Consider the following 144,179-nt stretch of genomic DNA (forward strand, 5'->3'; position numbering starts at 1 on the left):
TGTGTCATTAAATGTGGAAATCGCTGCTGTGCAACGTGGCTGGGAGGAATAACATGTCTTCAAAGGATATTTAAGCATAGACGCCCCCCTCCATCACCTCCCAGAGTTCTGCAGGCGATGGCTGAAGAGATAGTGGAGGCATTAATGATGGATCTTTCAGGAATCACTAGAGTCAGAGGACTGGAAAATCTCAAAAGTAACCCTGCTGTTTAAGAAGGGAGTGAGGCAAAAGGCACAGAATTATAGGCAAAAGTGAGGACTGCAGTTGCTGGAAACCAGAGTTTAGATCAGTGTGGTGCTGGAAAAGCGCAGCGGGTCAGGCAGCATCCGAGGAGCAGGAAAATCAATGTTTCGGGCAAAAGCCTTTCATCAAGAATAGAGGCAGGGAGCGTCCTGTCAACCCCATCGCCCTGTAGCCAAACATTTCAATGCCCCCTCCCACTCTGCTGAGGACATGCAGGTCCTGGGCCTCCTCCACTGCCGTCCCACATCACCTGACGCCTTGGAGGAAGAACGCCTCAGAACACTTCAACCCCAGGGCAACAATGTGGACTTCACCAGTTTCCTCATTTCCCCTTCCCCCACCTTACCTCAGTTCCAACCTTCCACCTTAGCACTGTCCTCATGACCTGTCCTACCTGCCAATCTCCCTTCCCACCTATCCACTCCACCCCCACCCTATTCACCTATTGTTCTCTTTATTACCTTCCCCCACCCTCCTCTCTGACCAATCACCTCCATCTCCACCCCCATTCACCTCTTGTATTTTTTGCTACGTTCTCCCCCAGCCCCACCCCCCCCATCTCCTCCCCCACCCCCCCACCCCCATTTATCTCTCCACCCTGGAGGTTCCCTGCCTCCATTCCTGATGAAGGGCTTTTGCCCGAAATGTCAATCTTTCTGCTCCTCAAATGCTGCCTGCCCTGCTGTGCTTTTCCAGCACCACTCTAATCTAAACACACAAAATTACAGGCCAATTAGCCTGACCCCAGTCATTGGTAAGATTTTGGAGTCCATAGTGAAGGATGAGATTTCTGAATACTTGGAAGGGCATGGTAAAATAGAGCGAAGTCAACACAGTTTCATCAAATGGAGGTCACGCCTGATAAATCTGATAGAATTCTTTGAGAAGGTAAAGAGTAGGTTAGACCAAGGAGAGCCCATGGATGTTATCTATCTGGACTTCAAGAAGGCTTCGGACAAGCTGCTGCTCAGGAAGCCGCTGAGTAAGATCAGGGTCCATGGTGTTAGAATCAAGGTGCGAGTGTGGATAGACAGTTGGCTGTCTGTCAGAAAGCAGAGAGTGGGGATATAAGGGTCTTCCTCAGGATGGCAGCCGGTAACAAGTGGTGTTCCACAAGAGTCAGTATCGGGACCACAACTTTTCACTTTTTACATTAATGATCTAGATGAAGGAACAGAGAGCATTCTGACTAAGATTACAGTTGGTACAAAGGAAGGTAGAGGGACAGGTAGCATTGAAGAGGCGGGAAGGCTGCAGAAGGATTTGGACAGGTTAGGAGAGTGGGCAGATGGAATACAATGTGGGAAAGTGTGAGGTCATGCACTTTGTGAGGAAGAATAGAGGCCGAGACTATTTTCTAAATGGGGAGAAAATTCCGGAATCTGAACTGCAAAGAGACTTGGGAGTCGCAGTCCAGGATTCTCTTAAGGTAAACTTGCAGGTTGAGTCAATAGTTAGGAAGACAAATATTATGTTGGCATTTATTTGTTCTGAAGGAGATAGCTGAAGAGATAGTGGAGGCATTAATGGTGGATCTTTCAGGAATCACTGGAGTCAGGGAGGGTCCAAGAGGACTGGAAAATCTCAATATTCTTGTCTTTCCTCTCATCAAAGACAAGAATATAAAAGTAGGGATATAATTCTGAGGCTTTATGAGGCTCTTGTCAGACTATATTTAGAATATTGTGAGCAATTTTGGTCGCTGTATCTCAACAAGAATGTACAGGTTCACAATCCTTTATCTGAAATTCCGAAATCTGAAAAGCTCCGAAATCTGAAGATATTTGTGAAGTTTTGTTTTCACACAGAGGGTGGTACGTGTATGGAACGAGCTGCCAGAGGAAGTGGTGGAGGCTGGTACAATTGCAACATTTAAGAGGCATCTGGCTGGGTATATGAATAGGAAGGGTTTGGAGGGATAGGGGCCGGGTGCTGGCAGGTGGGACTAGATCGGGTTGGGATATCTGGTCGGCATGGACGGGTTGGACCGAAGGGTCTGTCTCCGTGCTGTACATCTCTATGACTCTACAACAATTTTTCTGCAAAAGAAGGTTGTTTGGCGAGCGAACCTACTCCACACCCACTCGACCCGCATCACTCAGCTGTGACATAGCGGTGTGGGCCCAGCACTGGCAGGCATTAATTGTGTCTCAATGCTCATACTAGTCAACTGTTCCGTAAGATATTTTAAAATTTCACTGTGAAAATGTCAGTGACTCTGAAATCTGAAACATTCTGAAATCCGAAAAACAACTGGCTCCAAGGATTTCGGATAAAGGATTTGTGTACCTTTACTGGCCCTGGAGCGTGTTCAGAGGAGATTGATGAGAATGGTTCCAGGAATGAAAAGCTTAACGTGTGAGGAACGTTTGAGGACTTGGGGTCCATACTCAATGGAGTTCAGAAGGATAAGGGAAGATCTAATTGAAAGCTATAGAATGCTGAATGGCCTAGACCCAGTGGATGTTGGGAAGATGTTTACACTGTTGGGAGAGACTAGGACCTGAGGGCACAGCCTTAGATTTAAGGGAAGACCTTTAAGATAAGGAGAAACTCCTTCAGCCAGAGAGTGGTGAATCTATGGAATTCATTGCTACAGAAGGCTGTGGAGACCAGGTCATTGAATACAGGACAACCCTTGTATCACGGAATCATTTTCCACGGTTTCAGTTACCCGTGATTTCCACGCCCTGATCATAACCAGGGACCAGGAGGCTGCCGGAAGATGCGTCTCCCGTTGAAGTGAAAGGGTTTGCTCTCATTCACAGTTTCAGGCTTCCATGGTAGGACCTGGAATGTAACCCCCGGGTTGACTACTATATCTTGAAGACAGAGATTGGTAGGTTCTTGATTGTCAAGGGGATCAAGGGTTATGGGAGGATGGGGGTTGAGAAACTTATCAATCATAATTAAATGATAGAGCAGACTTGTTGGGCCAAATGGCCTAATTTCTGCACCTATGTCTTGTGGTCTTATGGTTTTGTAAGTTCTTTGGGACCCTGGAGCAACCTTGTGATAGTGTCGCTGAGCTGAACATCGCTGAGTATAAATACCACAATGTGGGCGGGGCTTGAATGAAAATGAGATGAAGAGGAGATTCTTATCGAGTTTCCCTTGACACTCTCTGCCAATGACGGCGGTGGTGCCATTGTGTGCCATCTGCGAGGTACCTCAGTGCATCAGACTGTTTTGACAACACCCAAACCCCTAACATCTGGAAGACCAAGTGCATCAGATGCAGGAGAGCTCTACAACCTGCAAGCTCCCCTCCAAATCATGCACCATGCTGACTTGGAAAAATATCACCCTTCCTTTAGTATCCCTGGGTAAGAATCCTAGAACTCCCTCCCTATCGACACAGTCACCAGATGGATTGCAGTGGGTTCGATGAGGCTCAAGGGGCAGTTAGGCACATGCAACAAATGCTGCACTTAGCCAGTGGTGACTGCATCCCAGGAAATAATGTTTAAATAAGAACAAAAAACTTAATTGATCAGTTGGGCCTGATGGTCTGTTTCTGTGCTATATGTTTGATGTATGCATTAATGGGAAATGAGCTAGGCACCTCCCATTCAACTTCTGCCTACCCCTCATGGTTTTGTAAACCTCTACAAGTATAAGGTTTCCCTTTATAAAACCTCTCTCTCCTATACTCCAGTGAAAAAAATCCCAGCCTTATCCAGCCTCTCCTTCCATCTCAAACCCTCCTTTCCCAGCAACATTCTGATAAATCTCTTCTGAACCCTTTCCAGTTTAATAATATTGTCCCTATAACATGGCATCCAGAATTGGATACAGAACTCCTGACAAGGCCTCACCAATGTCTTTCCAATCTCAACATGACTTCCCAACACCTATACTCAAAGGGCTGAGCAATGAAGGCACACATGCTAAATGCCTTCTAAACTACCCTGTCTACATGTGATGCAAACTTCAAAGAATTGTGTAACTGAACCCCTAGGTCTCTCTGTTCTACAACATTACCTAAGGCCCTACCATTAACTGTATAAGTCCTGTCTTGTTAGTTTTACCAAAATGTATTACCTCACATTTATCCAAATTATACGTTATCTGCCACTGTTTAACCCATTGACCCAATAAATCAAGATCTCCTTGTAATCTGAGATAACATTCTTCACTGTCTCCTGTACTACCAATCTTGCTGTCATCTACAAACTTACTAACCATGCCTTCTATATAAATGACAAAAATTAGAGCCTGCATCTGGGGATCACCACTGGTCGCTGGTCTCCAGTCCAAAATAATACCCTCCACCACCACCCTGTCTCCTGCCATTAAGCCAATTTTGTATCCAACTGGCAAACTCACTCTGAATCTCGTGTGACCTAAATTTACTAATTAGTCTACCATGCAGAGCCTTGTCAAAGGCTCTACTAAAGACCAAGTAAACATTGTCTACTGCTATGCCCTTGTTAATCTTTTTGTTTACTTCCTCAGAAAGCACAATCAAGTTTTTGAGTCACAATTCCCCTCACACAGAACCATGCTGACTATCCCTAATCATTACTTACCTCTCCAAACGCATATACGTCCTATTTTTTAGAATTACATCCAACAATTTGCCAACTACTGAAGCCAGACTCATAGGTCTATACTTCCCAGGCTTCTCCTTACATCCCTTCTTAAACAAAAGCACAACATTAGCCCGTCTTCAGCCACTGGGCACCTCACCCGTGGTCATAGATTCTACAAATGTTTCTTCAAAGGACCCCACAATTTCCTCCTTTAACTTCCCACAATTTCCTCCTTTAACTTCCCACAATGTGCTGGGATGCATTGGATCAGGTCCCGGAGATTTATTCACTTTCATATTTTCTAAGACCGCCAGCACTTCTCTTCTGTAATGTGAACTGTTTTCAAAGCATCAATATTTATTTCCCTGAGTTCTCTAGCTTCCATTTCTTTCTCCACAGCAAACACTGATGTGAAATATTCATTTAATATCTCTCCCATCTCCTGAGTTTCAACACAAAGCCAACTTCTTTGATTTTTAAGGGGCTCTACTCTCTCTCTCTCTCTCTAGTTGCTCTTCTGTTTTTAATGTACTTGTAGAATATCTTTGGATTATCCTTAACCTTATTTACCAATGCTTTGAAGATGCCAGTGTTGGACTGGGGTGGACAAAGTTAAAAATCACACAACACCAGGTTATAGTCCAACACAGGTTTAATTGGAAGCACTAGCTTTCGGAGCGACACTCCTTCATCAGATGATGAAGGAGCGTCGCTCCTAAAGCTAGTGTGCTTCCAATTAAACCTGTTGGACTATAACCTGGTGTTGTGTGATTTTAAACTTATTTACCAAGGCTATCTCATATTCTCTCTTTGCCTTCCTGATCTCTCTCTTAAGAATGTCCCTACACTCTTTACACGGTTCAAGAGATTCAGTTGAACCGACTTGTCTGTATCTACTAGAGGGTTCTTTTCATTCTTTACTAGATTCTCAATATCTTTATTCATCCTTTGTTCTCTCATTCTATCCCCCCCCCCTTACCTTTCACTCTAACAGGAACATAATGACTCTGAACTTTTGAAAGCCTCCCACTTATCAGGTCTTCCTTTATCTGTGAACAGTCTACTCTAATTAATTTTTGAAAGTTCTTGTCTCATACTGTTAGTAGTTACCTTACTCCAATGAACAACTCCAATTTTATGGAGAGATTATCCTTTTCCATAACTATTTTAAAACTAAGGGCATTATAACCACTAGACCCAAAGTGTTCCCTTACTACAACTTGTTGCCGTGTCTTATTACCCAGGAGAAGGTCAAGTTTTGCTCCTCTCATAGGAACATTTACATTTTGATAAAGAAAATTTTCTTGAACACATTTTACAAATTTTTCACCACCCAAACCTTCAACATTATGGTGGACCCAGTCAATGTTTAGAAAATTAAATTCACCTACTATTACAACTTTATAATTCTTCTATATAATCTGAGGTCTCTCTACATATTTACTCCTCAATTTCCCTCTGACTGTTGTGGGGCCAATAGTACAATACCATCAAGGTGATCATTCCTTGTTTATATCTAATTTCAACTCATGGATTTTCACCAAATGAATCTTCAGAAACATCTCCTCTAATTACAGTAGTAATGCTTTATTTAATCAAAAACACCATTCCTTCTCCTCTCACGCCTCTCTTTCTATCTTCCTATAACACGTAAACCCCAGAACATGGAGCTTCCAGTCGAGAATCATAGAGATGTACAGCATAGAAACAGACCCTTTAGTCCAATTGGTCCATGCTGACTAGATATCCTAAACTAATCTAGTCCCATTTGCCAGCATTTGGCCCCATATCCCCCAAACCCTTCCTATTCATATACCCATCCAGATACCTTTTAAATGTTGCAACTGTACCAGCCTCCATCACTTCCTCCGGCAACTTATTCCATACATACACCACCCTCTGTGTGAAAATGTTGCCCCTCAGGTCCCTTTCAAATTTTTCTGCTCTCACCTTAAACCTGTGCCCTCTACATAGAACATAGAACATAGAACAATACAGCACAGAACAGGCCCTTCGGCCCACGATGTTGTGCCGAACTTCTATCCTAGATTAAGCACCCATCCATGTACCTATCCAAATGCCGCTTAAAGGTCGCCAATGAATCTGACTCTACCACTCCCTCAGGCAGCGCATTCCATGCCCCCACCACTCTCTGGGTAAAGAACCCACCCCTGACATCTCCCCTATACCTTCCACCCTTCACCTTAAATTTATGTCCCCTTGTAACACTCTGTTGTACCCGGGGAAAAAGTTTCTGACTGTCTACTCTATCTATTCCTCTGATCATCTTATAAACCTCTATCAAGTCACCCCTCATCCTTCGCCGTTCCAACGAGAAAAGGCCGAGAACTCTCAACCTATCCTCGTACGACCTACTCTCCATTCCAGGCAACATCCTGGTAAATCTTCTCTGCACCCTCTCCAAAGCTTCCACATCTTTCCTAAAGTGAGGCGACCAGAACTGCACACAGTACTCCAAATGTGGCATAACCAAAGTCCTGTACAGCTGCAACATCACCTCACGACTCTTGAATTCAATCCCTCTGCTAATGAACGATAATACTCCATAGGCCTTCTTACAAACTCTATCCACCTGAGTGGCAACCTTCAAAGATCTATGTACATAGACCCCAAGATCCCTCTGTTCCTCCACGTGAACAAGAACCCTACCATTAACCCTGTATTCCGCATTCTTATTTGTTCTTCCAAAATGGACAACCTCACACTTGGCAGGGTTGAACTCCATCTGCCACTCCTCAGCCCAGCTCTGCATCATATCTAAGTCCCTCTGCAGCCGACAACAGCCCTCCTCACTGTCCACAACTCCACCTATCTTTGTATCATCTGCAAATTTACTGACCCACCCTTCGACTCCCTCATCTAAGTCATTAATAAAAATTACAAACAGCAGAGGACCCAGAACTGATCCCTGCGGAACTCCACTTGTAACTGGACTCCATGCTGAATATTTACCATCTACCACCACTCTCTGACTTCGACCAGTTAGCCAGTTTTCTATCCAATTGGCCAAATTTCCCTCTATCCCATGCCTCCTGACTTTCCGCATAAGCCTACCATGGGGAACCTTATCAAATGCCTTACTAAAATCCATGTACACTACATCCACTGCTCTACCCTCATCCACATGCTTGGTCACCTCCTCGAAGAATTCAATAAGACTTGTAAGGCAAGACCTACCCTTCACAAATCCGTGCTGGCTGTCCCTAATCAAGCAGTGTCTTTCCAGATACTCGTAAATCCTATCCCTCAGTACCCTTTCCATTACTTTGCCTACCACAGAAGTAAGACTAACTGGCCTGTAATTCCCGGGGTTATCCCTATTCCCTTTTCTACAGACGCTGACTGAAGTAGTTCTAGACTCCCCTCTAGTTCTAGACTCCCCTTCCCTGAGGAAAATACCTTGTCTATTTATTCTATCCATGTCCCTCATGATTTTATAAACCTCTATAAGGTCACCCCTCAGCCTCCAATGCCCCAGGGAAAACAGCCCCAGCCTATCCAGCCTCTCCCTATAGCTCAAATCCTCCAACTCTGGCAACATCCTTGTAAATCTTTTCTGAACTCTTACAAGTTTCACAACACCTTTCCTATACCCTGTCCTTCCCTCAGCCAAGTTCTTGTAATGTTCCCATACAGTCCCAGGTTCCCAGACACACCCTGAGTTCATCAGGTTGACCTGTAAGGCCTCTTGCATTGAATTAAATGCAGTTTAATTCTTCAGTTACTTCAGTCAGCGTCTGCATCATTTCCTCTTCCAGCTTCTTCAAGTTTTTGTTTGTCATTTTTGTACCAATCCACTGCTTTCAATCTTTCCTGAACTTGGTCTCCGAATCTCTTTGCTTTTCAACAGTCCCCAGTATTTTGAAAATACTCTGATTTATATTTCGCTGAACTTCAAACTGATTCGTTTTCACAGTTAAATACATTGCATTTGATCAGTTAAATATATCACATCTCATCAGTGTCTCTGTTTTGTTGTAAATCTAGTTTTGTTTGCAAGGCAGCAAATTGTAATTGTCTCTTATTTTCCACAAATCAGATCTTTAATTTATTTCATTATTTCGAAAATGGTTTCCAATTCGAAGCCAAGGCAATCGGGAGGCAATTGTAATTTGTTTGTTTGACCTGCTTCCATCTAAGCAAGACACAGAAGTGAATTCTAGTCTTTTCTTCTAATATAATAGAATTTAATCTTAAAGGATAAAAAGGGCAGGCCAATCAGTCCAACCTGACTTTCCTAGCCTTCTTTTCAAACTATCCATTTAGTCCAATTCTCCTGCCTTTTTCTCTCAGGGCCCTGTGACTAGTTTCCTTCAGATGTCAGTACCAAAGAATGATGTAGAAAGTGTGGTGTGGTCCTGCAATCTGAATGTAAGGAGCGATTTGGAAACTGTTGAGCTGGACATCGAAAATGGCAATCTCTAGATTCCTCTATGTATCACTAGCAGATGTGAGTAGCACAATGGTAGCCTCCCCATCTCTGGACCAGAAGATCCAAGTACATGTTCCACCTGCTTCAGATATGAATAATGATATGTCTGAGCAGATTGATCCAAGATATCATATAGTCCCTACAGTGTAGAAGCAGGCCATTCATCCCCTTGGGTCCACTCTGACCCTCCCACCCAGACCCACCCTCTCCCTGCATTTCCCATGGATAATCTACCTAGCCTACACACTATGGGCAATTCAGTATGGCCAATCCACCCTAACCTTTGGACCATCGGAGGAAATCAGAGCAAACCCACGCAGACAGGGGGAGAACGTGCAAACTTTATATGGACAGTCGCCCGAGGCTGGAATCGAACCTGGGTCCTTGGTGCTGTGAGGCAGCAGTGCTAACCACTGAGTCACCGTGCCACCCCTAACATCTGCAGATGGAGCAGCTCAGGGCGCAGATAGAAAAATGGTGCTGGACGGAGAGCATTGGGTGTTTGGACCAGTTTTCGAGAGACTTGAAACTTCCATCCTCTGCGCCTGGTCAGAGTTGGGACTGTGTTCCATGGGGCAGTTTACTTGTTGGGAGGGTTTTAATTAACTTGATAAGGATGTGGAAACCAAAATGGATTAGAGAGGAACAAAAAGGTGTCGCAAACTTTCAGAGAAGGCAAAGGATTAAAGTCAAACATGGAAATCTATCATTCAGAAGGAAAGGAATAAAACACGTTTAAAAAAGACAGGAATAGAGGGAAATGAACATTTAGTTGCTGGAGTTTCATTTTGAAGTGTAAAAACACAGGTCAGATCTGTATGTGTCATTCACAAGTTTTGCTGCATTTTTTCTTCTATTCGGCTTGATTAAGAGTTGAAGGGAAGTGCAGTGAAGTCTACATTAGAGTTATATTGCAGCTAGCTGAATGACCTGAGTGTGGTAAGTAAGCAAGTTTTGAGAAGATTTATAGCTCAGGTTGAGGTTCTGGATGTAGGTTTGCTCACTGAGCTGGAAGGTTCATTTCCAGACATTTCGTTACCTTACTAGGTAACATCTTCAGTGGGCCTCAGGCGAAGCAATGCTGAAAATTACTGCTTTCTATTTATAATTTTGGGTTTCTTTGGGTTGGTGATGTCATTTCCTGTGGTGATGTTATTTCCTGTGGTGTAGTCACTTCCGGTTTCTTTTCTCAGGGGTGGTAGATGGGGTCTAACTCAATGTGTAAGGTTAGTGAGCGTTAGGCACAGATAATCACAGGGAAATTGTAACAAGGTCAGACAGGTGGGCCTCATATAATATGAGTTCCCCTATTAGTGCTGTTAATCTGGTCCAGTCAGGGAGCCCTGGCTGACAGATGCAAACAGGAGTGTCAGAGATTCTGTTCACTCTGAGAGCTGGATCTGAGGGAGCTGGATTAGTGTCAAGGACTCTTCACGTGTTAATAAAGGGTGACTTGGTGACAGGATACTGTTGTCTGTGGAGTTATTTCAGAAAAGTGTTGTCATGGTGATGCCATTATCTATGAGGGTCTGACAGGGGTACCTGAAATTAAATAGAAACTGGGTCGAGGTGATGGTTTGATATGACTGGGTCATAAACACGGGGAACAAGTAACGAGTGCTATATGAAAGCTGACAGAACTGCGAATGCTGGAAATCAGAAACTAAAACAGGAAATACTGGAAAGACTCAGCGGGTCTGGCAGCATCTGTGGATAGAAATCAGAGATAATGTTTCGGGCCCAATGACGTTTTTTCAGATTCGTCAGTGTCGATGGAATTTGCGATGTGTGAACTCGAAGTGAAGCTCTGATCATGAAAGTATACCATTAAACTCTGTCTGGCCAGCTAGGCAAAAGTGAGGACTGCAGATGCTGGAAATCAGAGTCTAGATTAGAGTGGTGCTGGAATAGCACAGCAGGTCAGGCAGTAACCGTGGAGCAGGAAAATCGACATTTCGGGCAAAAGCCCTTCATCAGGAAAGCCCTTCCTGATGAAGAACTTTTGCCCGAAACATCGATTCTCCTGCTCCTTGGATGCTGCCTGACCTGCTGTGCTTTTCCAGCACCACTCTAATCTAGACTGTACCTGACCAGCATTTCATATATTTAACAGGTCATACTGGAGACCTGGCTCAAAGAGGGCACTCAATATTCCTGAATATGGGATGTTCCTTAGACTGCACCTTTCATGGTGCCCATAAGGACAAGGACATGCTAACCCGAACGCTTGCAAGTCCCACTCAATGCCACTCACCATCCTAATCACCGTTCCTTCACTGGGATTGGATCAAATCTCCTTGAGCCCCCTTGCTGATAGCACTGTGGGTCTACTAGTAGCTCAAGAAGGTTGCTCACCAACACCTTAACAAGGGTGATAAATGCTGACCTAACCAGCAATGCTGACATACTGTGAATGAACAACTTGTACAAGAAAGACACATGCGATCACAAATGCAGTACCTTTGAACATGGAGAGATAGATTCAATCAAGGCTGTCCAAAGGGAATTGGCTAGTTATCTGAAAGGGAAATATTTGCAGGGTTAGAGGAAATTAATAAAAGAGTGACTTGCTCCTGCAGATGACTGGCATTAAACCAATGGGCTGAATGGCCTACAGTGGCGTTGTGGCCATTCTTTGTTTCCAAGTATATGAAAGAGCCCTGAAAAGATAATGTCCTGGAGAGTGTGAGACCATCCATTGTCAAAAACCTCATGGGAGAGATACCATGCACAAACTTGAATAGAGTCAGTACTGTGATTCTGTTCACAGTTCACTGGTTTGCAACAAACTCGGTTTTGTTCACATATAGAAGGTCTAATCTCTACTGTGAACAGGAAGAGTGGGGATGGATATTGGTCAAATGCTGGCAAATTTAACTCAATTAATTTAGGATATCAGATTGGCGCAGACAAGTTGGTCCAAAGGGTCTGTTTCTAAGCTATACAACTCACTGACTCAGTTTTTGGAATTCTCCTCCTCAACTTGACGCACTGCCTTTGTCCAATAATAATGTCACAGCTTGATGCTTTAAAGTCAGAAATACCTGAACTGAAAGAATTGCCCGAGTTGTGGAGAAAGAGGAGAGTGGGATGGTAAGGTGAAGAATGGGCTGATTGGCCTAAATTTGCGCTGTTCCACTCCACAATTCCACAAAAGGATCAACCAGATTCTTAATCAACTGAGCAAAGACACAAAGCAGAGTTAAAATGAGCTGTTTCTGTACTCTGCAGCTCCCAGAACACATGCACCATGGATGGCAAGGTGCGTGTGAAATTAAGTGGAAGTTTTAATGCACTCACTCAGAACATTTCATTTCCTGTGGGCACCTTCATAGGTACTGTCAGCAAACCTGTAAGAAAGTGCAGTCATCAATGTTAGGATGTAAAGATGTCATTGTCCACATTGAAAGAATGAATGTAGGAAAGTGAAAGGCAATTAAATATCAATGCTTATTCCTACATAACACAAAAATCTCAATTAAGCTTCAGGAAGGCTAACCAAGCTTTTAAAATCCAATTTCAGCAGGATCAGCTCGAGGATTTGTCATGTACCAATGATACTGGGAGATAACAATACACAGGGTCCAATCTTCATTTCATTTCAGTGTTTGTTTCCTCTATATATTACAAATATTATCATGTGACTCACATCAAAATTATCCACTCATCACCTTGGCACCTAATGGTCCAATATTGGCCTCAGTTTTTAAAATCCTCATCCTTATCGGATCTTTCCATGACCCCCATTCCACACTCCAATCACTGTAGCATCTTCCACCCCTACAACTCTCTGCACTCCTCCTATTCTAACCCCTCACTTTTCATCTCACAACCATCACTGGCTATGTCTTTAGCTCCCCAGACTTTAAGCTCTAGAATTCCTTCCTGAAAGTCTCTACCTGTCCCTCCTTGGGTTAGGTTATTCCTTAAGTTAGACAGGGCAGTCCTGTTATTGTGTAAGGGCTTTAGGATGCAGGAGGAAGCTTGCAAATGATGCTTCAGAGCTACTCCTCACTGGGTATAAATAGCAAAGCATGGGTGGAGTTAGATAGAAAGTTAGAGGATACAAGATATATGGACTTCAGGGAATAGTCTCTTAACAACATAACAGCAGCATCAGAGCCTGGTATATCTCAAATTATTATGTATAACATTTCTCCTTTGTTACTGGATGCAAGCCATGGTAGCTAGCCACTCAGGCAATATCTGTGGATGCTGCAAAATCAAGACCCATGTGAGCTGGTAAGGCAGAGTCAGTATAGGAAGGTATTTACAACAAGTTGCATTTCTGTAGTGCCTTTGATAAGGTTCTCATGGGAGCATTAGAGAGGCAAGTTATAATGAAGTTCTTCAGACAGAGGGATAGGCTACTGAGCAAACCTTTGTTTAAAATTCACTCGAGGGAGTCACTGGCTGGGCTGGCATTTATCTACCATCCCTAATTGTTGTAAGTGGTTTTGCGTGACCATTTTTGAGGGCAGTTAGGAGTCAAGCACATGGTTGCGGGTCTGGAGTCATATGTAGGCCAGGCCGGATCTCGATGATAGATTTATTTCCCTGAGAGGGTAGTCATGAATCAGATGGACTTTTATCAACAATCAACAGTTGCAATTGAGGCTAACGTTTACTCTTTACAGTGAATTCAAATATTGTCATGTGCCATTGTAAGATTGGAATGGAGTTCTGAATTCTTAGCCTCGTAACATTGTCACTACATCACTGGCTCAAGGCTTAGGCAGCTGTAGGTACAGTTACCAATATAGAGTTAGGAACATATTTCAGTTCAGCATGACTAATACTGTAATGTTCTGAGTTATATTTGATACATATCTAATGTTCACAGCTCATGCACTTGAAGAAAATTAATTTTGAAATTCTAATGTGGGATAGTCTTTAAAAAAATTATTAGACCCTTAAATAATGTTCTTTGGAAAGTCATACATTCATAATTACTTTTCTTATATCTTTGTGGATGATTCATCTGTACTCTGAGCTGCAGCAGCTTGAAGAATTTGCCTGAGGAATATTTGTGTAGAGTGAGTGCTGCAAGAATATTGTGCAGGATAACCATGGTTATTGTCAACCTTCATGACCAGTCTACTGAGAGAGGCTGATACAGCCCCGAGGGGATAAATTATTTCCCTGGAATAAGCTACATCCTCCACCCAGATACTCATTGCGCCTCTGGTTCAGAACAAATAAGAACACAACAGTCTGATGTCCATTTTCACCCATTCGAAACTCACCTGCCTCTTTTATTTTTGGAGGGGGGGCATTGCAAGCTGGGTCCTGCATTTATTGCCCATCCCTAGTTACCCTTGAGCTCACGTAGGATTGAAGTCAGGCCCTATTGCACAGTTTTCTCAGCTGTTAGTACCGCTGCCTCACCGCACTAGGGATCCGGGTTCAATTCCAGCCTCGGGCGACTGTCTGTGTGGAGTTTGCACGTCCCCCCCCTGTGTGTGTGTGTGGGTTTCCTCCCACTGTCCATGGTGCAGCTTAGGTGGATTGGCCATGCTAAATTGCCCCTCGTGTTCAGAGGTGTGTAAACTAGATTAGATTAGATTCCCAACAGTGTGGAAACAGGCCCTTCAGCCCAACAAGTCCACACCAATCCATTCCCCTACATTCACCCCTGACTAATGCACCTAACACTACAGACAATTAGGTGCATTAGTCATGGGAAAATGCAGGGAAGAGGAATGAGTCTGGGAGGGATACTCTTCAGAGGGTCAGTATGGGCTGAAGGGCCTGTTTCCACACTGTAGGAATTCTATGATTCTAACTCAGTATCCTACTCCCACTTTCTCCCTGTACCCTTTGATTTGTTTATAAGAACTACATCTTTCTTGAAAACATTCAATGTTTCAACCTCAACCCCTTTCTGTGGCAGAGAATCCCACCGGCTCTGTCTGGATGAAGATATTTCTCCTCATCTCAGTCCTGAATGGCCTACCCAGTATCCTTAGACTGTGTCCTCTAGTTCTGGATTCCCCGGTCATCTGGAATGTCCTTCCTGTGTTTACCCGTCTAGTCCTATTGGAGGTTTTTAAGTTTCTGCGGACCCCGGGTGGGAGATTTACATCTGAGCCCAGCTGTTATTGTTGCCTGTTGCCATTGGAAGTCATCTACTACCTAACTGGAAGGCTTTCTACCGTCTATTCAACTTAATGTGGAGCTCATCCAATCTCTGCTGCCAGCATCTTAACCAAGTCTCATTTGCCCACCATCCCTGCACTCTCAGGACCAGTTTCCAGTCCACTAACACCTCGATTTTAAAATTCTTATCCTTTTTCACAAAGCTTCTTTCATAGCCTCCCCATCTCCCCATAGACGCACTGCCTTCCTGATCCACAATCCATCAAGATAACTGTGCTCCTCTGTTTCCAGCCCCTTCATTTTAATCATTGCCTGTTTCTCGGATACTCTCTTCATTTCTCTTTCCTCCTTTAGGATGCTTCTTCGAATCCCATCTCTTTAACCAAATTTTTGACCAGGATTTAACTTAGCCACATTAGTGGAGCTTTAAACAATCCTTGGATAAACACACGAATGAGGATGGGATAGTGTAGGAGGATGGGCTTGGATTAGTTCACAGGTTGGCGCAACATTGAGGGCTGAAGGGCCTCTTCTGTGCTGCATTGTTCTATATTCTATGTTCTATTACATCGAGGTCAGCCAAGTGGACCTCATAGAACATGAGTTCCCTGATTGGGGCTCTTAACCCAGCCCCAATCAAGGACCCCTGGCTGACATATACAAACTGGAGTCTAATAGGTGCTGCTCACTCTGAGAGCTGGCTCTGAGGGAGCTGGATCAGTGTCAAGGACCCTCCACGTGTAAGTAAAGGATGAATTGGTGATGGGATACCGGCCTCCGTGGAGTTATTTCAATGCATTTTGTGAGATTTGATTTCTCACTCTTGTTCGATAAATCTCCTGTGCAGTGGGCATTTTTCCATGTTAAACAGCGCTATATAAATGCAAGTCATTGTGCAGTTGTAGTGGACAATGGGGCATTTCAGGTTCATGCTCAAGTGAATGCCCAGGCAGTTACTTGCCCTCCAATTCCGGTGGAGATTCAGACAGATTGAAGAGAGCTGACAAGCTAGACATCTCCACTGACTTGCATCTGGAAGTGTCACACCTAGGATTCTACCAAGTTTGACAACTCCACTGATGCTGGAAGGCTCTCGTGCATTGGTCAGTGATTGTACCTGCTCTTCCTAAGATACCTTGGTTGTCCAACAGGCAAAACTATTTCTGAGGACTGGGGGTGGACAGAGCTGATCACCTTTTGAAGCATGTTGGGCACGGGCAGCTTCTGAAATGAATGGTGTCTGGTTTTCAATTTGCGTTGCTCTTTGGGGCAGCACGATGGCACAGTGGTTAGCACCACTGCCTCACAGCGCCAGTCACTGGGGTTTGATGTCTGTGTGAAGGTTGCACATTCTCCCTGTGTCTGAGTGGGTTTCCGCTTATAGTACAAGGATGTAGCAGTTAGGTGGATTAGCCATTGTAAATATTGGGATGGGTCTGGATGGGATGTTCTTTGGAGGGTCAGTGTGGATTTGATGGGCTGAATGGTCTGCTTCCACATTGTAGGTATTCAATGATTTTTGCTCTAATTCATTGTTCTTCTAGTATTGCCTTGTACTGCATTGATATCCATGTGTTCATACATATACACACACATCCATACATGTTAATAGACACACAATGCAAACAGAGACACACACAACAGAACAGAGACATGCACACACACATGCACAACAATACTCACATGTGCACCCACAACACAGAAATAAAACCAGGCATGTATATGGTCAGATATGCATGCACACAGACGCCTATGAACCTGCACACACATCTAAGCATAGACACACACGCACGCACGCACACACACACACACAGAGCATGCGCATACAAACACACACACACACATCGTAGTTCTTCCCCCATGGCTATGATCCCATTCACCTTGAAACCTGTTGTGAGGGAGGTTTACTGTGTTTTGATCTGCTCAGAAACTTCAAAGCTTTAGAAAAGCTTTAAAAAACATATTCAGTAAACTGGGTTAGGTGCAAGCTCCTCAATCTCAGTTAAATCACCAAAGGTATTATTAAAGAATGCTGCTTCACGTACACAGGCTGATGATAAAAACTGGGTGTTTGAGTTAATTAGTAGAAGGGTTCACCGCCATGTGGTAATCCCTCTGTCATTCTACACACCAACATGTTTTTTCACTTCATTCTTTGGACAGAGCAGTCAGTACCTGAAGCAGTCAGTATTTATTCCCCAACTCCGGTGGTCCTTGAGAAGGTAGTGATGTATACTGAGAACCTGCACTGTAGTGGTGTCAGGTCAGATGGAAGTGAACCCTCAGGCTGTAAGTTTCCTGAAGACATCGTCTCCGTTTTTGTGTTTCATTTTTTCATGGACTGTGTCAAAGGTCAGGATTCCTTGCCCATCCCTTGTCTTGACGGCAGTTTTCGAGTCAGCCATGTTACTGTGCGGCTGGCGTCATGTGTAGGCCAGACTTGTGTTATGAAGTTGAAGGCTAGTTCTGTATCTTTCAGAGAGAGTGGAAGCTGTTTTGCACTGAGAGCTTGCAAGCACCCATCATATGACTAACTTACAGTCTCAGAATGTACTGGAAAATTGAAAATATGTAACATTTTAGCTATGAAACAGATATCTTAGTTCTTTGTTGTTTTGACAACAATTCGAATTTAACCAATCATTTTAAAATATGCCCCAGGATACTAAAACCCAATCGATATTGTTTTTGTCAACCTCAAACCAATGAGACGATCTGATGTTTGGGGTATAAAGCAGTAGGAATTTTGAAAGTTAGGTAGAGAGTAACTGCCATCGAGAGAGAGATTGCCATTCAAAACACTCTCTATCAAAGGTACCTTTTTCATATGAAACATCTTTGCAGTAAAGACAGCAGACAATCCAGGGAGATCTACAGCTGAAAGAATGAGGACACCGGAGATGAAAGCCACTGTGTGGTCTTGAAATTAAGTTGATGTAATTTTACTACGAGTTTGTTTTTATTAGAACAGTATATTGTTATCGAGTTGGAGGCAGATAACAAGCAATTAAGAGAAAGGGGGACTTAGAGTTGTGAATAGTTGTTGTTTAATGTTCACTTTTAGAGTTAGGGAATAAATTTATATTATTTTTCATTAAGTAGTGGAATTTGAGAGTTCTCAGTCACTCCTGCTTTAACAGGTTACAAAGCGAGGTGACCTTTTACTGGGTGTTTGGTTTAATTAGTAGAAGGGTTCACCGCATTGTGGTAACATTTGGTAAAGATGGCAGATTTCCTTTCCTAAACCAGACGACAATTGAGTACAGTTATTGTGATCATCAGTACTCAATCCTGGATGTTTAACTTCCTCATAGCTGGGGTTTGCAGAGCTCAGTAATGTTCTGACTTTGCACTGCAACCCTGAGAGTTAAAATTCAGGACCTGGAATCTTAATGACATGGAAGAAGGCTCTTCAACCCAACAAGTGGGGCGGCACGGTGGTACAGTGGTTAGCACTGCTGCCTCACAGCGCCAGGGACCCGGGTTCAATTCCCGACTCAGGCGATTGACTGTGTGGAGTTTGCACATTCGCCCCGAGTCTGTGTAGGTTTCCTCCGGATGCTCCAGTTTCCTCCCACAGTCCAAAGATGTGCAGGTCAGGTGAATTGGCCAGGCTAAATTGCCCGTAGTGTTAGGTAAAGGGGTAAATGTAGGGGAATGGGTGGGTTGCGCGTCGGTGTGGACTTGTTGGGCCGAAGGGCCTGTTTCCACACTGTAAGTAATCTAAAAAAACGTCTCTGTAGAGCAATTCAATCAGCCCCATTTCCCCACTCTCTCCTCATGAGCTGCAGGGTTATTCCTTCAAGTACTCACCTAACATACTCCTGAAATTATTTGTTGTCTCCACTTGCACCACCCCTGTGACAAAACATTTGCCTTCCCATATCTCTTTCCCAAAATTGTAAATGCTCCCTCTCCTCTTACATCATCAGAGAATGGGAATAAATTCTCTTTGTTAACCAGATCTAAAGCTGTCATAATCTTGCACAGCTCTATCAAATACAGTCACCAATCTCCTTCACTCCACGGAGACCAATCCCAACTTTCGGCACGGTGGCTCAGTGGTTAGCACTGCTGCCTCATAGCACCAGGGTCCCGGGTTCGATTCCACCCTCGGGCAACTGTCTGTGTGGAGTTCGCACATTCTCCCCGTGTCTGAATGGGTTTCCTCCGGGTGGTCTGGTTTCCTCCCGCAGTCCAAAGATGTGCAGGTTAAGGTTAATTGGCCGTGGGAAATTGCCAGGGAGATATGGGTTGGGTGCATTGTTCAGAGGAAATGTAGAGTAGTAGGGTAGGGGAATAGGTCTGGGTGGGTTATACTTCAGGGGAGGGGGGAGGGGGTCGGTGTGGACCTGTTGGGCCAAATGGCCTGTTTCCACACTGTAGGGATTCTGTAATTACCTTGTAGCTGAAATCCTCCATTTCTGGAATCATTCTGGCAAATCTCTTCTGCACCCTCTTACAGACCTTCACATGGACTCCAGTAAGATGTTCGACAAGGTTCCTCATGGTAGACTGGTTAGCAAGGTTAGATCACATGGAATACAGGGAGAACTAGCCATCTGGATGCAGAATTGGCTCAAAGGTAGAAGACAGAGGTAGTGGTGGAGGGTTGTTTTTCAGACTGGAGGCCTGTGACCAGTGGAGGGTGGAGTAATGGAGGGTTGTTTTTCAGACTGGAGGCCTGTGACCAGTGCTGTGCCACAAGGATCAGCGCTGGGTCCACTACGTTTTGAATGTGAACATAGGAAGTATGGTTAGTGAGTGTGCAGATGACACAAGAATTGGAGGAGTAATGGACAGCGAAGAAGGATACCTCAGAGTACAACAGGATCTTGATCAGATGGGCCAATGGGCTGAGGAGTGGCTGATGGTGTTTAATTTAGATAAATGTGAGGTGCTGCATTTTGGAAAGGCAAATTAAGGTAGAACTTATATTCCTAATGGTCAGGTCCTAGGGAGTGTTGCTGAACAAAGAGACCTTGGAGTGCAGGGGCATAGTTCCCCGAAAGTGGAGTCTCAGGTAGATAGGATCGTGAAGAAGGTGTTTGGTATGCATTCCTTTATTGGACAGAGTATTGAGTACAGGAGTTGGGAGGTCATGTTTCGGCTGTACAGGACATTGGTTAGGCCATTTTTGGAATATTTTATGCAATTCGAGTCACTTTCCTGCAGGAAGGATGTTGTGAAACTTGAAAGGGTTCAGAAAAGATTTACAAGGATGTTGCCTGGGTTGGAGGGTTTGAGTGACAGGGAGAGGCTGAATAGGCTGGGGCTGTTTTCCCTGGAGCGTCGGAGGCTGAGGGGTGACCTTATAGTGGTTTGCGAAATCACGAGGGGCATAAATAGGGTAAATAGACATGGTCTTTTTCCTAAGTTGGGGGAGTCCAGAACTAGAGGGTATAGGTTTAGGATGAGAGGGGAAAGGGACCTAAGGGGCAAATGTTTCACGCAGAGGGTGGTACGTGTATGGAATGAGCTGCCAGAGGAAGTGGTGGAGGCTGGTACAATTACAACATTTAAAAGGCATCTAGAAGGGTATATGAATAGGAAGGGTTTGGAGGGATATTGGGCCAAGTGTTGGCAAATGGGATGAGATTAATTTAGGATATCTGGTTGGCATGGACGAGTTGGACTGAAGAGTCTGTTTCTGTGCTGTACATCTCTATGACTCTATGACCTTCCCAAAAGTATTCTGGACGTGTGCCCTAACCAATGCCTTGCGATATATCAGAAGCGAATGTACACAAACCCTCTCCCACCCAATCCCTCTCTGACCCTCTGCCCTATCGAGATGTGCTGTTTAGTCTGTATTGTCTCTCCCAATTCCTTTTGCCAAAATACATCGCCTCACATTTCTCTGCATTAAACACCATCTGTCCTGTTTATTAGATTCCATCTGCCACGTGTCTGCCCATTCCCCTTGCCTTCCTGAGCGCTGTTCCAGTTGATTAGTGTCACCCTCGCTGTCCGTCACACCTCTTAGGTTTGTTACAATTGGCAACTCCTGAAACGTTAATTTGTATTCCAATCTGAAATGGATTTGTATAAAAAAAAAGCAAGATTGAAGCAGTGGTCCGAGAATTGAACCTTGAGGAACACAACTGTCTTGTGTATTAGACAAGGGGAAGCTTCAATATATCTGTGTAATTGGACTGTGAGACAGTTTGTGTCTGCTGTGAGATTGCAGCTGATGTAGCAGCAGAATGCTTCAGGGACAATAGTCATGCCTCTTAAAGCTGCAGGCTTTCAGTTTAAATCACACCGAGGACTCAGGGTGAGAATAGTTCAGTGTTGTTTTCAAATGGTGCAGTCATACAGTCATAGAGCACGGAAACAAACCCTTCGGTTCAACCAGACCATGCCGAATCATGTTTCCAAACTAAACTAGCCCCACACGCCTGCTCCTGACTCACATCCCTCCAAACCTTTGCTATTCATGTCCTTATCCAAATGGCTTTTAATTGTTGTAAGTGTACCCACATCTTCAGGAAATTCATTCCACACGCAAACCACCCTCTGCGTAAAAATTTTGTCCCATGTCCTTTTTAAAAATTTCTCTCCTCTTACCTTAAAAAGTCCCCCCGTCTTGAAATCCCCCATCCTCAGGAAAAAAAAAACATCCACTATTAACCTTATCCATAGCCCTCATGATTTTATAAACTTCTATGAGGTCACCTCTCAATGGGCTGAAGAGCCTTTTTCTGCACTGCTGGTTATTAGACTTCTGGTTGGACAACTCAGTGGTTAGCACTGCTGCCTCACAGCGCCGTCGACCCGGGTTTGATTCCAGCCTCGGGCGACTGTCTGGATGGAGTTTGTATATTGTCCCCGTGTCTGCGTGGGTTTCCTCCCACAGTCCAAAGATGTGCAGGTCAGGGTGAATTGACCATGCTAAGTTGCCCCATTGTGTTAGGCAGAGGGAAATGGGTCTGGGTGGGTTACTCTTTAGAGGGTCGGTGTGGACATGTTGGGCCGAAGGGCCTGTTTCCACACTGTAGGGAATCCAATCTAAGTTTAATATTGATCTCACTCTTTGTTCACCTTCTGAATAGCCATAACGTTGTTTTCCTCGTTCTGTTCTATTACCCTCATGCACTTTGTATGGTATGACATGCCTATACTGCATGCAAAACAAAACTTTTCACTGTATCTGGGCACATGTGACAATAATAGACCAAAAAAAACCTCTAAACCTGGCATCTAAATCTTTTATTTTGATTGAGATGTTCAGTTGCTGTCTTTATTTGCTCTGGTCAGCTGGATAAACTGGTCGAAAGAGGACAGATCTCCTCTAGCAGTCCTCTCCTGAGTGCCAAAACATTTCCAATTAACTGACCAATCCTTCATTTACAGGCCCTTGCAGAGTACAGATTAGCTACCCTGGCGCTAATAAAGCAACAGTGACTGAAGTGGTTTGTCTGCTGTAAAGTGCAGCGGGATATTCCGAAGAGGCGAGAGCTCTTGAATAAGACAAGAGCTTCTTTGCTTGTTTGATTCCTTTCCTCCGTTTTAAAGTACTCCAACCCATGTTCAAATCCCTCAGTAGCCTCAACCCTATTCTATCACCGTCACATTGTCTCATTCCCCCTTAAAACAAGTTAGACAACTTCAGGCAGAATGTTCTGAATGAATTTGTGAGGTGTCCCACAATACTAAAGCAATCGAATTAATACGAACTCAGTACCAATACAAAACAGTCCGAACCTTATTAGGAAACATGTTACAGTAGCCTTTACTACAAAGCAATGTAATCTCTAATTCTATTCAGTCCCATATGATTCCAGTACTTCCCAAGTCTCCTGTAGAATGGCCAAGCCATTCTCTCCTCCTCTCTGTCGATGGAATTGTGAAACTGCTCCCTCTCTCTGTCTCTGTGAAACTCCTTTATCTCTCCCTCTCCCTCTCTCTGTGAAACTCCTTAGTCTCTCCCTCTCTCTCTGAGAAACTGCTTCCTCTCTCCCCCTCTCTGTGAAACTCCTTCCTCTCCCCCTCGCTCTGTCTCTGAGAAACTGCTTCCTCTCTCCCGCTCTCTGTCTCTCTGAAACTCCTTCCTCTCACCCTCTCTCTGTCTCTGTGAAACTGCTCTCTCTCTTTGTCTCTGTGAAACTCCGTCCTCTCTCCCTCTCTGTCCCTGTGAAACTCATTCCTCTCTCTCCCTCTCTCTGTCTCTGTGAAACTGCTTTCTCTCTCCCTCTCTCTGAAACTGCTCCCTCTCTCCCTCTCTCTGTGAATCTCCTTCCTCTCTCCCTCTCTCTGTCTCTGTGAAACTGCTCCCTCTCTCCCTCTCTCTGTCAATCTCCTTCCTCTCTCCCTCTCTCTGTCTCTGTGAAACACCTTCCTCTCTCCCACTCTCTGTCTCTGTGAAACTGCTCCCTCTCTCCCTCTCTCTGTCTCTGTGAAACTCTTTCCTCTCTCTCCCTCTCTCTGTCTCTGTGAATCTCCTTCCTCTCTCCTTCTCTCTGTCTCTGTGAAACTCCTTAGTCTCTCCCTCTCTCTGAGAAACTGCTTCCTCTCTCCCGCTCTCTGTCTCTCTGAAACCCGTTCCTCTCTCCCTCTCTCCGTCTCTGTGAAACTCCTTCCACTCTCTCCCTCTCTCTGAGAAACTGCTTCCTCTCTCCCGCTCTCTGTCTCTCTGAAACCCGTTCCACTCTCCATCTCTCTGTCTCTGTGAAACTGCTCCCTCTCACCCTCTCTCTGTCTCTGTGAAACACCTTCCTCTCTCCATCTCTCTGTCTCTGTGAAACTGCTCCCTCTCACCCTCTCTCTGTCTTTGTGAAACTCCATCCTCTCTCCCTCTCTCCCTCTCTGTGAAACGCCTTCCTCTCTCCCTATCTCTGTGAAACTCCATCCTCTCTCCCTCTCTTTGTCTCTGTGAAACTCCTTCCACTCTCTCCCTCTCTCTGTCTCTCTGAAACTCCTTCCTCTCTCCCCCTCTCTCTCTCTGCAAAACTGCTCCCTCTCTCCCTCTCTCTGTCTCTGTGAAACGCCTTCCTCTCTCCCTCTCTCTGTGAAACTCCTTCCACTTTCTCCCTCTCTCTGTCTCTGAGAAACTGCTTCCTCTCTCGCTCTCTCTGTTTCTCTCAAACTCCTTCCTCTCTCCTTCTCTCTGTCTCTGTGAAACTGCTTCCTCTCTCCCTCTCTCTGTCTCTGTGAAACTGCTCCCTCTCTCTGTCTCTGTGAAACTCCTTCCTCTCTCCCTCTCTGTCCCTGTGAAACTCATTCCTCTCTCTCCCTCTCTCTGTCTCTGTGAATCTCCTTCCACTCTCTCCCTCTCTCTGTCTCTGTGAAACTCCTTAGTCTCTCCCTCTCTCTGAGAAACTGCTTCCTCTCTCCCTCTCTATGTCTCTCTGAAACCCGTTCCACTCTCCCTCTCTCTGTCTCTGTGAAACACCTCCCTCTCTCCCTCTCTCCATCTCTGTGAAACGCCTTCCTCTCTCTCCCTCTCTTTGTCTCTGTGAAATTCCTTCCACTCTCTCCCTCTCTCTGTCTCTGTGAAACTCCTTCCACTCTCTCCCTCTCTCTGTCTCTGTGAAACTCCTTCCACTCTCTCCCTCTCTCTGTCTCTGAGAAACTGCTTCCTCTCTCCCTCTCTCTGTCTCTGTGAAACTCCGTCCTCTCTCCCTCTCTGTCCCTGTGAAACTCATTCCTCTCTCTCCCTCTCTCTGTCTCTGTGAAACTGCTTCCTCTGTCCCTCTCTCTGAAACTGCTCCCTCTCTCCCTCTCTCTCTGTGAAACTGCACCCTTTCTCCCTCTCTCTGTGAAACTCCTTCCACTCTCTCCCTCTCTCTGAAACGCCTTCCTCTCTCCCTCTCTCTGCAAAACCGCTCCCTCTCTCCCTCTCTCTGTCTCTGTGAAACGTCTTCCTCACTCCCTCTCTCTGTGAAACTCCTTCCTCTCTCCCTCCCTCTGTCTCTGTGAAACTCCTTTCTCTCTCTCCCTCTCTCTGTCTCTGTGAAACGCCTTCCTCTCTCCCTCTCTCCGTCTCTGTGAAACTCCTTCCACTCTCTCCCTCTCTCTGAGAAACTGCTTCCTGTCTCCCACTCTCTGTCTCTCTGAAACCCGTTCCACTCTCCCTCTCTCTTTCTCTGTGAAACTGCTCCCTCTCTCCCTCTCTCTGTCTCTGTGAAACACCTTCCTCTCTCCCTCTCTCTGTCTTTGTGAAACTCCATCCTCTCTCCCTCTCTCTGTCTCTGTGAAACTCCATCTCTATCCCTCTCTCTCTCTCTCTCTGTGAAACTCCTTCCACTCTCTCCCTCTCTCTGTCTCTCTGAAACTCCTTAGTTTCTCCCTCTCTCTGTCTGTGTGAAATTGCTTCCTCTCCCCTCTCTCTGTGAAACTGCAGCCTCTCACCCTCTCTCTGTCTCTGTGAAACACCTACCTCTCTCCTTCTCTCTGTCTTGTGAAACTCTCCTCTCTCCATCTCTCTGTCTCTGTGAAACTCTCCTCTCTCCATCTCTCTGTCTCTGTGAAACTCCTTCCTCTCTCCCTCTCTCTGTCTCTGTGAAACTCCTTCCTCTATCCCTCTCTTTCTGAAAATCCTTCCTCTCTCCCTCTCTCTGTCTCTGTTAAACTGCTGCCTCTCTCCCCCTCTCTGTGAAACTCCTTCCTCTCTCCCTCTCCCTCTCTCTGTGAAACTCCTTTCTCTCTCTCCCTCTCTCTGCGAAACTGCTCCCTCTCTCCCTCTCTCTGTCTCTGTGAAACATCTTCCTCTCTCCCTCTCTCTGTGAAACTCCTTCCACTCTCTCTGTCTCTGTGAAACTCCTTAGTCTCTCCCTCTCTCTGTCTCTGTGAAACTGCTTCCTCTCCCCTCTCTCTGTGAAACTGCTTCCTCACTCCCTCTCTCTGTCTCTCTGAAACTCCTTCGTCTCCCCCTCTCTCTATCTCTCTGAAACTCCTTTGTCTCCCCCTCTCTCTATCTCTCTGAAACTCCTTCCTCTCTCCCTCTCTCTGTGAAACTGCTTCCTCACTCCCTCTCTCTATCTCTCTGAAACTCCTTCGTCTCCCCCTCTCTCTATCTCTCTGAAAATCCTTCCTCTCTCCCTCTGTCTGTCTCTGTGAACCTCCTTCCTCTCTCCCTCTCTCTGTGAAACTGCTTCCTCACTCCCTCTCTCTATCTCTCTGAAACTCCTTCGTCTCCCCCTCTCTCTATCTCTCTGAAAATCCTTCCTCTCTCCCTCTCTCTGTGAAACTGCTCCCTCTCTCTGTGAATCTCCTTCCTCTCTCCCTTTCCCTGACTCTGTGAAACTCCTTCCTCTCTCCCTCTCTCTGTCTCTGTGAATCTGCTCACTCTCTCTATATCTCTATCTCTGTGAAACGGCTCCCTCTCTCCCTCTCTCTGTCTCTGAGAAACTGCTCCCTCTCTCCCTCTCTCTGTCTCTGTGAAACTCCTTCCTCTCTCCCTCTTTCTGTCTCTGTGAATCTGCTCACTCTCTCTATAACTCCTTCCTCTATCCCTCTCTCTGTCTCTCTAAAACTCCTTCCTCTCTCCCTCTCTCTGTCTCTCTGAAACTCCTTCCTCTCTCCCTCTCTCTGTCTCTGTGAAACACCTTCCTCTCTCCCTCTCTCTGTAAAACACCTTCCTCTCTCTCTTTCTCTATCTCTGTGAAACTGCTTCCTCTCTCCCTCTCTCTGTCTCTCTGAAATGCCTTCCTCTCTCCTTCTCTCTGTCTCTATGAAATGCCTTCCTCCCCCCCCTCTCTCTGTCTCTGTGAAAGACCTTCCACTCTCCCTCTCTCTGTCTCTGTGAAAGACCTTCCTCTCTCCCTCTCTCTGTCTCTGTGAAAGACCTTCCTCTCTCCCTCCCTCTGTCTCTGTGAAAGACCTTCCTCTCTCCCTCCCTCTGTCTCTGTGAAACTCCTTCCACTCTCTCCCTCTCTCTGTCTCTGTGAAACTCCTTCCACTCTCTCCCTCTCTCTGTCTCTGAGAAACTGCTTCCTCTCTCCCTCTCTCTGTCTCTGTGATACTCCGTCCTCTCTCCCTCTCTGTCCCTGTGAAACTCATTCCTCTCTCTCCCTCTCTCTGTCTCTGTGAAACTGCTTTCTCTCTCCCTCTCTCTGAAACTGCTCCCTCTCTCCCTCTCTCTGTGAATCTCCTTCCTCTCTCCCTCTCTCTGTGTCTGTGAAACTGCTCCCTCTCTCCCTCTCTCTGTCAATCTCCTTCCTCTCTCCCTCTCTCTGTCTCTGTGAAACACCTTCCTCTCTCCCACTCTCTGTCTCTGTGAAACTGCTCCCTCTCTCCCTCTCTCTGTCTCTGTGAAACTCTTTCCTCTCTCTCCCTCTCTCTGTCTCTGTGAATCTCCTTCCTCTCTCCTTCTCTCTGTCTCTGTGAAACGCCTTCCTCTCTCCCTCTCTCTGTGAAACTCCTTCCACTCTCTCCCTCTCTCTGTCTCTGTGAAACTCCTTCCTCTCTCTCTCTCTCTGTCTCTGTGAAACTCCTTAGTCTCTCCCTCTCTCTGAGAAACTGCTTCCTCTCTCCCGCTCTCTGTCTCTCTGAAACCCGTTCCTCTCTCCCTCTCTCCGTCTCTGTGAAACTCCTTCCACTCTCTCCCTCTCTCTGAGAAACTGCTTCCTCTCTCCCGCTCTCTGTCTCTCTGAAACCCGTTCCACTCTCCATCTCTCTGTCTCTGTGAAACTGCTCCCTCTCACCCTCTCTCTGTCTCTGTGAAACACCTTCCTCTCTCCATCTCTCTGTCTCTGTGAAACTGCTCCCTCTCACCATCTCTCTGTCTTTGTGAAACTCCATCCTCTCTCCCTCTCTCCCTCTCTGTGAAACGCCTTCCTCTCTCCCTATCTCTGTGAAACTCCATCCTCTCTCCCTCTCTTTGTCTCTGTGAAACTCCTTCCACTCTCTCCCTCTCTCTGTCTCTCTGAAACTCCTTCCTCTCTCCCCCTCTCTCTCTCTGCAAAACTGCTCCCTCTCTCCCTCTCTCTGTCTCTGTGAAACGCCTTCCTCTCTCCCTCTCTCTGTGAAACTCCTTCCACTTTCTCCCTCTCTCTGTCTCTGAGAAACTGCTTCCTCTCTCGCTCTCTCTGTTTCTCTCAAACTCCTTCCTCTCTCCTTCTCTCTGTCTCTGTGAAACTGCTTCCTCTCTCCCTCTCTCTGTCTCTGTGAAACTGCTCCCTCTCTCTGTCTCTGTGAAACTCCTTCCTCTCTCCCTCTCTGTCCCTGTGAAACTCATTCCTCTCTCTCCCTCTCTCTGTCTCTGTGAATCTCCTTCCACTCTCTCCCTCTCTCTGTCTCTGTGAAACTCCTTAGTCTCTCCCTCTCTCTGAGAAACTGCTTCCTCTCTCCCTCTCTATGTCTCTCTGAAACCCGTTCCACTCTCCCTCTCTCTGTCTCTGTGAAACACCTCCCTCTCTCCCTCTCTCCATCTCTGTGAAACGCCTTCCTCTCTCTCCCTCTCTTTGTCTCTGTGAAATTCCTTCCACTCTCTCCCTCTCTCTGTCTCTGTGAAACTCCTTCCACTCTCTCCCTCTCTCTGTCTCTGTGAAACTCCTTCCACTCTCTCCCTCTCTCTGTCTCTGAGAAACTGCTTCCTCTCTCCCTCTCTCTGTCTCTGTGAAACTCCGTCCTCTCTCCCTCTCTGTCCCTGTGAAACTCATTCCTCTCTCTCCCTCTCTCTGTCTCTGTGAAACTGCTTCCTCTGTCCCTCTCTCTGAAACTGCTCCCTCTCTCCCTCTCTCTCTGTGAAACTGCACCCTTTCTCCCTCTCTCTGTGAAACTCCTTCCACTCTCTCCCTCTCTCTGTCTCTCTGAAACTCCTTCCTCTCTCCCTCTCTCTGCAAAACCGCTCCCTCTCTCCCTCTCTCTGTCTCTGTGAAACGTCTTCCTCACTCCCTCTCTCTGTGAAACTCCTTCCTCTCTCCCTCCCTCTGTCTCTGTGAAACTCCTTTCTCTCTCTCCCTCTCTCTGTCTCTGTGAAACGCCTTCCTCTCTCCCTCTCTCCGTCTCTGTGAAACTCCTTCCACTCTCTCCCTCTCTCTGAGAAACTGCTTCCTGTCTCCCACTCTCTGTCTCTCTGAAACCCGTTCCACTCTCCCTCTCTCTTTCTCTGTGAAACTGCTCCCTCTCTCCCTCTCTCTGTCTCTGTGAAACACCTTCCTCTCTCCCTCTCTCTGTCTTTGTGAAACTCCATCCTCTCTCCCTCTCTCTGTCTCTGTGAAACTCCATCTCTATCCCTCTCTCTCTCTCTCTCTGTGAAACTCCTTCCACTCTCTCCCTCTCTCTGTCTCTCTGAAACTCCTTAGTTTCTCCCTCTCTCTGTCTGTGTGAAATTGCTTCCTCTCCCCTCTCTCTGTGAAACTGCAGCCTCTCACCCTCTCTCTGTCTCTGTGAAACACCTACCTCTCTCCTTCTCTCTGTCTTGTGAAACTCTCCTCTCTCCATCTCTCTGTCTCTGTGAAACTCTCCTCTCTCCATCTCTCTGTCTCTGTGAAACTCCTTCCTCTCTCCCTCTCTCTGTCTCTGTGAAACTCCTTCCTCTATCCCTCTCTTTCTGAAAATCCTTCCTCTCTCCCTCTCTCTGTCTCTGTTAAACTGCTGCCTCTCTCCCCCTCTCTGTGAAACTCCTTCCTCTCTCCCTCTCCCTCTCTCTGTGAAACTCCTTTCTCTCTCTCCCTCTCTCTGCGAAACTGCTCCCTCTCTCCCTCTCTCTGTCTCTGTGAAACATCTTCCTCTCTCCCTCTCTCTGTGAAACTCCTTCCACTCTCTCCCTCTCTCTGTCTCTGTGAAACTCCTTAGTCTCTCCCTCTCTCTGTCTCTGTGAAACTGCTTCCTCTCCCCTCTCTCTGTGAAACTGCTTCCTCACTCCCTCTCTCTGTCTCTCTGAAACTCCTTCGTCTCCCCCTCTCTCTATCTCTCTGAAACTCCTTTGTCTCCCCCTCTCTCTATCTCTCTGAAACTCCTTCCTCTCTCCCTCTCTCTGTGAAACTGCTTCCTCACTCCCTCTCTCTATCTCTCTGAAACTCCTTCGTCTCCCCCTCTCTCTATCTCTCTGAAAATCCTTCCTCTCTCCCTCTGTCTGTCTCTGTGAACCTCCTTCCTCTCTCCCTCTCTCTGTGAAACTGCTTCCTCACTCCCTCTCTCTATCTCTCTGAAACTCCTTCGTCTCCCCCTCTCTCTATCTCTCTGAAAATCCTTCCTCTCTCCCTCTCTCTGTGAAACTGCTCCCTCTCTCTGTGAATCTCCTTCCACTCTCCCTCTCTCTGTCTCTGTGAAAGACCTTCCTCTCTCCCTCTCTCTGTCTCTGTGAAAGACCTTCCTCTCTCCCTCCCTCTGTCTCTGTGAAAGACCTTCCTCTCTCCCTCCCTCTGTCTCTGTGAAACTCCTTCCACTCTCTCCCTCTCTCTGTCTCTGTGAAACTCCTTCCACTCTCTCCCTCTCTCTGTCTCTGAGAAACTGCTTCCTCTCTCCCTCTCTCTGTCTCTGTGAAACTCCGTCCTCTCTCCCTCTCTGTCCCTGTGAAACTCATTCCTCTCTCTCCCTCTCTCTGTCTCTGTGAAACTGCTTTCTCTCTCCCTCTCTCTGAAACTGCTCCCTCTCTCCCTCTCTCTGTGAATCTCCTTCCTCTCTCCCTCTCTCTGTGTCTGTGAAACTGCTCCCTCTCTCCCTCTCTCTGTCAATCTCCTTCCTCTCTCCCTCTCTCTGTCTCTGTGAAACACCTTCCTCTCTCCCACTCTCTGTCTCTGTGAAACTGCTCCCTCTCTCCCTCTCTCTGTCTCTGTGAAACTCTTTCCTCTCTCTCCCTCTCTCTGTCTCTGTGAATCTCCTTCCTCTCTCCTTCTCTCTGTCTCTGTGAAACGCCTTCCTCTCTCCCTCTCTCTGTGAAACTCCTTCCACTCTCTCCCTCTCTCTGTCTCTGTGAAACTCCTTCCTCTCTCTCTCTCTCTGTCTCTGTGAAACTCCTTAGTCTCTCCCTCTCTCTGAGAAACTGCTTCCTCTCTCCCGCTCTCTGTCTCTCTGAAACCCGTTCCTCTCTCCCTCTCTCCGTCTCTGTGAAACTCCTTCCACTCTCTCCCTCTCTCTGAGAAACTGCTTCCTCTCTCCCGCTCTCTGTCTCTCTGAAACCCGTTCCACTCTCCATCTCTCTGTCTCTGTGAAACTGCTCCCTCTCACCCTCTCTCTGTCTCTGTGAAACACCTTCCTCTCTCCATCTCTCTGTCTCTGTGAAACTGCTCCCTCTCACCATCTCTCTGTCTTTGTGAAACTCCATCCTCTCTCCCTCTCTCCCTCTCTGTGAAACGCCTTCCTCTCTCCCTATCTCTGTGAAACTCCATCCTCTCTCCCTCTCTTTGTCTCTGTGAAACTCCTTCCACTCTCTCCCTCTCTCTGTCTCTCTGAAACTCCTTCCTCTCTCCCCCTCTCTCTCTCTGCAAAACTGCTCCCTCTCTCCCTCTCTCTGTCTCTGTGAAACGCCTTCCTCTCTCCCTCTCTCTGTGAAACTCCTTCCACTTTCTCCCTCTCTCTGTCTCTGAGAAACTGCTTCCTCTCTCGCTCTCTCTGTTTCTCTCAAACTCCTTCCTCTCTCCTTCTCTCTGTCTCTGTGAAACTGCTTCCTCTCTCCCTCTCTCTGTCTCTGTGAAACTGCTCCCTCTCTCTGTCTCTGTGAAACTCCTTCCTCTCTCCCTCTCTGTCCCTGTGAAACTCATTCCTCTCTCTCCCTCTCTCTGTCTCTGTGAATCTCCTTCCACTCTCTCCCTCTCTCTGTCTCTGTGAAACTCCTTAGTCTCTCCCTCTCTCTGAGAAACTGCTTCCTCTCTCCCTCTCTATGTCTCTCTGAAACCCGTTCCACTCTCCCTCTCTCTGTCTCTGTGAAACACCTCCCTCTCTCCCTCTCTCCATCTCTGTGAAACGCCTTCCTCTCTCTCCCTCTCTTTGTCTCTGTGAAATTCCTTCCACTCTCTCCCTCTCTCTGTCTCTGTGAAACTCCTTCCACTCTCTCCCTCTCTCTGTCTCTGTGAAACTCCTTCCACTCTCTCCCTCTCTCTGTCTCTGAGAAACTGCTTCCTCTCTCCCTCTCTCTGTCTCTGTGAAACTCCGTCCTCTCTCCCTCTCTGTCCCTGTGAAACTCATTCCTCTCTCTCCCTCTCTCTGTCTCTGTGAAACTGCTTCCTCTGTCCCTCTCTCTGAAACTGCTCCCTCTCTCCCTCTCTCTCTGTGAAACTGCACCCTTTCTCCCTCTCTCTGTGAAACTCCTTCCACTCTCTCCCTCTCTCTGTCTCTCTGAAACTCCTTCCTCTCTCCCTCTCTCTGCAAAACCGCTCCCTCTCTCCCTCTCTCTGTCTCTGTGAAACGTCTTCCTCACTCCCTCTCTCTGTGAAACTCCTTCCTCTCTCCCTCCCTCTGTCTCTGTGAAACTCCTTTCTCTCTCTCCCTCTCTCTGTCTCTGTGAAACGCCTTCCTCTCTCCCTCTCTCCGTCTCTGTGAAACTCCTTCCACTCTCTCCCTCTCTCTGAGAAACTGCTTCCTGTCTCCCACTCTCTGTCTCTCTGAAACCCGTTCCACTCTCCCTCTCTCTTTCTCTGTGAAACTGCTCCCTCTCTCCCTCTCTCTGTCTCTGTGAAACACCTTCCTCTCTCCCTCTCTCTGTCTTTGTGAAACTCCATCCTCTCTCCCTCTCTCTGTCTCTGTGAAACTCCATCTCTATCCCTCTCTCTCTCTCTCTCTGTGAAACTCCTTCCACTCTCTCCCTCTCTCTGTCTCTCTGAAACTCCTTAGTTTCTCCCTCTCTCTGTCTGTGTGAAATTGCTTCCTCTCCCCTCTCTCTGTGAAACTGCAGCCTCTCACCCTCTCTCTGTCTCTGTGAAACACCTACCTCTCTCCTTCTCTCTGTCTTGTGAAACTCTCCTCTCTCCATCTCTCTGTCTCTGTGAAACTCTCCTCTCTCCATCTCTCTGTCTCTGTGAAACTCCTTCCTCTCTCCCTCTCTCTGTCTCTGTGAAACTCCTTCCTCTATCCCTCTCTTTCTGAAAATCCTTCCTCTCTCCCTCTCTCTGTCTCTGTTAAACTGCTGCCTCTCTCCCCCTCTCTGTGAAACTCCTTCCTCTCTCCCTCTCCCTCTCTCTGTGAAACTCCTTTCTCTCTCTCCCTCTCTCTGCGAAACTGCTCCCTCTCTCCCTCTCTCTGTCTCTGTGAAACATCTTCCTCTCTCCCTCTCTCTGTGAAACTCCTTCCACTCTCTCCCTCTCTCTGTCTCTGTGAAACTCCTTAGTCTCTCCCTCTCTCTGTCTCTGTGAAACTGCTTCCTCTCCCCTCTCTCTGTGAAACTGCTTCCTCACTCCCTCTCTCTGTCTCTCTGAAACTCCTTCGTCTCCCCCTCTCTCTATCTCTCTGAAACTCCTTCGTCTCCCCCTCTCTCTATCTCTCTGAAACTCCTTCCTCTCTCCCTCTCTCTGTGAAACTGCTTCCTCACTCCCTCTCTCTATCTCTCTGAAACTCCTTCGTCTCCCCCTCTCTCTATCTCTCTGAAAATCCTTCCTCTCTCCCTCTCTCTGTGAAACTGCTCCCTCTCTCTGTGAATCTCCTTCCTCTCTCCCTTTCCCTGACTCTGTGAAACTCCTTCCTCTCTCCCTCTCTCTGTCTCTGTGAATCTGCTCACTCTCTCTATATCTCTATCTCTGTGAAACGGCTCCCTCTCTCCCTCTCTCTGTCTCTGAGAAACTGCTCCCTCTCTCCCTCTCTCTGTCTCTGTGAAACTCCTTCCTCTCTCCCTCTTTCTGTCTCTGTGAATCTGCTCACTCTCTCTATAACTCCTTCCTCTATCCCTCTCTCTGTCTCTCTAAAACTCCTTCCTCTCTCCCTCTCTCTGTCTCTCTGAAACTCCTTCCTCTCTCCCTCTCTCTGTCTCTGTGAAACACCTTCCTCTCTCCCTCTCTCTGTAAAACACCTTCCTCTCTCTCTTTCTCTATCTCTGTGAAACTGCTTCCTCTCTCCCTCTCTCTGTCTCTCTGAAATGCCTTCCTCTCTCCTTCTCTCTGTCTCTATGAAATGCCTTCCTCCCCCCCCTCTCTCTGTCTCTGTGAAAGACCTTCCACTCTCCCTCTCTCTGTCTCTGTGAAAGACCTTCCTCTCTCCCTCTCTCTGTCTCTGTGAAAGACCTTCCTCTCTCCCTCCCTCTGTCTCTGTGAAAGACCTTCCTCTCTCCCTCCCTCTGTCTCTGTGAAACTCCTTCCACTCTCTCCCTCTCTCTGTCTCTGTGAAACTCCTTCCACTCTCTCCCTCTCTCTGTCTCTGAGAAACTGCTTCCTCTCTCCCTCTCTCTGTCTCTGTGAAACTCCGTCCTCTCTCCCTCTCTGTCCCTGTGAAACTCATTCCTCTCTCTCCCTCTCTCTGTCTCTGTGAAACTGCTTTCTCTCTCCCTCTCTCTGAAACTGCTCCCTCTCTCCCTCTCTCTGTGAATCTCCTTCCTCTCTCCCTCTCTCTGTGTCTGTGAAACTGCTCCCTCTCTCCCTCTCTCTGTCAATCTCCTTCCTCTCTCCCTCTCTCTGTCTCTGTGAAACACCTTCCTCTCTCCCACTCTCTGTCTCTGTGAAACTGCTCCCTCTCTCCCTCTCTCTGTCTCTGTGAAACTCTTTCCTCTCTCTCCCTCTCTCTGTCTCTGTGAATCTCCTTCCTCTCTCCTTCTCTCTGTCTCTGTGAAACGCCTTCCTCTCTCCCTCTCTCTGTGAAACTCCTTCCACTCTCTCCCTCTCTCTGTCTCTGTGAAACTCCTTCCTCTCTCTCTCTCTCTGTCTCTGTGAAACTCCTTAGTCTCTCCCTCTCTCTGAGAAACTGCTTCCTCTCTCCCGCTCTCTGTCTCTCTGAAACCCGTTCCTCTCTCCCTCTCTCCGTCTCTGTGAAACTCCTTCCACTCTCTCCCTCTCTCTGAGAAACTGCTTCCTCTCTCCCGCTCTCTGTCTCTCTGAAACCCGTTCCACTCTCCATCTCTCTGTCTCTGTGAAACTGCTCCCTCTCACCCTCTCTCTGTCTCTGTGAAACACCTTCCTCTCTCCATCTCTCTGTCTCTGTGAAACTGCTCCCTCTCACCATCTCTCTGTCTTTGTGAAACTCCATCCTCTCTCCCTCTCTCCCTCTCTGTGAAACGCCTTCCTCTCTCCCTATCTCTGTGAAACTCCATCCTCTCTCCCTCTCTTTGTCTCTGTGAAACTCCTTCCACTCTCTCCCTCTCTCTGTCTCTCTGAAACTCCTTCCTCTCTCCCCCTCTCTCTCTCTGCAAAACTGCTCCCTCTCTCCCTCTCTCTGTCTCTGTGAAACGCCTTCCTCTCTCCCTCTCTCTGTGAAACTCCTTCCACTTTCTCCCTCTCTCTGTCTCTGAGAAACTGCTTCCTCTCTCGCTCTCTCTGTTTCTCTCAAACTCCTTCCTCTCTCCTTCTCTCTGTCTCTGTGAAACTGCTTCCTCTCTCCCTCTCTCTGTCTCTGTGAAACTGCTCCCTCTCTCTGTCTCTGTGAAACTCCTTCCTCTCTCCCTCTCTGTCCCTGTGAAACTCATTCCTCTCTCTCCCTCTCTCTGTCTCTGTGAATCTCCTTCCACTCTCTCCCTCTCTCTGTCTCTGTGAAACTCCTTAGTCTCTCCCTCTCTCTGAGAAACTGCTTCCTCTCTCCCTCTCTATGTCTCTCTGAAACCCGTTCCACTCTCCCTCTCTCTGTCTCTGTGAAACTGCTCCCTCTCTCTGTCTCTGTGAAACTCCTTCCTCTCTCCCTCTCTGTCCCTGTGAAACTCATTCCTCTCTCTCCCTCTCTCTGTCTCTGTGAATCTCCTTCCACTCTCTCCCTCTCTCTGTCTCTGTGAAACTCCTTAGTCTCTCCCTCTCTCTGAGAAACTGCTTCCTCTCTCCCTCTCTATGTCTCTCTGAAACCCGTTCCACTCTCCCTCTCTCTGTCTCTGTGAAACACCTCCCTCTCTCCCTCTCTCCATCTCTGTGAAACGCCTTCCTCTCTCTCCCTCTCTTTGTCTCTGTGAAATTCCTTCCACTCTCTCCCTCTCTCTGTCTCTGTGAAACTCCTTCCACTCTCTCCCTCTCTCTGTCTCTGTGAAACTCCTTCCACTCTCTCCCTCTCTCTGTCTCTGAGAAACTGCTTCCTCTCTCCCTCTCTCTGTCTCTGTGAAACTCCGTCCTCTCTCCCTCTCTGTCCCTGTGAAACTCATTCCTCTCTCTCCCTCTCTCTGTCTCTGTGAAACTGCTTCCTCTGTCCCTCTCTCTGAAACTGCTCCCTCTCTCCCTCTCTCTCTGTGAAACTGCACCCTCTCTCCCTCTCTCTGTGAAACTCCTTCCACTCTCTCCCTCTCTCTGTCTCTCTGAAACTCCTTCCTCTCTCCCTCTCTCTGCAAAACCGCTCCCTCTCTCCCTCTCTCTGTCTCTGTGAAACGTCTTCCTCACTCCCTCTCTCTGTGAAACTCCTTCCTCTCTCCCTCCCTCTGTCTCTGTGAAACTCCTTTCTCTCTCTCCCTCTCTCTGTCTCTGTGAAACGCCTTCCTCTCTCCCTCTCTCCGTCTCTGTGAAACTCCTTCCACTCTCTCCCTCTCTCTGAGAAACTGCTTCCTCTCTCCCACTCTCTGTCTCTCTGAAACCCGTTCCACTCTCCCTCTCTCTTTCTCTGTGAAACTGCTCCCTCTCTCCCTCTCTCTGTCTCTGTGAAACACCTTCCTCTCTCCCTCTCTCTGTGAAACTCCTTCCACTCTCTCCCTCTCTCTGTCTCTCTGAAACTCCTTCCTCTCTCCCTCTCTCTGTGAAACTCCTTCCACTCTCTCCCTCTCTCTGTCTCTGTGAACCTCCTTAGTTTCTCCCTCTCTCTGTCTGTGTGAAATTGCTTCCTCTCCCCTCTCTCTGTGAAACTGCAGCCTCTCACCCTCTCTCTGTCTCTGTGAAACACCTACCTCTCTCCTTCTCTCTGTCTTGTGAAACTCTCCTCTCTCCATCTCTCTGTCTCTGTGAAACTCTCCTCTCTCCATCTCTCTGTCTCTGTGAAACTGCTCCCTCTCTCCCTCTCTCTGTCTCTGTGAAACTCCTTCCTCTCTCCCTCTCTCTGTCTCTGTGAAACTCCTTCCTCTATCCCTCTCTTTCTGAAAATCCTTCCTCTCTCCCTCTCTCTGTCTCTGTTAAACTGCTGCCTCTCTCCCCCTCTCTGTGAAACTCCTTCCTCTCTCCCTCTCTCTGTCTCTGTGAAACTCCTTAGTCTCTCCCTCTCTCTGTCTCTGTGAAACTGCTTCCTCTCCCCTCTCTCTGTGAAACTGCTTCCTCACTCCCTCTCTCTGTCTCTCTGAAACTCCTTCGTCTCCCCCTCTCTCTATCTCTCTGAAACTCCTTTGTCTCCCCCTCTCTCTATCTCTCTGAAACTCCTTCCTCTCTCCCTCTCTCTGTGAAACTGCTTCCTCACTCCCTCTCTCTATCTCTCTGAAACTCCTTCGTCTCCCCCTCTCTCTATCTCTCTGAAAATCCTTCCTCTCTCCCTCTGTCTGTCTCTGTGAACCTCCTTCCTCTCTCCCTCTCTCTGTGAAACTGCTTCCTCACTCCCTCTCTCTATCTCTCTGAAACTCCTTCGTCTCCCCCTCTCTCTATCTCTCTGAAAATCCTTCCTCTCTCCCTCTCTCTGTGAAACTGCTCCCTCTCTCTGTGAATCTCCTTCCACTCTCCCTCTCTCTGTCTCTGTGAAAGACCTTCCTCTCTCCCTCTCTCTGTCTCTGTGAAAGACCTTCCTCTCTCCCTCCCTCTGTCTCTGTGAAAGACCTTCCTCTCTCCCTCCCTCTGTCTCTGTGAAACTCCTTCCACTCTCTCCCTCTCTCTGTCTCTGTGAAACTCCTTCCACTCTCTCCCTCTCTCTGTCTCTGAGAAACTGCTTCCTCTCTCCCTCTCTCTGTCTCTGTGAAACTCCGTCCTCTCTCCCTCTCTGTCCCTGTGAAACTCATTCCTCTCTCTCCCTCTCTCTGTCTCTGTGAAACTGCTTTCTCTCTCCCTCTCTCTGAAACTGCTCCCTCTCTCCCTCTCTCTGTGAATCTCCTTCCTCTCTCCCTCTCTCTGTGTCTGTGAAACTGCTCCCTCTCTCCCTCTCTCTGTCAATCTCCTTCCTCTCTCCCTCTCTCTGTCTCTGTGAAACACCTTCCTCTCTCCCACTCTCTGTCTCTGTGAAACTGCTCCCTCTCTCCCTCTCTCTGTCTCTGTGAAACTCTTTCCTCTCTCTCCCTCTCTCTGTCTCTGTGAATCTCCTTCCTCTCTCCTTCTCTCTGTCTCTGTGAAACGCCTTCCTCTCTCCCTCTCTCTGTGAAACTCCTTCCACTCTCTCCCTCTCTCTGTCTCTGTGAAACTCCTTCCTCTCTCTCTCTCTCTGTCTCTGTGAAACTCCTTAGTCTCTCCCTCTCTCTGAGAAACTGCTTCCTCTCTCCCGCTCTCTGTCTCTCTGAAACCCGTTCCTCTCTCCCTCTCTCCGTCTCTGTGAAACTCCTTCCACTCTCTCCCTCTCTCTGAGAAACTGCTTCCTCTCTCCCGCTCTCTGTCTCTCTGAAACCCGTTCCACTCTCCATCTCTCTGTCTCTGTGAAACTGCTCCCTCTCACCCTCTCTCTGTCTCTGTGAAACACCTTCCTCTCTCCATCTCTCTGTCTCTGTGAAACTGCTCCCTCTCACCATCTCTCTGTCTTTGTGAAACTCCATCCTCTCTCCCTCTCTCCCTCTCTGTGAAACGCCTTCCTCTCTCCCTATCTCTGTGAAACTCCATCCTCTCTCCCTCTCTTTGTCTCTGTGAAACTCCTTCCACTCTCTCCCTCTCTCTGTCTCTCTGAAACTCCTTCCTCTCTCCCCCTCTCTCTCTCTGCAAAACTGCTCCCTCTCTCCCTCTCTCTGTCTCTGTGAAACGCCTTCCTCTCTCCCTCTCTCTGTGAAACTCCTTCCACTTTCTCCCTCTCTCTGTCTCTGAGAAACTGCTTCCTCTCTCGCTCTCTCTGTTTCTCTCAAACTCCTTCCTCTCTCCTTCTCTCTGTCTCTGTGAAACTGCTTCCTCTCTCCCTCTCTCTGTCTCTGTGAAACTGCTCCCTCTCTCTGTCTCTGTGAAACTCCTTCCTCTCTCCCTCTCTGTCCCTGTGAAACTCATTCCTCTCTCTCCCTCTCTCTGTCTCTGTGAATCTCCTTCCACTCTCTCCCTCTCTCTGTCTCTGTGAAACTCCTTAGTCTCTCCCTCTCTCTGAGAAACTGCTTCCTCTCTCCCTCTCTATGTCTCTCTGAAACCCGTTCCACTCTCCCTCTCTCTGTCTCTGTGAAACACCTCCCTCTCTCCCTCTCTCCATCTCTGTGAAACGCCTTCCTCTCTCTCCCTCTCTTTGTCTCTGTGAAATTCCTTCCACTCTCTCCCTCTCTCTGTCTCTGTGAAACTCCTTCCACTCTCTCCCTCTCTCTGTCTCTGTGAAACTCCTTCCACTCTCTCCCTCTCTCTGTCTCTGAGAAACTGCTTCCTCTCTCCCTCTCTCTGTCTCTGTGAAACTCCGTCCTCTCTCCCTCTCTGTCCCTGTGAAACTCATTCCTCTCTCTCCCTCTCTCTGTCTCTGTGAAACTGCTTCCTCTGTCCCTCTCTCTGAAACTGCTCCCTCTCTCCCTCTCTCTCTGTGAAACTGCACCCTTTCTCCCTCTCTCTGTGAAACTCCTTCCACTCTCTCCCTCTCTCTGTCTCTCTGAAACTCCTTCCTCTCTCCCTCTCTCTGCAAAACCGCTCCCTCTCTCCCTCTCTCTGTCTCTGTGAAACGTCTTCCTCACTCCCTCTCTCTGTGAAACTCCTTCCTCTCTCCCTCCCTCTGTCTCTGTGAAACTCCTTTCTCTCTCTCCCTCTCTCTGTCTCTGTGAAACGCCTTCCTCTCTCCCTCTCTCCGTCTCTGTGAAACTCCTTCCACTCTCTCCCTCTCTCTGAGAAACTGCTTCCTGTCTCCCACTCTCTGTCTCTCTGAAACCCGTTCCACTCTCCCTCTCTCTTTCTCTGTGAAACTGCTCCCTCTCTCCCTCTCTCTGTCTCTGTGAAACACCTTCCTCTCTCCCTCTCTCTGTCTTTGTGAAACTCCATCCTCTCTCCCTCTCTCTGTCTCTGTGAAACTCCATCTCTATCCCTCTCTCTCTCTCTCTCTGTGAAACTCCTTCCACTCTCTCCCTCTCTCTGTCTCTCTGAAACTCCTTAGTTTCTCCCTCTCTCTGTCTGTGTGAAATTGCTTCCTCTCCCCTCTCTCTGTGAAACTGCAGCCTCTCACCCTCTCTCTGTCTCTGTGAAACACCTACCTCTCTCCTTCTCTCTGTCTTGTGAAACTCTCCTCTCTCCATCTCTCTGTCTCTGTGAAACTCTCCTCTCTCCATCTCTCTGTCTCTGTGAAACTCCTTCCTCTCTCCCTCTCTCTGTCTCTGTGAAACTCCTTCCTCTATCCCTCTCTTTCTGAAAATCCTTCCTCTCTCCCTCTCTCTGTCTCTGTTAAACTGCTGCCTCTCTCCCCCTCTCTGTGAAACTCCTTCCTCTCTCCCTCTCCCTCTCTCTGTGAAACTCCTTTCTCTCTCTCCCTCTCTCTGCGAAACTGCTCCCTCTCTCCCTCTCTCTGTCTCTGTGAAACATCTTCCTCTCTCCCTCTCTCTGTGAAACTCCTTCCACTCTCTCCCTCTCTCTGTCTCTGTGAAACTCCTTAGTCTCTCCCTCTCTCTGTCTCTGTGAAACTGCTTCCTCTCCCCTCTCTCTGTGAAACTGCTTCCTCACTCCCTCTCTCTGTCTCTCTGAAACTCCTTCGTCTCCCCCTCTCTCTATCTCTCTGAAACTCCTTCGTCTCCCCCTCTCTCTATCTCTCTGAAACTCCTTCCTCTCTCCCTCTCTCTGTGAAACTGCTTCCTCACTCCCTCTCTCTATCTCTCTGAAACTCCTTCGTCTCCCCCTCTCTCTATCTCTCTGAAAATCCTTCCTCTCTCCCTCTCTCTGTGAAACTGCTCCCTCTCTCTGTGAATCTCCTTCCTCTCTCCCTTTCCCTGACTCTGTGAAACTCCTTCCTCTCTCCCTCTCTCTGTCTCTGTGAATCTGCTCACTCTCTCTATATCTCTATCTCTGTGAAACGGCTCCCTCTCTCCCTCTCTCTGTCTCTGAGAAACTGCTCCCTCTCTCCCTCTCTCTGTCTCTGTGAAACTCCTTCCTCTCTCCCTCTTTCTGTCTCTGTGAATCTGCTCACTCTCTCTATAACTCCTTCCTCTATCCCTCTCTCTGTCTCTCTAAAACTCCTTCCTCTCTCCCTCTCTCTGTCTCTCTGAAACTCCTTCCTCTCTCCCTCTCTCTGTCTCTGTGAAACACCTTCCTCTCTCCCTCTCTCTGTAAAACACCTTCCTCTCTCTCTTTCTCTATCTCTGTGAAACTGCTTCCTCTCTCCCTCTCTCTGTCTCTCTGAAATGCCTTCCTCTCTCCTTCTCTCTGTCTCTATGAAATGCCTTCCTCCCCCCCCTCTCTCTGTCTCTGTGAAAGACCTTCCACTCTCCCTCTCTCTGTCTCTGTGAAAGACCTTCCTCTCTCCCTCTCTCTGTCTCTGTGAAAGACCTTCCTCTCTCCCTCCCTCTGTCTCTGTGAAAGACCTTCCTCTCTCCCTCCCTCTGTCTCTGTGAAACTCCTTCCACTCTCTCCCTCTCTCTGTCTCTGTGAAACTCCTTCCACTCTCTCCCTCTCTCTGTCTCTGAGAAACTGCTTCCTCTCTCCCTCTCTCTGTCTCTGTGAAACTCCGTCCTCTCTCCCTCTCTGTCCCTGTGAAACTCATTCCTCTCTCTCCCTCTCTCTGTCTCTGTGAAACTGCTTTCTCTCTCCCTCTCTCTGAAACTGCTCCCTCTCTCCCTCTCTCTGTGAATCTCCTTCCTCTCTCCCTCTCTCTGTGTCTGTGAAACTGCTCCCTCTCTCCCTCTCTCTGTCAATCTCCTTCCTCTCTCCCTCTCTCTGTCTCTGTGAAACACCTTCCTCTCTCCCACTCTCTGTCTCTGTGAAACTGCTCCCTCTCTCCCTCTCTCTGTCTCTGTGAAACTCTTTCCTCTCTCTCCCTCTCTCTGTCTCTGTGAATCTCCTTCCTCTCTCCTTCTCTCTGTCTCTGTGAAACGCCTTCCTCTCTCCCTCTCTCTGTGAAACTCCTTCCACTCTCTCCCTCTCTCTGTCTCTGTGAAACTCCTTCCTCTCTCTCTCTCTCTGTCTCTGTGAAACTCCTTAGTCTCTCCCTCTCTCTGAGAAACTGCTTCCTCTCTCCCGCTCTCTGTCTCTCTGAAACCCGTTCCTCTCTCCCTCTCTCCGTCTCTGTGAAACTCCTTCCACTCTCTCCCTCTCTCTGAGAAACTGCTTCCTCTCTCCCGCTCTCTGTCTCTCTGAAACCCGTTCCACTCTCCATCTCTCTGTCTCTGTGAAACTGCTCCCTCTCACCCTCTCTCTGTCTCTGTGAAACACCTTCCTCTCTCCATCTCTCTGTCTCTGTGAAACTGCTCCCTCTCACCATCTCTCTGTCTTTGTGAAACTCCATCCTCTCTCCCTCTCTCCCTCTCTGTGAAACGCCTTCCTCTCTCCCTATCTCTGTGAAACTCCATCCTCTCTCCCTCTCTTTGTCTCTGTGAAACTCCTTCCACTCTCTCCCTCTCTCTGTCTCTCTGAAACTCCTTCCTCTCTCCCCCTCTCTCTCTCTGCAAAACTGCTCCCTCTCTCCCTCTCTCTGTCTCTGTGAAACGCCTTCCTCTCTCCCTCTCTCTGTGAAACTCCTTCCACTTTCTCCCTCTCTCTGTCTCTGAGAAACTGCTTCCTCTCTCGCTCTCTCTGTTTCTCTCAAACTCCTTCCTCTCTCCTTCTCTCTGTCTCTGTGAAACTGCTTCCTCTCTCCCTCTCTCTGTCTCTGTGAAACTGCTCCCTCTCTCTGTCTCTGTGAAACTCCTTCCTCTCTCCCTCTCTGTCCCTGTGAAACTCATTCCTCTCTCTCCCTCTCTCTGTCTCTGTGAATCTCCTTCCACTCTCTCCCTCTCTCTGTCTCTGTGAAACTCCTTAGTCTCTCCCTCTCTCTGAGAAACTGCTTCCTCTCTCCCTCTCTATGTCTCTCTGAAACCCGTTCCACTCTCCCTCTCTCTGTCTCTGTGAAACTGCTCCCTCTCTCTGTCTCTGTGAAACTCCTTCCTCTCTCCCTCTCTGTCCCTGTGAAACTCATTCCTCTCTCTCCCTCTCTCTGTCTCTGTGAATCTCCTTCCACTCTCTCCCTCTCTCTGTCTCTGTGAAACTCCTTAGTCTCTCCCTCTCTCTGAGAAACTGCTTCCTCTCTCCCTCTCTATGTCTCTCTGAAACCCGTTCCACTCTCCCTCTCTCTGTCTCTGTGAAACACCTCCCTCTCTCCCTCTCTCCATCTCTGTGAAACGCCTTCCTCTCTCTCCCTCTCTTTGTCTCTGTGAAATTCCTTCCACTCTCTCCCTCTCTCTGTCTCTGTGAAACTCCTTCCACTCTCTCCCTCTCTCTGTCTCTGTGAAACTCCTTCCACTCTCTCCCTCTCTCTGTCTCTGAGAAACTGCTTCCTCTCTCCCTCTCTCTGTCTCTGTGAAACTCCGTCCTCTCTCCCTCTCTGTCCCTGTGAAACTCATTCCTCTCTCTCCCTCTCTCTGTCTCTGTGAAACTGCTTCCTCTGTCCCTCTCTCTGAAACTGCTCCCTCTCTCCCTCTCTCTCTGTGAAACTGCACCCTCTCTCCCTCTCTCTGTGAAACTCCTTCCACTCTCTCCCTCTCTCTGTCTCTCTGAAACTCCTTCCTCTCTCCCTCTCTCTGCAAAACCGCTCCCTCTCTCCCTCTCTCTGTCTCTGTGAAACGTCTTCCTCACTCCCTCTCTCTGTGAAACTCCTTCCTCTCTCCCTCCCTCTGTCTCTGTGAAACTCCTTTCTCTCTCTCCCTCTCTCTGTCTCTGTGAAACGCCTTCCTCTCTCCCTCTCTCCGTCTCTGTGAAACTCCTTCCACTCTCTCCCTCTCTCTGAGAAACTGCTTCCTCTCTCCCACTCTCTGTCTCTCTGAAACCCGTTCCACTCTCCCTCTCTCTTTCTCTGTGAAACTGCTCCCTCTCTCCCTCTCTCTGTCTCTGTGAAACACCTTCCTCTCTCCCTCTCTCTGTGAAACTCCTTCCACTCTCTCCCTCTCTCTGTCTCTCTGAAACTCCTTCCTCTCTCCCTCTCTCTGTGAAACTCCTTCCACTCTCTCCCTCTCTCTGTCTCTGTGAACCTCCTTAGTTTCTCCCTCTCTCTGTCTGTGTGAAATTGCTTCCTCTCCCCTCTCTCTGTGAAACTGCAGCCTCTCACCCTCTCTCTGTCTCTGTGAAACACCTACCTCTCTCCTTCTCTCTGTCTTGTGAAACTCTCCTCTCTCCATCTCTCTGTCTCTGTGAAACTCTCCTCTCTCCATCTCTCTGTCTCTGTGAAACTGCTCCCTCTCTCCCTCTCTCTGTCTCTGTGAAACTCCTTCCTCTCTCCCTCTCTCTGTCTCTGTGAAACTCCTTCCTCTATCCCTCTCTTTCTGAAAATCCTTCCTCTCTCCCTCTCTCTGTCTCTGTTAAACTGCTGCCTCTCTCCCCCTCTCTGTGAAACTCCTTCCTCTCTCCCTCTCCCTCTCTCTGTGAAACTCCTTTCTCTCTCTCCCTCTCTCTGCGAAACTGCTCCCTCTCTCCCTCTCTCTGTCTCTGTGAAACATCTTCCTCTCTCCCTCTCTCTGTGAAACTCCTTCCACTCTCTCCCTCTCTCTGTCTCTGTGAAACTCCTTAGTCTCTCCCTCTCTCTGTCTCTGTGAAACTGCTTCCTCTCCCCTCTCTCTGTGAAACTGCTTCCTCACTCCCTCTCTCTGTCTCTCTGAAACTCCTTCGTCTCCCCCTCTCTCCATCTCTCTGAAACTCCTTCGTCTCCCCCTCTCTCTATCTCTCTGAAACTCCTTCCTCTCTCCCTCTCTCTGTGAAACTGCTTCCTCACTCCCTCTCTCTATCTCTCTGAAACTCCTTCGTCTCCCCCTCTCTCTATCTCTCTGAAAATCCTTCCTCTCTCCCTCTGTCTGTCTCTGTGAACCTCCTTCCTCTCTCCCTCTCTCTGTGAAACTGCTTCCTCACTCCCTCTCTCTATCTCTCTGAAACTCCTTCGTCTCCCCCTCTCTCTATCTCTCTGAAAATCCTTCCTCTCTCCCTCTCTCTGTGAAACTGCTCCCTCTCTCTGTGAATCTCCTTCCTCTCTCCCTTTCCCTGACTCTGTGAAACTCCTTCCTCTCTCCCTCTCTCTGTCTCTGTGAATCTGCTCACTCTCTCTATATCTCTATCTCTGTGAAACGGCTCCCTCTCTCCCTCTCTCTGTCTCTGAGAAACTGCTCCCTCTCTCCCTCTCTCTGTCTCTGTGAAACTCCTTCCTCTCTCCCTCTTTCTGTCTCTGTGAATCTGCTCACTCTCTCTATAACTCCTTCCTCTATCCCTCTCTCTGTCTCTCTAAAACTCCTTCCTCTCTCCCTCTCTCTGTCTCTCTGAAACTCCTTCCTCTCTCCCTCTCTCTGTCTCTGTGAAACACCTTCCTCTCTCCCTCTCTCTGTAAAACACCTTCCTCTCTCTCTTTCTCTATCTCTGTGAAACTGCTTCCTCTCTCCCTCTCTCTGTCTCTCTGAAATGCCTTCCTCTCTCCTTCTCTCTGTCTCTATGAAATGCCTTCCTCCCCCCCTCTCTCTGTCTCTGTGAAAGACCTTCCACTCTCCCTCTCTCTGTCTCTGTGAAAGACCTTCCTCTCTCCCTCTCTCTGTCTCTGTGAAAGACCTTCCTCTCTCCCTCCCTCTGTCTCTGTGAAAGACCTTCCTCTCTCCCTCCCTCTGTCTCTGTGAAACTCCTTCCACTCTCTCCCTCTCTCTGTCTCTGTGAAAGACCTTCCTCTCTCCCTCTCTCTGTCTCTGTGAAAGACCTTCCTCTCTCCCTCTCTCTGTCTCTGTGAAAGACCTTCCTCTCTCCCTCTCTCTGTCTCTGTGAAAGACCTTCCTCTCTCCCTCTCTCTGTGAAAGACCTTCCTCTCTCCCTCTCTCTGTCTCTGTGAAAGACCTTCCTCTCTCCCTCTCTCTGTCTCTGTGAAACTCCTTAGTCTCTCCCTCTCTGTCTGTGTGAAACTGCTTCCACTCTCTCCCTCTCTCTGTCTCTGTGAAAGACCTTCCTCTCTCCCTCTCTCTGTCTCTGTGAAAGACCTTCCTCTCTCCCTCCCTCTGTCTCTGTGAAACTCCTTCCACTCTCTCCCTCTCTCTGTCTCTGTGAAACTCCTTTCTCTCTCCCTCTTTCTGTCTCTCTGAAACTTCTTCCTCTCCCTCTCTCTGTCTCTGTGAAACTCCTTCCTCTCTCCCTCTCTGTCCCTGTGAAACTCATTCCTCTGTCTCCCTCTCTCTGTCTCTGTGAATCTCCTTCCACTCTCTCCCTCTCTCTGTCTCTGTGAAACTCCTTAGTCTCTCCCTCTCTTTGAGAAACTGCTTCCTCTCTCCCTCTCTATGTCTCTCTGAAACCCGTTCCACTCTCCCTCTCTCTGTCTCTGTGAAATACCTCCCTCCCTCCCTCTCTCCATCTCTGTGAAACGCCTTCCTCTCTCTCCCTCTCTTTGTCTCTGTGAAATTCCTTCCACTCTCTCCCTCTCTCTGTCTCTGTGAAACTCCTTCCACTCTCTCCCTCTCTCTGTCTCTGTGAAACTCCTTCCACTCTCTCCCTCTCTCTGTCTCTGAGAAACTGCTTCCTCTCTCCCTCTCTCTGTCTCTGTGAAACTCCGTCCTCTCTCCCTCTCTGTCCCTGTGAAACTCATTCCTCTCTCTCCCTCTCTCTGTCTCTGTGAAACTGCTTCCTCTGTCCCTCTCTCTGAAACTGCTCCCTCTCTCCCTCTCTCTCTGTGAAACTGCACCCTCTCTCCCTCTCTCTGTGAAACTCCTTCCACTCTCTCCCTCTCTCTGTCTCTCTGAAACTCCTTCCTCTCTCCCTCTCTCTGCAAAACCGCTCCCTCTCTCCCTCTCTCTGTCTCTGTGAAACGTCTTCTCACTCCCTCTCTCTGTGAAACTCCTTCCTCTCTCCCTCCCTCTGTCTCTGTGAAACTCCTTTCTCTCTCTCCCTCTCTCTGTCTCTGTGAAACGCCTTCCTCTCTCCCTCTCTCCGTCTCTGTGAAACTCCTTCCACTCTCTCCCTCTCTCTGAGAAACTGCTTCCTCTCTCCCACTCTCTGTCTCTCTGAAACCCGTTCCACTCTCCCTCTCTCTTTCTCTGTGAAACTGCTCCCTCTCTCCCTCTCTCTGTCTCTGTGAAACACCTTCCTCTCTCCCTCTCTCTGTCTTTGTGAAACTCCATCCTCTCTCCCTCTCTCTGTCTCTGTGAAACTCCATCTCTATCCCTCTCTCTCTCTCTCCGTGAAACTCCTTCCACTCTCTCCCTCTCTCTGTCTCTCTGAAACTCCTTCCTCTCTCCCTCTCTCTGTGAAACTCCTTCCACTCTCTCCCTCTCTCTGTCTCTGTGAACCTCCTTAGTTTCTCCCTCTCTCTGTCTGTGTGAAATTGCTTCCTCTCCCCTCTCTCTGTGAAACTGCAGCCTCTCACCCTCTCTCTGTCTCTGTGAAACACCTACCTCTCTCCTTCTCTCTGTCTTGTGAAACTCTCCTCTCTCCATCTCTCTGTCTCTGTGAAACTCTCCTCTCTCCATCTCTCTGTCTCTGTGAAACTGCTCCCTCTCTCCCTCTCTCTGTCTCTGTGAAACTCCTTCCTCTCTCCCTCTCTCTGTCTCTGTGAAACTCCTTCCTCTATCCCTCTCTTTCTGAAAATCCTTCCTCTCTCCCTCTCTCTGTCTCTGTTAAACTGCTGCCTCTCTCCCCCTCTCTGTGAAACTCCTTCCTCTCTCCCTCTCCCTCTCTCTGTGAAACTCCTTTCTCTCTCTCCCTCTCTCTGCGAAACTGCTCCCTCTCTCCCTCTCTCTGTCTCTGTGAAACATCTTCCTCTCTCCCTCTCTCTGTGAAACTCCTTCCACTCTCTCCCTCTCTCTGTCTCTGTGAAACTCCTTAGTCTCTCCCTCTCTCTGTCTCTGTGAAACTGCTTCCTCTCCCCTCTCTCTGTGAAACTGCTTCCTCACTCCCTCTCTCTGTCTCTCTGAAACTCCTTCGTCTCCCCCTCTCTCTATCTCTCTGAAACTCCTTCGTCTCCCCCTCTCTCTATCTCTCTGAAACTCCTTCCTCTCTCCCTCTCTCTGTGAAACTGCTTCCTCACTCCCTCTCTCTATCTCTCTGAAACTCCTTCGTCTCCCCCTCTCTCTATCTCTCTGAAAATCCTTCCTCTCTCCCTCTGTCTGTCTCTGTGAACCTCCTTCCTCTCTCCCTCTCTCTGTGAAACTGCTTCCTCACTCCCTCTCTCTATCTCTCTGAAACTCCTTCGTCTCCCCCTCTCTCTATCTCTCTGAAAATCCTTCCTCTCTCCCTCTCTCTGTGAAACTGCTCCCTCTCTCTGTGAATCTCCTTCCTCTCTCCCTTTCCCTGACTCTGTGAAACTCCTTCCTCTCTCCCTCTCTCTGTCTCTGTGAATCTGCTCACTCTCTCTATATCTCTATCTCTGTGAAACGGCTCCCTCTCTCCCTCTCTCTGTCTCTGAGAAACTGCTCCCTCTCTCCCTCTCTCTGTCTCTGTGAAACTCCTTCCTCTCTCCCTCTTTCTGTCTCTGTGAATCTGCTCACTCTCTCTATAACTCCTTCCTCTATCCCTCTCTCTGTCTCTCTAAAACTCCTTCCTCTCTCCCTCTCTCTGTCTCTCTGAAACTCCTTCCTCTCTCCCTCTCTCTGTCTCTGTGAAACACCTTCCTCTCTCCCTCTCTCTGTAAAACACCTTCCTCTCTCTCTTTCTCTATCTCTGTGAAACTGCTTCCTCTCTCCCTCTCTCTGTCTCTCTGAAATGCCTTCCTCTCTCCTTCTCTCTGTCTCTATGAAATGCCTTCCTCCCCCCCTCTCTCTGTCTCTGTGAAAGACCTTCCACTCTCCCTCTCTCTGTCTCTGTGAAAGACCTTCCTCTCTCCCTCTCTCTGTCTCTGTGAAAGACCTTCCTCTCTCCCTCCCTCTGTCTCTGTGAAAGACCTTCCTCTCTCCCTCCCTCTGTCTCTGTGAAACTCCTTCCACTCTCTCCCTCTCTCTGTCTCTGTGAAAGACCTTCCTCTCTCCCTCTCTCTGTCTCTGTGAAAGACCTTCCTCTCTCCCTCTCTCTGTCTCTGTGAAAGACCTTCCTCTCTCCCTCTCTCTGTCTCTGTGAAAGACCTTCCTCTCTCCCTCTCTCTGTGAAAGACCTTCCTCTCTCCCTCTCTCTGTCTCTGTGAAAGACCTTCCTCTCTCCCTCTCTCTGTCTCTGTGAAACTCCTTAGTCTCTCCCTCTCTGTCTGTGTGAAACTGCTTCCACTCTCTCCCTCTCTCTGTCTCTGTGAAAGACCTTCCTCTCTCCCTCTCTCTGTCTCTGTGAAAGACCTTCCTCTCTCCCTCCCTCTGTCTCTGTGAAACTCCTTCCACTCTCTCCCTCTCTCTGTCTCTGTGAAACTCCTTTCTCTCTCCCTCTTTCTGTCTCTCTGAAACTTCTTCCTCTCCCTCTCTCTGTCTCTGTGAAACTCCTTCCTCTCTCCTTCTCTGTCCCTGTGAAACTCATTCCTCTGTCTCCCTCTCTCTGTCTCTGTGAATCTCCTTCCACTCTCTCCCTCTCTCTGTCTCTGTGAAACTCCTTAGTCTCTCCCTCTCTTTGAGAAACTGCTTCCTCTCTCCCTCTCTATGTCTCTCTGAAACCCGTTCCACTCTCCCTCTCTCTGTCTCTGTGAAATACCTCCCTCCCTCCCTCTCTCCATCTCTGTGAAACGCCTTCCTCTCTCTCCCTCTCTTTGTCTCTGTGAAATTCCTTCCACTCTCTCCCTCTCTCTGTCTCTGTGAAACTCCTTCCACTCTCTCCCTCTCTCTGTCTCTGTGAAACTCCTTCCACTCTCTCCCTCTCTCTGTCTCTGAGAAACTGCTTCCTCTCTCCCTCTCTCTGTCTCTGTGAAACTCCGTCCTCTCTCCCTCTCTGTCCCTGTGAAACTCATTCCTCTCTCTCCCTCTCTCTGTCTCTGTGAAACTGCTTCCTCTGTCCCTCTCTCTGAAACTGCTCCCTCTCTCCCTCTCTCTCTGTGAAACTGCACCCTCTCTCCCTCTCTCTGTGAAACTCCTTCCACTCTCTCCCTCTCTCTGTCTCTCTGAAACTCCTTCCTCTCTCCCTCTCTGCAAAACCGCTCCCTCTCTCCCTCTCTCTGTCTCTGTGAAACGTCTTCCTCACTCCCTCTCTCTGTGAAACTCCTTCCTCTCTCCCTCCCTCTGTCTCTGTGAAACTCCTATCTCTCTCTCCCTCTCTCTGTCTCTGTGAAACGCCTTCCTCTCTCCCTCTCTCCGTCTCTGTGAAACTCCTTCCACTCTCTCCCTCTCTCTGAGAAACTGCTTCCTCTCTCCCACTCTCTGTCTCTCTGAAACCCGTTCCACTCTCCCTCTCTCTTTCTCTGTGAAACTGCTCCCTCTCTCCCTCTCTCTGTCTCTGTGAAACACCTTCCTCTCTCCCTCTCTCTGTCTTTGTGAAACTCCATCCTCTCTCCCTCTCTCTGTCTCTGTGAAACTCCATCTCTATCCCTCTCTCTCTCTCTCTGTGAAACTCCTTCCACTCTCTCCCTCTCTCTGTCTCTCTGAAACTCCTTCCTCTCTCCCTCTCTCTGTGAAACTCCTTCCACTCTCTCCCTCTCTCTGTCTCTGTGAACCTCCTTAGTTTCTCCCTCTCTCTGTCTGTGTGAAATTGCTTCCTCTCCCCTCTCTCTGTGAAACTGCAGCCTCTCACCCTCTCTCTGTCTCTGTGAAACACCTACCTCTCTCCTTCTCTCTGTCTTGTGAAACTCTCCTCTCTCCATCTCTCTGTCTCTGTGAAACTCTCCTCTCTCCATCTCTCTGTCTCTGTGAAACTGCTCCCTCTCTCCCTCTCTCTGTCTCTGTGAAACTCCTTCCTCTCTCCCTCTCTCTGTCTCTGTGAAACTCCTTCCTCTATCCCTCTCTTTCTGAAAATCCTTCCTCTCTCCCTCTCTCTGTCTCTGTTAAACTGCTGCCTCTCTCCCCCTCTCTGTGAAACTCCTTCCTCTCTCCCTCTCCCTCTCTCTGTGAAACTCCTTTCTCTCTCTCCCTCTCTCTGCGAAACTGCTCCCTCTCTCCCTCTCTGTCTCTGTGAAACATCTTCCTCTCTCCCTCTCTCTGTGAAACTCCTTCCACTCTCTCCCTCTCTCTGTCTCTGTGAAACTCCTTAGTCTCTCCCTCTCTCTGTCTCTGTGAAACTGCTTCCTCTCCCCTCTCTCTGTGAAACTGCTTCCTCACTCCCTCTCTCTGTCTCTCTGAAACTCCTTCGTCTCCCCCTCTCTCTATCTCTCTGAAACTCCTTCGTCTCCCCCTCTCTCTATCTCTCTGAAACTCCTTCCTCTCTCCCTCTCTCTGTGAAACTGCTTCCTCACTCCCTCTCTCTATCTCTCTGAAACTCCTTCGTCTCCCCCTCTCTCTATCTCTCTGAAAATCCTTCCTCTCTCCCTCTGTCTGTCTCTGTGAACCTCCTTCCTCTCTCCCTCTCTCTGTGAAACTGCTTCCTCACTCCCTCTCTCTATCTCTCTGAAACTCCTTCGTCTCCCCCTCTCTCTATCTCTCTGAAAATCCTTCCTCTCTCCCTCTCTCTGTGAAACTGCTCCCTCTCTCTGTGAATCTCCTTCCTCTCTCCCTTTCCCTGACTCTGTGAAACTCCTTCCTCTCTCCCTCTCTCTGTCTCTGTGAATCTGCTCACTCTCTCTATATCTCTATCTCTGTGAAACGGCTCCCTCTCTCCCTCTCTCTGTCTCTGAGAAACTGCTCCCTCTCTCCCTCTCTCTGTCTCTGTGAAACTCCTTCCTCTCTCCCTCTTTCTGTCTCTGTGAATCTGCTCACTCTCTCTATAACTCCTTCCTCTATCCCTCTCTCTGTCTCTCTAAAACTCCTTCCTCTCTCCCTCTCTCTGTCTCTCTGAAACTCCTTCCTCTCTCCCTCTCTCTGTCTCTGTGAAACACCTTCCTCTCTCCCTCTCTCTGTAAAACACCTTCCTATCTCTCTTTCTCTATCTCTGTGAAACTGCTTCCTCTCTCCCTCTCTCTGTCTCTCTGAAATGCCTTCCTCTCTCCTTCTCTCTGTCTCTATGAAATGCCTTCCTCCCCCCCCTCTCTCTGTCTCTGTGAAAGACCTTCCACTCTCCCTCTCTCTGTCTCTGTGAAAGACCTTCCTCTCTCCCTCTCTCTGTCTCTGTGAAAGACCTTCCTCTCTCCCTCCCTCTGTCTCTGTGAAAGACCTTCCTCTCTCCCTCCCTCTGTCTCTGTGAAACTCCTTCCACTCTCTCCCTCTCTCTGTCTCTGTGAAAGACCTTCCTCTCTCCCTCTCTCTGTCTCTGTGAAAATGCTCCGTCTCTCCCTCTCTTTGTCAATCTTGACACTCCTTTCTCTCTCCCTCTTTCTGTCTCTCTGAAACTTCTTCCTCTCCCTCTCTCTGTCTCTGTCAAACTGCTTCCTCTCTTCCTTTCTCTATCTCTGTGAAACTCCTTCCTCTCTCCCTCTTTCTGTCTCTCTGAAACTTCTTCCTCTCCCTCTCTCTGTCTCTGTGAAACTGCTTCCTCTCTTCCTTTCTCTATCTCTGTGAAACTCCTTCCACTCTCTACCTCTCTCTGTCTCTCTGAAACTCCTTCATCTGCCCCTGTCTCTGTCTCTCTGAAACTTCTTCCTCTCTCCCACTCTCTGTCTCTGTGAAACTGCTCCCTCTCACACTCTCTCTTTCTCTGTGAAACACCTTCCTCTCTCCCTCTCTCTGTCTCTGTGAAAATGCTCCGTCTCTCCCTCTCTTTGTCAATCTTGTTCCTCTCTCAACCTCTCTCTGTCTCTGTGAAAATCCTTCCTCTCTCCCTCTCTCTATCTCTCTAAAACTCCTTGCTCTCTCCCTCTCTCTCTCTCTCTGTGAAACTGCATCCTCTCTCCCTCTCTCTGTGAAACTCCTTCCTCTCTCCCTCTCTCTGTCTCTCTAAAACTCCTTCCTGTCTCCCTCTCTCTGTCTCTCTGAAACTCCTTTCTCTCTCCCTCTCTCTCTCTGTGAAACTGCTCCCTCTCTCTGTGAAACTCCTTCCTCTCTCTTTCTCTATCTCTGTGAAACTCCTTCCTGTCTCCCTCTCTCTGTCTCTATGAAACTCCTTCATTTCTCCCTCTCTCTATCTCTGTGAAACGGCTCCCTCTCTCCCTCTCTCTGTCTCTGTAAAACTGCTCCCTCTCTCTGTCTCTGTGAAACTCCTTCCTATCTCCCTCTCTCTGTCTCTGTGAAACTCCTCCCTCTCTCCCTCTCTCTGTCTCTGTGAAACTCCTTCCTCTCTCCCGCTCTCTGTGAAACTGCTTCTTCTCTCCCTCTCTCTCTGTGAAACTGCTCCCTCCCTCCCTCTCTCTGTGAATCTCCTTCCACTCTCCCTCTCTCTGTCTGTGTGAAACTGCTTCCTCTCCCCTCTCTCTGTGAAACTGCTTCCTCACTCCCTCTTTCTATCTCTCTGAAACTCCTTCGTCTCCCCCTCTCTCTATCTCTCTGAAACTCCTTCGTCTCCCCCTCTCTCTATCTCTCTGAAACTCCTTCCTCTCTCCCTCTCTCTGTCTCTCTGAAACTGCAGCCTCTCTCCCCCTCTCTGTGAAAATCCTACCCCTCTCCCTCTCTCTGTGAAACTGCTCCCTCTCTCCCTCTCTCTGTCTCTGTGAAACTGCTCCCTCTCTCCCTCTCTCTGTGAATCTTGTTCCACTCTCTCCCTCTCTCTGTCTCTGTGAAACTCCTTTCTCTCTCCCTCTCTCTGTCTCTGTGAAACTCCTTTCTCTCTCCCTCTCTCTGTCTCTGTGAAACTCCTTAGTCTCTCCCTCTCTCTGTCTCTGTGAAACTCTTTCCTCTCTCAGCCTCTGTGAAACTGCTCCCTCACTCCTTCTCTCTGTGAAACACCTTCCTCTCTCCCTTTCTCTATCTAAGTGATTCCCCTTCCTGTCTCCCTTTCCCTGACTCTGTGAAACTCCTTCCTCTCTCCCTCTCTCTGTCTCTGTGAAACTGCTCCCTCTCTCCCTCTCTCTCTCTCTCTGAAACCCCGTCCTCTCTCCCTCTCTTGGTCTCTCTGAAACTCCTTTCTCTCTCCCTCTCTCTGTCTCTGTGAAACTGCTCCCTCTCTCCCTCTCTCTGTCTCTGTGAAACTGCTCCCTCTTTCTGTCTCTGGGAAATTGCCCCCCTCTCTCCATCTCTGGGAAACTGCTTCATCTCTCTCCCTCTCTCTGTTTATCTGCTCCCTCTCTCCCTCTCTCTATAACTCCTTCCTCTCTCCCTCTCCCTGACTCTGTGAAACTCCTTCCTTTCTCCCTCTCTCTGTCTCTCTGTAACTCCTTCCTCTCTCCCTCTCTCTGTCTCTGTGAAACTGCTCCCTCTTTCCCTCTCTCTATTACTCCTTCCTCTCTCCCTCTCTCTGTCTCTGTGAAACTCCTTCCTCTCTCCTTCTTTCTGTCTCTGTGAATCTGCTCCTTCTCTCTATAACTCCTTCCACTATCCCTCTCTCTGTCTCTCTAAAACTCCTTCCTCTCTCCCTCTCTCTGTCTCTCTGAAACTCCTTCCTCTCTCCCTCTCTCTGTCTCTCTGAAACTCCTTCCTCTCTCCCTCTCTCTCTCTCTGTGAAACTGCTTCCTCTCTCCCTCTCTCTGTCTCTGTGAAACTCCTTCCTATCTCCTTCTCTCTGTCTCTATGAAATGCCTTCCTCCCCCCCCCCCCGTCTCTGTGAAACACCTTCCTCTCTCCCTCTCTCTGTCTCTCTGTAACTCCTTCCTCTCTCCCTCTCTCTGTCTCTGTGAAACTGCTCCCTCTCTCCCTCTCTCTGTCTCTGTGAAACTCCTTCCTCTCTCCCTCTCTCTGTCTCTATGAAACTCCTTCCTTTCTCCCTCTCTCTATCTCTCTGAAACTCCTTCCTCTCCCCCTCGCTCTGTCTCTATGAAACTCCTTCATCTCTCCCTCTCTCTGTCTCTGTGAAACGGCTTCCTCTCTCCCTCTCTCCCTCTCCTGTCTCTGTGAAACTGCTCCCTCTCTGTCTCTGTGAAACTCCTCCCGCTCTCCCTCTCTCTGTCTTTGTGAAACTCCTTCCTCTCTCCCTCTCTCTGTCTCTCTGAAACTCCTCCCTCTCTCCCTCTCTCTGTCTCTGTGAAACTCCTCCCTCTCTCTCTGTGTCTCTGAAACTCCTTCCATTCTCCCTCTATCCCCAGATGGTCGGTGGGTCTCTGCCTTGTTGCCATACACATCTCCCCATAAACTCCAAGAGTACGGTCTCCAAGTGAACCCTGTTTTTAGTCCTTTTTGCATTGTTTTCTGGAACATTCTATTGTTGTGACCATTCAGGGAGATACGCTTAATAATTGAAACAGTCAGTCATTTGGATGGCTTGCTATTGTTTGTTTCTTTGTGCAGCAGGACCCAGTGTCTATCTGGCCCTCCTTGTTTAGTGGATAAGTTGTTGGGAGTGTCTCCCCGTGTCTGCGTGGGTTTCCTCCGGGTGCTCCGTTTTCCTCCCACAGTCCAAAGATGTGCAGGTCAGGGTGGTTTGGCCATGGGAAAGGCAGTGTTATTGGGTAGGGAAGGTGTGTCTGGATGGGATACTCTTCAGAGGAGCGGCGTGGGACTCGATGGGCTGAATGGCCTGCTGTAGGCAACTCCATGACCTTTAAGTTTATTTGGTACAGACATACTTTGGTGTAAAGGTCAAGGTATTATAAGGGCATAATTTTTCTTTCTCGGGAGTGGTAATGAACTATCAACACTTCTGAATGGACACCGTTGTGACCCTGTGGATGAGAGTTTGGAAGGTGTTTCTGAAATGACAGGAGAAATTGATGGAGCACTCACTTTTGGAATATCAGCGGGAATTTGCTTTGATGTTTGAATTAAGCCAATACACTTAAGCTTCCTCCACAACATTCTTTTAAGATGTGGGTCAACACCATCCTTAGAGAAGAATCAGACCCCTCACTGCAACAATTGTTCATTCATTCCTCAAACTATTTCCAATCACAGATAGAAGATTCCAGAACAGAAATTGCTGGCAGCATCTGTGCAGAGAGAAAGCAGAGTTAACTTTTCGGATCCAACTTATACATTTTTTTTTCCAAGTTCCAAAAACAATGCAACAGCATATAAAACAGTAATTGCTGCTCCTGGAATTCGAGGAAAATCACCTCCAACACCTAAAATACCTCAAAAAAGGAGCAGCTCTTACAGCCAGAATTTTTCCGTCCTCCATCTTGGATTATCCAGTATTTTTTTTGAGGGGCATGGATAGGATAAATGGACAAAGTCTTTTCCCTGGAGTGGGGGAGTCCAGAACTAGAGGGCATAGGTTTAGGGTGAGAGGGGAAAGATTTAAAAGAGACCTAAGGGGCAACTTTTTCACGCTGAGGGGCAACGTTTTTCACATGTATAGAATGAGCTGCCAGAGGAAGTGGTGGAGGCTGGTACAATTGCAACATTTAAGAGGCATTTCGATGGGTATATGAATAGGAAGGGTTTGGAGGGGTATGGGCTGGGTGCTGGCAGGTGGGACTAGATTGGGTTGGGATATGTGGTCGGCATGGACGGGTTGGACCGAAGGGTCTGTTTCCATGCTGTACATCTCTATGACTCTATTTTATGTTAAGGTCCGAGGGAGTGTTACTGAACAAAGATACCTTGGAGTGCAGGTTCATAGCTCCTTGAAAGTGGAGTCGCATGTAGATAGGTTTGTGAAGAAGGTGTTTGGTATGCTTTCCTTATTGGTCAGAGTATTGAGTACAGGAGTTGGGAAGTCATGTTGCAGCTGTACAGGACATTAATTAAGCCACAGTTGGAATATTGTGTGCAATTTTGGTCTCCTTCCTATTGGAAAGATGTTGTGAAACTTGAAAGGATTCAGAAAAGATTTACAAGGATGTTGCCAGGGTTGGAGGATTTGAGCTACAGGGAGAGGCTGAACAGGCTGAGGCTGTTTTCCCTGGAGCGTCGGAGGCTGAGGGGGTGACCTTATAGAGGTTTATAAAATCATGAGGGGCATGGATAGGATAAACAGACAAGGTCTTTTCCCTGGGTTGGGGGAGTCCAGAATTAGAGGGCATAGGTTCAGGGTGAGAGGGGAAAGATATAAAAGAGACCTAAGAGGCAACTTTTCACGCAGAGGGTGGTACGTGTATGGAATGAGCTGCCAGTGGATGTGATGGAGGCTGGTACAATTGCAACATTTAAGAGGCACCTGGATGGGTATATGAATAGGAAGGGTTTGGAGGGATATCGGTCAAGTGCTAGAAAATGGGACGAGATTAGGTTAGGATATCTGGTCGGCATTCCACTTTCAAGGAATGTGGGGTGTTGCTGGCAAGGTGGTGAGAAACTGCCTTCTGAAAGTGCTGTAGTCCACGTGTTGGTTGAGGCAGAACAGAAGGAAGGCCTCATGGAGGAGGGGGATGTGGGGGGCGGGGGGGGGGGGGGGGAGGGGGGTGGAAGGTGATGACCTTGTGGTATTATCGCCTGGCTATTAATCCAGAAACTCAGCCAACGTTCTGTGGACCTGCCTTGGCTAATGGTGCAGTTTGAACACAATTCAAAAAGAAACCTTGAATTACGAATCTACTGATGACCACGAAACGATTGTCAGAAAAACTCATCTGGTTCATCAATGTCCTTCAGGGAAAGAAATCTGTCATCCTTCCTTGGTCTGGCCTACATATGATGCCAGAGCCACAGCAATATGGCTGACTCCTAACTGCCCTCTGAAGCAAGCCATTCAATTCAAAGGCAGCTAAGGATTGGACAATTAAATGTTGGTGATGTCTATGTCCCACAAGCTAATTTAAAACAAAAACAACACCACTTGGACACAAATGCACTGGAACTGCACACAAGGCCAGTTGGGCCAGTAAGAGTCACTCACCAGTTTTACTGGTTTTTCCTTCTGGGAAATGTTGATGAAGGAACTGGGAAGAACGCTCTACTTTCCTTTGACAGACTGACCATAAAATCTTATATCTGAGCGAGGGGGTGGACCGGAAAGGCGACACTCCAATGGTCTAAAACTTTTCAAAACCCGGACTCAATTGCGTGAGGTTTGGATTCATGGCCTGCTTGACGGGGAATCGAACTGAGCCAGGGCTGAGCAGGACAATTGAGTGAGATATTTTTGCCAAGGCCTAAACCTCAAAGGAAAAACATGTGTTGTGTTTGACTAAGCTGTTGCCTGTTATTACCACGAAAACAGTAGTCCCTCGGCAGACAAAGACATGAAGGAACACAGCTCGGCGGTTGTGTGGTGTGATGCTCCTTCTATCCTCAGGCAATCCTGCTTGCTCTGCAGAGAGAGAGAGAGAAAAAAAATCCAGAAATTAAAACGTAAAACTGTGAAAACACCGGGTTATGTCGAAGTGCTTTGTAGTTGACAGAAACCCCAATTCAAACAATTCCTTGAGAGTTTGAACCATGCGGAAAAGAAAGCTGCTTTTTTTCCCCCTGACTGTCAATTAGATTCCCTTTACTCACCATCTCCTTTCGATGTGCTCAGCCGTTCAGAATTCTCTGCAGGCATAACAAACCACGCGCTGACGCAGTGTGTTGGAGGCAAGAAAATGTCAGAGAGGCTGTAATTGTTCCCAGAGGACTGTGCTCGAAGTTTGTGAGAGGATTTACTTGAAAACGGAGGTGGGAATCTTGTTCCTTTGTCTTCATTTAGTTGGATCGAGCCAAGCCAAGCCCTCGCCTTTTCACAGAGCCATACAGCATGGAAGCAGACCCTTCAGCCCAACCAGTCCATGCCGACTGGATATCCCAAACTTAACTAGTCCCACTTACTTGCGTTTGGCCCATATCCCTCTAAACCTTTCCCATTCATGTACCTGTCCAAATGTCCTTCAAATGTTGTAATTGTACCAGCCTCCACCACTTCCTCTGGTAGCTCATGCCATACACACACTCCTTCCACATGAAAAAGTTGCCCCTCCGATTCCTTATAAATCTTTCCCCTCTCACCTGAACCCGTGCCATCTAGTTCTCGATTCAGGGAAAAGACATCGGCTATTCACCCTATCCATGCCCCTCATGATTTCATAAACCTCTATAAGGTCACCCCTGCCTCAGCCTCAAGGGCTCTCGGGAAAACAGCCCCAGCTGATCCAGTCTCTGCCTATAACTCAAGCTGTCCAGTCCTGGTAACATTCTTGTAAATTTTTCAAGTTTAACAACATCCTTCCTTGTACCAGATACCTGGTACCCACGACCATCGTGCGTCCAAAAGTGGCCTCGCCAATGTCTTGTACAGTCGCAACCTATTGCCCCAAGTCAAATACTCAGTGCTCTGTCTGATGAAGACAAGCGTGCTAAATGCTTTCTTCACCATCCTGTCTACATATGGTGCCATTTTTAAGGAACTATTTATCTGAATGCCTAGGTCTCCCTGTTCGGCAATGCTCCCTAGGGCCCTACCATTAATTGTCTGCTCCTCTATATTAAATTCACCAAAAAAGTCACTCAGCCTGCATCGAGCAGTACTGAAGCTGTGAAGATCTCTAATCAGAATTTCTCCCGCCCAAAACGCTACACCTGGCCAAATGAGCCCATGTCTGTGAGACAGACTCCATGCAATCCTGATGAAATACTCTTTTGAAGTGTAATCACTCTTGGAATGAGGTAGGTGTGGAGGCAGCCAATCAGTGTGCGGCAAGCTTTCCCGAACTGCAAACACTAGAAAGCTCAGAGGGATTGTGGGATACTTGTCCACAGTTCCCTGAAGGCAGCAGGACAGCTTGGTAGGGTGGTTAAACAGGCATACGTGCCTTTATCTATCGTGGCATTGATTCTAAGAGCTGGGAGGTTTAGTTGGGGCTGTCCAGGACGTGGTGAGGCCCCAGCTGGAGTACTGTGTGTGTGGGGTTCTGGTCCCCACACCATGGGAAGGATGTGATTTCTCTGGAGGGGGTGCAGAGGAGATTCGCCAGGATGGTGCCCAGGATGGAGCGATTCAATGATGGAGAGAGACTGGATAAACTCAGGTTGTTTTCTTTGGAGCAGACAATGTTGAGGGGGAACCCGAAAGAGGTGTATGCGATCATGAGGGGCATGGACTGGGTGGATAGAAACCAGCTATAACCCTTATATGAAGGGCCAACAACATGGGGGCATAATATGAAGGTGAAGGGCAGGAGGTTAAGAGGGGATTTGAGGAAAGCCTTTTGCACTGAGAGAGTTGTGGGAACTAGAATGTACCATCTGGAAGACTAGTGGGGGGGGAAGGTGGGTAAGCTTCACAACCTCTGAAAAAATTATGTGGATGAGCAGTTGCAACATCACAACATTCAAGACTGTGAGCTGAATGTGGTTGTCTGGAATTTGTATAGACAGGTTGACATGGAGTCTGTGTCATAGGCATGGGCTATTTGGCCAGACTTAGCATTTAGGGCAGGACAAATTCTGATTAGAGATCTTCATGGCTTCAGTACTGTTCGATGCAGGCTGAGCGAGTTTTTGGTGAATTTAATATAGAGGAGCACACAACTATTGGACTCAATGGACCGAAGGTCCTCTCCTGTGCTGTATAAGTCCACAACCAGATAGTCTGTCTTATTGACATTGAGGGGCTTCATTTATTGTCTAGCACATTGGGATGTCCAGAGTTGGTGAGTGGCCCTCCAAAAATACAAACCTTTCTCTTCTTATATTCAACCATGTGACAAAATAGAGAAAAGAAAAAAAAACTTGCATACATGTCAGTGCTTAAGCCAGTGAAATACTTTTGAAATGCAATCAATACTGTAACATAGGAATGGACAAGTACTCTAAATACCAGGAGATGACATTAAAGATTTTGCAAACAACTTCATTTATTTAGTACCTTTGTAGTGCTCAGTGATTCATTTAGAATCATAGAGCTGTTCAGCTCTGAAACAGACCCTTCAGTCCAACTTGTCCATGCCGACCAGATATGCTAAATTGATCTAGTCCCATTTGCCAGCACTTGGCTTATATCCCTCGAAACCCTTCCTGTTCATATACCCAGCCACATGCCTTTTAAATGTTATTATTGTACCAACCTCCACCACTTCCTCTGGCAGCTCATTCCATACACGCACCACCCTGTGCATGAAAACGTTGCCCCTTAGGTCCCTTTTAAATCTTTCCCCTTTCACCCTAAATGGTATGCCCTCTAGATTTGTACTCCCCTATGCTGGGATAAAGACCATGTCTATTTACTCTATCCATGTCCCTCATGATCTTATAAACCTTAGTAAAGTCACCCCTTAGCCTCCAGGGAAAAAAAGGTCCCAGGCTACCAAGCCTCTCCCTATAGCTCAAACTCTTCAACCCTAGCAACATCCTTGTAAATCTTTCCAGAACTCTTCAAAGTTCCACAACATCCAACAGAACTGCACACAATATTCCAAAAGTGGCCTCACCAATGTCCTGTACAGCAGCAACATGACCTCCCAACTACTATACTCAGTGCGTTATCTAATAAAAGCAAACATTCCAAGCACCTTCTTCACTATCCTGTCTACCTGCAACTCTACCTTAAAGGAACAATAAACTTGCACTCAAGGTCTATTGGTTCAGCAACCCTCCCCAAGACCTTATTGCTAGCTGTACAAGTCCTATCCTGATTTACTTTTCCAAAATGCAGCACCTCTCATTTATCTAAATTAAACTCCATCCACCACACCTCGACCAATCAGACCATCTGATCAAGATCCCGTTGTAATTTGAGGTAACCTTCTTCACTTTCCACTTTACCAACAATTTTGGTGTCATCTGCAAACTTACTAACCATACCTCCTATGTTCACATCCAAATTATTTATATAAATGACAAAAAGCAGTGGACCCAGCACCGATCCTTGTGGCACACTGCTGATCACAGGCCTCCAATCTAAAAAACAAATGTCTACCACCACCCTCTGTTCCCGACCTTTAAGCTGATTTTGTATCCAAGTGGCTAGGTTTCCCTGGATTCTATGTGATCTCACCTTGTTAACCAGTCTACCATGTGAAACCTTGTCGAACACTTTGCTACAACGCATCTCGACAATATCCACTGCTCTGCTTTCATCAATCTCCTTTATCTGTTTATTATTGATTTAGCAGCACTTGATTAATTTGGCCTGGTGACTCAAAGGTAACAATGAACACAGAAAGTGAAGCTTGAAATACATCGTGGAGCAGACATTTGAAAGCATTGAGTTTCACTGTCTAAGTAAAGTCCCTGCATGCTTAGAAACTAGGGTCCTCTCTGCGTTGTTTGAAAGCAAATCAAATATATATAACTGTGGGAGATTTGTTATAACCAAAGCAGCCATCTTGTCACATATTAAAAGCCTGGAATCCATTGTAAATCTCATATTAGTGTCTGCTTGTTAAGTTTGTACATTCCCAGGCCCAGTGAGGTGGCTGTCCTTGCAGCTGTACGAACATTTTATAGTGAGCTCTTTCCCAGCGTGGGAATGCTCTTCTTTCACAAGAATCTATTGTAATACTAACACTTGCTTATCAGCTCCTAACCAGCACTGTCCAGACACTACATGACTGAGGCTAGTGACTGGGCAAAGTACCCATGTACTCATTATACTACAATTAACAGTTTGCTAATTGTTAAATGATTGTCACTTATATAATCACGCAATTCTCTGTATCTCGTTGTGACCATTATGTTGACTTGTCTCTCCCTGTGAGCTCACAAATAAACAGTCAATAACTCAGGGTTTGTGTGGTGAGTCATTGGACTGCTGCTTGCGAGTCACCCACTTCATAATTCATTCCATCCCCAACAATAACGTGCAACAACCTTGTTGCATCAATGTGTGTTAATGCTCTCTAATGTAGTCACGCATATAGTGATTTATTTTGTTGCTTAAAAATGATAAAAATTTATCATGTAAATAATTCCGATACTTGTTTCAAATAAGTTGGCTTCAAAAACAGGTCATGGACATCATAAACGCAATATAATAAAGCACAGAACAAGTTTATTCAGTTATCCAGGGCAAAGCAGCCCTCTTGATTGGCACCACATCCACAACGATCCACTCCCTCCACCACCGATGCTCAGTAGCAGCAGTGTGTACCATCTATGAGATGCACTGCAGAAATTCACCAATGATTCTCAGACAACACCATTCAAACCCACAACCACTTCCATCTAGAAGGACAAGGGCAGCAGATACATAGGAACACCATCACCTGCATGTTCCTCTCCAAGCCACTCACCCTTCTGATTATTAGATTAGATTGATTATTTACAGTGTGGAAACAGGCCCTTCGGCCCAACAAGTCCACACTGCCCCGCCGAAGCGCAACCCACCCATACCCCTACATCTACCCCTTACCTAACACTACGGGCAATTTCCCATGGCCAATTCACCTGGCCTGCACATTTTTGGAGTGTGGGAGGAAACCGGAGCACCCGGAGGAAACCCACGCAGACACGGGGAGAATGTGCAAACTCCACACAGTCAGTCGCCTGAGGCGGGAATTGAACCCGGGTCTCTGGCGTTGTGAGGCAGCAGTGCTAACCACTGTGCCACCATGCCGCCCACAAATACATACCGCCGTTCCTTCACTGTCGCTGGGTCAAGATCTTGGAATTTCCTCCCGAATGTCATTGGCCTAGCCACAGCAGGTGGACTACAGCTGTTCAAGAAGGCAGCTTATCCCCATCTTCTCAAGGGGCAACGAGGGATAGTCAATAAATGCTGGGCCCAGCCAGTGACACTTACATCCCACAAATGAATTAAAAAGGAAGTTCATTATGACTCTCCTGTCTGCTTAGTACAGCTACACACTCCCCGACTCTTTTTCTAGAAGCCTCTATCTTTCCTTCCCTTTTTTATATTTATCCAACTCCCTTTTGAGAGCTCTGAATGAATTGACTTGCTCTATCTGTGGGTGTTTAGCTGGTCATAAATGGAAATTGAAGGACTATGAAGGGTTTTAGAGAGTAGATATGGTGAGACTGCAGGAAGATGTGTAAAATGGGGCATAGATTTAAGATCGTATCAGTAAAAAAAATCAGAAGGAAGGCAAGGAGGAAGTTATAATGTGCAAGTCATTGTCTAGAATGCATTTGGTGGAAGAGGTACAGGAGCTATGTTCGGTGGTAATGTTTGAAAGAGCACATGCTTAAGAAAGAAGAGAAAATTTGACTAAAAAGCACAGTTGGGAGGGGAAGTGGGGGGAGTATGACTAATTGACTCATATTTTATTAGTAGTCTGCATCCTTAATGATGTGTGAATGGTTCTGGGTCTCATTAAGTGCACCTCAGTATCACACATCCTTCTGAATCTGTTAGATCAATGATTGTGCAAAGAGGAATCCTTTGTGATAAGTGCTGAGTTAAATTTAAGTCAAAGCACAACATTTGTTGCTATGGGCATTGTGACACTTTGGGTAGAATGAAGGTTTAACATTCACGGGATGAGGGTGTCGCTGGCTAGACCAGCATTTATTGCCGAGCCCTTATTACCTAGTAAGAAGTTAAGAGTCAACCCCTCCCACTCTACATTTACTAATGCACATAACCCAGACATTTCTGTATACTCTGGGCAATTTAGCATTAGGTCTGGAGTCACATGTAGGCCAGACCAGGTGAGAACAGCAAATTTCCCTCCCGAAAGGACATTAGTGAATTAGAAGAGTTTTTCAGAGCAGTGATAATGCATTCGTGGTCACCTTAGGCTCTTCATTCCAGATTGTTCTTTCAAAATGCTAGCACAGACACAGTGGACCAAATAGCCTTCAGCTGTGCTATATGATTCTGTGATTCTAACTGGCCTCATCGAAAAATCATAACCATAAGAGTAATATTAGGAAACTTGTGGCACAGTGGTACTGTCCTTTTCTGAGGGCCAGAAGACCTGCGTTCATGTCCTTTATGTTAGATCCCATTGACTAAAAATGTCTACATTGTCTGAATACCAGCAGGAATCTGATAGGGAATGTTAGCCCCCAGCATGATGGAAACAAGGCAGAATGCTGGTTCGAATGCAAGTGGGACACTTGTCGTCATTGAGTGATGAAAGAAACATAGAATGATTACTGGCAGAGGAAGGCCATTCAGCTCCTCACAGCCATGCTATTCTCCCCAGACAAGCTGCTCAGCTTGTCCTACGCACTCTGCTTCATCCTGGAACCCTTTGATGTTTACCTCTTCAGTTTTATTTTAAATTCACTTGCGGGACATGGGCCAACATTTCTTGCCCGCCCCTTGGTTGTCTTTGAGAAGTAGATGGTGAGCTGCCTTCTGGAACTGCTGCTGTCCTAATGTGGTATGTAGACATTTGCCTTATCTCTTCTGAAAGCCATGGTTGAGTCTGCCTTGACCAACCTCTCAGGCCGTGCATTTCAGGCCCTAACCACTTGCTCCCCAAACATAGAATCATACAAGATACAAGTTGGAGGAGGCCATTCAGCCCTTTGAGTCTGCTCTGTCATGCGTTACGATCATGGCTGATCATCCAACTCAATGGCCTAATCCAGCTTTCTCCCAGTAACCTTTGAACCCATTCACCCCAATTGAAATATCTAGCCACCTCTTGAATACATTCAATGTTTTGCCATCATCTACTTCCTGTGATAATGAATTCCACGGGCTCACCACTCTCTAGGTGAAGACATGGCTCCTCATCTCCGTCCCAAATGGTCCTCCCTGAATCTTTAGACTGTGTCCCCTGGTTGTGGATACACCTACCATCGGGGACATCCTCCTTTCATCTATCCTGTCTAGTCCTGTTAGAATTTTATAAGTCTCTATGAGATCCCACCTCATTCATCTGAACCCCAGTGAAAACAATCCTAACCCAGTCAATCTCTCCTCATACGTCAGTCCTGCCAGAGTCAGCCTGGGAAACCCTGACTGCACTCCCTCGAGAGCAAGACCATCCTTCCTCAGAAAAGGAGAACAAAGCTCCACACATTTTTCTAGGTGTGGCCTCACCGTGACCCTGAATAATTGCAAGAACACATCCCCCTGCTCCTGTACTCGAAACCTCTGGCAACGAAGTTAAAAATCACACAACACCAGGTTACAGTCCAACAGGTTTATTTGGAAGCACTAGCTTTCGGAGCGCTGCTCCTTTATCAGGTGGCTGTGGAGCAGGATCAAAAGACACAGAATTTATAGCAAAAGATTACAGAGTCATGCAACTGAAACGATATATTGAACAAATCTAGATTGCTGTTAAATCTTTCATCTTTTAGAATGGGGAGCAGGTTTCAGTTCATTAATACGTAAATCTCAGAACTTCTTTTAAGTCGCATTCTCGAGATAACTTAAGGTTTTGTAAAAAACGGTGACATCAGACAATGCATGTAAGTTGTGAGGTTAGAGTCTGTTTGTATCCCAATCTTGAGTCAGACTAGACCTATTTCCAAAGTAGGAATTTATAAAATATTACATGGATTGACCTCCTGCAGATTGTGCACCTCTTGAGCAAAGTACTGTGTATCTGCCAATTGAAGGACAAACAGAAATAGCTTTACCCAAGTTGTTTGGTTTTTGCTTCTCTTGCCAATCACCTGAGGCTGCCCTCAGCTGGGAGCTCAGTGAAGATGCATAGGAAGGGGTCCATCAGGTGCAGAAGGAAGTCAAGATATTTTCACACTCTTATTCTTTTTTCCCTGATACTTACTGGTAGATGAGAATTGGGTGATCTTTCGAGCTCAGTTATTTGACGATTGGGTTGGGGAGATGGTGGTGGGAACAGGTAGGGGCTGGGGAGGTCCTGTAATTAGTTATGAAGTCTGACTAGGAACCATCTGTACTCAACCAGCCCAGCTTCATGGATAACCTATCCCCTGCATTGTTAAAACTTACCTGTGTTTCAGCCATCCTGGGGAGCCAATAGGCTTTGGCAAAAACATTGCAACATATTACCATCTGTTACCATCTGTCTCAATGAGATGGTGAGGGCAGTGCCTTCCATGTTGGATGTGTTCCCCATCATTCTGCAACCACCACTAAGTACAAAGGCACCACGTCCCATAAGCCAAATCTTAGTAGCGTTCCAGCTGCAAAAAAGAATCACATTGCTGCTCACTTAGATAATAAGATAATCAGAGTTTATAATTGGTAATTAAAACGAGACAATGTGGCAGTTGTTTGCGATGCTGCCTGGGTTTGGAATTCCCTGCAGCTTCAACAGTGTGGTGACAGGTTTGAGAGGATGTGTGTGTGATCGTTGTGCACAGGAATCTCTTTGGCAGCTCAGCAGTGAAGCCAAGTCCTCTGAGAGCTGCTAGAGCCCATGGGAAACCCAGAGGCTGACGTGAAACAAACCTGGGAAGATTAGATAACGAAAATGAAACCTTGATAAGTCAACTCAGTTTGACAAACAGAAATCCTGGCTCAAGTGAAAAAGTGCCAGTGTCTTCCGTTTCACCATTGTAACTTTCTGTCATCCTGGTTAACCTGAAATAGAACTTCTGTCATGATAATCTGATCCATAGGGTGCAAGATTTGTCACTAAAAGTCCATTGTGGCAGGCCGAGTGTGTGAGCACTCATTCAGCACTGACAATGAGCTGTCCACCATATTGGATTGGAGGTCCACCTCTCAAATGGTCCTGATCTCTCTGAGGTGCTCGCTCTGTACCAGAACATCCATTTTTTATGCAACCCTGCACTCCAATTGCCAACAACACCAGCAGCTCCAGAAGCCTTACCGCTGGCTTCCTTCTCAATAAAACATCTTTGCATTCCTTCACGCATATTCAGATTAACACCAAGCTGTGGACTATTCTCTGGCTCTGAACAATATGTGCTGTGGTGAGAAATTTGTGAAAATCAGGGGGCAAGTGCCAATTAAGGGCCTTCAACAGAACAGTCGCATTTTCCAACCATGATTTTGAGATGAGGTCCTCATTGATGAGCAGCAAGAGGTTGATTAACATGGATTACCGCTCATTATCACCTTGTTACTTTGTTAAAAATCACACAACACCAGGTTATAGTCCAACAGGTTTAATTGGAAGCACTAGCTTTTGGAGCGCTGCTCCTTCATCAGGTGGTTGTGGAGTATAAGGTAGTAAGATTGTGTCTAACAATCTTATACTCCACAACCATCTGATAAAGGAGCAGCGCTCCAAAAGCTAGTGCTTCCAATTAAACCTGTTGGACTATAACCTGGTGTTATGTGATTTTTAACTTGTACACCCCAGTCCAACACCGGCATCTCCAAATCATGATTACTTGATCTCCACCTCATTAATATGGAGCGTCCCACCTGCTGGAGCTGCTGGGAATTCCCAACAGGAACATCAGAGCTGGTACTTGGCACTGATGTGCTCCTCTGACTGCCATCGGGCACGTTCCATGGGCAGCAACCACAGGAAGCCCCACAAGAATGAATATTGGCATCCAAAGATCTTTAGACATCACCTTTCAAACCCACGACCACTTCCATCTAGAAGAACAAGAGCAGCAGATACTTGGGAACACCACCACCTAAAGTTCCCCTCTAACCAACTCACCACTCTGACTTGGAAATATACTGGCATTTCATCACAGTCCTTGGGTCAAAATCCTGGAATTCCTTCCCTAAGGGCATTGTGGGTCAACCCACAGCATGTGGACTGCAGTGATTCAAGAAGGCAGCTCACCGCCACCTTCTCAAGGGCAAATAGGGATGGGCTATCAATGCTGGCCAGTCAGTGATGCTCAAGTCCCACAAAATGAATTAAAATAAAATCCAACATGTTCCAACCTCACTGAATCATCATGCCACATCTCTGATCTATGTAAGCAGACCTTTCAGTCCAATTCAGCCATGCCAGCCAGATATCCTAAATCAATCTTGTCCCATTTGCCAGCACTTGGCCCACATCCCTCTAAGCCCTTCCTATTCATATACCTATCCAGATGCCTTTTACATGTTGTAATTGTACCAGCCTCCAATACTTGTTTTGGCAAGTCATTCCATGTACGCACCACCCTCTGCATGAAAACATTGCCCCTTTTATATCTTTCTGCTCTTACCTTAAACTCACGCCATCTAGTTTTGGATTCTCTTACACTGGGGACAAAACTATTCACCATATGCATGCCCCTTATGAATATACCTCCGCACTTTGGAGTACATGGGCAGTTATCATTGGAATGTTGCTGCAAGGACGCAGTTGGAGAGACCTCCGGCTCACAATAGGGTTTGGCTGCAGCTCAGCGCAGTTCATGTGGTCTCTTAGCAAACCCTCACTTAGAGTCGTACAGCACAGAAACAGACCCTTTGGACCAACCCGTCCATGCCAAACAGATTTCCCAAGCTGGTCCTAAATGGTCATTAGTACCCTTGATTGATACATTCCACATAGAGTCATAGAGTCCTACAGCACAGAGACAGGCCCTTTGGCACAAACTGGTCCATGCCGAGCAAAAATGTCCATTCACGCTAACCCCATTTCCCTGCACTTGGCCCATATCCTTCTAATCCTTTTCTAACCATGTATTTGTCCAAATGCCTTTTGAATGTTGTTAACCACTGCGTCAACCACTTCCGCTGGCAACTCATTCCGTAACACTCTCTGAGTAAACAAAGTTACTTGTAAGCTTCCCTTTTATTCATTCCCCTCTAATGTTAAACTGATGCCCTCTAGTCCTCGATTCCCCGGCCCTGTCATAACCACCTGATGAAGGAGCAGTGCTCCAAAAGCTAGTGCTTTCAAATAAACCTGTTGGACTATAACCTGGTGTTGTGTGATCTTTAACTCAAGAAAATAGTCCTAGCTTGTCCAACCTCTCCCTATAACTCAGACCTTGGCAACATCCTTTTGGATTTCTTCTGTAGTCTTTCCAGTTTAACAACATCCTTCCAATAGCAGAACTGTTCTAGGACCAAAACTGAACACAATACTCCAAGTGCAGCCTCACCAGCGTAGTATACAACCACTTGTTCAAGGCCAGACCAGTTAAGGATGTCAGGGTTTCTTTCCCTCAAAGTTGTAAGTGAACCAGATGGGGTTTTTTTTCCAAACAATTAACAATGGATTCAGGGTCATCACTTGACTCTTAATTCAAGATTTGTATTACATTCATATTTCACCATCTGCCATGTGGGATTTGAACCTTATCTAGGCCTCTGGATTGAGAATCCAGTAAAAATACCAGCAGGCTATCACCTCAAATATATACTTTTTTTTCTTCATTAGACTGTTCCTGCTGCTCCATCAAACCTTTCGCATCAACCATCTTTCTGCCCATTATTACCCATTCCTGTGTCCATGTCTATTATTGCTCAGGATTAACCACCCTGTCATAGATTAACATCTACCTACCTAGTTATTTGTGATTCATAGTCCACGTTGAAATTCTTTATTTCCACCATTGGCTCCAACAGAAGCTGATCAAAGTCAGTCAGAAACATTTGATCATTGTCCATCGTCGAATGGTTCCTCAGAAATGACGTGAGAAATTGGACTTATTAAGACCAATTATTTGAGAACTTTGAGCTCCAGAAATATCCTCCTGGTACCTGCAAACACAGTTTTGAAATTAAAAGAGAGAAGTTGTCATACTGGTGAAGAAATTTAATTCTGTGTATGAATATCCACCATATTGGTGAGGGCATCAAGGCCTATTCAGTTCTTGTCCACCATATTGTTGAGGGCATTATTGCATGCATGGTTCATGTCCATCGCATTAGTAAGGACATAAGGCCTGTGTACGAATGCCCACCATATTGGTGAAGGAATCAGTGCATAGGCAGTCAATGACCACCATATTGGTGAGGGTACTGGGCCAAGTGCATTGAATATCTGCCAAATTGGACGCAGCATTATTGCACGTGCACGTCAATATTGACACCCTTTAGCACACAATGTTCATTTATCATCAGCAGCGCTATTTTGGACCTCTCTCTCTCTTTCTCTCTTATTACCTCACATTGGTGGCCTGTTACCTTTATCACCAGAAATGGGCATAGACTCACTGGGCATCATGATACCTGTGACCATTTTCGGGTTGATAGTCCCTAAGGTGTCGATTCCTAGCCTTGGCAAAGCAGGGCAAAAAAAAGTAAGTTTGCAGTGCTGTTAATCAACCTGTCCAGGGATGTTATGACACAATTCTGGGGCGGGGGAGCTCAAACCTGGACCTTCCTGGTTGAGAGGTAGGGAGATATTTTCCAAACTAACCCATACCAGAGATGTTACTTCTGGAGGAGGGTCAGACTTGAACCTGAGTCTGTTAGCTCAGGAGTAGGGATATTACCACTCCACCACAAGTAGTTAGCTTTACTATTTGGGTGGTATGGTGGCTCAGTGGTTAGCGCTGCTGCCTCACAGCGCTAGGGACTGGGTTCGATTCCAGCCTCGGGCGACTATCTGTGTGGAGTTTGCACATTCTCCCCGTATCTGCGTGGGTTTCCTCCGGGTGCTCTGGTTTCCCTCCACAATTGAAAGATGTGCAGGTCAGGTGACTTAGCCCACGGTGTTCAGGAATGTGCTAGTTAGGGGTAACTGTAGAGTAATAGGGTAGGGGAGCGTGTCTGGGTGGGACAATCTTCAGAGGGTCAGTATGGACTCGTTGGGCTGAAGGGTCTGTTTCCACACTGTGGGGATTCTATGAGAACATAGAACAGTACAGCACAGAAACAGGCCCTTCGACCCACGATGTTGTGCTGAACATGATGCCAAATTAAATTAATCCCTTCTGCCTGCCCTTAGTCCATATCCCTGCATTCGTTGCATGTTCCTGAGCTTATCTAAAAGCCCCTTAAACACCCCGTTTGTATCCGTCTAATCACCACCCTTGGCAGCACGTTCCAGCCACCTTCATACTGAGAGCTGAAATGGTTAATAATCTCTTCAGGTTTTGTGACTGTTACATGTAATTAATTCCCATACCACTTAAGGAAAACTAAAGATTTTACTTTTTGTCTGTCATTCTGTTTAATTTTTTAAAATTTCATTAAACAAATTACAAAACAGTTTACAAAAAACATTTTCAGCTGTACACAAGAGACAGCAATTTTACAAGGGAGAGGAGCAGCAAAGCTAGGCCCCAAACCCTACTGTTCCACCATTTTACAGGGCGATGAGGACAAACCTCAAATCCCAGTTCCACATATGACAAGACAGTGACAATGACATTTGTACATTAGACAATACTGTTACATACAAAAGTGCAGACAATACAGACCCAGCAAGCCCCCACCCCTCCCACCTTCCGACCACTCTAAGACAGCCCACCCGTACCCACCTTCTGGTTCCCGTTCCACTCCATGCCCCTTCCAGTTCTCAGTCCGCCCTGACACATCTTTCGACCACCTCTAGGACTGCCCACCCCGGTACCCGCCCAGGGTGACAGCAGTCAGGACAGCCTACCCACCTTCTGGCTTCACTAACCACCCTCAGCACCTTTCGACCACCTCTGGGGGTAGCCCGCCCCGGTACCTGCCCAGGGTGACAGCGCTGAGGACGGCTACCCGCCTTCTGGCTCTCGGTCTGCCCCTACGTACCATGGGGCTCTCACCCACCCCGATGCACCATCTGACCAGTGGGCTATCCTGGCACACCTTCCGGCCACCTCTAGGACAGCCCATCCCCTTCCCTGGGATGACAGCGTGTAGGGTAGCCCACAAGCCTTCCGGATCTCAGCCCACCCCTACGTGCCTAAAGGCTCTCGGCTGCTCTGACACCTTTCGACAACCTCTAGGACAGCCCGTCCCGATTACCCCTTCTCGGGACGACAGTGCTCAGAACAGCCTACCCACCATCTGGCTGTCATTCTGTTTAACAAATATTTCTCTGGCCTTTGGTTGGCTCAGTCACCTCAGTTCTGATGTGCGAGTTTGATTAGGTGTTAACAGGTCATCATTGACAATAATCCGACAGCTCATTAGGAAGAATGTGCAGGACTTAATGAGGACCATAATGATGCTGTCACTAAATCACTTACTGAAGGTTCAGGCACATGTCATACACATTGCAGAAATAAGATACGTTTCTTTGTGGATGGTGCAGTTGCTCAGTGTTTAGCACTGCTGCCTCACTGCACCAGGGACCTGGGTTTGATTCCCACCTTGGTTGACTGTCTGTGTGGAGTTTGTACATGCTCCCCGTGTCTGTATGGGTTTCCTACGGGTGCTCCAGTTTCCTCCCACAGTCCAAAGTTGTGCTGGTTAGGGTGGATTGGCCATGCTAAAATGCCCGTAGTGTTCAGGTATGTGTAGGTTAGGTGCATTTGACAGGGGAAAATGTAGGGTAGGGGGAATGGACTTGGGTCGGTTAGTCTTTGGAGGGTTGGGATGCACTTGTTGAGCTGAACTGTTTTCACACTGTAGGGATTCTATTCTATGAAGTGACAAAATATTCAAGGGCCTAGTGCAGGTAGATACTGTTGGCAGTATTGACTTAATGGACCGAATGGCCCCCTTCTGTTTTGTATGATTCTTAACTCATGGAATCCCTACAGTGGAGAAAGGCCCATTCAGTCCACACCCACCCTCCAAAGGGGCATCCCACCAAGACCCACTTCCCCACCCTATCCCTTTAACCCCACACTTCCCATGGCTAACCCACCCAGCCTGCACATCCCTGGACACTAATTTCCCATGGCCAATCCAGCCTCACCTGCACATCTGTGGGTGGAAGGGAACCCACGCAGACACAGGGAGAATGTGCAAGCTCCATACAGTCACCTGAGGATGGAATTGAACCCAGATCTCTGGTGCTGTGAGGCAGCAGTGCTAACTACTGAGTTATGGCTCCATGTGATCATAAGAGTTCAAAGTCGCTGTGATAATTACAAGATTTTCCCTGCACCCCTGAACCCCACTTGTTGGCATGGGCTGTAAAGTCAAGATAGCAGCTGTAAAGGTTTCTGGGTTTTGGAGATATGTTGGAGCCAAATGCACCCATGCCCCTCCCTGCCCCTCCCTGCCCCTGATTAGCGTGTGCTAACCCTTTGGTAGACCTCCCGCTGCATATAAAAGATCCATACACCTCAACCAGTAACCCGAGACATCAAAGTCAGCCTCTGTGTCTACTACAGCGCAGCCAATATATGGCATTCCCCTGCTGCAGAGTAACATAGAGGATATAGGGAATAGAAGCAGGACAAAGCTGTTCCTCCCATTGTACCTGCTCCTTCATTCAAACCAATCATGGTTAGTTGTCTACCTCTGTCGCGTTTCCCCACTATCCCCCTATCCCCTGATATCAATAGTGTCCAGTAATCTATCAATTCCTACTTTGAAGATACTCAATCTTCAAACTTCCCCACACCCCCGCGGTGGAGAATTCTTAATTGTCACCGTCCACTGAGTGAAGACATGGCTTCTTATCTCAGTTTGAACACCACACCTTCTTGTTTTTCTGTATTGTTTTTCCTGTGGACTGAAATGGAAAGGGGACCATTTTACGACTGAGGATTGTGGAAGGAATTGTTGAACTTTTAACGAGCAAATTACTGTGTTTCATTGTCGGCTATGTTTACTCTGCTGTTTTGTTCACGCAGTAGGGGAAACTGTGTGAGGATAGGCCGGCCCCGGTGAATGCACACACAGTGAGATTCAAGCAGCAACGGGTTGCTGATTGGTCTGTAAAGCTGCGACTGGCCATGGACACCATCAGCATGGCAAGAATGATCTGACTGATAGTTTTGGGGGCGTGAACAAATCTGACAGAAGTCTACTGACATTTGGAAGGGGAGGTGGTGTCTCTCTCCCCCTCTCCACACCCCCCTTTCTTTCTTTCTCTTTCTCTCTCTCTTTGTTTCTCTCTCTCTTTCCCTTTCTTTCTCTCTCTCTTTCTTTCTCTCTCTCTCTTTCTATCTCTTTCTTTCTTTCTCTCTCTATCTAGTAAATACACCTGAAGGTAGCGTTGGTTTATTTTCTCTCACCTGTTCCGGTAAGCTGTTGCATTCAACCAGCAAATCAAAGACTTTACAATTTCTGAACTAGCCACACTGTGCTTGTTGTGGAGACAGAAATGCAGCTGGAACATCCAATTCTGTGCCCTGTGATAGTCTATACCTTCTTGACCTCGCAAGTGGGTGATTATGCCCAGCGAGTCAACACCTGGAGATAATATCTCAAGCAAATTCACTGAGCAATACAATAGACCCTGCAGCTCACCTACAGTTTGTGAGGGGGAGAGCAAATGGTGGCTGATTATAGGTCAACTATTCTTCAACTGGCACCAACGACTGCACCTCTTCCACATCAAAACTAAAAGAAAAGGACAAGGGTCCACTTGAGAAGGGAGGGAGAGATAGAGAGAGAAGAGTGAGTGAGTGAATCAAGCCTTATTGAAGGTAATAAAAAGAGCATAGATGCATAACAGACTCACACCTCTCTTACACAACCGCAAGAACCTCAGAAACAAAAACAGAAATTGCTGGAAAAGCTCAGCTGGTCTGGCAGCATCTGTGGAGAAAAATCAGAGTTGACGGTTTGGGTCCGGTGACCTTTCCTCAGAACCTTACTGAACAAGTATTTGGATTAACACTTGAAGTGAAACAAAGAAGGCCTTGTATGGAGGGTTGGGAAGGTGAGGTTTTTAAAAAGAATATTCAATTCCCTTAGTCATTTAGGGCAGGGGAGTTGGAGGTCAGGCCAGTTGCATGCTCCTCTTGCAGGATGTGGAAGGGAAGGGTGTCCCTGCTGACTTCACCTGCGAGATGTGCACCCAACTCCAATTCCTCACAGACCGCATTAGGGAACTGGAGCCGGAGCTGGGTGAACTTCTGATCATTCGAGAGGCAGAGGGAGAGGAGTTACAGGGAGGCAGTCACACCTAGGTTACAGGATAAAGGTAGTTGAGTAAGCGACAGGAGCGGGAAAGGGAAGAGGCAGACAGTGCAGGGACCCTTTGTGGCCGCTTCCCTCATCAATAAGTATCCCGCTTTGGATACTGTTGGGGGTAGTGACCTACCAGGGGAAAGCCACAGCGGCCAGGTCTCTGGCACTGAGCCTGCCTCTGTGTCTCTACTGGGAAGGGGGGAGAATAGGAGAGCGATAGTGATAGGAGGTTCAATGGTGAGAGGAACAGACAGGAGATTCTGTGGTCACGAGTGAGACTCCCGGATGGTATGTTGCCTCCCGGGTGCCAGGGTCAGGGATGTCTCGGATCGAGTCTATAGGATTCGTAAGGGGGGAGGCAAAGCAGCCAGACGCCGTGGTACACATCGGAACCAATGACATGGCAGGGAAAGGGAGGAGGACCTGAAAAGAGAATATAGGGAGTTAGGTTGGAAGCTAAAAGGCAGGAGGAGCAGATTAGTAATCTCAGGATTGTTACTGGTGCCAGGGGCTGGTAAGGCTAGGAACAGAGAGAGAGTGCAGATAAATAGGTGACGACAGAGCTGGTGTAGGAGGGAGGGTTTCAGATATGTAGATCATTGGGATACCTTCTGGGGAAGGTGGGAACTGTACAAGAAGGACCGGTTGCACATGAATTGGAGGGGCATCAATATCCTGGGCAGGAGGTTTGCTCGAGCTCTTCGGGAGGGTTTCAACTAGATTGGCAGGGGGGTGGGAACCGGAGCTACCGATCAGATGATGGAGTAGGTCGTGAACAGCCAGATACAGTGCGCAGAGAGTCTGTGAGGAGGGATAGACCGTTGATAGGACAAAGGTGCAGTCAGTGTAATGGATTGAAGTCTGTCGGTGTAATGCAAGAAGTATCAGGAATAAGGGTGGTGAACTTAGAGCATTGATCAGTACTTGGAGCAATGATGTTGTGGCCATTATTGATACCACAGGGGCAGGAATGGTTTTTGGATGTTCCAGGGTTTAGATGTTTCAAAAGGAATGGGGAGGGAGGCAAAAGACGTGTGGGAGTGGCAATGCTAATCAGGGAGAGTATCATAACTGTAGAAAGGGAGGTTGTTGAGGAGGGTTTGTCTACTGAGTCAGTATGGGTGGAAGTCAGAAACAGGATGGGAGCAGTAACTTTACTGGGAGTTTTCTATAGACCCCCCCCAAGAGCAACAGAGACACAGAGGAGCAGATTGGGAGACAGATATTGGAAAAGTACACAAGTAACAAGGTTGTTGTAATGGGTGACTTAAACTTCCCTAATATTGATAGGATCCTCCCTGTTCGAATAGTTTGGATGGTGCAGTTTTTGTCAGGTGTATCCAGGAAGGATTCCTGACTCAATATGTAAAAAGGCCAACTAGAGGGGAGGCCAGATTGGCAATGAATCAGGCCAGGTGCCAGATCCCTTGGTGTGAGAGCGTTTTGGTGATAGTGATCACAACTCCCTGAGCTTTACTATACTCGTGGAGAAGGATAGGAGCAGACAGTATGGGAAAGTATTTAATTGGGGGAGGGGGAATTACAATGCTGTTAGGAAGGAACTGGGTGCCTGAATTGGGAATAGATGGTCTCAGGGAAATGCATGAGAGAAATGTGGAGGTTGTTTTGAGACCACTTGCTGATAGTGCTGGACAGGGATGGCAGGGTGAAGGAACCTGGGGTGACAAGGGATGGGGAGCATCTAATCAAGAGGAAGAAGGAAGCTTAGTTAAGGTTGAGGAAGCAAGGATCAGACAGGGCTCTAGGTAGCCAGGAAGGAACTGAAAAATGGACTTAGTAGTGCCAGAAGGGGGCATAAGAAAGTTTTAGCGGGTAGGATTAAGGAAAACCCCAAGTCATTCTACAAGAGGATGACCAGAGCGAGGGTAAGGCCAATCAGGGATAGTGAAGGGAACTTGTACTTGGAGTTGGCGGAGATAGGAGAGGTTCTTAATGAAAATTTTGCTTCAGTATTAGCTACTGAGATGGACCTTGATGCTTGTGAGGACAGTGTGAAACATCTGATATGCTCGAACAGGTTGATGTTAGGAAGGAGGATGTGCTGGAAGTTTTGAAAAGCATGAGGATAGGTAAGTCCCCTGGGCCAGACGAGATATACTCAGGGTTACTACAGCGAGTGAGGGAAGAGATTTCTGTGCCTTTGGCAATGATCTTTGCATCCTCACTGTCCACTAGAGTAGTGCCAGATGATTGGAGGGTGGCAAATGTTATTCCCTTGTTCAAGAATGGGAATAGGGATAATCTGGGAAATTACAGACCAGTCAGTATTACGTCAGTGGTGGGTAATTTATTGGAGAGGATTCTGAGAGACAGGATTTATGATTACTTGGAAAACCATAGTCTGATTGGAGATAGTCAGCATGGCTTTGTGAGGGGAAGGTCAAGCCTCACAAACCTTACTGAATTCTTTGAGGATGTGACAAAACACATTGGATAAGGTACAGCAGTGGATATGGTGTACATGGACTTCAGCAAGGCGTTTGATAAGGTTCCTTATGGCAGACTCATTCAAAGTAAGGAGGCATGGGATACAGGGAATTGGCTGTCTGGATAAAGAATTGGCTGGCTCTTTGAAGACAGAGAGTGTAGTAGATGGAAAGTATTCAGCCTGGAGCTTGGTGACTAGTGGTGTTCCACAAGGATCTGCTCAGGGACCTCTACTCTTTTTCATTTTTATAAATGACTTGGATGAGGAAGTGGAAGGGTGGGTTAGTAGATTTGCCGATGACACAAAAGTTGGTGGAGTTGTGGATAGTGTAGAGGGAACATTGACAGGATGCAAAACTGGATTAGTGGTGCTGGAAGAGCACAGCAGTTCAGGCAGCATCCAAGTAGCTTCGAAATCGACGTTTTGGGCAAAAGCCCTTCATCAGGAATAAAGGCAGTGAGCTTGAAGCGTGGAGAGATAAGCTAGAGGAGGGTGGGGGTGGGGAGAAAGTAGCATAGAGTTCAATGGGTGAGTGGGGGAGGGGATGAAGGTCAATGAGGATAGGGTGGAGTGGATAGGTGGAAAAGAAGATAGGCAGGTCGGACAAGTCATGGGGACAGTTACTGAGCTGGAAATTTAGAACTAGGGTGAGTTGGGGGAAGGGGAAATGAGGAAACTGTTGAAGTTCACATTGATGCCCTGGGGTTGAAGTGTTCCGAGGCAAAAGATGAGGCGTTCTTCCTCCAGGCGTCTGGTGGTGAGGGAGCGGCAGTGAAGGAGGCCCAGGACCTCCATGTCCTCGGCAGAGTGGGAGGGGGAGTTGAAATGTTGGGCCACGGGGCGGTGTGGTTGATTGGTGCGGGTGTCCCGGAGATGTTCCCTAAAGCGCTCTGCTAGGAGGTGCCCAGTCTTCCCAATCTAGAGGAGACCGCATCGGGAGCAACGGATACAATAAATGATATTAGTGGATGTGCAAGTAAAACTTTGATGGATGTGGAAGGCTCCTTTCGGGCCTTGGATAGAGGTGAGGGAGGAGGTGTGGGCGCAGGTTTTACAGTTCCTACCGTGGCAGGGGAAAGTGCCAGGATGGGAGGGTGGGTTGTTTGGGGGCGTGGACCTGACCAGGTAGTCGAGGAGGGAACGGTCTATGTGGAAGGCGAAAAGGGGTGGGGAGGGAAATATATCTCTGGTAGTGGGGTCTGTTTGGAGGTGGCGGAAATATCAGCGGATGACTTGGTTTATGCGAAGGTTGGTAGGGTAGAAGTTGAGCACCAGGGGCGTTCTGTCCTTGTTATGGTTAGAGGGGTGGGGTCTGAGGGCGGAGGTGCGGGATGTGGATTCAAAGGAGAAATTGTTAAGGGTGAGGACCAGTTCGGCCAAACGAATGAGAGTGTCGGTGGAAGGGTACTGTTGGGGACCTCTGGAGAGGAAAAAAACGGAGTTCTTGGAGGCCCTGGTCATGGCGGATGGAGGTGTAGAGGGATTGGATATCCATGGTGAAGATGAGGCATTGGGGGCCGGGGAATCGGAAGTCTTGGAGGAGGTGGAGGGCGTGGGTGGTGTCTCGAACGTACGTGGGGAGTTCCTGGACTAGGAGGGATAGGACAGTGTCGAGGTAGGTAGAGATGAGTTCAGTGGGGCAGGAGCATGCTGAGACAATGGGTCGGCTAGGGTGGTCAGGCTTGTGGATCTTGGGAAGGAGGTAGAACCGGGCAGTGCGGGGTTCCCGGACTATGAGGTTGGAAGCTGTGGGTGGGAGATCTCCTGAGGTGATGAGGTTCTGTATGGTCTGGGAGATGATGGTTTGGTGATGGGGGGTGGGGTCATGGTCGAGGGGGCAGTAGGAAGAGGTGTCCTCGAGTTGACGTTTGGCTTCAGCGGTGTAGAGGTCAGTGCGCCAGACTACCACTGTGCCCACTTTATCCGCTGGCTTAATGGTGAGGTGATCAATGAATTTAATACACGCCGTGATGTTGAACAATTCTTGACCAGGGCCTCCAAGCCCTCCGTTTTTTTCCTCTCCAGACGTCCCCAACAGTACCGTTCCACCGACACTCTCATTCGTTTGGCCGAACTGGTCCTCACCCGTAACAATTTCTCCTTTGAATCCTCCCACTTCCTCCAGACCAAAGGGGTAGCCATGGGCACACGTATGGGCCCCAGCTATGCCTGTCTCTTTGTTGGCTACGTAGAGCAGTTGATCTTCCGTAATTACACCGGCACCACTCCCCACCTCTTCCTCCGCTACATTGATGACTGCATTGGCGCCACCTCGTGCTCCCGCGAGGAGGTTGAGCAATTCATCAACTTCACCAACACATTCCACCCTGACCTTAAATTTACCTGGACCATCTCTGACACCTCGCTCCCCTTCCTGGACCTCTCTATCTCCATTAAGTGACGACCGACTTGACACTGACATTTTTACAAACCCACCGACTCCCACAGCTACCTGGATTACACCTCTTCCCACCCTACCTCTTGCAAAAATGCCATCCCGTATTCCCAATTCCTCTGCCTCCACCGGATCTGCTCCCAGAGGGACCAGTTCCACCACAGAACACACCAGATGGCCTCCTTCTTTAGAGACTGCAATTTCCCTTCCCACGTGGTTAAAGATGCCCTCCAATGCATCTCGTCTACATCCCGCACCTCCGCCCTCAGACCCCACCCCTCCAACCGTAACAAGGACAGAATGCCCCTGGTGCTCACCTTCCACCCTACCAACCTTCGCATAAACCAAATCATCTGCCGACATTTCCGCCACCTCCAAACAGACCCCAATACCAGGGATATATTTCCCTCCCCACCACTTTCCACCTTCCACATAGACCATTCCCTCCTCGACTACCTGGTCAGGTCCACGCCCCCAAACAACCCACCCTCCAATCCTGGCACTTTCCCCTGCCAGCGCAGGAACTGTAAAACCTGTGCCCACACCTCCTCCCTCACCTCTATCCAAGGCCCGAAAGGAGCCTTCCATATCCATCAAAGTTTTACCTGCACATCCACTAATATCATTTATTGTATCCATTGTTCCCGATGCGGTCCCCTCTACATTGGGGAGACTGGGCACCTCCTAGCAGAGCGCTTTAGGGAACATCTCCGGGACACCCGCACCAATCAACCACACCGCCCCGTGGCCCAACATTTCAACTCCTCCTCCCACTCTGCCGAGGACATGGAGGTCCTGGGCCTCCTTCACCGCCGCTCCCTCACCACCAGACGCCTGGAGGAAGAACGCCTCATCTTCCGCCTCGGAACACTTCAACCCCAGGGCATCAATGTGGACTTCAACAGTTTCCTCATTTCCCCTTCCCCCACCTCACCCTAGTTCTAAACTTCCAGCTCAGTGACTGTCCCCATAACTTGTCCGGACTTGTCCTACCTGCCTATCTTCTTTTCCACCTATCCACTCCACCCTCTCCTCCCTGACCTATCACCTTCATCCCCTCCCCCACTCACCCATTGTACTCTATGCTACTTTCTCCCCACCCCCACCCTCCTCTAGCTTATCTCTCCACCCTTCAGGCTCACTGCCTTTATTCCTGATGAAGGGCTTTTGCCCGAAACGTCGATTTCAAAGCTACTTGGATGCTGCCTGAACTGCTGTGCTCTTCCAGCACCACTAATCCAGAATCTGGTTTCCAGCATCTGCAGTCATTGTTTTTACCTACTGGGCTGATCAGTGGCAGGTGGAGTTCAACCTGGAAAAGTGTGAAGTGATTCATTTTGGAAGCTTGAACCTGAATACAGATACAGGTTTAAAGGCAGGATTCTTGGCAGTGTGGAGGAACAGAAGAATCTTGGGGTCCTTCTCCATAGATCCCTCAAAGTTGCCACACAAGTTGATAGGATTGTTAAGAAGGCATATAGTGTGTTGGCTTTCATTAACAGGGGGATTGAGTTTAAGAGCCACAAGGTTATGCTGCAGTTCTATAAAGCTCTGTTTAGACCACACTTGGAATATTGTGTTCCGTTCTGACTGCCTCATTGTAGGAAAGATGTGGAAGCTTTAGAGAGGGTGCAGAGGAGATTTACCAAGTTGCTGCCTGGACTGGACGGCATCCCTTATGAGAAAAGGTTGAGGGAGCTAGGGCTTTTCTGATTGGAGTGAAGGAGGATAAGAGGTGACTTGATAGAGGTGTACAAGATGATGAGAGGCAGAGATCGGCAGAGACTTTTTCCTATGGTGGAAATGTCTATCACGAGGAGGAATAATTTTAAGGTGATTGGAGGAAGGTTTAGGGGAGATGTCAGAGGTAGGTTCTTTACTCAGAGAGTGGTGGGTGTGTGGAATGCACTGCCCGCGGTGGTAATAGTGCCAGATACATTTGGGACATTTAAATAACCCTTGGATAGGCACATGGATGATAGTACAATGAAGGGTATGTATGTTAGTCTGATCTTAGAGTAGGATAAAAGGTTGGCACAATATTGAGGGCTGAAGGGCCTGTACTGTGCTATACTGTTCTATGTTCAATGTTTCCCTTTCTCAAGATATACTGCAATCCCTGAAGAGGAGGAATGTGACTAGGACTGCAGAGGATCCTTTGGCATCATGGATTCAAATCTCACCACCTGCAACTCACGGAACTAAATTTAAGTGATTCTTGGATAGGCTCATGGATGATGGGTATATAGGTTAGTTTGATCTTAGAGTAGGATATAAGGTTGGTATGACATTGAGAGCTGAAGAGCCTGTACTGTGCTGTACTGTTCTATTACAGCATGATATTCAAGGCTGCAGGCAGTATAGACTAATGAGCCAAAGGGCTCCTTTAGTTTCATATGATTCTTTGATACTTAACTCATTGAATCCATAAGTACAGAAAGATGTCACTTGGGCCATTGAGTCCACATTGATCACTCAACCCGAAACGTTAACTCTGATTTCTCTCCACAGATGCCGCCAGTCCTACTGAGCTTTTCCAGCAATTTCTAGTTTTTGTCTCTGACCTACAGCTTCCACAGTCCTGTCGGTCTTTCTCCCACAAGGACTTCACAATCTCTTTCTCTGGGGTCCTGTCTCGTTTGCAAAAAGTAATGGTGGGTGGCAATGTTGAGCCTGACGATGTGACGTTTTCCCGCTCTCCCACTTTTCTGGTTCGTTTCCGGGCAGAGTGTGATCCCAGGTGCTCGGAGTTGTTTTCGGGGGGAAAAAAAAACCCACGATGATTGAAGATCCCTTCAATATGCACACAGCTTCAGTCTCATTACGTTCTTAAATTGAAGGAGAGAGAAGCATAAAATGAGTCTAATCAGCAAGGATAGGGAGATCCCAGGGAGAGTGGCAGGGGGCCGGAGCAATTCAATACAACAGCTGTGACTTCTTGTTCACTTATTAATAAAGAAAAGCAGTCAGGTAGGAGAGAAAAATCATCCGTGGATTCGTCTACTGCATGCAAACAGTCTTCTATCAAGCCTGTCAATTCTGAATGCTCAGTCCAGTTGTCATCTTCAATTTGGCCGCTTTGGAATAAAGTAAGCATCATTGAAAGCAAGTGGCATTTTGATTTAACACAGTAAATCCCGTGTGACGGTGGCTTTTGAGACAATTGAAGATCAGCCATCAAGTTGTGATTGTATTCCTTGTAAAACGCACCATTGCTGTCACTCGCTCGGTGCTCTGTCTCTGCGGTGAGGAAGATTTTCTGGGAAATATGGAAACCATCACAGCTTAGACTGAAGGCCAAATACAGTGGATGCTGGAAATCTGAATCCAGTGGCTCTGTGGAGAGAGAGAGAGAGAGATAACATTTCAAGTCTGGTCTGACTCTTCAGAAGAAGAAGATTAACCCGAAGTTCTGAGAAAAGGGGTCACCAGACCTGAAACTTTGACTCTGCTTTCTCTCTCTGTAAATGCTACTGAGTTTCTCCAGTAGTTACTTGTTTTTCTTTAAGACTAACCCTCATTTGGCCAAATGTGATGGTGCTGCGACTTGAAAAGGTTATTTTGTTTTTTATTTGAAGAAAGGTTGCAAGGCAGAGTACTGAGTTGTCTCTAAGAGAGTGGACAACTTGTGAGTTGAGGGTTGAGGGTTTTTATAAAGTTGGAACAATGGAAGCAGTCTGGATGTGTGGCCAGCTCTCACAGATCAGGCTTTCTGTGTTTTTTTTTAAGTTTCTAGTCTGAGTTTTAAGCAGACGTCCTTGGGGTCTCAAAAGAGTTGGAAGCTTCAGTGAATGTCTCTGAGCTGCTGCTCTCTGAATTTTCTCATGATGCTTTTTCCCTCCTGGATTGGAGAACTGCATGTGAGAATCTGTGTTTGAGTTTATGGGACATTCCTATATTAGAACAGTTAATTAGAAATAGGTACCATATTGTTTAGTTAAGTTTCCAATAGTTGGGTTATTCTACATTCCTCCTTCTTTTGTTTGGATTTTAACTGTAATCGTAGAATCCTTACAGTGTGAAAACAGGTCATTCATCCACCCCATCACTCTGAAGAGTAACCCACCCCTACTGACACCATCCTTACAACCCTACATTTCCCTAACCTATACATCCCCTGGACACTACGGGGCAATTTAGCACAGATAATCCACCCTAACCTGCACATCAATGGATTGTGGGAGGAAACCCACGCAGACACGGGGAGAACGTGCAAACTCCACACACACTGTCACCCGAGGCTGGAATTGAACCCAAGTCTCTGGTGCTGTGAGGCAGCAGTGCTAACCACTGAGCCACTGAGTCACCGAGCCACCCTACATGCATTGTTAAATAAATTGTGTTTTGTTTAAAGTCAAGTAGTTTGGCCAATCAAATTGCGTCTGGAACACAGCACTTCGCATCTATCTTTAAAATAAGAAAATGTTAGGGTCTAGACTACTTTCTTAAAATATTTTGAGGGGGTCAGGTCTGGTCCATAACGTAAATGCTCTTCTGAGTTAGGGTCTAAACATTTCTTCTGCAGCAGGACCAAGGTGTGTGTTTATGAGGCCTGATGTGCTCTCAGGCCACGTCAAACATGGATAACTTTAACAAGAAAGAAAGCATGACAGTTTTCACCTGCATTGCACATTCTCAACATCTCACTGAAGGACAAAGCCATGAATTCGACAGTCCTGTCATTAGCATGTCCTGCAGGTCTGCGAGTTGGGGTGGCTGTGTTGCCTTGGGCAAGTCTGTAATGATGGAAGGTGTATGCATTCTGTCTTCATCGTGTCGTAGAAGGTAAAGGTTCTGAAGTGGGTAATGTATACCACAGATGGAAGCTATACTGGTTTGGTGTTTGCAGACCAACTAGATATAGGGCCTCAACTTTAGCTGCTCAATTATCCTTGTTCTAAAATCACTGCCACCTCTTCAGTTTTTAATGGGACACAAGAGAGCTCTCATTCCGACATTTCGAATGAAATGCTTAGATTTAAGAGAACACTTGTGTTAATTAAAATCACCCAGAGAATCCATTGAGTCCTGACCTCCATGCCGTGAAAGGGATAATGAGGCACTGGAGAAGGTGCAGAAAGGGACGATATCGCAGAATGGAAAGAGTTTACGTAACACAGCATTTCCCAAACATTTCTCACTGTCGCCACCTCCACCTCCACACCCCCCCCCATCCCCCCGCCTCACCTCCCCCACCAGTACTGTTGGCAGCTGCCTTGAAAGTGTTAACTTGAGGCTTTGTATACTTTTGCCTACTGAGTATTCATCACTGTCACTGGGAGGCGCTAGTCAGTGCAGTTGTAGTTATCCTTGTCTATTCATCTTTCCAGTACTGTTACCTCACTCGGGGAGCACACTGGAAACCAAGCCTCTCTGTTCCATGAGTCATAATTTTTTTTTAAAAAGTACGCCAAGTTCCCTAATTTACCTGACTTTCAGAATCAAGTTGACAGAAGGTGTGAACTAAGTTTCTGTACTAAACAAGAATGACTACTAATTACAAAATAAACAGACTCCAGCTACAGGTAAACAATTTCTGAACCCTTAGCATAAAACTCAAACTCGTTAAAAGTCTAACCTCCTCGTAATAACTCAGTTAGAAAGAAACATCATCCACTGAAGACCAAAACATAGAGCCATTACCCATGGCATGTATCTTGGACCATCCCCGAATCTACTTCCTAAAGGGCTCAGGTGATGAGCTCCAGTAGGGGTAGGCCATTCCTTGTTACCAAGGGAACCGATATTCAACAAGCTCCACAGGCAGACTAATTATTGACTCCCCATGGGCTTTGCAGGAGTTCTCACACCCCCTTGTAAACACATCTTTTGTAAACAGACACAAACAGCAAAAAAAAAGTGGATATTATATATGGAAGGAAAACCAAGGAAAGCAGCTCAGTTGTCTCTGGTCACAGGATCCTCCGCAACGTCTCTTGTGCTGATCAGAATGCTGTTTCTCGGTCCTCCTTCTCCAGATGTTTTCACAAGGCATCTGTTCAGAGATACTATTCCACAGAAGGTGGGAAGTGACTTAGGCCTCCCAGTTCAGGAGTAAGGACACTACCACTGCACCATAAGATGGCCTTAGCGTTGAGCTGTCCTCACAGGCTCCTGGCAATGGCGTGGTGTGGGCAGGAAGACGGAGTGGACTCTCACTACGGCGTGGTGTGGGCAGGAAGACAGAGTGAGACTCTCTCAGTGGCATGTTGTAGTGGCAGAGAAGGAAAAGTTGGACTCTCTTTAAGTTATCTTTTTCCAACTTGTATTCAAAGTTAATGTGAATGGCATCTGTGTATGCAGATGGTACACACTGTTCACTGGATATTATATTGAACACGTGTGACGTTAAAGGATATTCTATTTTTGGGGAATTGAACCCTGCTCTCCCAGTGACAGTTGAAGAATGTGGTGCTGGAAAAGCACAGCAGGTCAGGCAGCATCCGAGGAACAGGAGAATCGACATTTCGGGCATAAGCCCTTCATTAGGAATGAGGCTTGTGGCCCAAGGGGGCTGAGAGATAAATGGGATGGGGGTGAGGCTGGGGGGGGGAGGTAGATGGGAATGCGATAGGAAGGTGGACATGAGGTTGATGGTGATAGGTCGGAGAAGGGGATGGAGCGGATAGGTGGGAAGGAAGATGGACACGTAGGACAGGTCATGAGTGCGGTGTTGAGAAGAAGGGTTGGATCTGAGATAAGGTGGGAGGAAGGGAGATGAGGAAACAGGTAAAACCCACATTGATCCTGTGTGGTTGGAGAGTCCCAAGGCGGAAGATGAGGCGTTCTTCCTCCAGGCGTTGGGTGGTTCGGAGCCGGGAATACTCACCACTAAACAAAGTTGGATATTACAGCAGGTCAGGCAGCATCCGAGGAGCAGGAAAATCGACGTTTTGGGCAAAAGCCCTTCATCAAGAATGCAGGAAAATCAACATTTCGTGCTGTTCAGGATGAAGGGCTTTTGCCCGAAATGTTGATTCTCCAGCTCCTAGGATGCTGCCTGACCTGCTATGCTTTCCCAGCACCTCTCCAATCTTGACTCTAATCTCCAGCATCTGCAGTACCCACTTATGCCACGTGGATATTACAGCAGAGCGACAGATTTCTGTGTGCGCTGTTTACAAACCCATGGCAGGTTAACTGCCAGGCATAGACACAATATTGTAAATGCACAGCCCGTGGTAAACTCCCTTAAAGGAAAATGGTGAGGTTTTATATGGACCTCACAGCTTTAAGTATTTAGATGGAGTTCCAGACAACCATTGCTTCCCGAAATCTCATCTCACTGGGATAAAGCTTCCTCAGTCCCAGATCAGCTGCAATGTGGAGTAGTTGAGGCAAGTAACAGAGATGTGGAATCTAAATAAGTACATGGTGGAGAAAGGGGGTGCTGAGAGAGAGGGAGACAGGAGGTCATGGAGCATCAATGCCAACGGGGACCAAATGGAGAGAATAACCCATTTCCAAGCTAGAGACTTTTTCCAACTCACTTCAGTTGATTTTTTTTTACAGTTATTAGATTACTTACAGTGTCGAAACAGGCCCTTCGGCCCAACAAGTCCACACCGACCCGCAGAAGCGCAACCCATTCCCCGACACTTACCCCTTCACCTAACACTATGGGCAATTTAGCATGGCTAATTCACCTAACCTGCACATTTTTGGTTTGTGGGAGGAAACCGGAGCACACCCACGCAGACACAGGGAGAATGTGCAAACTCCACACAGAGAGTCGCCTGAAGCAGGAATTGAACCCAGGTCTCATGGTGCTGTGAGGCAGCAGTGCTAACCACTGTGCCACCGTGCTGCCCATAAATTTGCAGCGATATAACATTTACCATGGCTGCTACATATCTGGGAATAGGGTGAAAATAAAACTTCCTGATGAAGGGCTGATTCTCCTGCTCCTTGGATTTTCTTAAGCCCTGGTGGAAAGTTAGGTTCTCTGGTCAGCATGGATGAGATGGACTGAAGGGTCTGTTTCTGAGTGGTACCACTCTATGACAAGAATCAGAGGAGAGTGGGCTGGAGGTTTAGTTATGAAGAGAAACTGGATAGACGTGCAGCAGAGGAGACCGAGGGATGTGATTGAGTTGTTTAAAACTATGCAGGCCATAGAGAGGGTCAACCTTTCCCCTTGTTGGAGGGATCTATGACAAGGGGGAAGAGATTTTGAGGTAAGAGGCTGTAAAAATGTTTTGAGGAGATTTGAGGAAAATCTTTCTCACCCAGAGGATGATGGGAATTTGGAACTCACTGCCTGTTAGGAGTAGGGGAGGCAGAAACCCTCAGAACCTGGAAGAGGTATGTAGATGTTCACTCATGATAGCGAGGCTGAGGAGGATGTGGGCCAAGTGCAAGAAAATAGAAGTCGAATAGTTAGGTTCTGAGGAAGGGTCACTGGACTCCAAATGTTAAGTCTGTTTACCCTTCACAGGCACTGCCAGACCTGCTGAGTTTGTTTTCCCAGCAATTCCTGATTTCCTTCGAACAGTTAGGTGCTTCTTCTCAGCTGGCACAGACTCGATGGGCTGAAGGGCCTTTCTTCTGTGCTGTGACCCTATGGTACTGAAAATACCACCGCCAGCCTATGCGCTGGTTTCCCGTCATCATCTCATGGTCGATATATTTTCGTGGAAACAGCATGGTGGGTGGGTGGGCAGGGAGATGGGGAGGGGTGTTGGTTTGGGGGGGTACTGGGGCATTGGGGGGTCACACAGTTACCCACCCTGCAAACCCATCCTGTTACTGGCGATTGACACTAAGTTAGGGGGAGGCAGTGGCCTAGCGATATTACCTCTCGACCGTTACCTGGGGACCAAGGTTCGAATCTCATGGTGGAATTTGAATTTGATTAAAAATCCAGAATTAAGCATCTAATAATGGCCGTGAATCGATTGTAAATAGATGGGAAAGCCCATCTGGTTCACTAATGTCTTTTCGGGAAGGAAACTGCCATCTTACCTCATCTGGCCTCCGTGTGACTCACAGCAAAGTGTTTGAGTCTTAACTGAACTCTGTGGAATCAGAGATGGGCACTAAATACTGGGCCAGCCAGTGGTGCCCCCATCCTGTGAATGAATTAAAACAAAATTAATGCCAGCTAACAGAGCTGGGCATGGGTATTGTCATCTACCGGTGTCTCTGCAGGGGGCAGAGGCCTGGTAGAGGACACTCCTGGTATCAAAAGCCAAGCGTGAATCTTCCACTCGGTCTGCTCAGTTCCAAAAAAAATGTGCTCATTGGTCAGCCATGAGTATAGCGGTGGGGGTGGAGGAGTGATGCACATTTAAACAGGCCGCAGTGTCCAGGTGAGAGCCTGACCAACCGCCTGCACTACCTCAATTAAAATAAGCAGAGAAAGTGCTGGAGAAATTCAGCAGGTCTGGTAGCACCTGCAGGGAGAGAGAGAGAGAGAGAAGGAGAGAGACAGAAACAGAGCTAACGTTTTAAGACAGATATGACTCTTCTTCAGAATTGACGTGGTCCACCTTGATTAGATCTGGGCTATTGGACGGGAGGAAAAACAAGAAAGCAAAAGGAGGGACTCTTCAGAATTGAGATGAGGAGGAAATTTCTTCAGCCAGAGAGTGGTGAATCGCACGAGGAACTCATTGCCGTAGAGGGCTGGGGAGACCAAGTCATTGTTTGTCTTTAAGACAGAGGTAGATAGGTTCTTGATGAGTAAGGGCATCAAGAGTTAAGTGGCCTGTGTTGCCTGGTTTGGAGGGTATTAGCTAGGAGGGGAGATCAGACAAACTTGGCGTGTTTTTGCTCTATGTCCCTCTATTCCCTGTCTGTTCGTGTACCTGTCAAGATTCCTGGTAAACATTGCTATTGTATCTACCTCCACCACCTCCTCAGGCAGTACATTCCAGGCACTTACCACCCTCTGTGTAAAACTCCTACCCTTCACATCTCTTTTTAACTGACCCCTTTTTACCGTAAACCTATATCCTCGAGTAATTGCTCTGGGAGGAAGATTCGGACTCACCGTTCTATCCCCATCTCTCATAATTTTGTAAACTTCTATCAGGTTGCCCCTCAACGTTCAAACGAAAACACGCCAAATTTGTCCGATCTCCCCTCCTAGCTAATACCCTCCAAACCAGGCAACATCCTGGGAAATCGTTTCTCAGAAACCTCCATATCCTTCTGGTAGTGTGGCAACCAGAACTGTACGCAGAAGATTCCAGAAGTTGTTATTGTACAAAAGCTTAGGATGACGGTCCTATGCAGCAGCGGAAAATAATTAGAGGGGATGTGGCCTGTGACTCTGCTATCCCCTGTCATGTATCCCCCCTCCTGCCAGCACTCACCCATATCCATGCTTGGGTTCCTCTTTGAACCCAGTCTGCGGGACGTCAGTCCAGCATCAGCCACATTCTGGGTACAGAACAGCTATCAATGTACATAGAACGTTACAGCACAGTGCGGGCCCTTCGGCCCTCGATGTTGCACCGACCTGTGAACTTAATCTGATGCCCATCTAACCTACACCATTCCATTATTATCCATATGTATGTCCAATGCCCATTTAAAATGCCCTTAACTTCAATGAGTCTACTACTATTGTTGGCAGGCTGTTCCATGCCCCGACTACTCTCTGAGTAAAGAAACTACCCCCGATACCTGTCCTAAGTCTATCACCTGTCAATTTAAAGCTATGTCCCCTTGTGTTAACCTTCACCATCCAAGAGTAAAGGCTCTCACTGTCTACCCTATCGAACCCTCTGATTATCTTATGTTTCTCGATTAAATCACCGCTCAACCTTCTTCTCTCTAATGTAAACAGCCTCAGTTCCCTCATACTTTCCTTGTAAGACCTTCCCTCCATACTAGGCAACATCCTAGTAAATCTCCTCGGAACCCTTTTGAAAGCTTCCATAACCTTCCTATAATGCAGTGACCAGAACTGTACGCAATACTCCAAGTAAGGCATTACCAGTGTCTTGTACAGTTGAAGCATGAGCTTGTGGCTCTGAAACTCAATCCCCCTACAAATAAATGGCAACACAACATATGCCTTCTTAACGACCCTACCAACCTGGGTGGCAACTTTCAGAGATTCATGCACCTGGACACAGAGATCTCTCTGTTCATCTACACTGCCAAGAATTTTACCATTAGCCCAGAACTCTGCATTCCTGTTACTTCTTCCGAAGTGAACTACCTCACACTTTTCCGCATTAAACTCCATTTGCCACTTTTCAGCCCAGCTCTACATCTTATCGATGTCCCTCTGTAACCCACAACATGCTTCAGCACTATCCATAACTCTGCCTAACTTAGTGTCATCAGCAAACTTGCTAACCCATCCTTCTATGCCCACATCCAGATTATTTATAAAAATGACAAACAGCAGTGGCCCCAAAACAGATCCTTGCGGCATACCACTGGTAAGTGAGCTCCAGGATGAATATTTCCCATCAACCACCACCCTTTGTCTTCTTTCAGCTAGATAATTTCTGATCCAAACCACTAAATCACCTTCAATCCCGAAACTCCAATTTTTCGTGCAATAGCCTACCATGGGGAACCTTATCAAATGCCTTACTGAAATCCATATACACCACATCAACCGCTTTACCTTCATCCACCTGTTTGTCACCTTCTTGAATAACTCAATGAGGTTAGTTAGGCACGACCAACCCTTCACAAAACTGTGTTGATGTCCCTAATCAAATTATCCCTTTACAGGTAATTATAAATCCTATCTCTTATAACCTTTTCCAACACCTTACCCCCAACCGAAGTATGGTTCATAATTACCAGTGTTGATCCGACTCCCCTCCTTAAACAAGGGAACATCATTTGCTATCTGCTCGTGCTCTGGCACTAGTCCTGTCAACAATGATGACATAAAGATCAAAACCAAAGGCTCCGCAATCTCCTTCCTAGCTTCCCAGAGAATCCGAGGATAAATCCCATCTGGCCCAGGGATCTTATCTATTTTCAGATCTTCCAAAGTTGCTAAAACTTCTCCTTTGTCAACCTCAATCCCATCTAATCTTGGAGCCTGTATCTCCCTATTTTCACTAACATTGCCCTTTTCTAATGTGAATACTGACAAAAAGTATTCATTCATCTATTCATTAATCTATTAATCTATTAATCTAATTCATTAATCTATAAAAGCATTCACTAAGTGCTTCCCCTATGTCCTCAGATTCCACACACAACTTCCCACTACTGGCTTTGATTGGCCCTAATCTTACTCTAGTCATTCTTTTATTCCTGATATACCTATAGAAGGCCTTAGGGCTTTCCTTGATCCTATCCACCAACAACTTCGCATGTCCCCTCCTGGCTCCTGTAAGGCCTCTCTTTTGATCTGTCAAGCCCCCAGTGCCTCACTTAAAAGCCCTGCTCCACCACTTGTCCTCTCATGGTAAGATCCCTTCCTCTGAGCCAGAGACCTGGGTTCAAGTCCCACCTGGTGTGTACAAACATTTTTGAACAGGTTGTTAAGGAATATATAAATCCTTGGCTGATCTGACTGTAGCCACAACTCCACTCTCCTGTTCCTCTCCCTCCCATGAATATTCATTCCCTCGACAATCTCAATTAGATCAGTGTCATACAGCATGAAATCAGACCCTTCAGTCCAACCAGTCCATGTGCCCAAAGTAAAGTAATCCCATTTGCTTTCACTTGGCACATATCCCTCCAAACGTTTTGTATTCGCGATTCTATTGAAATGTCTTTTGAATGTTGTAACTGTGCCCGCATCCACCACTTCATGTGGAAGTTCATTCCTCACACACACATTCCACAAATTGTCCCCTCATGACTTTTTAAAAATCTTTCTCCTCTCGCCTCAAAAATACATCCCCCTAGTCTCAAAGTCCCTCAACCTGGGAACAAAGAATAGCTGCCGTTCATCCTATCTGAAACTCTCATCATTTTATAAACTTCTATAAGGTCACCCCTTCTAACGCCGGGTGGGATGCTCTGTGAAGGGTCGGCGAGGACACGATGGGCTGAATGGCCTGCTTCCACACTGTGGGGATTCTTTGATTCTATTCTATTAATCTACGGCTGCCTCCTCCCCTATTGCCAGAGGAAATATGCTTTCTGCATGTACTCTGTGCAGGAACTCACGCACTGTATTGTCACGGGTGAGCATCCATGTCTCTGTGCAGGGTGGCCGAGAACATGACTCCAAGCTGGGAGCTTGTGATGTTACTACATGAAGCAGACAACACCTCGGCCCTTCCGACAAGATGTCACAATGTATTGACAGACGCTGCTACAATCTGATGCCTCACGGTCACTCTCCGCTCACCTTGCGTCCCCTTCCAGTTGATTGCCTTGTCAGTGGAACAGAAACTTCTCATGATTACATCTTTTGTTTGCGCCTGCTCTCAGAAACACAGGGCCTCTGCTTGTCTGACAGCAGCACTGCTGTCTAAAGCTTCAGATGGCCACAGGCTGTTTGTGTTCTACTTGACAAAGCTGCAATCAATATTTAGCTCTTGTAGTCCTCGATCCATCACCACCCGCGGGAGGTTTTAATTTTGTTTTTAAGGTGCGGCGTCCACTTCTTTGATTTTTTTTCCTCTTTACTGTTCCCCGGATTTAGTTTCTTTCACTTGAACATTGATCTTATTTCATATGTCAACTCAAATCAATCTTACTTGTGCTCTTGGAGGTGAAATTCTACTCTGGAAGGATAGAATCCCTACAATGTGGAAACAGGCCCTTTGGCCCAACAAGTCCACACCAACCCTCTGAAGAGATCCCACCCAGACCCATTGCCCTACATTTACTCATGCACCTAACTACACATCACTGACCACGATGGGCAATTTAGCATGGCCAATTCACCTGACCTGTACATCTTTGGACTGTGGGAGGAAACCGGAGCACCCGGAGGAAACCCGCACAGACACGGGGAGAATGTGCAGGCGCCACACAGACAGTTGCCCGAGGCTGGAATCGAACCCGGGCCCCTGGCGTTGTGAGGCAGCAGTGCTAACCACTGAGACACCGTGCCGCCTCCTTTAGTATTTGCCTTTAGTTGAAACGTAGCCAATGCAGGGAGGGGTGGCTGCAAAGTCTAAGGCAGGGTTTCCGAAAGTGTGGGTTGTGACCCCAAGTGGGGTGGTGAACTGAAGTTTTGGGGGGGTGTAAGGTCTGAGGCAGCGATGACTGATGCCCCCCATGCTCACCCCTCCCCCATTCTGGCTGCCTTCATGAGTATTCTCCCCTCCCCCATCTCACGGCACTTCAGCTCTCACTGAGGGCTCCTGACAATTTTCAAGCCTTTAAATGGGTCTGCAGTGGGGATAAAGTCTGGGAAGCACTTGTCTAAGGATAAGGGGGTGGTAATGGCCTTGTTGTATCATCGCAAGACTATTAATCCAGCGACAAAAACAGAAATTGCTGGAAAAGCTCAGCTGATCTGGGTGGGTCTGCAGAGAGAAATCAGAGTTCACATTTTGGGTCCAGTGACCCTTCCTAAGTATTTCTCTTGACAGACACTGCCAGACCTGCTGAGCTTTTCCAACAATTCTTGTTTCTAATTTCCTGCCTTTGCAGCTCTTTCGGTCTTTATTAATCCAGAGACACTGGTCAAATTCTAGGTTCTCAGGTTTTGAAACTTGCCATAGCAGATGGTGGAGTTTGAATTCAGTAAACCTTGAATTCAATGCCATCTTTACCCAGTTGGGCCTACATTGATTCAATGTGGTTGACTCTTAATTGCCCAGTTGGCAATGAGGGAAGGACAATAAATGAAGCCAGTGATGCCCACTTCCAATGAATTTAAGAAAAAAATCGCCCAGGAGGCATTTTAAGTGTGACCAACGTAAGACTGAGATGAGGAGGACTTTCTTCTCTCAGAGGGGACTGAGTCCTTGGAACTCTTTGCCACGGAGAGCAGTGGGGGCAGAATCCTTGTGCATACTTAGGGCTGAAATTCGTGATCAATCAGAGGTTCAAAATTCATAGGGAAAATGCAGGCAAGTGGAAATATGGAATGTCAGGTCATCCAATGATCCTACTGAATGGTGGAGCAGGCTTGAGGGGCTGACCAGGAATCTCCTGTTTCTATTTCTTATGGTTTATGGTTATGGTCTTCTGGCCAGAGATTGGGAGACAAGTCTCAAAACTCTTGGTGTTTTTAAATCAACGTGGTTGGGCATGTGGGGAGAGGGTGGGATGGAACTACTGGCCCAGAGGTGGGGACACTAGCACTGCACTACCAAGAATCTCCTATTGAGTAACTTGCATAACAACACTTCAAGGTTTCTTCAAAAAAGAACTTGATTAGCTTGGGACATCCTGAGGATGTGAAAGGTGCTATCAAAATGCAGGCTCTTCCTCCTTTTGTAATAGAGTATCTGCTTCTACTTCCCACACCAATGACAATAGGAGTTGGGAAGGTTCCTCTGGAATGCGGGAAGTGCAATTTCGTACAGTAACTTTGTTCTGCAGGAGAGAATGAGAGAGGGAATGGGATGAATACAAGCACCGTGGGCGGCACGGTGGTACAGTGCTTAGCACTGCTGCCTCACAGCGCCAGAGACCCGGGTTCAATTCCCGCCTCAGGCAACTGAATGTGTGGAGTTTGCACGTTCTCCCCGTGTCTGCGTGGGTTTCCTCCGGGTGCTCCGGTTTCCTCCCACAGTCCCAAAGATGTGCAGGTCAGGTGAATTGGCCATTGCTAAATTGCCCGTAGTGTTAGGTAAGGGGTAAGGGGTAGGTGTAGATGTAGATGTAGGGGTAGGTGTATGGGTGGGTGTGGACTTGTTGGGCCGAAGGGCCTGTTTCCACTCTGTAAGTAATCTAATCTAATCAAAAATGAACAGCAAGGTTCAACCAATAGAATGTGGACTGGCATTAGAGTATAAAAATTGCACCTGCCCATAATCCCTCAGGTCCTTTTGCAGGATGGGTATCCTTTATCTGCACATAGCATCATAGAAATCTACAGTATGGAAACAGGCCCTTCAGCTCAACTTGTCCATACCGTCCAATTATCACAATTAAACTAGTCCCATTTACCTGCATTTGGTCCATATATCTCCATATCTATCCCATCCCTGAATCTGTCTAAATGTGTCTTAAATAACAAAATTGTACTTGCCTCCATCACTACCCCAGACACTCCCCACCCTCTGTGTGAAAAAAAGTTCCTTTTGCACTCCCCCCTCTCCACCTTAAACCTATGGTCCTACCATGGGAACAAACTGTTGGCTATCTACCTTACCTATGCCTCTCATGGTTTTATAGATCTCGATAAGGTCACCCATCAGTTTCCTATGCTCCAGGGAAAGAAGTCCCGCTCTATTCAGCCTCCCCTTATAACTCAAGCCCTCCAGTCCAGGTAGCACCATAGTAAAACTTTTCTGCACCCTTTCTAAATTAATGATATCCTTTTTGTAATAGGGTGACCAGAGGACACAGCTTAAAAATAATGGGTAAGGCATTTAGAAAAGAATTGAGGAGAAACTTCTTCACCCAGAGAGTGGCAGGTGTATGGAATGCTCTTCCCCAGAAGGTTGTGGAGGCCAAGTCTCTGGATACTTTCAAGAAAGAGATGGATAGAGCTCTTAAAGATAGGGGAATCAAGGGTTATGGGGATAAGGCGGGAACAGGATACTGATTGCGGGTGATCAGCCATGATCATAATGAATGGTGGTGCTGGCTCAAAGGGCCGAATGGCCTACTCCTGCACCTATTGTCTATTGACCAGAACAGCATACAGTATGTGGCCTTACCAATGTCTAGTACAGCTGTAGCGAGGCATCCCAACTCCTATATGCAATGCTCTGACCAATGAAAGCAAGCATGCCAAAAGCTTTCTTCACCACCCTGTCTATCTGTGACTCCACTTTCAAGGAGCTATGAACCTGTACGTCCCAAAACTGAAAATATTAGGGTCCTTTTGAAAGCAGACCAAATGGCTTAATTCTGCTCGTAAGCCTTATATCGCGTGGTCAAATGGACTCAAACAAACTTGCAGACACTCTGAACCCAGGCTCTTTGGGAAAAAAGACTTCACTTGCCCCTGGATGATAATAAGTCAGAGTCAGAGTCACACTTGCCAGCACTTGGCCCATATCCCTCTCAGCCTTCCCTATTCATGTATCCATCCAAATGTCTGTTAAATGTTGTCATTGGAGTGAGTGTAGCAACCAAAATATGTTAGAGGCTGAAGTAGGGGTATCTGAAAATCAAAAATATCTTCCATCTGAGAGACATTTGGTGCTGAGGTTTTTGGATACAGGATTCTGTACAGTGGGAGCTGCCTCTGTTACTGATGACTGCTTTTGCTAGCTCGGATTTTCAGAGAGACATTTGAGATCTCAATACAAGGTGATTTTATTCCTCTGTTAGTGTTTTATGCCTTTAGCGCTGGTTAGAAGAATTTCAAGGGATGACATGTGGTATTAAACTTCCCTCTTAAAGTGATACAGATTACACTCGATTGTAACAATGCACTGATCTGAGAATAACCTTCCCCACAGTCAGACTCGACTGGGGGAAAATCTTAGCTCATAAAAAGAAAGTTATAAAACGTCTGCTGACAGACTGCCTCCAACAAGGAATTCAACAAGAAGGCAATTGAAAGTGCATTGGACAGGACTTTTTTTATAATGAGATATATTCGGCACCTCCTGCCTGATCTTTAGAAGCAAGTTGAACACTTTATGAAGGATTGCCTTTCTATCAATTAATCAAAACATTGGCTTGTGCTTGTGTACGGCAGCTCAGCTTAAACATCTGTTTCTCACCCTGAAGAAAACTGCAAAGCATACTTCCCCTGCCAACAACTGCATGACAGACAGCAGCTCATTCGGTGGAGTTTGGATTGAGGTCCCTGCTGACTGCTCACCAGGAACCTACGCTTGCAGTGATTCTGGCTGTGACAGTGCTGTGGATCTGAAGGTTATTTTGCCCTGGTTTGTTTTGTTTTTGAAGAGAGGTTGTATGGCAGAGGCACAGAGCAATCTACCAAGACCACTTCAGTGAACAGCTTGGGAGGCCTAGGGCTTTTGTTTAACCATCTGAATAGTTGGCTCTCGCAGATCCAGATTTCTGGGTTTTGTTTCTTCAGTAGCGTCAGTAGTTATTGGGGCCTCAACAGAGTTGGAGCTTAAGTGAACGTCTCTTGGCAGCATGGTGGCTCAGTGGTTAGCACTGCTGCCTCACAGCGCCAGGAACCCGGGTTCGATTCCAGTCTCGGGCGACAGTCTGTGCGGTGTTTGCACATTCTCCCTGTGTCTGTGTAGGTTTCAAGGGATGACGTGGTTATAAACTTCCCTCTTAAAGTGATACGGTTACCTCCCACAGTCCAAAGATGTGCAGGTCAGGGTGGATTGGCCATGCTAAATTACCCATGATGCCTTTCACGGATGTGTAGGTTAGGTGTATGAGTCGGGGCTCAATACAGGATAAAGTGAGGATGGCAGATGGTGGAGATCAGATTAGAGAGTGTGGTGCTGGAAAAGTGCCGCAGGTCAGGCAGCATCTGAGGAGCAGGACAATCGGCATTTTGGGCATAAGCCCTTCATCAGGAACGAATATAGGATAATAGGGGAGAAGATTGGGTCTGGATGGGTTACTCTTCGGAGTGTCTATGGGATTTGTTGGGCCGAAGGGCCTGTTTCCACGTTTATAGGGATTCTATGATTCTCTCTGAATTTTCCCTTGATATTTTTAATTTTCTCCCTTTCTTCTGCTGGGGCCTTCGTCTCCTTTACTTTCGCCCCTGCTTTCAATTGGAGTTCAAACAGTTTCATTTCCTTTTCATGCTCTAGCTGCTTCATTTGCAATTGAATTTTAGCCATTGCCAAAGATTCCGATGGCATTCCGGGCAACTGCAAATGCTGCGCAATTGATGCAATCGTTTCCCCTTTTTCCAGCAGGCCCGGGCAAACCCAACTCCTGACTGTTTGCCACTTCCAGAAACTTTGCCTTGCTCACTCCCTGTAAAGCTCCCAAAGTGACTACTCCCCCCTCCTCCAGGAAATCTGGGTGACCGAAAGAGGAAGGAACACCCTGCTTCAACCAACTGAGTTCACACCCGAAATATAAGGCACTAACAATGATCATTGCAGCCTTTGAGCACAACAATCCTAAACACGATTCGGAGATGCCGGTGTTGGACTGGGGTGTACAAAGTTAAAAATCACACAACTCCAGGTTATAGTCCAACAGGCTTATTTGGAAGCACTAGCTTTTGGAGTGCTCTGAAAGCTAGTGCTTTCAATTAAACCTATTGGACTATAACCTGGTGTTGTGTAAATCCTAAACAAGACCTGGAACTAGGGATTTTGATCCCAGACAAGCCCCCAGTTAGTTATGGGGCAGAACATACCCCCTCCAAATATTTTAAGAAGGTAGCCAGACCCTAACTATTTCTTATCTTAAAGGGAGATGCAAGATGTCTGTTCCAGATGCAATGCCATTGGTCAGACTACTTAATATTAAACAAAACATAATTTATTTAAACACTGTTGTTAAAACACAACCAAAGGAAAAGGCATTCAGAATAACTGAACTCTATTAGAAATCTTAACAGGATAATAGATACAGTAATTATTATTAATTAACTAATTTGGGGTGGCATGGTGGCTCAGTGATTAGCACTGTTGCCTCACAGTGCCAGGGCCCCGAGTTCAATTCCCGCCTCAGGCAACTGTCTGTGTGAGGTTGCACATTCTCCACGTGTCTGCGTGGGTTTCCTCCGGGTGCTCCGGTTTCCTCCCACGATCCAAAAAATGTGCAGGTTAGGTGAATTGGCCACGCTAAATTGTGTGTAGTGTTAGGTGCAGGGGTAAATGTATGGGAATGGGTATGGGCGGGTTGCTCTTTGGAGGGTCGGTGTGGACTTGCTGGGCCAAAGGTCCTGTTTCCACACTGTAAGTAATCTAATCTAAGTTGCCCATAGTGTTAGGTTCATTAGTCAGGGGGTAAATATAGGGGAGGGGAATGGGTCTGGGTGGGTCAGTGTGGACTTGTTTGTTTCCATTGTGTAGGAAATCTAATCTAAACTGTTCCAAGCTATTAACATCCCATAAATACACTCCTTGGCAAAAAGACAAATTTAGACACAGATTCTCACATGCAGTTCTCCGATCCAGGAGGAAACAAAAACATCAAAAGAAAATTCAGAGAGAGTGGCAGCCAGAAGACATTTACTAAAGCTTCCAACTCTGTGGAGACCCCAATAGCTAAACCTAAAAGCCCAGTCAAGTGCTCAATGTTCAGGTATTGGCTGACAGCATGTGAGCTACCATCGAGTGTTGTCAGCAGAGGAGGTAGGTGGAGTTAGTTTGGCTTGGTGTATGTGTCCTCATACGGTTGCTAGCTGCAAAATAGTTCATAGTGTCATAGAGTCATACAACATGGAAACTGACCCTTTGGTTCAACCAGACCACGCTGAACATAATCCCAAACTAAACGTGTTCCACCTCCCTGTGTTTCGCCAATATCCCTCCAGTTCAGAGACAGTCACCATCTTTTTGTAATTCCTCAGCCCAGGGCCACAGATTGAACTGGTGTCAGTGGTTCCTCAGGTAAGACCTCCCAGTATTAATATGGCACGGATCTGAGATAGGATTAGCTTCTGTCCTGTTCACTGAACCATTAGGGAGGTCTCATGTTGACAGTTTCAATAGTCTCTCGCGTTTTGACATTTATACAATATAATTAAAACAAAATGCCAAAACGATCTGAAATGAAAACAGAAAGCAGAACATTTTAGAGCCAAAACGTTAACTCTTGTTTCTCTCTTCATGGCTGCTGAGTTTCTCCAGGAACTTCTATTTTCATTTAACACTCTTTTCATTCTTTCACATAACTATGACACTTTCAGAGGGCAGTTATGAGTCAACCACATCGTTCTGGGTCTGGAGTCATATGCAGGTCAGACCAGGTAAAGACGGCAGATTTCCTTCCCTGAAGGACAAAAGTAAAAACAGAAAATCACAAAAAGTTTGATTAAATGGAGGAATATAAAAAATGAGAATAAAATTGCAAGCACTTAAAAACTCTCCGCAAAACCTTCCATAAATTTATGAAGACAATTAATAAAGACAAATGTGGGTAGAGTCAGAGTCAGGGAAATTACAGTGGGAAACAAAGAAATGGTGGAAAAATTGAACATACACTTTGGTTTTGTTTTCACAAAAGAGGGAGCAAATAGCATCCCAGAAATGTTAGAAATCAAGGATCTAGTGAGAGGGTGGAGCTGAGGGAAATTGGTATTAGGAAGGAAATGGTGCTGGGGAAATGAATGGAGCTAAAGGCTCCAGCATTGAAGGTGTAGTGGACAGCAAAGAAAGTTACCTCAGAGTGCAATGGCACCTTGATCAGGTGGGCTTATAGGCCGAGGAGAGGCAGATGGAGTTTAGACAAATGTGAGGTTTTTCATTTTGGTAAGGCAAATCAGGGCAGGACTTATACACTTAATGAGGAGTGTGGCCGAATAAAGAGACCTTGGGGTACGGGGTTCATTGTTCCTTGAAAGTGGAGATGCAGATAGAGGGGTGGTGAAGAAGGTGTTTGGTACACCTGCCTTTATTAGTCTGTGCAAAGACTATAGGAGTTGGGATGTCATGTTGTGGCAGTACTGGACATTGGTTAGGCCAGTTTTGGAATATTGCATTAAACTCTGGTCTCCCTGCTATAGAAAACATATTGTTATACTTGAAAGGATTCAGAAAAGATTTACCACGGTGTTGCCAGAGTTGGAGGGTTTGAGCTACGGGGAGAGGGGGAATAGGCTGGGGCTATTTTCCTTGGAGTGTATGTGGCTGAGGGGTGACGTTATAGAAACTTATAAAATCATGAGGGGCATGGATAAGGTGAATAGCCAAGGTTTTTCCCCCAGGGTAGGGGAGGCCAAAACTAGAGGGGATAGGTTTAGGATGAGAGGAAAGATTTAAAATGGACCGAAGGGGGAACTTTTTCATGTAGTGGGTGGTGTGTGTATGGAATGAGCTGCCCCAGGAAGTGGTGGAGGGTGATACAATTACAACATTTAAAGGCATCTGGATGGGTATATGAATAGGAATAGTTTGGAGGGATATGGGCCAAGTGCTGGCAAATGATCACTTAAGGATGTCTGGATGGCATGGATGAGTTGGACCGAAGGGTCTGTTTCCATGCTGTATGACTCCATGACTCTAAATAAATCTGCTGCAGATTTGGAAACTTGGGGCATCTCCACGCTGCTCTGAGATATGTGGAAGATACACAGTAACAGGTAACCAATGAGTAATGCAACGTATAGGGTACATTGGCAATAAAAAGGCATGGAATGTAACCTCTATGAAGGTGTTTGATTTAGCAATGCCGCAGCAGCCCCACTCAATTAAAATCCTGGTTTGACAGGAAAACTCCTGGAGAATCCCAGTGGCTAACTACCACACTGGGCACTGCCAGCATGCAAGTGGAAGGGCAGTTAACAAATCAACCACATTGCTGTGGGTCTGGAGTCCCATGTTCGCAGTTTCTTTACCTGAAGGGCAACCAGTCAACCAGATGGGGTTTTTTCCCCCCAACAATTGCCAATCTTTTCGTGGTCGTCATTAGACTCGAAATTCCAGATTCCACCCAGGAATTAAACCCAGGACCCCAGAACTTTACCGAAATTTCCAGATTAATCATCTAGCAATAATGCCATTCGGTCCATCTGAGATAGTCGGTAAATCTCGGGGATTTCCAGCAGCGGGTTACTTTGAAAGAAACCTCTGCTACCTCTGAGGAGACAGCCAAATGCCAACGGAAGCAGCTGGGCCCTAAAGTTTGCTGCGAAAAGGTCAAAGTGGATGGGATTATTATTACCATGTTAATTTATGGAGATGAATTCAGACTGCCAGCGCGAGACAAATTGGCCAAAATGAGGACACGTGTGATCAATCAGAGCCATTTGTAAACACTTCATTACCTCATAACCCACACTGAATAGTTTAATCTGCAATCCAATAATACACTGCATTGTCAGCGAGTGATGCCATATTCCTCACATTTCTCTACCGAATCAGTCACATCCACCTCTGCGTGCACCTTCAGGTGCAACTGCATTTTCCTAACGCCTTCAGAAGTTCACTCATTTCTACCACTTACCTTGGGCACTGACTAACACCGAGGAACCTTGTGAATTAGATGCTCCATTATGCTGCTCAAACAGCACCTTTCTATCAGTCTAACCCATTGGTCTGAACATCTTATTTGACTACAGGGGCAAGCTGGGGTTCCAGAGCAGGGATTTCAGGTTTCACATGTGATCCATCAATCCTCTTTTCATTACAATCATACACACACACTTCTTATATAGAATTTCTTTGTGGAGAAAGCAATGGGAAAAGTGACATTCCTTTACGTTTTCTGGAAGCAACATTCCTACATATTACTCTGCAAGCAAAAGGAATATATTGAAGCTTTGAAACTTCTTTGGATTACCCACATGTTTGGGTATTCTATTACCCCATAAGTCCTCTCAGCCAATCAGAGTTGACTTGCCAACCAGTTGGCACCCTTTTCTCCTGCACGACAAGTTGCATGGATCGCTTGAGATTTGGCATTCTTGTTTCCGTCAAACCAAGCTGAAAAACTTCAGCAACTCATCTCTCTTTTCAACATTAATCAAACATTTTTACTCACAAACAACTGTCTGTGGAAAATATTTTTCAGGATTAATTCCTCTCAAGATCACAGATGAAACGTCCTTGAACAACATGACATAGGATGGAGAAGTGATGGTCTCATGGTATTTTCACTAAACTCAATCCAAAGAGTCAGGTAGTGTTTTGAGAACAAGGCTTCAAATCTTTGCGATTGTGGAATTTGAACGGAAAAAAAAATCTCAAATTGTCCAAACCAAAAAGTCTCCATTTTGGAATATTATGTTTATTTCTGCTTGCCCTCCTATAGGAAGGATGTTGCGAAATTTGAAAGGATACCGAAAAAGAGTTACAAGGATGTTGCCAGGGGTGGAGGGTTTGAGCTGCAGGGAGAGGCTGAACAGGCTGGGGCTGTTTACCCTGGAGCGTTGGAGGCTGAGGGGTGACCTCATGGAGGTTTATAACATCATGAGGGGCATGGATAAGGTGAATAGGCAAGGTCTTTTCTCCAGGGTAGGTGGGGGGGAGTCCAAAAACTAGAGGGCATAGGTTTAAGTTGACCAAGAAAAGATTTAAAAAGAATCTGAAGAGTAACATTTTCATGCAGAGGGTGTTGTGTGTACGGAATGTGGAAGTGGTGGAGGCTGGTACAATTACAACAGTTAAAAGGCAGCTGGATGGGAATATGAATATAGCCAAATGCTGACAAATGGGACAAGATTAATTTAGGTTATCAGGACGAGTTGGACTGGAAGGGGCTGCTTCCATGCTGTATATCTCTATGATTCAGTTCATGCCCTTTAGGGAAGGAAATCTACCATTCTTACCCAGTCTGGACTACATGTGACTGTAGACTCCATAGCAATGTGGTTGACTCTTAACTGCTGTCTTTACAGGGTGAAGAACATCTTGCCTTTTCTGGACTGAACTGCAGTGAGGTATTGTTGAACTGGGGGGTGGGAAGGGGGTTGTTACTTTTTGGAACCTTATGGGGAGGTGATGGCCTCGCGATATATCACTAGACTGTTAATCCAGAGACCCAAGTAATGTTCTGGGGACTTGAGTTTGAATCCCACCATGGCAAAAGGTAGAATTTGGATTCAATAAACATCTGGAATTAAAAATCTAATGATTACTATGAATCCATTGCCAATTGTTGGGAAAACCCATCTGGTTCACTAGTGCCATTTGGGGAAAGAAATTGCCATCGTTACCTGGTGCGGCCTACATATGACTCCAGGCCCACTGCAAAGTGGTTTTCACTCAACTGCCCTCTGGGATGGGCAATAAATGCTGCCCAGCCAGCAATGCCCTCATTCTTTTAAAGAATAAAGGGAAAATAAAAGTCGCTAAAGTTGGGGGAGGGGAGGAAGACGAGAAGATTTCAGGGACACAGACTGACATTCGGAGTTACCACTGTTGAGTTGCAGTCCCTGAGTCACGCTCTGCTGAGTAATTCCAAATGTGTATGACCCCTCAGCCTGCTGGACTTAATTAAGTTATTTTCTCTTAACGTTCTCTTTCACAAGGAATAAATTCCTTCTCGTAAGTGGCGTCCCCAAGCAAAGGTGGCCCCGAAGGGTAGTGGAGGGTAGTGCAGGAATTTGATTTTTTGTTGCAAAAAAACCAAAACAAACGAGGTAATGAATTGACCTTGTTACATGCCAGCTTTGCAGAACGGATTTCTGTAATGCACAATCATGCTGTAGGGTGTTACTTTAATTCTTAGCTTTTTTCAGAGCAAAATTACAGAGTCTTGATGTATCTGTTATTTAAATAACAGCATGTAAACTGTAGTTGTGCTGCTAATTCATTGGATCTATGACCTTTTTTTGTTCAGAGTTTACAGTAAATATTCCCCCCCGCCCCCCCCACAGTTCTTTGTCACAAACTCCCTCCCATTAGCAAACCTTCACTCCCTGCAATCCTTCACTTGCCCTGTATCATGGGTAAAGAGCCCAGGATCAATCACACACTAACTGCATTTTCTCCTATTCATTAAATCACCTCTGTTGTGTCAGTCAATGGTTCTGAAGGGGTTAAAGTTTATGTTACATTGGCCTCACCCATTCTACTGAGGTGGCACACAGCCTGTGGGTGAAGACAAGGAGTTCACCTCCGGGTTTTGGAGGGAGCAAATGGATTTGTACAAACTCCCCAAGTTCGCTAAGTAATTATACCTGAAGAAAGGTGGTTGCACTCAATGTGATACAGCTCTTTGTTATCCAAGGACAGTGTCTCATCTGCAGGTACTCTACAGACGTGTACAGGTATTTCTTCTATAACGCAATGATTATATTTTTGTGCAAGCTCGCATTATAGAAGAATCGTGCTTTAGAAACAGCGCTTAAAGTGTTAGTGATGTAATTGCATTACAGCCAACGTACATTTAAAGTCTGTACCTTAGTGTCCCCAATTTGTCAATCGCGTTACAGAGAGTTTGTGTTAATGAAACATGTGTTATAACAGAACGACTTGTATCATCTACCACTAGATAAGCCCAAAGTAAATCCTAACCCTCATGTTAATCCTAACCCTCACAAAACCAAAAACGTAAGCAGTTTGTAAGACTTTGTGATTTTTTAAAAATGTTGGAACAATAGAAGCAGCCTGAATGGGTGAAGTCTAGCTCCCACAGAACCAGAATTTTTAGTTTTCATTTTCTGCAGTTGCTGGGGTCTTGAAGCTGGATGTGGAAGCTCTTATTCCTCTCTCTATGTTACAGCTAAAAGCTGGGGTTCTCTTCCTGCTGCTAGAATTGCACGTGAGACAATCTATTTTACTGAATTTGCCTTTGCCAAGGGTGTGTTTATGAGACATAAATCTATCGGAACAGTTATTTAGTAGTAGTTGATATATCCATTACTTTGTTAAGCATTTCAATAGAGTTACACTTTTCTTTTTATTTTGTCTGTATTTTAACTATAGTGCAAAAATAAAGTGTGGTTTGCTTAAAGTCGAGGACTTTGACCAATCGAATTCTAACTGGAACACAGCGTCATACACCTATCTTTAAAATAAGAAAATGTTGGGTCCTAGGTTATTTTCTTAATGTATTTTGAGGGGGTTTGGTCTGGTTCAAAACACTGCTTAAATTAGCAGCTGTGTAAACACTGCTTACAATGAGTGTCAGACCATGTGGCTAAAGACAGATAGGAATCCTACTACAACTGTTAGACCATTTCACAATTCGGCCCTAAACTAAACATACAGAAAAGTAGAAAAAGCCACAGTCTTTATAGTCATGTGACTTGATCATGACCCTGCTCTCTTGCAGCCCTGTGGTAAGATGAGTTCTGAGTTAAATGCTGTCACTGCCACTTACACTCTTCAACCAAGATTACTGTGCATCGTCTTACCTCCTGGATAATCCATCACATCATAATGAAATCCAAAAGCATTATAAGATTGCAACAATTAATTACATTAAATTAACAACAATAGAAACTGAAATTGCTGGAGAAACTCAGCTGGTCTAGCAGCACCTGTGGAGAGAAATCAGAGTTAACGTTTTGGGTCCAGTGACCCTTTCTCAGAACTGACAGGTAACTAGGAAAAAGTTGTTTTTATGCATAAGATAATGTGAGGGGGGGGGGGGGGTGGGGAGAGTAAGGAGTGAACGATAGTTGAGGATAGGGAGAGAAGAACAGTTGGACTGATAAAGGTGTGGATAACGGTCAGGTTAGGAGAATGAGTGGCTACTAACAGGGACTGTTCGTGGGCTAACAATGGCTTGTGTATAAAAGCAGACCATGTGATAACAAGGCCTGATGTGTGGCAGTGGAGGATATTAAATTAACCTGTTGTCTACATTTGTTCAGAATCCTTCATTACAAGGTATGTATGGAGTTACATATATAAGGACAGACAGTCCACTTTTCTGAGTCTGAATACTTCTATTAATATAACCCAATATCCACAAACTTCTCAGCATTAATGTCATAGAATATTTACATGTAACAACAGGCCATTCAGCCTATAAACCCCACTTAAGAGCGTCCCACCCAGACCCAACCCCATCCCTGTAACTCTGTCTTTCCCTTGGCTAATCCACCTAGCCCCTACATTCCTGGACACTATAGGGCAATTTAACATGGTCAATCTACCTAACCTGCACATCTTTGGAAACCTACGCAGATACTGGGAGAACGTACAATACTCCATACAGATAGTTGCCCAAGGCTGGAATTGAACCTGGGTTTCCTCACATTGTGAGGCAGCAGTGCTAATCACTGAGCCACCATGCCACCAACCTTGAGAGCAAGCTTGTATATATGGCTATCATAGTCTGCCAACATCATTCAAGTACGAAGGCTAGTGTAACTGAAGCTTATGAACCGAGCTGTTCTTATGAAAAGAACAGGTTAATTAATAAGAATTTAACTGGGTCCTGTGGTGCAGTGTCCCTACCCCTCGGGCAGAAGCTGAAGATTCACTTCCCACCTCAGGGCTTGATGACCATGGAAGGTGTGTTAAGACAGAACCGAATAGGTGGATTATCAATGTGTAAATGCTTTTGCTCCCCAGCCCTCTCTTCACAAGTGACTCACCAAACTCTCTGGAACTGCATTGATACAAATCCGCCAGTGTGGAAACTTTCTCTAATGGTTTGTAATAAGCTGCCAATTTTGTGGCTCCAACACATCCTTTATGTCTTGCCGATTTGAATTTATATGTATGAATAGGGCAGTTTGAAAAGTCTAACTGGTGCAATCCACCCACACTATTCAATTAGAGAAAATATTTTATGGGGCCCATCTACAGTGAAGTCAGATATGTGTGACATATTAATCAATTATGTCACATATCATTGATATATATCCTTTAGCAAGTGGCATTAAACAGAGACTTATATATCTTTTATTTAAAGTTGCTCAATGTACTTAATATTTGGCACTTTCTTAATGTAGGAGAAAGTGAGGACTGCAGATGCTGGAGATCAGAGCTTAAAAAATGTGTTGCTGGAAAAGCGCAGCAGGTCAGGCAGCATCAAAGGAGCAGGAGAATCAACGTTTTGGACATCAGCCCTTCTTCATGAATCAGGAGGGTGTGCCAAGCAGGCTAAGATAAAAGGTAGGGAGGAGGGACTTGGGGGAGGGGCATTGGGAATACGATAGGTGGAAGGAGGTTAAGGTGAGGGTGATAGGCCTGAGAGAGGGTGGGGGCGGAGAGGTCAGGAAGAAGATTGCAGGTCAAGAAGGCGGTGTTGAGTCCGAGGGTTGGGACTGAGATAAGGTGGGGTGAGGGGAAATGAGAAAGCTGGAGAAATCTGCATTCATCCCTTGTGGTTGGAGGGTTCCTAGGCGGAAGATGAGGCGCTGTTCCTCCAGATGTCATGTTGCCATGGTCTGGCGATGGAGGAGGCCAAGGACCTGCATGTCCTTGGTGGAGTGGGAGGGGGAGTTAAAGTGTTTCTTTAACTTTCTTAATGTTTCAATTTTAAGGACCATTACTTCATTGCATTATGAGCGTTGAATTTCATTAAGGAAAAGAATCAACAAAGTAATGTGGCAAAATGTGCCAATTGTTATGGGAAGTATTTGGAATGGTCTGACTGCATATGGTATGTGATGTTGGACTATGTCAACTGTGGGGTCTCTGGTGGGCAATGCGGACAGGGTTAAAGAAAGGATCAAGTCACCATAATGCTATCAGTCCATAGGGCTCTTCCCTCATTAGAGAGAGACAGGCGGTAGTTTAACCTGAGGGTCGCCACATCTCAGGTCAGAGGTGAGGTTGAGAAAGAGAGTACTTCATGATGACCTCAGCCCAATGCAGGAATTGAACCCACACATTGTATTACAAAGCAGCCGCCCAAGCTAACCAACAGTAATGTCAGGGGTGGGATTGAAATCCACACTTGATAAGGCAACTGTGACCTGAATGCAATGGCTTAGTCCCCTTTGCCTTTATTGGTCAGTGCTTTGAGTGTAGGAATTGGGATGTCATGTTGCAGCTGTACGGGATCTTAGTTAGGCCACTTTTGAAATACTGCATTCAATTCTGGCCTCCCCACTATAGGAAACATGTTGTGAAACTGGAAAGGGTTCAGAAATGATTTACAAGGATTTTGCCAGGTTGGAAGGGTTTGAGCTATTAGGAGGAGGATGAATTGGTTGGGTGGCACGGTGGCTCAGTGGTTGGCATTGCTGCCTCACAGCACCAGGGTCCTAGATTCCGTTCTAGCTCCAGGTGACTGTCTGTGTGGAGTTTGCACATTTGCCCAGTGTCTGTGTGGGTTTCCTCCCAGAGTCCAAAGATGTGCAGGTTAGGTGGATTGGCCATGCTAAATTGCCCCATAGTGTTCAGGGATGTGTAGGTTAGCTGTGTTAGTCAGGAGAAATGTAGAGTAATAGGAGTAGGGGAATGGATCTCAGTGAGATATCCTTTGGAGAGTCGGTGTGGACTTGTTGGGCCAAATGGTCTGTATCCACATGGAAGGGATTCTATGATTCTCTATGAACTTCCGTTCAACACTGACATGAATGTAGCTCAAACTTTCTGAAATCATTCCTTTGCCATTGAAGCAGTTGGTGGAGTTTGAACTGAACTGATGGCTTTTTAAACAATCCAACCAACAATGCCTCAATTGTTTTCACATCCCTCCCTGGCCTTATCCCCCTCTGTTTCCTATCCTGACAGATACCAGCAGTCCTTCAAATCTGGCCTCTTGCGCATCTCCCATTGGCAGTCATGCCTTTAACAACCTAGCCCTGAACATCTGGAATTCCTACTCCCAAACTCCCCCCTTTCCTCCATTTGGGTTGCATCTCACGTTTTTATTCGACTAAGCATCAGTTGCAATGAGTATTTCGCAGGGATTTGTATCATGGGTCTTGGTGCGATTTCTCGCACCGTTCCCGAAACAACTTGACACTCTCCTGATATCTTCGGGCATCTCTTGCGCCTGCTCCATCCTCCAAAGGTCATTGTTACCCGGACGAGCGTTGGCAATCCGGCGGTGCCCCTCACTGGCAATGCCATGCCACACCAAGCAGCAAAGCTCACCACACATGGCTGAGCATCCCTCGCAGATATAACTGCATTCTCACAGCCATGTCGCTGTCTAACCATCAGGCCACACTATTTGCACATCCTTCATTACACCCCATTGAAAAACCCACTATGTCCCAGTTGGAGACTTATAGAGACTTCAGTCCACCTTGTCCATGCCGACCAGATATCCTAAATTACACTGGTCCCATTTATCAGAATTTGACACATAAAATCCCTCTAAACCCTTCTTATTCATGGAACCATCCAGATGCCTTTTAAATGCTGTAATTGCCCCAGCCTCCACCACCACCTATGGTAGCTCATTCCATACACGCACCACCCTCTGTGTGAAAAAGTTGCCCCTTAGGTCCCTTTTAAATCTTTCCCATCTCATCTTAAACCTATGTCTTCTAGTTTTGGATATCCTCTGTTGGGGAAAAGACCATGTCTATTTATCCAATCATGCCTCTCGTGATTTTAAAAACTTTTATGAGGTCACCCCTCAGCCCCTGACACTCCAGGGAAAATAACACCAACCCATCATAGAATCCCTACCCTGTGGAAACAGACCATTTGGCTCAACAAGTCCACAGTGACCCTCTGAAGAGTATCCCACCCAGACCCATTCCCCAACTACTCTACATTTACCCTAACTGATGCATCTGACCTAAGTTGACCCAAAGATGCTGCCAGTAGTGCTCATAGATTGAGATCTGCATCCTGTCTTCATGATGGCGGAGGGTTGTTTGTTCAGAGCACAATACCCATACTTCAGATGATTTTCTACCACTGTAGTGTTTAATCATCATATTTCAAAGCAGAGGAAGACACAGTGATGAGAAAAGCAGAAATGTGATTGATCAAATGTGGCCACTTCCTACTAACTAACAGAAATGCTGAAAGAAAGTCATTTAGAAACATTTGGGGGTGACAAGGAAGGTGTTGAGTATGGAAATCATTGGACAAGTGGGCCGTGGAGTGATACTCATCCCCCATCTCAACAATTAAGTGCCGGGTACGAAGGTGCACAGGGGTCTATTCCAACTTATCAGCAACTGAAGTGATCAAAGGGAGAGGTGAAGGCCTAGTGATGTTATTAGGCCATTAATCTAGAGACCCAGGCAATGTCCTGGGGACCTGCATTCAAATCCCGGATGATGAAATTGGAATTCGATGAAAATCTGGAATTAAATGTCTAATAATGATCATGAAACCATGTAGCCCTAATCATCAGAATAGCCCATCTGGTACACTGACATCCTATTGTCATTCCCTGATCTAGTCTACATGTGATTCCATACCCCGTCCAAAGTGGTGATAACCAAATCCTGTGAATGAATAAATAAAACAACAGGAACTTGCCACCTCCCAGATTACTGGCCTTGTTGGTAGGAGAGCAAAATGGCTGGGTGCTCCATTGGGTAACCTGTCTGCTGGGTTTTGTATGGGGTGTCCTTCTGCTCTAATCTGGGGACAACTGGATGAACAGATAGGTTGGGGTGGGACAACAAGGGCACCCTTCCTTCCTGCCCTTGCCTCTGACACCCCAATTCTCCCCATGGCCCCCACCCCACCAAGTGAAAGGAAAGAGGGACCTTCTCGCCCCTGGTCTCCTGACCACTAGGCCTCAACTACTAGGCCCCAAAATTGCTGGCCTCTGATTTTTTTTCTTTATCATTCATGGGATGAGGGTGTCACTGACCAGGCCAGCACTTATGATCCAGAGGGCAGTGAAGTGTCAACTGCATTGCTCTGGATTTGGAGTCACAAATATACTCAGGTAAAAATGGCAACTTCCTTCCCTCGAGAACATAAGTTGTACCAGATGGGTATTCCCTGCCAATAGCTTTAAAATCATTACTGGACTCTTAATTCTAGATTTTTGTTCATTGAATTCAATTCCCATCATGAGGAGACTTGGGTTTAAGTTCATAAACCCCTTGACATTGCCTGGGTCTCTGGTTTAGTAGACCAATGATAATACCAATAGGTCATTACCTCCCCTCAAGTCAGCTGGTAGTGAGCTAGGATGCCATCGTTGAGGCTTGTAATTTGCCAAAAAACTCAAAGCTCATCAGTCTTCTCTTAGCAAGCTCATTGTCATGTGATAAGGTGAGCTTTCCCGCTATGAGGGAATGTGAGTTAGTGAGCACCCAATACATGCATTCCCCACCCTTATTCTGGAATTTTTCTTTTGGTTGTTATTCACAACAGTTGTCCAGGTGTTTAATCTCTAAATCCTGGAAACTCCGGGGAAATCCAGCTGACCGTGAAACTGTCAGTTTTTGTAGTGAAGTCTAAACTGGTTCATTTAAGCCCTTACCTAGTCTGACCTACATGTGACTCCAGGCCCCCAACAATAGGATTGACTCTTCACTACCCTCTGAATGGCCCTAGCAAGCTGCTCAGCTCAAGGGCAACTAGAGGTGGGAGAAAATTATAGCCTCAACAATGACACTCGCATCATATGAAAGAATAAAGAAAAAACATACTTAAGCCCCTTCAAGAAGCATTATAAGGCAAAAGTTGACACCAAACTGAAATAACTCCATGAAGGCCTGGAGTTACCAATTCACCCTTTATTGACAATGATCCAGCTCCCTCAGAGCCAGATCTCAGAGTGAACAGAACCTCTGACAGTCCTGCTTATATCCTGTACATATAAAACCCCATCTTTGGATTGTAGGACGAAACTGGAGCAACCAGAGGAAACCCTCATAGACGCAGGGAGAATGTGCAAACTCCACACAGACAGTCACCTGAGGAGAACAGCCCCAATCAGGGAACTCACACTCTATGAGATCCACATCAGTCAAATACTGCATATGCCACAACAGGCAGTACCAGAGCCCAAGACCAGAAGCTTTCTCAAAGAGAATTGGTTTTGAGAATTGTCTTAAAGGAGGAGAGAGGTTGAGAGTTAGACTATTCCAATATTTTCCTGGTCTACCCTCAACCTTCCATCCTTCATGAGATCATCCAACGTGCCCTAATCATATCCGATGTTCACCAGTAACACTAGGCTCCCAGGCCTGAAGTGGCACCTGATCAGGCCACACCTCGATTTAAAAATTGGTATCCTGTGTTTCAAATCCATCCATGCCTTCAGTTTTTGAGGCCCTAAACTTGTGGAATTCCCTCCCCAAACCAGTTCAACTTCCTTCCTCTTTCTTCTTGGGGAGTTTAAGGCAGAAATTCGGGGAGCTAGGATGAAGCTTAGAGCTAGGACAAACAGAGTTGTTGTTTCTGGTTTGTTGCCCGTGCCATGTGCTAGTGAGGCAAGGAATAGGGAGAGAGAGGAGTTGAACACATGGCTACAGGGATGGTGCAGGAGGGAGGGTTTTGGATTCTTGGATAATTGGGGCTTTTTCTGGGGTAGGTAGGACCTCGAAAAGCAGGATGGTCTTCATCTGAACCAGAGAGGTACCAAAATCCTGGGGGGGAAATTCACTAAGGCTAGTGAGGTGGGTTTAAACTAATTCAGCAGGGGGATGGGAACCAAAATTATAGTTCGAGTATAGAAAAGGTTGAGAGTAGGGAGGTTCGAAATCAAGTTTCAGGGACGCAAGATGGCACCGGCAAGCAAGAAGTTGGTTTGAAGTGTGTCTACTTCAACGCCAGGAGCATCTGGAATAAGGTGGGTGAACTTGCAGCATGGGTTGGTACTTGGGACTTCGATGTTGTGGCCATTTTGGAGACATGGATAGAGCAGGGACAGGAATTGTTGTTGCAGGTTCCAGGATTTAGATGTTTCAGTAAGAACAGGTAAGATGGTAAAAGAGGGGGAGGTGTGGCATTGTTGGTCAAGGACAGTATTACAGTTGCAGAAAGGATGTTTGGGGACTCGTCAACTGAGGTAGTATGGGCTGAGGTTAGAAACAGGACAGAAGAGGTCACCCTGCTGGGAGTTTTCTATAGGCCTGCGAATAGTTCCAGCGATGTAGAGGAAATGATAGTAAAGATGATTCTCGTTAGGAGTGAGAGAGACAGGGTAGTTGTCATGGGGGACTTCGACTTTCCAAATATTGACTGGGAACACAATACTACGAGTACTATAGATGGGTCAGTTTTCGTCCAGTGTGTGCAGGAGGGCTTCCTGACACAGAATGAAGACAGGCCAACAAGGGGCGAAGCCACATTAGATTTGGTACTGGGGAATGAGCCCGGCCAGGTGTTAGACTTGGAAGGAGGTGAGCACTTTGGTGATAGCGATCGCAATTCTGTTTTGTTTACTTTAGTGATAGAAAGGGATAGGTGTATACCACTGGGCGAGAGTTACAGCTGGGGGAAAAGCAATTATGATGTGATTAGGCAAGATTTAGGAAGCATAGGATGGGGAAGGAAACTGCAGGGGATGGGCACATTAGAAATGTGGAGCTTATTCAAGGAAAAGCTCCTGAGGGTCCGAGATAAGTATGTACCTGTCAGGCAGGGAGAAAGCTGTAAAGCGCGGGAGCCGTGGTTTACGAAGGAAGTGGAATCTCTGGTCAAGAGGAAGAAGGCGGCTTATGTTAGGATGAGATGTGAAGGCTCAGTTAGGGCTCTTGAGGGTTACAAGGTAGCCAGGATAGACCTAAAGAGAGAGGTCAGAAGAGCCAGGAGGAGACATGAGAAGTTGTTGGTGGATAGGATCAGGGTAAACCCTAAGGCTTTCTATAGGTATTTAAGGAATAAAAGAATGATGAGGGTAAGATTATGGCCAATCAAGGATTGTTGTGTGAAGTTGTGTGTGGAGTCAGAGAAGGTAGGGGAAGCACTAAATGAATAGTTTTCGACAGTATTCACTCTAGAAAACGACAATGTTGTCGAGCAGAATATTGAGATACAGGCTATTAGACTAGGTGGGATTAAGTTTCACAAGGAAGAGATACTAGAAATCCTGCAGAGTGTGAAAATAGATAAATCCCCTGGGCCAGATGGGATTTATCCTAGGATCCTCTGGGAAGCCAGGGTGGAGATTGCCGAGCCTTTGACATTGATCTTTAAATCGTCATTGTCTACAGGAATAGTGTCAGAAGACTAGAGGATAGCAAATGTGGTTCCCCTGTTCAAGAAAGGGAGTAGAGACAACCCTGGTAATTATAGACCAGTGAGCCTTACTTCAGTTGTTGGTAAAGTGTTGGAAAAGGTTACAAGAGATAGGATTTATAATCATCTAGAAAAGAATAATTTGATTAGGGATAGTCAGCACGGTTTTGTGAAGGGTAGGTCGTGCCTCACAAACCTTATTGAGTTATTTGAGAAGGTGACCAAACAGGTAGATGAGAGTAAACTGGTTGATGTGGTGTATATGGATTTCAACAAGGTGTTCAATAAGATTTCTCACAGTAGGCTATTGTACAAAATGCGGAGGAGTGGGATTGTGGGAGATATAGCACTTTGGATCAGTAATTGACTTGCAGAAAGATGACAGAGGGTGGTGGTTGATGGGAAATATTCAACCTGGAGTCCAGTTACTAGTGGTGTACCACAAGGGTTAGTGTTGGGTCCACTGCTGTTCGTCATTTTTATAAACGACTTGGATAAGGGCGTAGAAGGGTGGGTTAGTAAATTTGCAGACGACATTAAGGTCGGTGGAGTTGTGGATAGTGACGAAGGATGTTGTAGGTTACAGAGAGACATAGATAAGCTGCAGAGCTGGGCTGAGAGGTGGAAAATGGAGTTTGATGCGGACAAGTGTGAGGTGGTTCACTTTGGTCGGAGCAACCGGAATGCAAGGTACTGGACTAATGGTAAGATTTTTGGCAGTGCAGATGAGCTGAGAGATCTCGGTGTCCAGGTACACAGATCCTTTAAAGTTGCCATCCAGGTTGACAGGGTTGTTAAGAAGGCATACAGTGTTTTAGCTTTTATTAACAGAGGGATTGAGTTCCGGAACCATGATGTTATGCTGCAGCTGTACAAAACTCTGGTGCGGCTGCACTTGCAGTATTGTGTACAGTTCTGGTCACCATAAGAAGGATGTGGAAGTTTTGGAAAGGGTGCAGAGGAGATTTACTAGGATGTTGTCTGGTATGGAGGGGAGGTCTTACGAGGAAAGGCTGAGGGACTTGAGGCTGTTTTCTTTAGAGAGAAGAAGGTTGAGAGGTGACCTAATAGAGACATATAAGATAATCAGAGGGTTAGATAGGGGGGACAAGGAGAGCCTTTTTCCAAGCATGGTGACAGCGAGCACGAGGGGGCATAGCTTTAAATTGAGGGGTGATAGATATAGGACAGATGTCAGAGGTAGTTTATTTACTCAGAGAGTAGTAGGGGCATGAAATGCTTTGCCTGCACTGTAGTAGATTCACCAACTTTAAGTACATTTAAGTCATCATTGGACAAGCATATGGACGTACATGGAATACTGTAGGTTAGATGGGCTTCAGATTGGTATGTCAGGTCGGCGCAACATCAAGGGCTGAAGGGCCTGTACTGCGCTGTAATGTTCTATGTTCTATATTCTTTCAAAACAATTCTTGTTAAACAACACCGCTCTCTTAAAATCTTTGATTTCAAATGCCGCCCCCCAACCCCCCCACCACCACCATGGCTTTGCTCCTCGCTACCTCTCTGTAACCCCCTTCACAATCCCCCGAGATATCTGCATGCCCCTAGTTCTGGCCTTTTGAGTCTCTCCCATTTTAACTGCATCCTACCTTCCAGTGTCATGCCTTCATGAGCTCAGAACCATGAATTTTCACAACAGAGTCGATGTGCTTGTTGTCATGGTCACCATTACTCAGCCCATCTTGCAACTCCAGATTTTGTCAAAGTTGCAGTGGGGCAGAATGATCATAGAATCCCTCAAGTGTGGAAAGATGCCATTCAGCCCATCAAGTCTGCACCGACCCTCTGAAGAGCGTCCCACCATACCACCTACATTTCCCATGGCTAACCAGCCTAATCTGCGCATCCCTGGACACTGCAGCATTGCCAATCCATCTAACCTGCGCTGGAATGATAGAAATGTCCAGCACAGAAACAAACCCTTCCATCCAACTCATCCACGGCAACCAGACATCTTGAATTAATCTAGTTCCACTTGCCAGCACTTCTCTAAATCCTTCCTATTCATATACCCATCCAGATGCATCTTAAATGTTGTAATTGTACCAACCTCCACCACTTTCTCTGGCAGCTCATTCCATACACGTGAAAAAGTTGCCCCTTTAGGTCCTTTTTAAATCTTTCCCCTCTCTGCAGAAACTTGTGCCTTCTAGTCCTGGACTCCCCTCCCCTGGGAAAAGACCTTATCCGTTTACCCTACCCAGCTTTGAGAGGAAACCGGAGCACACCCATGCAGACAATATGCAAACTCCACACTGACAGTCCCCCAAGGGTGAGATCGAACCCACATCTCTGGCGCTGTAAGACAGCAGTGCTAACCACTGAGCCACATACCGAAGTAATGATGAATTAACGGGTGGCTTACATCTCCTCTGATTTCTGATGTTCTTTCTTTCACACAATTCCTCAGGGAGCACAGGGGCTGTTTGATGGATGAGAGCCTCTCAAGTCTCAGAATGGATTCTTCCTCCCACGCATAGCTATCAGGGCAGCAGATTATATATCGAGCATCACCACCTAATATGTAATTTGAAGCTCTTAGCTAGCCCGGCCTTAATTGTGGACAGCAAAAGGACAGAATGTTCTCAGCTGGGGGAGCCAGGTGGTTGAACTATGCCAGGCCTTAAAGACTGAAAGGTGTAAAAACAATCTCCAGGTTGTAATGCAGTTTATGAGGTAAATGTGCTCTCCGTTTTATAAAGGGATTGCTGCAATAAGAGATGGCTTTTATGAGCTGAGCTTTAGGAAAAATTCTCTAAACTAGAGCGCAAGAAAACAAATGACAGAAGGATTTTATTTTCTTCTCTTGAATAATATCATTGTGTGTCCCTGAGTGCTGTAAGTATACTTTGAGATCAGACGATTATGGAAATAAGTGGTTTGTTAGTTTAGGCTTCTAGAATCTTCTATCAACCCTCCTTTCACCTCACATTCCTCCATTTTGTGACAAGTGGTCCATGCCAATCTCTCTGACTTGCATCAGTCCCTGCTTGACCTTGTTATGGATCGGGCCAGACCCCTTCAAAATATATTAAGAAGGCAGCCTAATTTTTTCTGTTGTTGAAGGCAAGTGTAAAGTGTCTGTTTCAGATACAATTCGATTGGTCAAACCACTTGACATTAAGCGAAACATAATTTGTTCAAACACTAGCTAAAATACAACAAAAGAAAGAAGAACTTAGAATGCCTTAACTCTACTGGAAAACTTCAGAAAATAATAGGCCAAGTACTAATTAGCTCTTCCAGTACAGTAACATCTCATAAAAACACCCCTTGGTAAAAAGACAAATTTAGAACACTCAGTGGTTAGCACTGCTGCCTCACAGCGCCAGGGATCTGGGTTCGATTCCCGTCTCGGGCAACTGTTTGTGTGGAATGTGCACATTCTCCCCTTGTCTGCGTGGGTTTCCTCCGGGTGCTCTGGTTTCCTCCTACAGTCCAAAAATGTACAGGTTAGGTGAATTGGCCGTGCTAAATTGCCCATAGTGTTAGGTGCATTAGTCAGAGGGAAATGTTGGGGAATGGGTTTGGGTGGGTTACTCTTTGGAGGGTCGGTGTGGACTTGGGCAGAAGAGCCTGTTTCCACACTGTAGGGGAATCTAATCTAACCTAATCAAGGACAGCAGGTTGTCCCCCATGCAATGCAGCAACAGAGAGGGAGAAAGCAAAAATATCAAGCAAACAGTCAGAGACCAGGAGACCTTTACTGCAGCTTCCAGCCCTAGTGACACTCCAATAGCAACTACTACTGAATCTCAAAGCTAAAAAACTAAAATCTAGAAATCCTGTTCTATGAGAGCTGCCCACACCCATCCAGGCTGCTGCTATTGTTCCAACTTTAAAAATTAAATCCCAAGGTCTCCCCAGCTGTTTGCTTTATGGGGCCAACACTAGCCATCTCATCACCTCTGCCTTAAAACTTCTTGTAAAAAGAAACAGGACAAAATACACCTCTTAAAGCCAGAGCATTGTCACAACCTCAACGTTCAGGCCAATATTCATCCTTCAATCAAAATTACTTCAACAAAAATATCTTGTCTTTACTGCTTTTCTGTTTGTGGGAGGCTACTGTGAATAAGTCAGCTATTTTGTTTCCTACATTATAACAGGGGCTACACATCGAAAAGCATCATGCACTGGGGTGGCATGGTGGCTCAGTGGTTAGTACTGGTGCCTCATAGCGCCAGGGACCTGAGTTCAATTCCAGCCTTGGGTGACTGTCTGTGTGGAGTTTGCACATTCTCCCCGTGTCTGCGTGGGTTTCCTCCGGGTGCTCTGGTTTCCTTCCACAGTCCAAAAATGTGAAGGTTAGGGTGAATTGGCCTTGCTAAACTGCCAATAGTGTTCAGGGATGTGTAGGTTAGGTAGATTAGCCTGGGGAAATGTAGAGCAATAGGGTTGGGGAAATGGTTCTGTGTGGTTTGCGCTTCAGAGGGTTGGTGTGGACTTGTTGGGCCAAATGGCCTGTTTCCACACGGTAAGGATTCTAACACTTTGAGGGTTTTTAAAATAAATTTGTTCAGGGAATGTGAGATGCATTTGTCTAGGGCAGCATTTATTGCCCATTCCCAAATATTCAAAGAGCAGATAAGACTCATCCACATTTACCATTGAACATAGAATAGAACAGCACAAGAACAGGCCCTTCGGCCCACCAGGCCTGTGCCGACCATGTTGCCATTCTAAACTAATGTCACTTGCCAGCACATGTTTCCTATCCCTCTATTCCCTGCTGGTCTATGTACCTGTATAAATATCTCATAAACATTGGTCTCATATCTGCTTCTACCTGGCGTGGGTCTGGAGTCACATATAAGGTCAGACCAGCTAAGGATGGCAGATTTCCTTCCCTAAAAGACATTCATGATAAAGTTTGCTTTTTGAGCATTAGAACATAAGAACTAGGAGCAGGACTAGGCCATCTGGCCCCTCGAGCCTGTTCCACCACTCAATAAGATCATGGCTGGTCTTTTCATGGACTCAGCTTCACTTACCTGCTCCCTCTCACTGTAACCCTTAATTCCTTTACTGTTCAAAAATCTAAATCTCTTTGCCTTAAAACCAATCAATGAGGAAGCCTGACAGCTTCACTGGGCAGGGAATTCCATCGATTCACAACCCTTTGGGTGAAGAAGCTCCTCCTGAACTCAGTCCTAAATCTGCTCCCCCCCTCCTTATTTTGAGGCTATGCCCCCTAGTTCTCGTTTCATCCGCCATAACTTCCCTGCTTCGATCTTATCTATTCCCTTTGTGACAGTTGACAATAGTTACATGGTCACCATTTGGTTAGCTTTATTTTAAAAATGACCGATGTTTTTTAATTGAATTTGGCCATCAGCGATGGTGAGATTTGAATCCAGTCTCCCAGAGGGGGAGGCAATGGTCCTCAACTCCTATTCCAGTTACCACTTAGATTATTAACCCAGATGCTCGGGTAATGTTCTGGGGACTCAGGTTCAAGTCCTACCATGGAAGATAGTGGAATTTGAATTGAACAAAAATCTGGAATTAAGAATCTAATGATGACTGTGAATCCATTGTCCATTGTTAGGAAATTCCATCTGGGTCACTAATGTCCTTTAGGGAAGGAAACTGCCATCCTTATCTGGTCTGGCCTACATGTGACTCCAGACCCACAGCCATGCGGCTGACTCTTATCTGCCCTCTGGGCAATTGGGGATGGGCAATAAATGTTGGCCTAGCCAGCGACACCCACATCATGCGAATTAATTTTTAAAACATCCCTCCTTAAGTAATGTGACAATACTAGGGCTTTAAGAGATATATTTTGTTTCTTTTTTTTTGAAGAAAGGTTTTAAGACCGAGGTATTGAACTGTCTTTGACAGCCTTTAGAGCAAACAGCTTGCGAGACCTTGAGGTCTTTTTCCAAAAGTTGGAACAATAGAAGCAGCCTGAATGGGTGGGGTCAAGCTTCCACAGAACCAGAATTTTAGGTTTTTTAAAATTTTTCAGTAGCAGTTGTTGCTGGGGTCTCAGCAGGTATTGGAAGCTGCAGTACATCTCTCCCTGCTACAGTCTCTCTCTGTCTCTCTCTGAGTTCTCTCCTTAAGGTTTTTTTCGCCTCCTGAGCTGCTAGAATTGCAACTGGGATAATCTATTTTATTGAAGTTGCCTTTGCCAAGATGTGTGTTTAGTGGATGTCACTGTTTTGGAACAGTCACTGTTTAGTACTAAAATAACCTATTATTCTGTTAAGTTTGCCAACAGAGTTAGGTTATTCTAACTTCCTCTTTTTGTTGTTATATTTTAACTGGAGTATAGGAATAAAATGTGTTTTCCTTCAAGCCTGGTAGTTTTGCCATTTGAATTGCATCCAGAACACAACACCTGGCACTTGCCTTCAAAATGAGAAAAAGTTAGAGTCTAGGCTATTTTCTTAATATATTTGGAGGGGCCTGGTCTCGTCTGTAACAGTAGGGAGATCAAAACTACACACTGTGCTCTAAACCTGATAAAATTAGAGCGAGCCTTTCCCACTTTTATAATCCACCCCTCTGCTTTGTAATAAAAGTCAGCTTTATATGAATAGGAAGGGTTTGGAGGGATATGGGCCGGGTGTTGGTAGGTGGGACTAGATTGGGTTGGGATACCTGGTTGGCATGGATGGGTTAGACTGAAGGGTCTGTTTCCATGCTGTACATCTCTATGACTCTACTGTTAATTCCTTAGTATAATTGCATTGTGGCTGTGTCACTCAGGTCTATCAGACAGCAGACCCCGAACTCTCTCCTGTTCTGACTACCTGCCATCGGTGAGTGTTGGAAGGAGTCCTACTCAGTCAGTTTGGCTGCATTAACAAAGACCTCAAACAAGATGGGAAATTGCTGGAAAAACTCAGCAGGTCTGGCAGCATCTGTGGAGAGAAAGCAGAGTTAACATGTTGGATCCAGTGACCCTTCTTCAGAATTGATTGAAGGGAGGAAAAGGTTTGAATATGTGCTGAAGATGGGGGAGAGGCGGAGGAGTAAATTGTATTTCCAAGATGGTGAAGTTGAATGCACCAGCTGGAGCTCTTCCACTCCATCTTTTTATTTCTAGTTTCCTCCTTTTTTTCTCTTTTTGTTTCTTTTTGCTCTTGGTGTTTCTTCCCGGCTTCAGCAAGAACGCAGCAAGGTGGCCATAGTGACAGCCAATCTCTTGGCGATTTGTGGTGGATCTTGTTGTGTTCTCTTAGTTGCTCGTGATGGATCACAGCCTGATCTTTGGGCAATTCATGATGGATCACAGCCCGATCTTTGGGCAGCTCATGATGGGTCTCAAATTGGTCTCTCAGGGGCTCATGGCGAGTCTCAGTCTGGTCTTTCAATGATTCATGATGGGTCTTGGCCTGGTCTCTCAGCGTTCATGATGGGTCTTGTCCTTGTCTCTCAGTAGCTCATGATGTGTCTTGGCCAGGTCTCTTTGTGACACAAAGCAAGTCTCGGCCTGGTCTCTCGGTGTTCATGATGGGTCTTGGCCTGGTCTCTCGGTAGCTCATGATGGGTTGCGGCCTGGTCTCTCGTTGGCTCAAGGCGGATCCTGGCTTAGTGCGCGAGTGGGTCCTGCCCAGACATTCTCCAGAGGCGCCAAGGGGAGATCAGGGAGGCAACAGCTTCAGCTTCAGCATCAGCAATGACATTGTGGCCCAACGCGGGAAGAGCCGGTGGTGAGGGAGCTCCCCCTGGTATCTGGAGCAGTGTCAGCAAGTACAGGCGCCTGAGGTCTCCCAGAGAGTAAGCTAAGCAGAGAACCCAGGCAAACCTGTTGAACTTTTAACATAATTTGTTTATTTTCTAGTTTAAACGAACAAAGACTTTAATGTTAACTATTACCTCGTTTCTTCATTTTCCTACTGATTCAATGAATGTAATGCCTAACGTTTTAGCTGTTACCTAAGATTTTTGTACCTTGGCACATTTATACCTAAGATGGCATCGAGTGCGGTGTCGTTATACAGCTTTCACTGTACCCCTATACTTGAGTACCCGTAACACTAAAATCTAAATCTAAATCTAAAACCAACATAGGTGGAGATGGAGCTCAGAGAAAACCAGTTGGGCAGACAAAGGAATGGGTTAAGATCAGCCTGGGGACATCAATAGCTGCGAATGGGGACTGTTTGTGGCTCATGCTGGGCTGTTAGCAGAAGCAACCCGCATGATGACAAGACCTTGCGTGTGGAGGTTGGGGTAAGAAGATGGGAGAAGGTGCTTAAATTATTGAGCTTAATATAGAGCCCAGAAGGTTACAGAGTTCGCAAGCAGAAAATGAGGTGTTGTCCCTCCAGGTTTCCTGGAGCATGACTGAGATGGAAATACAGTAGATCCCCTCCCCCCCCCCCCCCCACCCACCCCCCCCACCCCCCCCCCCCCCCCGCCCCCACCCCACATACCAGCAGGGGAATGTATTCCATGACCGACCGTAAAAACCCAAAACCACAGATCGGAGCAAACCCATTCATTTCAGTGGGAAATTTACCTTCCCAGCAGCCTCCTGGTCCCTGGTTCTGGAACGTTCCCTGTAATATGTTCAGCTCCGGGGTAAACAAAACTGCAGAAAATGATTCCGTGGGTACGGGGGTTGCCCTGTATTGAGCGAGGAACACAGTGGTGTGTTGAAACGGAAGCTCAGGGTCAGTTTTCCTGGACAGAGCGTAGGCATTCTGAAAAGCAGCCACCCAGTCTGCTCCTCATCTTCCCAAAGTGTAGAAGGGAACCTCCCCAGGCCCCTTTAGTCATAAGGGCTATATCGAAATTCTTCCTGGTGTGGGATTTGAACCTGGAGCTTCTCACAAAAAGTCAGGAATGTTGCCCACTGCACCCCAAGATGGCGGCACGGTGGCTCAGTGATTAGCACTGCTGTCTCACAGCACCAGGGACCCAGGTTCGATTCCAGCCTCGGGCAACTGTTTGTGTGGAGTTTGTACATTCTGCCCTTGTTTGCATGGGTTTCCTCCAGGTGCTCGAGCTTCTTCCCACAGTCCAAAAATATGCAGGTTAGGGTGAATTGGCCATGCTAAATTGCCTGTAGTGTTAGGTGCATTAGTCAGAAGGAAATGGGTCTGGGTGGGTTACTCTTCAGAGGGTCGGTGTGGACTTGTTGGGCCTAAGGGCCTGTTTCCACACTGTAGGGAGTCTAATCTAACCTTCTTAGTTCTTGTGCCAGCCATCCTATGTGACCTGATGTAAGTGCAGGTCTTGATCTGTGATTATGGAAGAACTGGGCCAAGAAGGCCACATCCTGAGACATGCATTCTGCTGAACATTATCCATGTTTACCTCACCTCCTTGAGTTGCCTGAATGTCTGCCTGTGGGAGGCAGCAAGATTTAAAGAGACATATGACAGCAGAACTGGTGCATGAAAGAAATACACTGATCACAAGAATACAAGTTCTGCCGAGATCGGCTGGGGTGTCTTCAATGAACTAGTCTCCAGTTTGATGCTAATCCCCATGAACCTTTATACAATGTTTCTGCAGCTTTCCCATCGGCCCTTCTCGTTGACAAGAAATGAAATGGAGGATAATACGAACAATGCTCAGACAATTAGTCAATGTTAAATGGAGCACCTTGTTTAACTTAGTGCACGGGCATGGAACACTGTTTTAGGAAAGTGTGTGGGTGCCATGGTGATGCAAAGGGAAACATTAGAATGTGACACTCAGCATCTCGAGAAGCAGGGAAGAATGAGTTCTCACAGAGATAAGACACTGCGTATTAAAAGCCTCAGCGTCGAGACTGGATAGAGTTGAGATAGACCCAGGTTATTTCCTGTGGAACAGAGAAGGCTGAGGGGGGACTTGATTGAGACGTACAAAGTGCTGAGGGGGCAGAGAGAATCCTTTCCCTGTTATAGAGGAGTCAATAAACACAAAGTAAAGAGCAGGAGATTTCGAGGATATTTGAGGAAATAAATTTATCCAGAGTTCTGTGGAACTTAAGACTGATTGGGGTGGGAACCCTCAAGGTATTTAAGAACTGTTTAGATAAGCATCTGAAACACCATAGCATTCAAGTGAATAGGCCAAGTGCTGGAACGTGGATGACTGGCTTTTTAATGATGGGCCAAAGGGACTCTTTCTCTGTTATAAAATCTCTATCAGTCTATTTACTGGAAAGCCAATTAAATCCATAAGGGGGAAAAGGAGCTCAGCACTGAGGCCATGGCATGGGAAGATCCCCAAAGGACTTTAGTGCTAATTTAGGGACTTTCGCAGGATAGTTATGATTACAATGTCAGGCAGGAACCAACTTACACCCAGCAAGACCTCAATCAACACCCGAAAACAGAATTATCTATTCAATATTGCGTTGCAGGTTCTTCCTGCCTGAGACAGGACTTAGAATCATAACAGGCCATTCAGCTCAACGGGCCCACACCAACTCTTGGAACTGCATCTCATCCTAGACCTATGGCCAATCCACCCTAACCTGCACATCCTTGAGCTGTGGTAGGAAATCCAAACAGATAGAGGAAGAATGTGCAAACTCCACACAGACAGTCACCTGAGGCTGGGATTGAACCCAGGTCCCTGGCGCTGTGAGGCAGCAGTGCTAACCATTGAGCCACCACAACCTCATGTAAAGTCCCCGCTGAAAGATGCAGTGCTCCCTCAGTCCTGTGCAGGAGAGTCAGCGGAGGTCTCTGCTCCCGACAAGCTGCTTTCATCTAGCAGCTGTAACATAATAAAATGTCCTGCGGAATATGAACTCTGATACCCTGCCCAACAAGCAAATATGAGGGCAGGTGACAAATACAGCAGATTTAAAGGAAATTCTTAATAAGAAGGAAAGAGCAACCAAGAGGCTGAAAGGTTCAGTTAAGGAGGGAATCAAGTGCTTCAGGACCTTGGAACGGAAAATATGGCCAGTGACTGTGGAGTGATTAAACTTGGGGATTCTCACGAGGCCAGAATTGGTATAACTGTGGGGCGTGTGTCTGGAGGTTACGGACTTGGAGAGGTATGTGGAGGTCAGTGTCGAGGACAGAGTTGACGGGTGAATGAGATTCAGTTTGGGAAAGGATGAAGGCAGAAAAGTTTTGGATAAACTTTACGTTTACAGAGTTGAGGAAGTGTGTGTCTAGCTGGAAGAACATTGGTGTATGTGGTGATTGGAACCAGATCCAGGTGGATCTCATTGAGTATGAGCTCCCTGATTGAAGTTGTTGACCTTGGCCTATCAGGGACCCCAAGCTGACAAAAATAAACAGAAAGTCCTCCCCTTTTGATTTTCTTAAAAACCTCGTCCTCTGCTTTTGGCTGCACTTCAGTCCCACGCTCCTGATCTTCGGGCACCCGGTACGGAGGAGGGAGGGCAGGTCTGAAGAACTCCTCGTGGGTCTGCTCCTGGGCCTGGCCAAACTGGCCATCAACAGGTCCAGGCAGCGGGCCGTGGAGGGGGTCATTAGGGCCGACTGCCTGCCCCTCTTCCGGGGTTACGTTAGGGCCCGGGTGTCCTTGGAGAAGGAGCACGCGGTGTCCACCAACACCCTGGAGTCATTCAGGGAGAGGTGGGCGCCGCAGGGAGTGGAGTGCATTATTTCCCCCTCCAACTCTATTTTGATTTAGCCCCTACCCTCCCCATCACTGTTTTGCTCACACAGCATTGCCCTTTGATGAGAAGGGCAGTGCTTGTCACTGGCCACTCGGGTGTTATTCATATCTTCCTGGTGGTGGAAATTGAATAAAGATTCGTGCACTTTGTGTCTTTCACTGTGTCTCACACCTGCACACACACACCATGGGTGCTGGGGAAAAAATAAGCACTACCGCAGTTAGGCGGCAGTGTGGGGGTAAATTAAAAAGAAAAATAAATAAATAAATAAAGGGTCACTGTGATTTTAAAAAAACAGGAATGTTAAAAAAAAGAAAGTCTCCTGGTCCTTGAGACTGGCTGGTCAGAGCCTGTGTATAAAGCTTCAGTAAATAAAGGGTGACTTGATGACAGGGACACTAGCCTCTGTGCAGTTGTTGCAGGGTGAATCTGGAAGCAGTGAAGCCATGAAGCTTTCAGCAGTGGGTGAGCTGGGGTGGGGGGCATGGATGCTCTCTTAGTGACAGTGTGGGGAATGTCCAGGGGTCAGACAGGACATAAAGCCGGTGAGCTGATTGATTCAATGCCCAGATATTGCCAGGGCGAGGGATGAAGTCAAGAGTGTGGTGCTGGAAAAGCACAGCAGGCCAGGCAGCATCCGAGGAGCAGGAGAATCAACGTTTTGGGCATAAGCTATTCATCATGTATGATAAAGATATTATCCTGAAATGTCAGTTCTCCTGCTCCTCAGGTGCTACCTGACCTGCTGTGCTTTTCCAGCAACACTCTCTTGACTCTGATCTCCAGCATCTGCAGTCCTCACTTTCTCCAAGGGCAAGGGATGGTGTCAATGATTATGAAATGGAGCTTATTGTGAGATCCACCAATAAAAGCCCAACTCTTTTGAACTCTGGATATTTGGAAGACGTGAGACTCAAAACGCTAATGGGGACAATGTGCAAGTGTCAACGTGCTAACCTCTGTGTGAGTTGTTCAGAAAGTCTGGCAATTGCTCTGCATCCTGGCAGCCACCTCAGAAGTCTCCAAATCTGAGCTAGTTCAGGTAGATTCCTCATACTTATTAAAAGTTTTAGAAAAATTAAAACTTAATCTACCTCCTGTGTAAGTCATAACTGGCCATCCAATCACTCATATTGACCTGCCCGACCTCCCCCTCAACCTCTCAACCCCACAACTCACCTTCCAACTCCCTCAAACTCTCCCTCCTGACCATCCAACTACCAACCCCACTCCCCCCTCCCACCCCAACATTCTGGCTACTTCCCAATGGCTAACTAAGCCCTGACCCTCCAACTAGCCCCTGGAATCACTTACCACACTAACCCAAAACCCAATTACACAAGGTTTGCCCTCGACCTGATCTGACCTGACCACTCCTCCTGATCAAACCTGACACACCCTCACCCACCTGCCACACTAGCCACCCTTGACCCAACTCAATCCACCCTTGACCCAACAACTAACCTTCCCACCTGCCATTGAACCTATCACTTCGAACCTTCGTGCTCACCTCTCCCACCTTCCTCATTATCCATTCACTCATAAACCAACTATCACCCATTCACTGACAATACACATTCAATAACAGTCACCCACATGCCAAAGACTTCTCATACATTAGAGTGGATCTTTCTCTGCACCTTCTCTGTAGCTGTAACACTATATTCTGCATTCTGTTCTATTACCCTGATATACTTAGATAAGGATAGCATGCATTCTCACTGTACTTTGGTTCATGTAACAATAATAAATCAAATCAAAATCAAATCATTCACCCAATCACTAACACTCACTCATAAACTAACAAGCCAAGTTAGACCAAAGGGCCTGTTTCTTTGCAGTATGACTCTAACAAGCATCCATTCACTAACATTCACCTATACACTAATTGTCACTCATACAATAGCAATCATCCATTCTCAAACATTCAACCAGCCAATGACAGTGACCCAGTCACTAAGAGTCACCTTTTCACTAACATTCACCCAGTCACTGATAGTCACATTGGACCTTTATGTTACAGTAGACAATACCTTTGATGGAGTTTGTGCCCAGTCTTTCTCCAGACACTACAGCACTGCAATAGTGATTTCAATCAAAGTTGCACTGTTCGATTCTGAAAAAAGCCAACAGACAACAGCCTGCAAGAAACACAGAGAGGATAGGGTGTATGGACATTCAATTGGGTGGCAATCTGATGATGTTCGCCACTCTGCAGAAAATCCAGGCCTATAGCTTTGGCTTTCCCAATATTTCATTGGTCTACAGCGGGAGTTGGGCCCACAATAATCTGACTGAGATCCATTCAGCAATGGCTCATGCAACAGAAACTTTGCGAATGTTCTCGAGGGCTGAATGCAGATGAGAGGATGATCTGGTCCACAGACATAGTCGCTGGGTGAAATGTCCTGCATCCATCTGTCATTTTTATGTAATTCTAAGCAAAAGAAAAGTGTCTTCCTAAAATGAAATTCAACATCTAAGGGAGAAACATTAAGGTGTCCAGAGGATAAATGGCATTCAATCTGTACATGTAAGCTGAACAACATTAGCACCAGTTAAGCCTGGGGGTCAGAATCATAGAAACCCTACAGCAAGGAAGCCCATTGAGTCCACAGGAACCCTCCAAAGTACATCCCCACTCAAACCCCCACCCCATCCTACCCTGTAACCCTGCATTTCCCATGGCTAATCCACCTAGCCTCCACGTCCCTGGACACTACAGGACAATTTCTTATGATCAATCCTCCTAACCTGCACATCTTTGGACTGTGGGAGGAAACAAGAGCACCCGGAGGAAATCTACACAGACACGGGGTGGGAAATGTGCAAACTCCACACAGACAGTCGCCTGAGGGTGGAATCGAACCCTGGTCCCTGAGGCAGCAGTGCTAACCACTGAGCCACCGCACTGCTCCAAATCCTCCTTCCCTGGCCGGGAATTGAACCTGGTGAGAGCACGGAATCCTAACCACTGAACCACCGACGAAAACAAATTGCTCCTTCCTGCAGAAACCGCAGCAGGTCTACAGATTACTCATTAAACCTGACACAAAGGGGTCAATTAAGATTTTCGATGAAAAGTTTGGATGAATATTTATTGAAAGAAAGACAGAAAAGTGCTTTCATTTCTGAAGCATCTTCCACATCCTCAGATATCCCCCAGTGAGCGACTGAAAGCTTTGAACAGTGAGCACAGTAAGCAAATATGACAGTCAATTGGGCCGTAGCAAGAAGAAAGAGCCATGAAATAAATTTCAGGAAAGTCTATTTTACTGCTATTGACTGAGGGATAAATATTAGCCGGAATTTCAGGAGCATGTCCCATTCTCCTTTGGATACTGCTGTTGGATATTACGCTGTATTTCAATTCTGATTGCTGAGCCTAGATTTCAAAAAGAAACTGCCCATTTATACTTGTAGTTACTGGTGGCAGTGGAAATTCAAATTCAACTTTCAGTCAGGGATAGTCAGTAGTGCAGCTCAAATCAAGCTACCAGCAAACTTTTTTAAAAGCAACGCCTTTGAATGAAAATATCAGCCCAGACTACGGGGTGAAGGTAAGTGAAAATTGCGTTTATAGAATCCCTATAGTGTGGAAGCAGGCTCCTTGAGCCCACACTGATCCCTGAAGACCATCCCACCCAATCCCTGTCTTTCCCATGGCTAACCCACTTATCCTGCACACCCTGGACAATACAGGCAATTTAGTATGGCCATTCCATCTAACCTGCTATCCTTTGGACTGTTGGAGAAAACTCATTCAGACACAGGGAGACTGGGCAAACTTCACAGAGTCATCTGAGGGTGGGGTGAGCCTGGGTCTCTGACACTGTGAGGCAGAGTCTGACCACTGAGCCCCCCCACTTTCAATTCCCATACTGAATGATGCAAAAGAAAATTCCAAGGCGAAATGAGTCAGCAGTGGAGGCAAGGTTCAACTTTATGTCTCATACAGACTTATGAGGGGCGGCACGGTGGCACAGTGGTTAGCACTGCTGCCTCACAGCGCCAGAGACCTGGGTTCAATTCCCGACTCAGGTGACTGACTGTGTGGAGTTTGCACATTTTCCCTGTGTCTGCGTGGGTTTCCTCCAGGTGCTCTGGTTTCCTCCTAAAGATGTGCAGGTCAGGTGAATTGGCCGTGCTAAATTGCCCGTAGTGTTAGGTAAAGGGTAAATGTAGGGAATGGGTGGGTTGCACTTCGGCGGGTCAGTGTGGACTTGTTGGGCCGAAGGGCCTGTTTCCACGCTGTAAGTAATCTAATCTAATCTTATGTAGGCCACTCAGCCCTTTGAGCCTTTTCTGCCTCTCAATAAGATCATGGCTGATCTGATTTTAATCTCAAATCTATATTCCTGCATATCCCTGATAATCTTTCCCCATGGATCCATCTATCACTGTTTTAAAAACATTTAATCCTCTGTCTTTTGAGAAAGGGAATGTAATGTGACACTCTTTTACCTACATCTGTACCAAATAGATTCTCAAATACAGCTCTCTAGTGGGGTAGCTAAAACTGAGACAGAGTGGTTAAACTTGCTTTAATTGTTCAGACTTTTGAGTACAGAGGAACCTCGATTATCTGAACCAGATGGGGCAGGCACTATTTCGTTCAGATAGTTGATTATTCAGTTAATTGATTTTCCTCTGGGGCTCAGAGTTTTCAGTGAAGTCTGCTCCCCGTTCATGAGACTAGGCAGCAGCACACCATGCGCGAACCCCCGACTCCCTGTCCAACCCCACTCCGAGCCCATCCCCAACCCCATCTGCCCCCATCCCGCCCCCCCAACCCCGCACCCCAATCCCGCACCCCGTCCATCCCCACCCATCATCAGACCCCCTCACCCGCGACCCCGTCTCCGTCTGACCCGCCCCTCCCCCGACTGCCCACCACCCCCCACAACCCCCGGGGCAGCTGAACTGGACACTAAAAGTAAGACTGCTGCTGCCTTTGTGGGGTAAGTCTCCAAATAGATTGGATTACTTACAGTGTGGAAACAGGCCCTTCAGCCCAACAAGTCCACACCGACCCGCCGAAAAGCAACCTACCCAGATCCATTTCCCTACATTTACCCTTTCACCTAACACTGTGGGCAATTTAGCATGGCCAATTCACCCAACTTGCACATCTTTGGATTGTGAGAGGAAACTGGAGCACCCAGAGGAAACCCACACAGACACAGGGAGAATGTGCAAACTCCACACAGTCAGTGGCCTGAGGCGGGAATTGAATCCAGGACTCTGGCTAACCACTGTGCCACCATGCAGGCCACTCCACTGTGCCACCCAGACAGACAGACAGACAGACAGACAGACACACAACCTTTTACTGCACCTTTTTGACAGTTTCCACCTTTGCCCTCAGGAAAATGTTGGAGAGATTATCTGGAGAAGGGGGTTTTAGGGTTCACCCCTATGTAGAACTCCAGAGAAAGTGTGGGGAGAGAGAGAGAGAGAGAGAGGGCTGGAGGTCAGTCATTTAGAGACGGTGCCCGGACTGTCCAGAACTATTCTCGGCAACATTTCAGTCAACCGAGTTTGTTTTTAATCATTGTGCCTGTGAACAAAAGGCGGGATCAGAGTTGAACAGCTCTTTGATGTAATGTTTCTATCAGAACCTTGAGATCACCTTCAGATAATCTGAAATTCGAATAATTGATATTCAGATAATCGAGGTTGCTCTGTCGACGAGTTGGTTCATCATGCTGAGGTTGTACAGGATGTTGGTGAGACCTCTTCTGGAGTACTGTGTCCAGTTCTGCTCACCCTGTTATCGGAAGGATATTATTAAACCTGGGCCCTCGTTTAGTCGACCTTTCCATGCTGGGAAGAAGCCTCTGACTATCCACCCTATCTCTGCCTCTCATAATTTTGTAGATATTTATCACGTCATTCCTCAGTCTCCTTTTTTTCAGTGAGAACAACCTGAGTTTATCCACCCTCACCTTTTAGTTAAAATCCCCCATACCAGGCAACATCCTAGTTAATCTTTTCCGTGCCCTCGCCACAGCATCCACATCCTACTACTAGTGTGGTAACAAAAACTGCAAGCAATATTCCAAATGTGGCCAATCTAATGTTTTGTAAAGCTGTAACATAACTTGCCAACTTTTATATTCACTGCCCCAGCCAAAGAAGGCAAGCGTGCTGTGTCCATTCTCGACCACCTTATCCACCTGTAACCACCTTATCCACCTGTAACCACCTTATTCACCAGTGACCACCTTATCCACCAGTGACCACCTTATAAACCTATAACCACCTTATCCACCTGTAACCACCTTATCCACCAGTGACCACCTTATCCACCAGTGACCACCTTATAAACCTATAACCACCTTATCCACCTGTAACCACCTTATCCACCAGTGACCACCTTATCCACCAGTGACCACCTTATAAACCTATAACCACCTTATCCACCTGTAACCACCTTATCCACCAGTGACCACCTTATAAACCTATAACCACCTTATCCACCTGTAACCACCTTATCCACCAGTGACCACCTTATTCACCTGTTACCACCTTTTCCATCTGTGACCACCTTATAAACCTATAACCACTTTATCCACCTGTAACCACCTTATCCACCAGTGACCACCTTATCCACCTGTCAGTCTATCCCTTTGATGTATTTAAAGAGGGTTTGGTCAGGTCTGTAACGCCATTCACAATATTTCCCATCCAATATATTTCTTTGTTAATGATTTATAGCTACTAGGAGAAAGTGAGAACTGCAGAGGCTGGCGATCATTTTCGCATGGTGTGGCGCTGGAAAAACACAGCAGTTCAGGCAGTATCCAAGGAGCAGCAGAATCGATGTTTCGGGCAGAATTCCTTCATCAGGAATGATGTTCCTGATGAAGGGCTTATGCCTGAAACGTCAATTCTCCTGGTCCTCAGATGCTGCCTGACCTGCTGTGCTTTTCCAGTGCTACACCTTTCGACAATGCTTTCTGGTTATTGGTCCTCACTAAAGTTACTAATGAGGTAATGGTTGTCACGTAATCCATACTAGCTATTGAGCAATCATTAGCATATTGTTTACAAAGAAGGATATTCCTGGCACCACCAATTTGTGAGAGTGTCCTCAAAGTCTGGCTTTAGTGTCAGCGATAGGCTGTAGGAGATCCAGGTGTATTTGTTTAATCGGTATTATGGGAATCAAAGTACATGTTGTGAGCACTGAAATAAGTTGCCAGTTTTGTTGCAGAGTTGATGTCACTGGTGATTTCAGCATTAGCTGTTCATCCCCACTTTCCTCAGAGCACTCAGCCCGATTGCTGTGGGTCTGGAGTCGCCTGTAGGCCAGACCAGGTAAGGGTGGTAGATTTCCTTCATAAGAACTGGGGGGGGCAAAAGCAGGCTTTTCAGTGCCTCAAGTCTGCCCTGCCCTGCCAGTCAATGTGTTCATGGCTGATCACATCTCGGCCTCAACTCTATTTTCCTGCCCGTTACCCCATCACCTCTTAACCTGTTACTAATGAACTGCTGTAACACCAGGGAGCCTATGTTGTTTATAGAGCAACTGGTGATAGTTGCCATGGTCACCATCCCCATCACTATGGGAATCAAGGGTCATGGGAGAAGGCAGGAACGTGAAGTTGAGGATTATCAGATCGGCTATGATCTTACTGAATGCTAGGCCAGACCCGATGGGCCGAATGGCCTGCTTCTGCTCCTCCTACATCTTATGGACGCTTATCAAAAAGAACTGAGTTGCAAAGTCATGTCATTTTTTGACTCGAAATGTTATCTCTGTTTCTCTCTCCACAGACACTGCCAGACCTGCTGAGTTTCTGCAGCAATTTCTGTTATTATTCAGAAATCGCAGTTGAAGCTGAACGCATCAGGAATGGTGAGACTCTATTCATCTACTTAACCCTAACTCTTGGCGTTAATGATGCAGTAATATGGAGAGCCTGCAGGATGGTGGGTGCCTGGTAAATTCAGTTGGCTGGATGGCTGGTTTGCAATGCACAGTGACACGAACAGCATGGGGGGAGGGTGGGTTCAATTCCAACACCAGCTGAGGTCACCATGAAAGCCCCAGCTTCTCAACCTCTCCCCTCATCTGAGGCATGGTGGCCCTCAGGTTAAATTCACAGCCAGTCAGCACCCCCCAATAAGAGAGAGCACTATGCAAACTTCATCTTAGTGTATACAGCACAGAAACAGGCCATTCCGCCCACGCTCATGTGCCACATCAATCTTTTACCACCCAATGTACATAGGTGCACCGGCAGATCTCTCTAACCATTTTCTCTCTAAATTGTCCCTCTACTTTCCCTTTAAAGGCATCAGTATGATTTTTTCAAACAAACTAAGGGAGTTTCACATCTTAAACATTCGCTGGGTAAAGGCGTTTCCCCTTCATTCCACATTGCATGGATAACTTTTTCTAAGGTTTCTGTAGAATCTGGGGATAACAGCACTTTGGTACTATCGTGACCGGGTATGACCGCATATGACCAACAGCATTTCCATGAGTGTATTTGTGATTAAGGAGATTATCATTTAGTTTGATGTATAGTTCAGTTGATAACCAATTTTTACCTGATTTGTAATAAACTTGTTTGTTATAAACAAGTTGTTTTTGAGTTTATGGAAGAAACATGGTGAAAATTTCCTTTGTTCTAGTCACCAGTAACACAGAGGGACAAGGAAACCAATGTGATGACTCACTGAAATATATACTCTGATTAGGCTGGATTAGATTAGATTCCCTACAGTGTGGAAACAGGGCCTTTGGCCCAACAAGTCCACACCGACCCTCCAAAGAGTAACCCACCCAGACCCATTCCCCTACTTCCTACTAGTGCGCCTAACACTATGGGGCAATTTAGCATGGCCAATTCATCTGTCCTGCACATCTTTGGACTGTGGGAGGAAACCGGAGCACCCAGAGGAAACCCACGCAGACACAGGGAGGATGTGCAAGCTCCACACAGATAGTCGCTCGAGGCTGGAATCGATGATGATATGGCTCTTTGAATCATGGAGTAATTATTGATTATCAGCTGCCGAATAGACTGGGGCTTTTTTTTTCCCTGGGGTGTAGGAGGGTGGCCTTATCAAGTTTTATGAAATCATGAGGGGCATTAATAGGGTGAGTAGGCAAGGTCTTATCCCCAGGGTAAGGAAGTCCGAAACGAGAGGGGGGATGATTTAAAATGGAAGTAAGGGGCAATCTTTTCACACAGAGGGTGTATAGAATGAGCTGCCAGAGGAAGTGGTGGAGGCTGGTACAATTACAGCATTTAAAAGGCATCTGGACGGGTATATGAATCAGAAGGATTTAGAAGGATATGGGCAAAATGCTGTCAAATGGGACTAGATTAATTTGGGATATCTGGTCGGACTGTGTGAGTTGGACCCAAGGATCTGTTACCAAAGGGAAAAGGGAGACTTGGACTGGAAAAGTCCAAGCAGACAGTTTGCCATTACCTTCTCAAGGCCAATTAGGTACAGGCAATAGATGTTTGCTTTGTCAGCAACACCTTTGTCCCAGTTGTGTCTAACAATAAAATGATTATGGGCCCTAATTTGTCAAATTCCCAACCTTGTTCCTATCGAACCTTAGGATTCATCAGTGGCTTCAAGATTGAAGGAGGTGGAATTATCTGAAAAAAATATGAATAGAACAGAGTAGAATCCCTACAGTATGGAATCAGGCCGTTCAGCCCAACAAGTCTGCACTGATCCCTCTGAAGATGGTGTACAATGCACAGAACATTTAAAATGGTTTTGCTTTTAATCATGGCTGTAAAAACAGGGCATGTCAAATGAGAGGCTGTGACAGATCAAAGAATACAGTAAAAATGCGATGCCTCTGAGAGGAAATGTTTGACATGGTTTCTCTGTTAATGAGTGTGCAGTGAATAATGCTGCAAAGTATCAGGGGGGCTCTGCTCTTCCAGTGTGTTATTTATAGCAAGGAGTTGCTTTTATATTTAATGCCCACTTGTAAAAATAAATCACGAGAGCATAACTCTATTTCACAAAATGCTTCATAAGGTAGAGTGCTGCAATAAACCTGAGAGGCAGAGAGTCACTAATAGAGTCTCGGAGGGGACTGAGGCGAGAGTGAAACATCTGTATGCAGTTTGTCGCTTGTGAGATGAGGGACGATGATAATTACGAGGGTTAATGTGTTAAAATTGTTCTTTCATTAGTTAATTCATAGTAGCAGTGGCTTCTTCAGGTGTTGTACCAACTGGAATTAATCATAATTAGATGACATAGATTGGCCGATCGTGTCACGGAGATTCTTCTGTCTCCTTTTTTAGACAGGATACAAATAACAGTCAGACCTTTGAGAAGGGACCTTGCCCCATTTTGACCTCCCACTTAACTCTCCACACTTTGTCGAGGAAGAACTTGCATTTATGTAGTGCCTTTCTGTCATCTCGGAGATTGAATCACAGAATCTCTACAGTGTGGAAGCAGGCCATTCATCCCATTGAGTCCACACTGACCCTCCAAACGGCATCCCACCCAAACCCACTCTCCCCCCCACCCTTTCTCCGAAACCCCGCATTTCCCATGGCTAATCCACCTCACCTGCACATCCCCAGACACTACAGGCAATTTAGCAATGGTCAATCCACCCTAACCTCCACATCTTTAGGATGTGGAATGCAAGAAGACACTGCACCACTCCCTTGCTGAACTGGAGTACCAGCCTGGATTTCCCATTTGTGATTCTGAACTGTGAGACACTGTGGTTGCCTCACAGCACCAGGGACCCCGGTCCAATTCCACCCTTGGGTGACTGTTTGGAATTTGCACATTCTCCCGTGTCTGCGTGGGTTCCCTCCAGGTGCTCCGGCTTCCTCCCGCAATCCAAAGATGTGCAGGTTAGAGTGAATTGGCCAGGCTCAATTGCCCCATAGTGTTCAGGGATGTACAAGTTAAGTGCATTACTCAGGGGTAAATATAGGATAATAGGGTTGGGGAATGGGTCTGGGTGGGTTACTCTTCAGAGGGTCAGTGTGGACTTGTTGGGCCAAAGGGCCGGTTTCCACACTGTAGAGATTCTATGATTCCAAGGGAACTCACAACCTGTCTGGCTTGACCACCAGAGTCATGGCCGATGAATCCTGTGAGCGACAGTCCTTGTTCATTGTTGCTTTTATTTCAAAGTACTGAAAGCATTTCCTCCCCTCAGTATCCTCACTGAGTTCAGGTGAAGGGTTATTGTGCCACCTCGCGAAATACAACTGGTGGTGACAAAAGATCGTGGGGAGAGAGACAGAAAGGTGGATTGGACGCAGGAGGGTGGTGGGGAGACCTTTAATAGGGCTGGGGAATGGTGAGAAGAGCAGGGGAATAGAGTCCATGGAATAAAAGGCACTAGTCTGAGACATGAAGAGAAGTAAAGTGTGTGTGACTGGTGGAGATCACTGTGTCACTCATAGCTACAAGGTGGTTTGAAGACTAGGAGTGGAATGTCAAAACCAATTTGCAAGGACATTGCTTCATAGAATCCCTACAATATGGAAACAGGCCCTTCGGCCCAACAAGTCCACTCCAACCCTCCAATGAGGAACCCACTCAGACCCATTCCCCTACCCTATATTTATCCCTGACTAATGCACCGAACCTACACATCCCTGAAAATTGCAGGCGATTTACCACGGTCAATTCACCTAACCTGTACCTCTTTGGACTGTGGGAAGAAGCCAACACAGACACGGGGAAAACTCCACACAGACAGTCGCCCGAGGCTGGAATCGAACCCGGGTCCCTGGTGCTGTGAGGCAGCAGTGCTAACCACAGAGCCACCTCAGGGGGCACTAGTAGGGAAGACACAGGTGATGAAAATGTGTTGCTGGAAAAGCGCAGCAGGTCAGGCAGCATCCAAGGAGCAGGACGTTTCGGGCATGAGCCTTTCTTCAGGAATGACACAGGTGATGGTGGCTGGACCGATCGAGTAAGGGGCCGGCTCTCATACAGCCACAACATCCATCCATTCCCAGGTCCAATGGAGGAAACCAGCAGAGATATTCATAGAGTCCCTACAACATGGGAGCAAGCAATTCAGCCCATCGAATTCACACTGACCCCACTTCCTAGGGCTGCAGTCACAGGGCAGTCACAGGGCCATTGATGGGACAGTAACCTGATTGAAGGATCTCATGCCTGGAGAGAGGAGGAACAGATTGATGAAGCAAGATTATATCTCAAGAGTTTTGATTATGGGATCTATAGAGATTTCTGGAATTGTCAGTCGTGCGGGGCTGATGATGGCAGTGATGTAAAAATGTTGATGATGTGGTTGTTCAGGGAAGGGTCACCAAATGGTTCGGAGCTGAAATAGGGATGGCTAAGAAAGTGGATTGTAGCTTTCATGGTCATTCAGTGGATGGACAGAGAATCAGTTAAAAACTATGCACTGTGTGGTTCCAGATTATGGCAGGCAGAATAGGCAGGTCACTTATTATTGAACAGGCATCAATTCTAGATGGGGGAGAAAGGAACAGAGGGATCACAGAGTACAAACATACCAATTACTAAAAATTGAACCACAGATTAGCAAGGCCATTAAAAACAAAGCAAACCAAACACTGGGGTTTTTATTCTGAGAGGGATCCAAATGGACATTGCAGAAGTTGTGAGAAGCTTTTGCTTGGCCCATTTTAGTCAACTGCACGTAGTTCTGACCGCAATTTTATAAGGGGTCAGAGAGAGAGAGAGAGAGAGACAGGAAAGAGTGCAAAGAAGGCTTAGGAAGAGGCGACCAGGAACGTGTGGTTATCAGGGAAGCGTTAGCAGATTTGCGTTTGCTTGCAAAAAGAAGGTTGAGAGGCCATCAATAACGGATCAGCATCAAGGATTCCAGTGGGGAATCCAGAAGAAATTCGTTTGGGAATGCGGAACATTTTATCACTGGGGCTAGCTGAAGTGAAGTGTTTTGATGTATTTAAGGGAAACCCTCACATGCATGTGAGGGAGAAAGCAGGAAAGTGGATCAACGATAGATTCAGATGAAAAAGGATGGGATGAAATTTGAGCAGAGCTTCAACACTTCCATGGACTGGTCAGGCTGAATGGCCTTTTCGGGTGCTGATGGGGTCAGGGCAACTTTGACTTTGGAGGTGGACTCCACCTCACTCGATTGTTTGGTTTGACAGAACCAGAACCTTTCAACAGAACAGAAGCAATTCTTACCGGCACGGTGGCTCAGTGGTTAGCACTGCTGCCTCACAGTGCCAGGGACCCAGGTTTGATTCCAGTCTCGGGCGACTGTCTGTGTGGAGTTTGCACATTCTCCCCGTGTCTGCGTGGGTTTCCTCTGGGTGCTTCCACAGTTCAAATATGTGCAGCTGAGGGTGGATTGACCATGCTAAATTTCCCCATAGTGTTCTGGGAAGTGTAGGTTGGATGCATTAATCAGGGGTAATTATATGGTAAGGTGAATGGGTCTGGGTGGGTTGCTCTTTAGAGGGTCAGTGTGGACATTTTGGACCGAAGGGCCTGTTTCACCCCTGTAGGGATTTTATAAACAGGATACATCCTGTAACATTCTGTGAAGTAGATGCAGTGACCTATATACACCTAAGTGAGGATAATGAGGTGACCAAAGCAGGGATGAAGGAACTGAAGGTATCTGAGGATGTAAAGCAGATGATCTTGACTTTGGAGACGTAAAGGAACTCTTCGCTTCCAGAGTTCAACTGAATAAAGGGTCTTATGGATAACAGCAAAGTGGGGATCGGGCAGCAGAGTTTAGTCGAGGGATGGCAGAGGAGAATTCTGATCAGCTCTGAAGCCTTTAGGGGAGTAAGCCAACACTTTGACATGGTACAGATGCATCTGGTCCATTGCTGGTACCGAAGTCACATAGGTCACTGTTTTACCAGCAGCAATGGAGCTGTATGGCAATGAATGTTTGAAAAGGCGAAAGGTCACCAAAAGAGAAGGAGGTAAAGTCTGTATGCCACCCCACAACCAACCAAGAGAACTCTCTGCTGAACTGAGGGAAAACACTTGTATTTATATAACACTTTTCATGACTATTGGATCTCTCAAAGTGTTTTTACAGCCATTGAAGTGTTTTTGAAGTGTAAATGTTGCTTTAATGTAGGCAATACAGCAGCCAATTAGCACACAGCAAGCTCCCACAAACAACAATGTAATTATGTTCAGGTAATCTATTTTAGCAATGTCGATTGCGGGACAACATATCGACCTGAACACCAGGAATACCACAACTGCTGTTCTTCATAAAAATGCCAAGTGATCTGTTACTCAGTCATAAGCAAACGTATTAGGCCTCAGTTTTACACCACGTCCTGAAAGTTTCCAACAGGGCAGCACTCCCTCAGCCCCAGTCAGCTCTTGGTGCTTTAGACTTTGCACCCCAGTTCCCTGAAGTGTTCTTGTCTTTAGAAGGTTGTGATTCAGAGGCTGGAGAGATACAGCAAAATGAGTCAGAGTTGACATTAAGTCACAATGGCAATGAAGCTGGGAAACAATTGATGATATAAAAGAGGAATGGTTGTTCAAAGGAGAAAATAAGAGAGATTTCTGAGAGATTAATTGAATACTTGTTTGGATCTTTTGGAGTTTTACAGCGTGAGCGAGTTGGGGTGTAGCTTTACTCAGAGATGGAGTGGGTAAACAACACCAAAACAAAGACAGCGAAGTCAATGAAGAGACACCCATCTTACATGGAATGATGAGAACTACCTTGTGTATGAGGGGTCAGGTATCGGTGGTGGGGGGGTGGGGTGGTGGGGTTGGGAAGGGGATGCAAGAAATGCAAAACCGTAGCCTGAGTGAAGGACAGTGAGAAACCATATGGTTCAGACCAGGAGGATAGTCGAGAGGAAGATGAATTAAACAGGCAAGGAGTGCTGGACATTCAGAACTTGTCTACTCGGAAGATCCTAAGGCAGATGTCAGGAGGATGGAAAGCGATAAATTGGAAGCTGGAGAAAAATATACCATTTGGGGCAAGAAATGCAGGAGGGATGGGAGTGTAATTTTATTACTCAGCCTCACCCACAACTTGCTGTCTCTGAGCGTGGTGGAAGTGGAGATAATCAACGATGTACAAAAGGAGTTTGGGTGGTGGGGATGCTTCTGAAGGTGATGCCTAGTGCTATTATCACTGGACTATTAATCAAGAGACCCAGGTAATGTTCTGGGGACACAGGTTCGAATACTGCCACTGTCAACAGAGAGATTTGAATCCAATAAAAGTCTGGAATTGAGAATCTAACGATGTCCATGAATCCAATGTCGATTGTCAGGAAAAGGCCCATCAGGGTCACTAACGTTCTTTAGGGAAGGAAATTGCCACCCTTACCTGGTATGGCCTACATGTGACTCCAGACCAACAGCAATGCGGTGGCACTTAATTGCCCTTTGGGCAATTAGGGATGGGCAATAAATGTTGGTCTAACAAGTGATACCCACATTCCATAAATGAATTTAAAAAAAGCTTACAGGGTTCAGGAAACATCAAAAATCAGAGCAGGAGTAGGCCATTCAGCCCTTCAAGTGTACTCTACTATTCAATATGATCATGGCTGATCATCCAATTAGTCCCTGGTCCCTCTTTCTTCCATACCTTCTGGATCCCTTTAGCCCTAACGCCTTCTTGAAAACATTCGATGTTTTGTCCTCAACTACTTTCTGTGGCAGGGAATTGCACAGGCTCCCCACTCTCTGAGTGAAAATATTTCTCCTCATCTCAACTTGTACTCATGGAGATAGAACAAAGGCCTTGGGACTGAAAGGATTGCGTTATGGGGGGTGGGCAGCAGAGTCAGACTAGCCAAGTGGCAGGCACTCAGCCTTGCCATGACTCTATGACACGAAAGATATGGATTTGATGGGGCCAGACCAATTTTGCCTGTGGAGATGGGTGCCATGTCACTGTGTTACAGACTAGGCCAGACCACTCAAAACTTGAGCAGGCAACCCAGACCATAAATTTGTTTCAGTAAATGTACAGTGAAAATTACCCAGAATAAGCTAGTTAGATTAGAT

The sequence above is a fragment of the Chiloscyllium punctatum genome, chromosome 18, assembly GCF_047496795.1.
Source record: "Chiloscyllium punctatum isolate Juve2018m chromosome 18, sChiPun1.3, whole genome shotgun sequence".
In the NCBI taxonomy this organism is placed as follows: domain Eukaryota; kingdom Metazoa; phylum Chordata; class Chondrichthyes; order Orectolobiformes; family Hemiscylliidae; genus Chiloscyllium; species Chiloscyllium punctatum.